We start from the raw sequence: 144,179 nt of genomic DNA, 5'->3' as shown, positions 1-144,179 counted from the left end.
AATCAGTAACCAAAAGTGGACAAAACATAAATGTATGTGATTTTCCATGTAGTTAACCCTTATTTTTATATAAAAAAAGTATTTAATATTATTTTAAAAAATCGAGCATCAACACTCATAAACATGTTTACTTCAAGCAAATCACTATCATTAAGAGTTTAATATATTATTATCAAATAAAATAATTATTAAAAATTCACAAAATGTATCTACTAATTTTAAGGTAGATATTCCCAGGAATGCACTAAGCCCTATATGGGATAAGTGCACTCTATTATTAAAATAATGTAAAATTTAATTTAATATGATAAAATTAAAAAAAAAGAAATTCTGTACACTTATTATTTTTTAAAAAATATATTAAAATTTTAAAATTCCATTATTAAATTTATGGATCCACAGCCACTTATACTTAAACCTCATGAACAATACTGTACACTCGTTATTATAAAAATACAACGCACGTACTAAGCCTTAATGAGATCAAGGAGATCAATTTATTTGCTTTTATTAAATAGTATTCAATTTATATATTTATTTCTTTAATATGATTTATAAATTTATTGAGTGATTTAAATGATTAAAGAAAATATTTATCTTAAAAGATTTAAGGAGTAGTTATAGCTACATGGTATATGTATATTGTAAACAATTTAAATATTTTTTAAATATATACTACCTTATAATCACCACAGATCAATTAAAAAATACATATACTTAAAAAACGAATTTTGTTTTACTTGAGTTTTAACATATTTAATTGACATAAGGGGACATTGTTTTGAATGCTAGGTTGGAGGTTGTTTTTCCTTTCACTTTGTGGCTAATTGGACGAGGAGATATATTATTGTGTTATTGAATTTTATGTTATAATCATTAGACGATGACATATATATCATAATCTTGTTAAAATATTAAATCAAATATCATTCAAAAATTAACAATCGAGACTGAAATAAACTTTTGTAAACAATAACAACTAAGTTAGTAGTATCCTAAACGTTGGATAATTTATTTATAATATTTTTATTTGGGTAATTAAATTGATAATGTCTAAAAGTTAAATTACCTTTATCCTAATTAGAATGTAGCCAACAAAAGAATTTCTAATAAACAAGTCTAATTAACTTGCCGTTCGAATAATTTTCTTTTCTTTTTGTTTAGTACTTGGATAGTGTTTTGTATATAATATAAGAGTTTAATTTTGAAATATTTTTTAATAATCTAAAGTGATTATAAGGTAGTATTATTTTAGAATCTTTCTTAATAATTGAATCCAAAAATCTCAAAGGATATTAATATAGTTTTTAATCACCGGATCATTTAATAAAATTTTATTTTAAAATATTGAAAGTACATATTCAATAAAAATTTTATATTAAAGATAGAACGTTTTATATATAATAACCGAAATTAAAAAGATAATATGATTTTTCTAATTAAAAATAAAGAAAAATGATCATTATCAACGCTAATACAATGTTAAGATAAGGTTTTATTTATCACTTATACATTATAGATTTTCAAACTGGACAAGGAACGGTATATTAACTTGTCATTTACACATCAACGTAATCCCAAATAAGCGATAATATTATTGTATGCTGGCGCCAACATCATCTTCAATCCCTCGTAATATCTTCTTTTAAACTTGTAATAATTAGATCTTATTACGTACAATATAAATGAACGGAAACATTTTAGTTTATTTTGAATTTTTAATAAACAATTATGGATAGAGTGATGAGTTGTTTATATAAAATTTTTAATGTTAAATTTATTCTAAAATAATATTTTTAAAAAGTGTCATCTAAAAAATATAAAAAAGAGAAAATAATATTATAATTATATAAATGATCATAATACTATAAATAAAAATATCATAATTTAAATTTTAATTGAATCAAGCGAGTCATAACTCGTCTTACTCAAACCAATCATTGTTAAAAATCATAAAGGGGGAAAACAACATAGAAACGGAAGTTGCAGTTGACGAAGCTCCTATATTTTCTCCATAATATCGATAAATTTTATTTTATTAAAATTAAAACGTCGATATCTCGCATTATTTTAGGGGGAAAAAAACAAGCATTGTTTCATTCATTCATTCGTATAGATCATATATAATTACTGAATTTCTGGTGTTAGTTTTTGTGGTTCTTATAGTCTCTAATAGCTCCGCTTTCCCGATCTCTCACTACCTCTTCTCGACAAAGCATAACGTTTTCCGATTCGTTTAGTTTAATATAATTGATTTTTTTTCCCTTTTTGCAGCTTTGTTTTTTGGTAGGTCGAGGTTTCCATGTTGAATCATTGAATTGTGATGCGTTTTTCCTTTTCAAAATTTGTACGTTTTTATCTCATGTATGTATTGCGTATTTATGAATTCAATTTTGTATAGTGTTAGAGGCTTTTGTTTTTATCTTTTTGTTTATCTATTCCGCTTTCTGTTTATCGACGACCCGTGGTTTGAGTGAACCCGAGCTTTGAGGCTCGGGTCTCGGGGAACTTAGGAACTGAAAAGCTAATGGCAGAAGAGAATGGCAGTGATGCTGGACTCGACTCGAATCCTTCTTATTTGCAGAAATTCAGACTCTACGAGACTCGCTCGGTACTTCTCATCTCTCATCGTATATACAACTATACACGCGTCTGTAAATTTAGTAATTTGCTTGTTCATTGGCTGTTGGTTTAATAATTTTTTTACTTTTCTGCTTTGATCATTGTGGTTGCTTAATGTTTATCCTGCTAAAGTTCTTCTCGGACCTTTTTGTTGTTTTTGTTTCTCATGGGACTTTTTACCAAACTATTCATTTATTTTGAAAATTTTGAGCATAAATGGTGATTTTAAGCTTTCATCTTCAAATCTGCTATGTGACATAGTCTGCTTTTGGAATGATTCTATTTCTTATGTTGATTAAATTTTGAAATATTTAACAATGGATGTACAATTCCTCTTTCATAAGAAAGAATCCCTGAATAACTCTTTCTGATGTAATGTTTTGTGATGTAGGTTGAGAATTTTTTTCTTTTGAAATCAAATTGAACTTGTTTTAATTTGCAATACCAGGTTTAATTAAACAGTTTGACTTTCATTGTCAAACATCTGCTTATTATCAACTGTGGTTTGGTTTAGCATGCATTTGGAGTTCTTTACATATATGTTGATCAGAAATTTTTAACATTCTTAATTGGCTTATGATAGTTGGAACTTCCTTTTGTATTCAATTATCTTTGCTTGCAATAATCTCCCATTAAGGGTACTTTTTTTCTTAATCTCATAAAGTTGGTTCTTTACTCCTGAGATTCTGTATTATCAGATAACTTTTCATTTTTCCTCTTTTTCCTCTATGATGCTGATGGGAGCAATGTAGCTCCCTTTACCTTTTGCACCTAAATTTCTTTGGGCTGATTATTATGTGGTTTCCATCTCAATTTCATAATACTGATGCAAAATTCACGTATTCCTTCTGTGCAACAGAATTTCTATATGATTGGAGAGACAAGAATAGAACTCTTTGGAGGGTACTAAAGATTGATCGATTAGATCCGTCCGAATTAACTGTTGTTGAAGATTCTACGGCATACTCAGAAATTGAATGCTGTGATCTGTTAAGAAGGATACATAAGGGAAACAAGTCCTCAGGTGGACTGAAATTTGTTACAGCTTGTTATGGAATTGTTGGTATGCAATACTTATCTGGTTCTCCACGTTCCCTCTTCGTCGTTTTTAGTATAAGCTAATTAATTTCTTCCTGTTAATTCAGGTTTTGTGAAATTTTTGGGATCTTATTCCATGATGCTGATCACCAAAAGAAAAAAGATTGGTGCAATTTGTGGCCATACTATCTATGCCATTTCCAAGAGCGAGACGATTCCGATTCTGAAATCTCCTATCCAGTCCAATATGGCTTATTCTAAGAATGAAAAAAGGTCCTTTGTCAATTCTGCATGAATGTAGTATGTCCTTGGTACTTAGAAGGAGACCTTTGATTATCTCTGAAAGTATTCATTTTCCATTTGTATTCAGCTTGAATTGTGTTATGTTGCGGTTATTTACCTTCTTTTCAATTAATTATGTTTTCCGGGACAATAATTTGAGTTCTGGAGTTCTGTTTTAAAAGTAGGAGAGTTCCATGGTGTGGAGGTAATCTCTATACCATTTTTGTTGATACACCCTTAATGTTATATCATTGACATGGCCCTGTGCAATTGAACCACTTTTCCGGTTTAGTATGTTCCATTTTTTCTTTTTACTTTTTTTCATTTAATTTTGGAACAGTTAAGTCAGCATCATCGTAGTTAATATCATATATAGAGGCTATTGCAATTTCATTTCCTGCATACCTACAGGGGCAAACTTCATTGCTGTCTAATGTTAGTATATCATGTTGAATGAGACAAGGTATCATCAGGTTTATGGGGGCAATTGCTATCTTTTGCTTTAATTTCCTCTTTTATTTTTAAGTTTAAGCTGTTGGTTTTATTCCAATTCGTTTCTCTATTCATCAAATATTACATGCATTAACATGGCTTGCCTTGTTTTTCTTTTTTCCCTTTCCCTGTTGACTTAGATACAAGAAGCTCCTTTCGACAGTGGATCTCACAAAGGACTTCTTTTTCAGCTACACCTACAATGTCATGCATAGTCTTCAAAGAAATTTATGTAGGAATGAGACAGGACTAGTACACTATGAATCAATGTTTGTTTGGAATGAGTTTTTAACTCTAGGGATTCGCAATACTCTCAAGAATAGTCTATGGACTGTTGCATTGGTTTATGGCTTCTTCAAGCAGGTATGATACACTTTAGACGTTTTTCTATTCATTTATCTTTGTGATAAGTGATCATGGAATTCAGATTTTCTGGAAGGTTGTTAAATCAAAGTAATTATTTTCTTTTCTTTCAGTACTGTCTGTTTTTCGCTTAAAAGTTGTTGCTTTAGAGAGATCTAGATGCTTTTTATTTATTTTAATCCTCATTTTGAGAACAACTATCAAATTTACAATTTTTTTGGTTAATGGAGTTTGTTTGTCAATATTCTTAAGGAGCATAGTTGACCATTCACCAGGATTTTTCTTATAATAACTTTAGCTACCGTAAATGTGGTAACTAAAGATGAACTAGTTTTGTTCTTCTCAAACTTCTGCTCCATGAATTTGCTAAAAGTTGTTCCTTTTGATATTAAAGTTAGATCTAATGTCTGTTGTTTCCCAACTTTGATATCCAGGTGAAACTTTCTATCTCTGGCGAGAATATTTTCCAGACTCTTATTGCAAGGCGCTCTCGACATTATGCTGGAACAAGGTTAGAGGCTTTTTACAGCTACTGATTGAAATGCCTTCTAGATTTATTGGAAGTTCTCTTAACCATTTCATTTGACCTACATTACATCAGGAAAACTAGCATTGTGTTGTCTCTGTTTGTCTTTGCGGTTTCACTTTGATTTTATTTTCTTTGCTTATTTTTGTGCTTTAGTTTGTGATTGCTCTTGTGAGATAATAAATAAACTGTTTTTCACGTACTCTTGTCGTTTCTTTTGATTCACATATGACTCACTTTTCTTATTTCTATTATACTGCATAGATACTTGAAACGTGGAGTGAATGAGAAAGGTAGAGTGGCAAATGATGTTGAGACAGAACAAATTGTGTTTGAAGATGTTCTTGAAGGGTGCCCTACACAAATAAGTTCTGTTGTCCAGAATAGAGGCTCTATCCCACTTTTCTGGTCACAGGAAACCTCACGCTTGAACTTGAAACCTGACATTATATGTATGAACTCTTGTTAAATTTTTGCACACAGCAATAATTACGAAGTTCTACATTGTAACTAATGTAGATTTTCCTAATTTTTCCTATTGCTTCCAGTATCAAAGAAGGATCCTGATTATGAGGCCACAAGACTACATTTTGAAAATCTTGTAATGAGATATGGAAATCCAATAATCATCTTGAATTTGATAAAGGTAGGCTTTTGCACTGATCATTTGTCAGTTTCCACAAACTTTATGATGTTCTTCTATCTGCAATGGTTTCCTGATTCATTCTGCTTTCTACTCTATGTGATTAACAGAGGTGTGAGAAAAACCTCGTGAAGCTATTCTTCGTGCAGAGTTTGCGAAAGCCATCAGATTTATCAATAAAAGCTTACCCAAAGATAACCGTCTGAGGTTCCTTCACTGGGACCTAAACAGACACTCCAGAAAGTACTTCAAGTCCCCTTATTCCCATTTCTTAAGGAAACTTCTTTCTTACTAATATTTTCAAGGTTTGTTCACTTAATAGAGGTTGACCATTTTCTGCAGAGCTACAAATGTTTTGGCACTTTTAGGCAGAGTGGCTGATTATGCATTAAACTTAACGGGCATAGTTTACTGTCAAGTAACTCCAAATTGTAGACAAGATGGGTTGTTGACTTTGTCTTGCTTAGTGTAAGTTCCATTAAATGATTTGTTCATATTTTCTTGATATTTTTTTTTTCTGGTGTAGTGGGGTGTGTGGGAGGGGTGATCTAAGCTAACTATATTTTGCAAATATAAACCGGTAAAGTTCCATTTCTTTAATTATTTGTTTTCCTGATCATTCATGTTAACTACTTATGCTACTTCACAGGCCAAATGATGAGTGCCCTGTTAAGTCTTCTTCTGAAAAAACTGAGAATGTACAGAATTTAAAAACTGATGTTGCTAATGACAAAGAGAATTGTAGTGAGACTGTAAAACCTCCCATGCTTCAAGCTGGAGTACTCAGAACCAACTGCATTGACTGTCTTGACCGTACTAATGTTGCTCAATATGCCTATGGATTGGTGTCTCTTGGACGCCAGCTACATGCTATGGGCTTCACAGAATCCCAAATTATTGATCAAAATAGTCCTTTGACCGAAGATTTAATGGCAGTTTATGAAACAATGGGTGACACACTTGCTTTACAGTATGGTGGTTCTGCAGCTCACAACAAGGTATCCTTCTAACAAATTTAAGTAGCTTTCGCAATTATTTCAAAATAAATTGATGATAAGAAATGAAGTATGATTTTCATATTGAGTAAATGCCCCATACACCGTTATGAAATTAACTTTAAGGGTATTAAGGTGACAGTAGATTTTGAAACTTGTGTTAAGAATTCAGAGTGGATGGACAAGTACCATGACAATAGAGCGTACAAGTTGGTCGTCAGATGCTTGGACTGAAACCTTTTGATATAAGGCCCCAACTCAAGTACAATTTCTAATTCTTAATTTGTCATATTAAACCGATATTTTGCCAAAGGAGAGGCCAATGGAAAGCAGCAACTCGGTCCCAAGAGTTTTTTAGAACTTTACAACGGTACTATAGCAATGCATACATGGATGCAGAGAAGCAAAGTGCTATTAATTTGTAAGATAAAAGCAAGATTCATTCTTTATATTTCTGTTCTTCACATATTGTATTTAGGTTGTGTTTGGTAGCGTAGAAGGTCCAGCATGATGGGAATCCCCCTCTGCACAACCCCATGCTAGCAAGCACCCTCACACTGCTTAAGGATGGTGATGGATATCACTCATAGAATTTTGGCATTGCCCCATGCTAGCAAACTCTCTCACAGTGCTTAAGGATGGTGATGGATATCATTCTTAGAATTTCGGAATTACCTTAGCCCTTATCCCATGCAGGTTCTTGGGTCACTTTCAGCCACAACAGGGTAAACCAGCGGTCTGGGAGTTGTATTCAGACCAACACTATCGTGTAGGAAGGTATGGTCCTAATCTTTGTAGTGAGGATGCTAGGCGTATCAAATTTATGAATTGCAAATACCTGGTATACTGAATTTCCAGTGCCATGTATTTCTTTTAGACTATATGCCACCAAAAAATTTTAGTTCTAGTTATAATATGAGTATGTTTAGCAATATTCTAATGTTTTGTGTTGAATGTTGTCTAAAAATCTAATCTTTGAATTGCAAATGCAAATGCTTGTTATACCAAATTTCAGTTTCCAAAGATATCATTAGATGCCAATAATTCTAGCTTTACATATAATATGCATGTTTTCAATAATATTTTAGTTTTTTCATACTTTATGTTGTATTTTTAAATCTACTCTGAATTACAATTTCATGGTATATGGATTTTCTAGTTTAAAGGATTCTTTTAGACTTTATGTTGCCAAATGAGTCTAATTCTAGACAATATGTAGAGGTTTAGCAATATGTTGATGGTTTTATGTACAATATTTTGTTTATAAATCTAATAGGTTTTATTGTTGTACCACAATGATTTTTTTGGAAACTGCATTTTGTTTAACTGGTATAAATTTTTAGTTATATCAATGTTCTTTCATCTGTTTGTTATAGATTGGTAAAATGTTTTGACTTTATCATAACCCAGCCGTTCTTGCAAAAGTAGCTAATAAGATCACTTTCAAATATATATGTAGGCCATCTTTTAAAAGATCACTGTCAGACGGCAACATTGTCTCTAAAACGGACTCTTCCTTGGATGCTTCAAATGTTGGGCACCGTGATTCTATGTCTGTGAATAGAGGAGCTTTGCATGGTCTTTCTGAGTCTACTCCAGCTATCCCAACATCTGAAATTTCTTATTCCAGGTGCACATAAATATTTTTGGTTCCAGTTACATTATCTTGTTGTAAGCTCGACTTAAAATTTCTGCTGTTAAATAGTTCTTGTAGAGATTTATATGAATGTTGCTTCTAAAGGTGCCAATGTATTACATGTTTGAAATCTGTTTATGTCTGTACCTACGAACTATGATGACAGACCATCTTTAAAATAATTTAGAACTGATTCAAAGACTTCATCTCTCTGCCCACTTACTAAGTTTATGTCTTGCAGACAGCTTTTCGGATATACGGAGGAGGACCGAGTATATTATGATGAAAATGACTACTGTAATTGCACTAATTTTTATCTGGAATGGTTTTCTTCTTCAGGAAATTCATGCGACGAGGATGTATTTGACAGGTAGACATATTCATCTTCAGTTTGATCACTTTAAAAATTCTGAAAGCTTTCCAGATAACTTTTTTCTCTGAAATCAATTATACCAACCAGTCAAATTATGTGGTGTTCGTTTTCTCAGCTAACACCGCACTATTAATTTGAGCAAAAGCCATAAACTACTTTCAATTTAGTATTTAACAGAGGGAGGTAATTAACAAAGGGTCATGTTTTTGTCATTAAACTACAGACTAAAGACATGGGCAACTTTCATATGCATTTTCTTGTAGGTGCTTATTCTTCTACATTTGTTGAATAATTGCTTTCACTTTTGAATGAACACGTTTATTCGAAGTGTTCGAATTTCAAATAAATACAAAAGACTATTTTAGACATAAATATCTTTAGGAAAATGAAAATTGCTACAGGTATATAAGCATTCTTGACAAGAGTAGAAAGTCTGAATCTGGATTTTGTCTCCCCGCACTTGCGTTCTGATACCTTTCTGAGTGTACTCTGTCTTTTTGAAACATATTCCAAATTTTCTTGTATTGGAAAATGAAATCATGACTTCTGAAATTACATGAATCTGTATTATTGCTCTCAGGTCTATGACCCTATCATCTGAAAATATTGGTGCTGAACTAAATGTTGGTATGACTACATCTCCAAGTGAGTCCGGTTCAAGCATAAAGGTCGGTACTAACAGTTCTATAATTTGATTAATAAATCATCACTGATTTGAACTGAATTGCAAATACATAATACCAATCAAATTTGATATAAATATTATAATATAAGTTGAACATGATTATGATACGACAATATATAGATATACATTATACAAATTGTATACATGCAGAAGCAATAATTTTAGTTGACCTAGTGTTGCTAATACTTGAATTTATTCGTAGGCTTCTAGTTTCCTATATATCCATGTGATGTTTCCTATGGCATTGGCTGACAAGCCTACTTTATTTGCTTAGGGAGGTCGCCGAACTGCATCTGAACTCAGTAATACGGATGAATTTTCGGAGAGCTTTGTGAATTGGATAGTTCATGGAGACGTGTTTACTCCTTTAAAGTTTAATTCAAAGTAGTTCCATGGAAAAAAAATGTTTCACAACCAAACCCAACCCATCCAAAGGATGCGAGTTTATTTCAATGTAAATAAAAGAAATATCAGTGGGGTGAGCGTTCGATTGGATCAAGTAAAAAAATTTCGAGTCATTTGAGTTGACGAGTCATATTTTACAACTCAAAGTTGACTTGAAATTTTTTCGAATCTTTCGAGTCGAGATGAGTACAGTCAATTTTTCAAGTTTCTGTTTAAATTTAATTGTAAATATTTATAATATTATAATATTATTTGATTTCATTTAAGTAACTTTCTATAACTATATATACAATACAAATATATTTCTTCATATTTTTTCCATATGTAATATACATAAATCATACAAAGTCCAAGGACTCAATTCAAACTTGAAAATAAATCCACTAATTACTAAAAATTTCGGGTTATTGAGTTGCATTTTACAACTCGATTTGAATTTAAATTTTTTTGAGTCGAGTTTATGAAATTATAACTAGAAGTCAATTCGAGTCGAGTTTTTTTCGAGTCGAAAAGAATAAAAAAATCGATTTTTTGAGTCAAGTTTAATTTTGCTCACTCTTAACGAAGAGATTAAACTATGAAAGAAGGGTCGTACCTGCTGTTGAGAAAAACGCAAGTGAGAATGAAGTGGAAAAGAAGAGTTGTGGGCTTGTGGCTTCTTCTGATTAAAAGCAAGTTTCAACTAGGGGTAACAATCGAACAGCACGGGAAATTTCAACTGGGGATGACAATCGAACAGCACGGAGATAGCTTTTGGAGGAATCAGCATTTGTATATGGCTTTGATTGCTTTTCGATCTCTGGCTAACTCGATCTGCAAAAAAGTGTAAACATTGATGAACACCACAGGTTTCTACCCTGTAAATATTTCAATATTTTCTTGAGTAGGTGATTCCTTCTGAGCCCTTTTGACATTATTGGCATGCTTTCGGTAACTTGTAACTTTCTTGGGTAAAATATTGTTTCCGCATTCAAATTTCATCCCCATGTGGATTTCAGAACATGACAGCTTGCAGTTAGCAGCAGCCAGAGCTAGCATGGTTGGTATTTGGCTCTTAACTAAAGGAAGTAACCCTTTTTTACCCATTATATCGAGGGGAAAATGTATTTAATACAACACTCACGAATACAATAACGAGTTAAATTCTAAATGAAATGAGTAGACTGGACCTCAGGCTGCCCTTAATTAATCCAGCAACATACAGTGCTAAAAGTATGTTAAAGTGCAAAACATCCAAATTGAAATTACCAAAAAGGATGATGGGATCTCTCTCTTTTACCATCTCATATACCGGCGCAGCTGAAGAACCAGCTTTGTTAACAACCGTAAAGACAGCCAATGCTTGGGCTTTCCTTTGTTATTAGCAGGAATACTAAGGTCAACATATCCGACTGGTATTCCAAAATCGGAGAAAGTAATGGTTGGAATGTTTGAGTGACAGGCTGCGCATAACATGTACTCAGTTTTGTTAGCTAATCCAATACAGTTGCGTATCCGAAGCATGATCAAATTACTGTACATTGAAACATAATCAAACTCATCTAACATTTGTAACGATATGAGGGCAACCCTCATTTAAGGATTTCTAATTTCTAAAGGTCGTTAGTGGACGTATCAAGAGTTTAACGTCTGGCAATTGCATATTAAACTTTTGATAATTGTTCCTTGGGGCAGGCTGAAGTTTTTCCCAAGTATGAGCAAATTAAGCTAAATCGTGGATGAATGAAGTCCAGAGTGAATTATTCCTTGGTTTTCGCAGTTTTTCTTTACTTGAGAACGAACCATAGGAATTGCAAAATTAATAACTGATATAACTGTAGACCGAAGAGGCGCACGTCTGCCCACTAACATTGCCAATAAAAATACGTACAGATGGACGCCTAAGTACAACAAACCCTCCAGGTATCACAATCAACACCTAAACCTATCCATCCTCCAATTGCTGTTTTCATAGGAACCCAACAGCTTTTCTACCACGAAAACATGGGCCACCGCCCGTACTCAATCATCGTTATCTTAAGAAATTGCAACTTCAACTGTTTTAGGCTTTGGAGGTGGAGGAAGCTTCTCAACCACCACAGTCAAAACCCCATTCTCGCATTTGGCCGCAATTGCCGACACGTTAGCATTCTCTGGCAACCTCATAAGCTTCTGGGGCGCCTTCCTTTCGAGCCTTATGTATTTACACCCTTCCTCTTCCACTTCCCCACGTCTTCTCTTCCCACCGCTTTTGATCACCAACGTACTCTCATCTTCAACACTGACCTGAAATTCAGAACAAAAATTTCCATGTCATCCAGAAGATCATACCCAAAAGCAAAACACCGCTATGACGGCTGTTTTGGTTTCTTGTCTTTTCTATTACCTGGATATCCAACTTGGACAACTCCGGAACATCTAAGTAGAGAAAGATCTCCTTGGGAGTGTCTAAAATGTCTACTGGTATGCCACTGAATCCTCTGTTGTCGTTCTCAAGACTGTCTTGAGCCCGTGAAGGGAACATTAATTTTTCCATGTGTTCCGGGAAACTGGAGAATGGTTGATTGTGTCTGCGACTGCGCTCATTTTCCGATGTTGCTGGAGGGATAAAATGGTGGTCTTTAACTTCAAAACAAATTTACACAGGAATTTACAAATTCTAAAAGAAAAAAAATACCACTACAAGATTTGAATTTTACCTTACAAATTAAAATTTTAAAATTTCAACCGATTGTAATAACATTTGTTAGCCAAACGTCTCACGTTCATTAGTAAAATATTTTAGAATTTGATATTAAAATTAAAAGCAAAATTAAGCGGGTAAAGATAAGTGATGAATATCAATTTCTTTAAAGATATTAATTATTTAAAAAATAATATTAATATTTAAAAAAATAAAAATAATTGTTTTGGGTGTCATATCCAAAGTATAGATCGAAACAGGTTCATGCCTTTTTTTTTTATTGATCTATTCCTTTCAGTCTTAATTATAAAATAAGTGTCTAATTTATATCGTTTTTACAAACAGGTATTTAAATCACATTTTAAAATAACCTTGATGTGTAACGTTATAAAACGTGTAACGTTATAAAAATTATCATTTTAGTTGTTCAAGCCATAAACTTTATTAATTTCTTGAGTTAAGTGACACGTGTCTCATTATGGTAGTTTTAAAAAATTTATTTAAAATTTCAAAAATTAAAATTAAATTAAAAACACAAATATTTTCAAATAGCATCAAAACTTTGAAAACATTTATTTCAACCCGTAAACCCACGTTGACCGCCACCTTTTGCCATCAACGAAGTTACACCCGATCTCACCTCCCCTAAACAACCAATACCTCTATGAAATTATGATCGATCGACAACAAAGATGTTTAGTACCCCGCGAACCCTAGGATGAAAATCGCGATTATGACAACCAATCAACGTAAACTACGACGGTGTACGACTACGAGGACGGTAGGGAATATGTTGGCAATGATGGTCATGGACGGAAATAGCAGTGGTAACGAATTAGGGTTAGGGATTTAAGGTTTCTATGAATTTTAGTTTTTTTATAATATGAGAAAAATTAAAGTTTTTTTTTATAAATATAATTATATTCTTAATTTAAAAAATCAAAATTACCAGTACATGACATATGTAACTTAACGGAAAAAATTAATGACAATTACGATCCAAACACCAAAAATAATAAAGTTTACAAAGTTAGACACCATAATCATTAGAAAATAGTTTAGACATATGGGAAGAGCTATTGTTTGGCACTTCTTCTATAATTAAGCCTTTCTTCTAACTAAGAGTGACTAAAAAACGTGCTAGTACATATTAATAAAAGAGAATTGATTCGAATATTGTAAACATTAGTATATTAATAGAATAATTAAATAAACATTAATAAGAAATTACATCAAATCGATAGAAAATAAAAAAACATGGTATAAAAACAAACAGAAAACATTCTTATAGAAACAAATAAAATCATTCACAAACTTCATAAATATTAAAAAGATTAACTAAAATAAAATAACACAACTCATATATGAAAAACAAAAACATAGTAAAAATATATACACAAAATTTAGAGAAATAAAAAGAGATGATAAAAGAAAAAAACTAATTACTGATAATTAATTTAAAATTAATAAAATTATTGATTGAAAAAATAATGTAAGAGAAAAAGGGCAAATAAGTTTTTAATAGATATTACTAATTTATTATTTTAAAACAATATTCTTTCGAGATTTTAAATTCGAATAATTTCATCTATAAAAATATATATTTAAATATTTTTTTAATAAAAACTATAATATAATTGCCACATATTATTAAGAAAAGCTTAAATAAATAAATAAATACTCTTTATGTATTTTAATAGTATGTGAAGAGATATTTACATATAAAACTCCATTATATTAATATTAAAGACATGTAAGTTATTAAAATTTATTAAACACAATTTGGTTTAATAAAATGTAATTTATGAAAAATAAAATAATGGCTTTATATATATATAATTGAAATCACCTAATTCCAAAAGAAGAAAATAAAATACTGGGGCCCTGAATTCCTCTTGGATCCATAAAATGCAAAACCAACCAAATATTTTGTAGTCGGGCGAAGAAGGTAAAAGAAAATGTATAATAGTAAAAGATGTCTCTCCCTTCTTTGTTAGCGACTGTTGACGGTCACTGACGTAGCTACTGCAACAGGTTTTAGCTACTTCTATTTGGCTTAATTCAATCCAAATGATTATAGTTTTTCAATTTTTTTGGAGTTGTTGAAATTTTGAATTTTGTTTCAGAATTTAGGACGAAATGTCAAGGTTGCGCGGGATATGGCAAGCTTCCCTCAATATGCAACCAAGAAAGGTAAAAGCTTTAGATTATTACTTTGGTTAATCTGTTTATTTTTCATTTTTTTTAAAATATCGATCCCTTTCCTTTGTCACCCCAATGGTAATTGATTTGAAATTTGTTAAAAACAAATGAAGCTCTGACATGGAACGTTGAGGATTGGATCCCTCCCGCTGAAAAATACATATTCAATTTCAGTTCAAAAGAGGAGATAAAAAAAATGGCATCTTTATTCTGATGCTGAATATGGAGGTGGCTCTAAGACTGCTCTCAGAGTTATTTCTTAACATGATTTTAAAGAAAATTTTGCTAAGAATTATACTTTTCAGGGTTGTCTTCGGCTTCGTTGGAGATCAAAGACGATTCAAATAAAACAAGCGGTAATCGTCAATATAAGTGTTGTTGTTAATTTTTTGTTTATCATGCGCGCGCGCGCGTGTGTGTGTGTGTGTGAGAGAGAGAGAATTAGGGTTCATTCAAATTTCATGACATTGATACACTTTTCATCATGAAAAATTTGTGTTTCTTATTTAATTGCTTATTATGCTTAACATATTTTGTTAGGAGTTTTCTCCGGAAACCTTTCCCTGGATGTAAACGAAGGTACGAAATGGAAAATAACCAGGAGCGGCTTTTGTGGAATGCGGTCCAAGAAGGTGAACAATAATTCCATTTTCTTTCATGGAGGCTCTGCTTGGTACGAATATTGAAAGGCATGAGAAAGGAGAATTTGTTAATCTAATGGTTTAGCTACAAAATAGGATAGTTGTCATGAATCTTAATCATTTGATAAACAATTATTTCATTCTCACGTTTTTTTCATCTTTCATACCAAGAAATGCTTAATTTCTAGAGTTTCCTGATTGTAATGGTTTAGTTATTCTTATCGCATCAATTTTAAGTGATGTTAATTTTCCGTGCCATCATCGAGTCTTTAGTGCTGAGTGCTGTCCTTAGATTGATTTTCCCAGAATCAAAAAGGTATTACCGAAAGGTTACTCTCTAGTCACTGAAATAATGTGGAACCATGGATGAATCTGGAAAGACTGTTTAGCTTTATGAATGTTGCATTAAAGCTTGCTTTCAAAACTCACTCTTTCAAATATCATTTTGAAGTGATAATAGTCTTCTCCTACGTATGTGGTATGTCTCAAAAAGACATGAATTGTGGCTTACCCCTTTGGTAGTTGTCTTTAGAATGTCATTTTTGGAACTTAGGACTCTGTCTTCCCTTTCTTTAGATGCTTCATGGTGTTAATTGTCTATCTATTTCTATTATATGGAGGGGCTTTCTATTTGTCCCAAGTGAGCTCATATCACTCCAACTTTAGGTTTATTTGTAAGATTTCAAATGAGGAAATGCTGTCGAATGCCCTTCTTCAGTCTTCATAGATAAAACAGAATGTTTTTTATTTTGCCTTTTGGATAAAGCAGAAAATTTTCACTTTATGTGCAAGCACAGTAAATTACATTGATTCTTCTGCAATAATTATTTTCATTTAGTGACCCTTTTATCTTCCATTCATATATCTGTAGTTTGATGGCTTCATTGATTTGGAGGCATATGATAGCATTAAGACTTAAAGGAGACGGGAGATGTTATATATCTACGCTGAGTTGTTTACATCGTATTGAACAAAAGTAGTAAACAGATATCAAGCCTTTTACTTATGTTGCTCCTACCTTTTTGAATCTTATACACTTCTATGCAGATTTATACGGAGAATTGGGTGAATTCTCCTGGACATATGGAAGATAATTCATGGCAATCTTTTGTTTTTGTTCCCAAAGACAGCTGTCATATTCCACAATCTAGTATTCTTAGCTATCAATATTACTGGTTTGTACTCATGGGGCGTATTTCAAAATATAACTAAACTCTTGAACATGGGATTTAAGTTATTTATCTAACAGGTTCTTGATTTCCACTTGCAATCGGAAAGAGAATTCAAATGTCACATGCTCATGTTTTAGATTTCTTCTGGTCGGGAGGGTCTCAATTTGCTTGGTTGCATCCCTTGTGAAATGTTTTTATCATTTAGTGGAGGTTTTCGACTCCTGTGTCTGACACATGATTCTTTTATATAAACTTTGCAATTAAAGTTGAGCAGACGCATATCGGAAATATACCAGAACCAGAAAAGGAACAACAGGTAGTGTCTAAATGAAGTGAAAATATTGGAATATGGTGCATAATTTGAATGACCTGGCACTTGCAGATACATCTGGATCAGTATTTGGCAACATGGAGAGGGGATGTGATAGAAGCAAAGTTGGGAGATGAATCCATCTCGTATACTTGGGATGTCTGTATTAGTTAATGCAGGTGGTGGCGTGCTGGTGATTTCTGGTGATTTCAGTTTGGGAAAAGGAAGAACATAAAATGTGAGGTATTATATTAGCATATCATGCATTCCCCCCCATGACCGTTATTTAATCAATTGATATTAATTTCTATTTTTTACAAATTAATCTCGATTATTTAAACTAATAATAATGTTTTATCAACAGTGCTTCGGGGGGGGAAAAGAAATCCGTAAAGGTTCAAAATTTTATTATTATGAACTTTGTATAATTAATGAAATGGTCCCAACTTGCAATATATATCACCCTATTAATGGAATGGACTATTCTTCTTTTATTTGGAAATTTCTGGATAAAATAATATAATATTTTTTTTCTGTTCGTTATTTAAAATTGTGGGCGTTGCAGACAAAGACATAATACGGGTATGATACATTATATGCATTTTAGAATGCTATCGGAAACTAATAATAATGGGAATGACGTGGGAAAATGTATTCCAAATGTAGCATTAGCACATGCACATGCAAAATGCAAGTGGTTGAATCCCTCTCCATGATATCTCTGATACTTTGGAACACACTGGAAACTTTGACTCACTGCTATTATATACTTTCAATTAATGCAACGATACTGATATTGTAAATATTAAAATTCAGACCTTAATGTATTAGTATCCGCAATATATAGCATAAATAATTGAAGTGCATGCACCTGCGTAGATGAATATCACCAAACTAAACACAAATACCTGATCTTTATACATATAAAAAACCTATCAGATAAAACATTGAATCCATGATTAATCGTTCAGTGATCTTTTGCGGTACACAAGGGGACCAAACCATACCCTTTTGGGGGTTTCTTTCCCTTGTTCTGGAGATCTTCATTATCTATTTTTCAAAACAGAATCAATGCAAATTGCGGGAGAAAGAGATGATGATTATGATAGTGTGGTGAGGGCTTTGATTGGTTGGTTCTACAATGTTAAGAGAAAGAAAAAGGCACGTGATTTGGACAGATTCCAAACCAAATTCACGTGGCCGTTTCTAACCTGTTTCATAAATTTGGAGTTTGGACCACTACAGTACTTTCGAGACTGTTTATTTTGGACCAACCACCCGGGGTACAAGCTGCTTCAATCCCATCCAGACCATGAAAGAAATCGCGTCTAATTGAGAAGCATCATTACTTGAGTTTGTGCATTTGAAATGAGTTAGTTAATTAGACGTAATCTCATCCGATTATCTTATTTTTCCCATGGAAGCCGTTCAGCTGTAGTTAGGGTTTTGTACAGCTTGATTTCAGGGGTGTTTATTCGATCATCTTTTTAACTAGTGATCAAAAGGATGCGTATACTTTAACAATGTGACTAAATTACCTAGTTATGTATATAATACATGATTAATTAACTTATTGTTAACATGCTGAGAATGCAAAGTGAATCGCAATGCTTAGTCATTGCAATGACCTAAAACTTGATTTATTGTCCGTTTAATAATTTGATTTTAGTTTTAATAAAACAAATAATTTGATTATCTTTCTAAATAGTAATCAAACGGTTATATACCGTTTGATTAAATCAAATATGTATGTATACTAAATTATTATAGTTATATATATCAGGCATATGCATGATATATCTTTGGATTGTTCATAATAAAAAGGTGAACCTCATTTCAATCAAGTTGTGAGAGAATAATGAACACTCAAGTTAAACCACTTGCCATTTGGGTTTTAAAAAGGAACTCGATCATCCTACCTCCATAGGTGGACCCCTTCAACTAGGATCAAGTTGAACCAACTTCGAAATTTTTATTAAAATAATGTCCTGAAAGACTCCATCTAGAAAAAAGAAACTTTAGGTAAAGAAAATTACTTTCTTTATCTTCAATTTAAAATCATACAAAAAAATTTAATTAATGCATAGCATCTACAAGAAAATGAAGGCACGTGCTAATGCGGGGGCAGCGCAACTGAGCTGACGACAGACAAAAGTGAACTGGATTAAGCTCATTTTACACATTGGAAGGGGAATTACATGGTAAATTGAGCCAATTTTAATAATCGGATACGCGATTAGGCAAAATATCCCCGTCCTTCAAATCAATCATCACCGTCCATTGGCCTCCACCTTATCTATTTTCCTCACTGTATCACTATTTTATTCGTTTGCACACAAAAAAAATTTGAACAAACAGATTCATGTATATATAAATTCACAACAAGCGAAGCAGCAAACCATAAAAACTTGTATAAATAACCGGTTTCTGGAGAGCTACCGTTGTTCGCAGAGATTCACTTGCCTTCCTTTCCCTCTGTTTTTCTTTTTCTCTTTTGTCTATTACAATTTTTCCCTTTACGGAAACACATGCTGAGATTCCGTGTTGCAGTTCCCACAAAGATTATAGTCCTAAGCTAGGTTTCTGGTTTTATGTTTTTCTGTTGCTTACTATAATTTGTCGACAAGACAAGGAGTTGTGTTTTGAGTTTTGGCGTTGGGTTTGTGTTTTCGGGTTGTTTATCGAAGAAATGGCAAGTGGAGGAGCGAAGAACAATGATTTCTATGCTGTTCTGGGGTTGAATAAAGAATGCACTCAAGCAGAGCTCAGGACTGCTTATAAGAAACTTGCACTGGTTAGAGTTTTAGCATTTGATTTGAATTGTTTACTTCGTGGTGTTAATAATCCATACTTTGAACCGATACCGAGTTCAGTCTTGTTTTGGCTTTTGGCTGTAAAATAATATCCAACCCTTCCTGTGAAAATTCTGGGTTTCTTTCCGGGGAATTATACGCTTGCAATGAATTCTTTTGTTGTAAAAAGCAAAGTTTGAATTTGGTGTTTGTTTGATGGGTACAGAGATGGCACCCTGATCGTTGCTCTGCATCGGAAAATTCCAAGTTCGTGGAAGATGCCAAGAAGAAACTCCAGGCCATTCAACAAGCCTATTCTGGTGATTTTCTCTTTCTATCTACTTCATTTGTCCGGTTAAATGTGTGTGTTTTTTTAAATTATCACATTCTCGTATTAAAAAAAATTAAATAAGCAATATAAAACATAAATGACACAACAGAGGTGGTATTATTTTCCTATTGTATTCCTCATTCAATTGCAATTTGCAGTTTTATACTCGTAAAAGTTTGGGATTTCATTTGTTTTCTATTTTCTCTCTTTTTAAAGTAATTTAAGTGGGAGTTATTTCTACAGTTCTGTCTGCCGCAAACAAGAGGTTCCTGTACGACGTAGGAGTTTATGACAGTGATGATGACGAAAATGTAACTTTGCTTTGCTGTTGTCCACATCTTTTTATTTTATTTTTTATTGTCGATACATGTAATATTAATTTCAAGTAGATTTAGGTCAGGGTTAATATTTATTTTCATGGAATGGTTTGATTTCAGGGAATGGGAGACTTTTTGAACGAAATGACAGAGATGATGCTCCAGACAAAACCCAGTGTAAGTCTTGTTTCATTGTTTCTGGATTCAATATACTAGTGGAATTTGAAATAGCTTATATATCTGATACGAATGTGTGTTTTAATGTATAGGAAAACGGAGAAGAAAGCTTGGAGGAATTAAAAGAATTGTTTGAAGAGATGTTCCAAGCTGACATTGATTCATATGAGTCCACTTCTTGTACTGCTTCATCTTCGTTTGGGTCTTACTGTCAGGGTTCCAAGCAGAGTTCCTCCGATAGCAGTTCGGGGGAGACCATCCCGGAAAGCTTCGATGCACAACTTAATGGTTTCTTTCTCGGGGTAAGTCGGATCTCCTATCACTCCAATCCAACTAATATAGTGTCCCAATAACATATGTAACAATGGCCTTACAGAATATTGTGTCCTCTGTTCTGTGTTAAGAAACAGGGTTAATTGTGATTTGATTGATAGGGACTCATTAGTCATTACATAGCTTGAGTTTTCCGTTTTTGAAGTAGCTTGTTAGGTAGCACCTGGTCTAGTCTTTTTTGGTTAATGCTTTTGTTCAACTTTTGTGTCAAGGCATCATGTGTCATAAAATAGCATTGCACCATCGAAGGAGCATAACATTGGAGTAGGTTATATGAGATGCGGAGGAGAGACAGGTAAAATGTCTTTTGTCTGTTTATTTCAGTATCATGTCGTCTAAGGTATAGATAGAAACCTTAAGTATTTATTCAAACAAAAAATTCGACCGATGCATTTGAAATGCTAGTTACATTGTTTTTTTTTCAACAACATTTCAAATGTAAAATTCTCATGAAAGCCTTTTTTTCCGATTGATGTTTTCAAGATAGATAGACCAGAAGCAAGGTATCAGGCGACAGAGAAGAGCCATAGGAGGAACCGGTCGTAGTAGACGTAGGGAGGGCCGGAAGCAAAAGGTTTCGTGGGGCCATGATGTTTCTTCCAACGGCGTCGGCATTCATCTTGGTAACACCGGTTTAGTCATTAACTTGATTCAATTTCAACCTTACCATTTTGGCCCACCTGTGGCCAAGATGGTGGCAGACTGATCGTCACAGTGCCAAACAGACAACATCAATCGGATCCAAAACTGTCGGTTCGGCTGTTTTCAGTCGAGGATTGCTAAGAAACGAGGGAAACTGCTAGAGTTTGATATCAAGGCCGTCAATGGAAACTGCTAATAATTTACTTTTCTCTCTCTTTAGTTGTAATTTATTTTTATTTCAAAAATTTATAAATTCACTTATTCAACGTAATATCATGTGCTTATCCCTAATAATAAAGTCTTTCTCACAACGGTGAGGCAACACTCCCCAACATTAGGAGAGTCTATAATTTATGTAATATTTTTTTTTTATGAATTTGAACATATTTTGATTTTAAATATTACGAATATTCTATCCTATATTCCTATTATCTGAGTTCATTTCACTTAATTTTATATTAAACATCATTAACATACGGTTAGACGTAATTTAATTAGAGGCAACAATGGGCCCTAACTAGAAGCTACCTTACAAGTTGCATAAAAGGTTCCTTCACATCTTCTCTATCAGTTTCCACTTGCCATGCAACTTGGCAGCTTGCATGGTTTTTTTATTCATCATCACTATTTCTTTTATTTAAAAAAGAAAAGAAAAACTGATCTCAGGTCAAGAGCGCTGTTTGATTCCATTTGAAAAAAAAAATATGGCAAATTGGACAAGTTGTGGAATAGCCGAGGATACAACAAAAGTAGCAAGTTGAAGTTTAAAGTCTTGATGTTAACAACCTTTACTTTTCAGTTTCAATTTTTAAGGCTAACAAGTTGAGTGTTTTGAAAAGTATAATCGGTTAGGTACCAAGTTCAGATGGAATCACAAAAAGGGTAAACTACGTATTTAGTATCTAAACTATCAGTTTTAGTATGTTTTAATACCTAAACTTTCATTTTTTATTCTTCAAAATCATACTTAATGTTTATCTTTTGTTTTATTTTAATACCTCATTGTTAAAAACTTAACACGTTTAGTATCTAAACTATCAATTTGGTCCATTTTAATACCTAAACTTTCAATTTTTTAGAACTTAATGTTAAATTTTGAACAAGGGTACTAAAATGAAACAAAAACTAAACTTTGACATGATTTTGAAAAAAATGAAAGTTTAAGTACTAAAACGAACCAAAACTGATAATTTAGGTATTAAATGCGTAATTTACCCTCATAATAATTACAATTTAGGCTGTATTACTTATGAATCATCTAAGATTCATTCCCCCACCGAAATGATTCAATCTTTAATTACATCGTTGTCATCTTTATTAATACGGCAAGCAAGATGTTGCAAGTTGGGGTTCACACGTTTCCATATATTGATCTATACTATTTGTAATAAAGTAGTTTTAACCTTTCTTTCCTTTCAAAAGCATCTGTCGTGTTATAAAACAAATATATATATATATATATAACTTTTTGGGTAATAAATATTTTAATCATTCAATTATCATATTTTACATTTTATGTTTCATTTGTATAAATTACATATGTTAAATTCTGAATAAACAATAAATTTTAATTATTTATTTTGTGTAAAAAATCAATTATTAAATGTATATTAAAATATATAATATCTTGGATTGATATTTGATTGTTTTAAAATTTTACATGCATGACAAATTGAATTATAGTGATAAATTCAAGTGTTGAATTATTAAAATATTAATTATAAATTTATTTTGGAAGAATGTTAAAACTACAATAATTTTACACCGGTGTAAATAGATCGCTTCCCTAAATATTTTATACTAGGTTTATAATATTTTTTAGCTAATTAAATACTGGATTTTATCACACCAATAATGTAAATGAATAAATATATTTAATATTTAATTAATAATATTAATTAAATTTTAATCAAAATTATAAATATTTAATTAATTTACAACACCAGTTCAATCAAAATTTTAAAACAAGTATACTTCAGAGTACGTACATTAAAAAAGAAAAGAAGCCCAATAAATGATGGAGAGTAGTGAACTTGTTTGGGCAATCTGATACCAACAAAGTGGATCATTCCCGATAAACATGTGAGACATTATCGGGTCAACCCCTCAAGTTGAAGTTGAACCAGCCAGCCCAAACTTTCAGGGATATGCCTAATCCAATTGCCCAATCTTCTTATTCCCACAACAATTTAATATAATTTATTTTTATTATTTTTTGCATTGTAAAAGGGGAAGCCCCAGCCTTTTTCGAATTTGTATACTAAATTTAAAAAATTTCACCTCTTTAAAGTTAACAATATATATTTTTAATGGCAACCATTTTTGGTGCATACCCAGTGTTTCTTTTTCATATCAATTATGAAAAATATAAATTCTTAAATGCTTAGAAATCTTTAAAAGAAACATGTATAGAAAAATTAGGCATAATAACAAAATCATCACAACATTTGTACAAATGGTTGTTTGTCTCTTATCATTTTGTCGAACATTTAGCTCTTGAACAAACATGTTTAGATGAAAATTGTTAGTAATTGTCAATATTTCATACGGACGTGACAAATTCATGTGTGATACCATTTCAACAAAAAAAAATTTTTTAGAGTAAATTATAATTATAATTAATTACATATATACTTATGAAAATATATTTAAAAAAAACAGTTTAAAAATATTTTTTTATGATGTGATATCAATCTTGGATTTGCCAAATCAATAAGAAGCATTGATCGTTAGTCAATTAACGATTTTCATTTATCGAGTAGACATTTTATTCCAAAATAAAATGTTAAAGAGTTAATGTTCTAAAAGAAGATACGAAACAGTGATAAGGTTGGAGATAATTTTCATACGGGTAAAAGCTACCAAATTTACTTCAAACTTGAGTTCAACAAATAGGAATAACATTCATATCAAAGTTATACATGACACCTTGCATATTCTCAGAGTGCAAAGTGAATGGGACGCGGTTTCAAGTAACTAGGCTCTTCTAGTCTAGCGTTTACCGGTTACGCAACGCATACGGTTCTCTCAAATGCATCTTTCATGTTTTTGGTGACCGCACTGCGGTAAAGGGACTTTGGTATACTTATCTCCCATTTGATAAGTCATCGTTGATACAAGAAAACAACACGAAAGTCTTTGTGGGGGGGCCACTAACAGAGATGGATTTGATAGAAATTTATTAGAATTATAGAAATTGCATAAGTGGACCACTTCTGATGTTAATTTGACACCCAAAAACATTCCAACTTTATATTTTTTTTAACTTTCACTTTAATTCCCACTGATATGTCTGTCCTACTCATTTCCTAATTTATTATATTATTTATTTTGTTTATAACCAAAATTATTTGTTTAATATCTAATCATGCTGGTGGATGTATGGCCACACAATTGGTTGAAATTAATAAAAGTAAAAGGGAAACCTTTTAGTCCAAACAAATAGGGTCTCTTTCTTTTTACATTAATCAAGAATTAGAGGTATGCAAAGATCATCCATTGGTTCCTTGCTTGAATTTCTATTTGACAAAAGGCTGAGCATTTTGAAAATTGTTTGCAATCCTCCAAATGCAATGTACATCAATTATTTCATGCTTAAAATAAAAATAGGTGACTAAGTTATAATTAAAATTGACTTTTGATGTCTAAATAATTTTTCGTTAAAAATATATGCCTTAAGTCTTTTTCGTTACACGTTTAAATCCCTAAATCATGACCGACATTAAATTTGGCCGTTATTTGACAAATTTCGGCCATATAAAATTTCAAAAAAAATACTTAGATTTATTATTTTTATAAAAGGCAAAAGGGTAACTTTTGCATATGTAGTAGACTCAATTTATCTCTTTCGCCCCTATCGTATTTTCATATCAATTTAGCCCTCGAAGTAGCTCAATTGCATCAATCTCTACCCAACCCCTAACTTAAAATTCTAAATTTTAAATCCTAAATCATAACCCCATAACCTCAAAACTCTAAATACTAAACTCTAACTTGGGGTTTATAATTTAAGATTTTAAGTTAGGGATAGAGTATAGAATGATACAATTGAGCAACTTTGAGAGCTAAATTGATGTGAAAATACATAGGGGAAAATAATAAATTGGATCTACTACAAGGGCACCTTTATAAAAAACCTAAAACTTTTTAAATTATAAAAAATCCAAAAAAACCTAATTTCAATCCTCTCATCATCACCAACAACCTCAATCGACCAAAATCTTGATGACGATCGATCACCAAACACCCAACGGCCGAACTCTCATGATTCAAATGACGATTACAACAAAAAATGGATGATTGCAACGTCACAGTTCCTTCCATTTGTCGATGATTCAAGCTATTCTTTGTCCATCTATCGTCAGGGTTTGTTCGTCTATTGTCGGAAATGAGGACGAGAAGGAGAGATGGAGGGAGAGAAAGCAAGAGGGATAGGGGAAGGGACAACAACGAGTGGGAAGGTCATCGTGACAGGGAGGGGTTTCTAATTTTTTTTTAAAAAAAAATATCAGAAAAATACAAACGCACGCGTGTAATTTAACGATTTCTTTTAACGATAGACATCTAAAAGTATAACTTAAAAAATACTAAACACTTATTTTTCAACAAAAAATCTTTATATACTAAAAGTTAATTGTAAGTATAATTCATACACTTATTTTTATATCAATACATTGTTTTATTACATCGCATCGATAAACCAATAATGTCATTATAAACTTTTTTTCTTTAAACTGAAACGTCGACTGTTTTTTTAAAATCCGAAGACACTAAAATATTTTATTCTCCCTCGGTATAAATTAGATTTAATCATTATTGTGTCAGTTTTATATTTATCTAAAATTTAATATTTCAATGATTCGTATTAATTATCATGTTACCCATAAGCTTTTGCAGGTTCAAATGTTGTAGCTGCTGAGGCTAGTTAGATGCAATATCATTATCACGTGACCAACTAAGGGTCCTATACTCCTATATTCTCTCACTCTTGCGCAAACCAACTCTTAGACCTTAGTATATAAAAAAAATGAGTATATTTCCGTTAAAATTATAATATTAATCAAATTGATAATTTATGCATAATTTTATTTAAACTAAAATATCAAAACTTTTAAAAGTTATTTTTTATAGTTAAATTAAAAGTTTATTGATTAAACTTTAAAATATAAATATTCCATTTTATATAAAATCATACATAGTGGTGATTAGTGAACTATAGTCAACAACAACAGAGTGTTGGTGGATGGAGATTTAGTTCCAATCTTATCTAATTGACGTGTAAAGCTTAGATTTAGGAGAGTGGGAGCCACATGTTCCCACCCTCTTGGACCAATTCTCCCATTTCTTAGCTAAATGGCTCCTATTAACTTTGTTTTCTGGTTCAGCTTGTCTTCAGCCTCACTTCCCTTTCCTCCTCTCGGCTTAATTTATTTATTTTTCTTTCTTTTATCAAGTATAAAAAGTATTCTAATATTATAAATAATTTACGTAAGAGTTTTATGTGATTTTAGAATTATTCACAATTCTTTTATTTTATAATTTAAAAGTTATATGTGTTTTTTGGTTTATTTAAATTATTTTGATAAATTCTAAATCTAATCCTAATCTTATTTAGAAAGAAGGGGAAAAGGGTCTTTAGGGAAAAAATAGGAATGCTCCTAGTGATTTTAGAACTCATAATCTAAAGAAATATAAAAGAACAAAAACGAACAATTTAACCAAACATGTTGAGTCTTGGTTTATCAAAATTTAGAATTTATTAATGTTTAACAATTATATTAAATGAATTAAGACTGAAATAGTAATTAAAAGCTTATTATTATCCACATGGACGGACCTATATAGGGAGTGGACCCCTATCAAAATTTTTGGTTTTATATAATTTTAGGTCTTTATCATTTTAAATTTAAGTAAAATTAAACTTTTGCTTTCTCAAATGTTAGATTAAATACATAATAAGTTGTTATTTTAAGTGTCTTGTCATTCCCAATATTTGATCACGACTTCGTTCTTCTTATCCAAAAAAAACACTCGTTAAATGTCACTAATATTATTAGTTAGTGAAACACACATATATATATATATATATGAACATTATTTATTTTATAATGAAACATTTAATTTTTTTTAAAATAATTTATATTTTTTTAATTTATTAAATAAAAAAATTATTATTTTTGAATGAAGTTAATTTAAAAAGTAAGATTTTGAAAACTAAAAAAACAGAAAGAAAAGTTAAAGAAACTAAACTATTTTATTATTGAAAAAAGTTGAAACAAAAAATGTTGTTAAATTATATTTACATATTATACACTAATATGCATACTTATTTATGTATGTTACTAATATTTGAATTCAGATTTGTTAAAACAATTATATCTTATTTTGTATTTCACAATCATTTATTTTTAAAAGTAATCCCAATTTCTATTAAAAAATAATCCCAGTTTAGTCATGAATATTTTGATAAACTATATACTGATAAATTAGTATGCTTATAAAATTCATCACTTAATTATCAAAAGAATAACTAATTTAATTTGAGACCTAAACGATCCCAAATTTAACGATAGTTCCAAATTTGTTGGATGGCTTGAAATGAAGCCAGATTAGCCGGAGCCATGCAGCCCAAATTTAGCCATCTTTAAAACAATGAGCTTCAACGGCCTTCTCTGTCTCCACCCTTCCTCTATAAAAAAAACCCTAATCCACCATTTGTAATGAGAATAAAGAAACAAGAAACTCTTTCAACAATATCCCCACTACCTCGCCAAATCTTTCCCTTCATTCGTTTCCTCCCCTCTCTTAGTAACAGTCGTTTCTCTGCCGTATCACAAAAACAAATATATATAACAAGAAGAAGAAAAACATATATATATATATATATACACACACACATATACACGAGTATATCGTTTGTTTGTTTGATTGACGGCTTTTTAACGGGTGTTACGTTATAGAGAAGAAGAGTTTGACCATGGGAATCCTAGACAAACTTTGGGACGAAACGCTTGCCGGGCCTATGCCAGAAACCGGCCTCGGAAAACTACGAAAGTACAATTCATTTTCAGCCACAGGATCATCGTCTACTCCTGTTGATACTAGCAAGGTGATGATAACCAGGAGCATTACCATTCTTAAGAGCAACTCTGGTTTGAGAAACATATCTGTGGAGCCGGGTTCAGTTCCCGACTCTCCTTCCGGGTCTAGCAACCCTGGGACACCTTTGTCACGTATGTTCCCTTTTCATGTTGTATTGTTCTTCGTTATCACATCCTTAGATCCACCTGGAAATGCTTAATAAATGTTTTAATGGTTGCAGCTGGGACACCATCTGGGGATTTCAGGAGATTCACGAGAAGAAAATCGCCCACAGTCCAACGAGATGAACCCATAAGTCCGACTGTTTACGATTGGTTAGCTCTCGTTTTTTGTTTGTTATTTTGCTTATGAATTCAATTGAAAAATAAATAATAATTTGTTCCAAGTGTTTAACTAATCATGTTTTGTAAATTCTGTAGGATTGTGATGAGTGCTTTGGACCGTTAAGAGAGAAAATCGGCGACTTTTCTTTTGGAGGATCGACAGATGAAAGAAACTTTTTGTATATATATATATATATATAAAACTTCTGTTGAAGTTTCACTATATATCTTTATGCATATATATAATAACTAATAATTATGATGATAATAATCAAGAACAAGAGGATTGGATGATTTGAAGGAAGCCCGATCGAGAAATTATGGCCGCAATTCTAGGAGTTTCCGAAGGGAAGAGATGACAGACATAGTAACTTGTTTTGTACAATAATCTCACTTGGTTCTCTTTTGTATTTTTACTTTTTCTCATGTACATATGATTTTGTGTGTGGTTTACTTTGTCTCTGTGTTTTATCTGTACATATGAGTCTCTGTATATTTTCATCCTCCTGTAAAGAAACTCACTCGTTTGCAGTTTGCAAATATATAAATAATATACAAATTTTAGCATCTTATCTGATTTGTACCTTATTATTTTGAAGAGTTTCTTTAGTATTAATTTTAATCTTAATAAAGGTGATTAATATATTTGCCATTGTATGGCTCGACTGGATTTGGGCCCGGTAAACTGGGGTAAAGAGTAGCACTCCCACTAGCTTTAGGATTATTTGGCTATGCGTGTTATCAAAAATTCATTTTTTATAGATCAATGAGTCGGTTATACATGGAAAATGATAAGCATCTCACAACGCCCAAAATTAATACCCTCAATTATACGTTGTCTAAATAGTAAAATTTTACAAATTTAAATTCAAAATTTAAATTATGATCCTTTTATTTCTATAAAAAAATTTAACAGAATGAGTGAATCCCTTTTTGAAACATTTGAATCAATAAAAATGATTTAATTCACTCGATTTTATTTAAAAAGGATATTCCCTTACTATGTAAATTAGCAAAAATTAAAATCTAGTCATATCGGATGTAATTTCGTTAACCCACAATACAAGACAACATTGCTTTTAATTCTTTTGGGGAAACGAGAAAACAAATACATGATCTATGAATGCAACAGTAATAACATGTGTAAAATAAATGAAATATTTACATATCATGAAATAAATAAAATAACGAAATGCTAAAATAAATAAAACACACAATAAATATTTACTTATCAAGATAATCTTATTAAAAATACAAATATTTAAAAATGAAAGATTTATTTAAAGCGATTAAAATATATCTAATTGACTTAATATATCATAAATATAAATAAGTAATAAATAGCGATAATATTTCGTTCGAATAACCCTGGAAGGGCACCCCAAATTTTTAGAGGTCTTCTAAAGGTTAGTCGAATAATTAGTAAAAGATCTAACAATAATATATTTTTATTAAATATAAGTACTTGATACAATAAAAAAATCTCCTTTTAGTATTATATAAATACATATCTAATTAAAAATATGTCAAAAAAAAGTACTTATACATATAAGTAAATAAAATACTCTTATTAAACCGAGTAACTAAATAAACTATAATATATGTTTATATATATATATATATATATATATATATATATATATATATATATATATATATATATATATATATATACACATAAATATATACATACATTTATCCTAAATTTTAGACTTTAAAACAAAAACTTATTAAATAAGAAGTCAAAGCTATTTAATATAGAGAATGCACATTAAAGAATATTTTCAAACACAAATAACATATAAAAACTATACATTTTATATGCATATTAATTTGATAAATATACTTACCAAGTACAAGTATTATTTACATATAAGAATATATATTACCAACCTATGTTAAAGTAAAAAAAGAAATGAAAAGATATATTAATATATAAACATGTATATCAATACACAAGATATAATGATTAAAATATGTTACTATGTACAAATATAAATTTAATACATAACAAAAATACTTAAAGTAAAAATAATTATATAAAAAGCGTACATACTAAATATAAGGACCAAAAACAAAGAAAATAAAATAATAATATGAAAATAATAATAAAAGAAGGGGAAACTTCCACGTTAATGCATGGCCAATATATTATTTCCCAAAATAATATACTCATGCTATTATTTCCTCAAATGAGGTGTTCGCTACAGAAAAGTAAGATTTCCCGGCGTCTTAAGTGGTGTGGGATTCACTATCGGATATCTCGGCGTCTTATATATATGTTAGTTCAAAAGATGTTCATGGGAGCTCTCGACGTCTTCTATATATGTTCGTTCAAAAGATGTTCATGGGAGCTCTCGGCGTCTTCTTCAGCCTTGGGGTGGAGTTCTTGGCGTCTTATTCAGCCTTGGGGTGGAGTTCTCGGCGTCTTCTTCATCATCATCATGCAGGTCCACCAATAATGCATGCTAATGAGTTAGTTTGGAAGCCAATAATTCAATGAGTTTTGGCAGTTAGAAACCGATAATGCCAAAGGAAATTTTATATCAAAGCATACACTTTATAAAATGTTGCAAAAGTATTGGGCCCTAGCAATAAACAAAAGTACATGTTTTATAAAAGAAAAGTTTGGTCCCTGGCAATAAACGAAAGCAAGCACATGTTTTATAAAAGAAAAGTTTGTTGTTATTAGAAGAAAATTTATAAAAGTATTAATTTTATGAAGTGAAAGAAAGAAAGGTGACAAGTTAAGCAATAATGCATGCAATAATCAATAGAAAATTTTGCATGGTGGTGTAGTAATCCGAAATCACTCCATAATATGTGCGCATGTGAAGTAATAATGGTGTTGTTAATACAATGAATATGATTTATAAATAGGAGGATAGTGGTGTCTGGGAGAGTGAGAGAGTGAGTTCGAGGAGAAGTTAGAAGAGAAGAGAAGAAAAGCTTACATCGAGATTTCGAGAGTTATTTCGGGAAAAAAAGAGAAAAAAGTTTGAACAAAGGAAGAAATAAATCGGATTTATAGTAAGTTTTATGTAATTTTTATAATTCATCCATTATTATAATACGTCGCAATGAGGGAACAGATCGAGAATCATTTACTGTTAATTTGCGACAAAGATGGTGTGATAGTGGCCGCTTTCAGGCGTGGAGATATCCGTGTGCTCATGCAGTCGCTGCATGTATGCATACTGGAATCAATTCATACACTTATGTTGATGAGTGCTTTCACCTGCACAGGATATTAAATATATACAACCTGAGTTCAGACCAATCCCAAATGAATCTTATTGGGAGAATCGAGATCATGATGAATGGTTGCCAAATCCACTACTTCGTAGAAGTCCTACAGGTCGACCGGAATCTACTCGTATTCATACCAGTATGGATATACATATTAGAGAGAAAGGCTAACCGAAGAGGTGTGGATTATGTAGAGGTGAAGGTCATTCAAAAAGAAATTGTCCAAACCTTCCACAATACAGACCGCAACAGTAATCTTATTATTTTATAAATTTGTATTATTATATTTCAATTACTTTAATGATTTAACTTTAATGATTTAATAATAATTACTTTAATGATTTAATTTTAATGATTTAATAATAATTACTTTAATGATTTAATAATAATTACTTAACTTTAATGATTTAATAATAATTACTTTAATGATTTAATTTTAATAATTTATAATAATTACTTTAATGATTTAACTTAATGATTTAATAATAATTACTTTAATGATTTAATTTTAATGATTTAATAATAATTACTTTAATGATTTAATAATAATTACTTAACTTTAATGATTTAATAATAATTACTTTAATGATTTAATTTTAATAATTTAATAATAATTACTTTAATGATTTAACTTTAATGATTTAATAATAATTACTTTAATGATTTAATTTTAATGATTTAATAATAATTACTTTAATGATTTAACTTTAATGATTTAATAATAATTATTTAACTTTAATGATTTAATTTTAATGATTTAATAATAATTACTTTAATGATTTAACTTTAATGATTTAATAATAATTATTTAACTTTAATGATTTAATAATAATTACTTAACTTTAATGATTTAACTTTAATGATTTAATAATAATTACTTGACTTTAATGATTTATATTTAATGATATAATAATATTAAATATATTCGATTCAATTACTTTAATTTGATACAAATAATTAAAATAAGGATTACAACTCTTGTCGGTGTCGGGGTGTTGTTGAGTAATAATGTTGAGGCCCACGTCGGTTTCGTTGTGGTCGTTGCACTTGTTCAGGAGTTTGTTCAGCATAACCAACCTGCTCATTCATCGAGGGCATAGGTTTTGGTGTTGTAAATATATGCCCACCACCACAATGCTCTCCCATCTGAGGACAAACACTCGTACTTGTCATCATAGATGTCATCTGAACAAAATCATTTGTTGCCCCAAACATAGGAGAGAACATAAGTGATTGATGAGGAACATACTGAGGAGTGTAGGGCGTAACACCAGAATCACCAACTACTTGACTAAATGATCTTGTGTGATCAAAAGATTCTGGTGGGATATTATCCATTGTCTCTTGTTCTTCTCCACGGTGAGAAGAACTCCTACTCCCACTCCCACTCCCAGTCCTTCTTGGTTTCTTGGGTTTACTGAATTTTTTCGTATACTCTATAAATTGTCGTCTTTCTCTGATCGTTGTCAAGAACGGCTTTCCATGTTCCCAAAAATAATTCAGGTAATCCGAACTCTTGAAGTCAAAGTCATCTGCTTGTATGGGAGTGAGCGTTGGCAAGTATGAACCCCTGTTGTTCCAATGATTGATATGGTTGGCATGCCTCACCGACCAATCCTCACCGACCCTACCCCGCCCATCTAATCGATGGAGAGCATCATGATTCTCTGGAATGACTGGAATATGTTGGTGGAAGCCGAACTGCCTCAACACTCTATCGGCAAATTGGAACTCCACAAACATGAAATGGATCAATGGTGTAACAGCACACCAATATTCACAACCCTCCCAGACATGTTGCGGTACGCACGACATAATTTCTTGATCATCGTACGGCCTCCAAATAAACTATGAAATAAAATTATATAATTATTATTTAATTAAATAATTATAAAAATCAACAAAATAAATCAATAACAATATTATAATATAAACATAATAAAAAATAAATTCACTTATTAATTTTATATATACCTCAACTACATTGTGGATCGAGCTTAAACTCATTTGCCAACCAAGATAATCTCAGTCGTGACCCTTTTGCTATATCTTTGTCTGGTACCTTCCCAAGGTAACGCTCACATGTTGCAAACACGTCAAGATCTGTATTTCCCACCACTGTCATTCCATTTATAGGAACCCCGAGTTATAAAGCCACATCCTCCAAAGTGATCGTACATTCACCACATGGAAGATGAAAAGTATGAGTTTCTGGTCTCCACCGTTCAATTAATGCACTTATCAAACCGGGGATCAACCAAAATTCTCTTACAAAAGCAACATCATAAAAACCCACTATTTTCAAATTATCAACAATACGTTGATCTGGCATCTCACAGTTGATAAGTCGGGGACGAAGGACTCGTTGTTCGTCATCCTGTAATTTATTAATCCATGTAATTAGAATTAATTCACTGTTCTCAAATAAAAAAATAAGTCGATCATATTACCAATTCTCCCAAATGACTCGAAATATGTCGACCATCTAGCCTCAAAAGAACATTTTCTTATGCCATGTTTCAACAAATCTAGACAAAAAAATTAAATATTACAATCAAATATTAAGTTGTTTTTTTTTTCAAATAACATGTTATCTAATTTAATAAAAAAAATAAAAATAAACTTCAAAGATAAATTTCAAATAATTAACTATTTGGTTCTCAATATTTTCAAACTTTGCAATATAATCCCTAAATTTATAAATTTTATCAAATTGAACCAATTATGCATACTAATACTAAATTCCAGCATAGTATACAAACTTTTAATAATTTACATCTTATTCCTTAAATTCCACAAAATTTGCAAAACAGTCACCATAACTTGACAATGTTCCAAAATGATCCAAAGCTTATTTCAAATTATGTAACAACATATAAATCATTATTTCAAACTATGTAATGTAATAACATATAATCACAACATATAATCACTAAACCTTAAAACAAGAAGAAAATTAGATCTAGGGCTTGAGTTTAAATTACCTCAATTTTTTTTATTACGATGATGATCCTCTTGCTCTCTTTGCTTCTGATATCCTTCCTCTCACTCTCTTTGCTTGTGTTATCTCACAATGAATAAAGACGCCGAGCCGAGCACTCTTATAAAGATGTTTCGAACTCTTGTGCATGCATTATTATGAAGAAGACGCCGAGACATCCCCTCCCATGTGAAGAAAATGCCGAGCATTCCACCCCAAATTGTGAAAAAAACGCCGAGTAATCCACCCAAAATGAAGAAGACGCCGAGACATCCTCTACTTAATCACATGCCATGCCCTATTATCAACTCACCCCGTGAATTCCCTGCTCACCACGTGAATTCCCTTTTGCGTGCATGATTTACTTTTGCATAAATATAGATCCTGTAACCTTTCTTAATGTTTAGTGCTACTTTATAAAATTAATGTTTTTATATAATAAATGTATGGATTTGTTTAATATTAATCATGGGCCCTAATGTTTTTACTTTTGCATAAATTTATAAATTTATAAAATGTACGTTTTATCTTCCCTTGCTTTTGCTTTTGGTGTTTAAACTAACTCACTCATAAGTTGGAAAGTTTTCACGTTGGACCCTACAACCCATTATCTTCCCTTGCTTTCCTTGTTTTGCTCAAAAATCTATGGCTACCAACGAGACTTCCATGTTTGAATGGAACAAGCATGGAAACCAAAAGAAGACGCCGACAGATCCGACGAGCATGGAAAATAATTTGAAGACGCCTAGACCTCCATGTTTGAATGCAAATTGTGTTGAAGACGCTTAGAGATCTGATTTTGCATGCAATTGTATTGAAGACGCCTAGATCTCCCTCGAACGAATGAACCAACCTGAAGACGCTGATAAATCTGCTAAAGACGCCGAGAGATCCATGTTCATGTGTCAATTGCCCCATTTGAGGAAATAATCACATTACAATATTATTTTGGGAAATAATATATTCTCCAAACATTATCGTGGCAGTTTTGCCAATAAAAGAAAGCATGTACTAAAAAGGAAGTTAAGGAAAATTAACATGTCCAAAATGAGAAAATGAAAACTTTATTCAGTGGCTAAAGTGAGAAATTTACAAGACATGAGACTTTTCTCGCATAAATAACCTTAAAATTTTGCATGGATTCCCTAATCCAAAACTACGTCATTTTGAGTTTCATATAAATACCACTTTATAACCTAACTTTTAACTCTAGTCCCCATTTTACTTCTTTTATTTTTTTCAAAAGAGAGAGAGAGAGTTCACAAACTCTCCACTCACCGGAGGCACCACCACCGTCCCCAAGCACTGACAACCACCGTAAAATCTAAAACGAACAAAAAATGTTTCTTTTTCTCCACTAAACTTGAAAATCAAACTATCAACTCCCCAAAAACCACCAAAATGCCTAGATCTAAAGATTTACCTTCCGTTTCCTTGAATACTCGACTCCGGCGAGGGAAGCGCCACCGCGACAAGGAAAGTCTTCTGTCTTCTTTTCTTTTCGAATGTTTTTCTTTTCTTTTCTTTTTTCCCTCGATTTCTCCTCTCTCTTTTTTTTGGAAAAAAACTCTTTTTTTTCCGAAACCATTCTCATTCGTTTTATAGTACTTTCTTGGTTGCATGTTATCATCTTACTGTACTCTTGTTGCCGACGAGATAGGATGTGATTAAACTAGGTGTCAACCTTGAATCTGATGTTTTAGGACTGTGTTCTTGTTTTATATGAGAAAAAAAATATTTAAAATATTTTTTTACTATTTTATTTTGCTTCCAAGTGGTTTGACTGATGTGTTGACGAGTTGAAGCGATGGCGGAGGCAGGAGCTGATATTTGCAGTCGACGGCTCGGTGGCAGAAGAAGAGACAGTAACAGGCGGTGGTGACGGCTGGCAGGGGCTAGGGTTAGCCAAGTTAGATTAGGTTATGGGCTTTTGGACTGCTTGTAATTCGGGCCCGATTGGGCCTTTGTATATGGGCCTGACTCGTTTGGGTATGTTGTTTGGGCTCCGAGTCTTGTAATTGGGCCTGCAAAAGATGTTAAAATTTATATTAATAATAATAAAAAATAAATAAATAAAAAGATAATACGGACAAAAACGGGGTTTAAATCATGCATTTATTTAATGTTATATATAGTTTCAAAAATAAAAGTATCAAATTGTATATTTGAATAATAATTTAATAAATTTATAAAATGATTTCAGTAATAAAAGAAAGTGTTGTTTTCTCTTTGAAGTTTCAGATACTAACTACGATTACAAGGTGTGTTTGTTGATGACTAAAAAATATTTTGAACATATATTACATTACAATCTCTTTATATTATTCAAAATAATAATATTTTAATTTAATATTATGGTACTATTTGGTTCCAATTTAAATGAACTCTATAACCATATACAATACATATATATTTATTCATATTTTTTCATATACGATATATATATATATCGTATAAAATTAAGGGACTCAACTCAAACTTGAAAACCAATCGTTTAATTATTAATTTTTTTGAGTTATTTGAATTACTATTTAAGTTATTAAAATTATATTTTATAACTCGACTCGAATTTAAATTTTTTTAATTTTAAATCAAATCAAGTTTATAAAATTATAATTCAATTCAATTCGAATTGTTTTAATCAAATCTTACCCATCCTTATATCCAATGTAGAGACCTTATTTTAATGTTGGACAAGCCATTCTTAGGGTAATCATAAATCTGCAACAAGCTTTCTGCAACATTATTCACACAGGATGGCATATCCAACCAGTGCAATAAAGAAGTCATAATGACTTCTTTTCCCTCTGGTAGCAGATCAATTTAAAAGAAATTAAATAAAATGAATCGCCACGAACACTTTCTAGCAACAACAAATTAGGTATAACCATGTTAGGACATGCTCGAAATTTTGTAGCACAAACAATAAAAGATCCATTGAAGATGACCTAACCTGAATAGTTCATCTGGTTTTGAAACCAGCAAGCAGATTCAGTAATTGGGCCTCCCATAAAAGAATAATTGGCAAGTTTTCTTGTATATAAACAATGATGATGTAACTGAAGTAAATAAAAAGAAACATCAAGTCCCCCGCCCCTTTCCCTGGTAAGTGAAGTCGATCTCGTGGTTTGGCAGATAACTAAATTTGCATGCCTTTAATTGGCGAATCAGGATTACAGTTGCTACTCTTCTTTTTCTTTCCAGTTCCATTTTTTTAATAAAAAAAGTCATTTCCTTTGTGGTTATTCTTCTCTTGGTATCCAATATCTCAAGCTCTGGTTATTTTGGTTCTAAGATATATCTCAAACGTAACAATCATCTAAATCTACGAATATAGATCCTATCTTATTTAAATTTATTCTAATATATATTTTAATTTCTAGTATTGGTCTATTTATATTTTAATCACTAATAGACGGGTTAGTTTTCTTTATAAGGGGGTCTCTCTCCCTCCCTCCCTCCCTCCCTCCACTCATTCTCTAATCTCTTACTGTTTTTCTGTTAGATTTACGTTTTACCTTTGACATTTTGTTCAAGATACTTGAGCTGTGCTGCAAAGTTATGTTGTTGGAGGAAACATAGGCAACTGATACATTAGTGACAATGATTCTTTGAGCTGAACTGGTATCTCTGGATAAAGAAGGGGGGAAATAATTGTCTGCATTGGGCAATTCAATGCATCTATTTGTTTGAGTTCTGGGCTTTATTGGTGGGCAAAAATACGAACATGAGATAGTTACAGAAGTATTTCTTTGTTAAAATCCATTATGAAGTTTGAATGTGCCCTCCTACAAAAGAATTAAAACGAGGAATGGGTTTAGCACATAATTGTGATAGATCATATAGTTTTAGTGAAGTTTCCAATTAAGTACCATGTATAAAAGATGTTTCGACTTTGCTGATTAATTTATATGTTCAATCTGGATACCCCTGTTCTTTTGAAATGAAGGTCTCTTGAACAAGAGCTTAAGCCATTTTTCAATGTGCTTGTGGTGGCTGGATATATCTTATAGAAATTATTATTGTCAGCATTTCTGAAGTTTGATAGTTTGTTATTTGTTTTCTTTTGCTTGTAGGCTTTGATCCGTAAGTGGGCTCCTGTTGCCATTGTGTTGGGAGTTGTCTTCCTCCTCTTCTGGCTGAAAACAAAGTTACGGTGATTCAACCGTGCCTCATGCCCCCGTGTATTAAGAACTCATCAGAATTCCTTGGGTTTTTCCCTTTGCTTTGAGTAGCTTCTTGCCACTCTCTGAGACCCAAGCATTAGAGTGAATTCTGGTTTTTGTTCGTCACACAATTTAGTGTGAAGTTGTGGGTACAAATTTGTAATGTGGAATTGTGAGAGAGAGACCTTAGCTTTAGAGCAAATGTTCAAAACAAAACTATTATTTCTCTACGTGAAAGCCAGATTACAGCATCCAAATAGTAAACTTTAAAGGTTTTTGTTAGATTGTTAACGCCTGAGTCAGCACTAGTTTGGACTCGGTGGCTCAAACTACTGCAGAAACTCATGCCTGTTTGTGTTGTCGATATTTGAAAAGAAAAACTCATGTTTATCTTACCTTACTTGCTGATTTAAGTGTTGGATTGCTACCTTAATTGCTGCAATGGCTTCAACAGCATATGTAACTCCCATAAGTCGCGGCAGGCCAATTTATCAAGGCTAAAATGAGCCGATTAGCAGTAATTTTTTATTAGGATTGTTGACAAGAACACTTGAATCTCTGAATTCACCAATTTCGGTAGATGAGGCTGCTCTTGCATTTGTCAGTGTCTTTCTCTATTTAAAGAACCATCCCTTTGAAGGCCGAAAAAGCAGTCTTCAACTTCTTCACAGATGTACATATAAAAAAGTTCAAAGGTACTATAATGGACTAACGCGCAAAAGGAAACAAGGATCTGTCCAGTTTGTTCATTTATTCATCGTAAAGACATTGTGTATTGACAAAAGACTTGCCACTGATTCCAAATATTCTTGGCAAACCCATTCCCCTTGATTTAAAAAATTGCGATATTGAGTGAAAATCGAGATTACCAAAGTTTGTTCAGACTAAAAAACAAAGAGCTAATCGGCCAAAGCAAATGAATTTTTTTTTGCCATCTATCTGATTAAGGAATGGCTGTACTTGAAGGAATTAAGGAAACTGCAACTGTAATCTAAGAACTAGTTTGAGTTTGGTTCACGGAATGTAAGATTATCAGTAGGAATAAAAGATTACCAGGGAATAGGATTACTGGGAATGTTGTATTTTGTGTTTGGTTGGTTTAGCAGGAATGTAAGATTATTGTGTTTGGTTAAAGGAATAAAATATTATTGGAATGTATATTTGACCAAATTGTCCTTATTATATATTTGTATAATATTACAAATTGTAAAATATTTATATATTTTTCTTTAAAAAATTAAATTCATAATATTTATATAATTTTTTTATAAAATTAAAAATATAAAAAAGGTTTAATGAAAGGGTAAAAAAAAATTTAACCCTGGAATTTCATATAAAATTTTAATTATAGATTTTTTTGTAAATCTAAAATAATTTAAGGATAAATTTCTAATTTAACATTCGTAGAATTTTTATTATTCAATGACAGAATAAGAATATTTTTTGAAAAAAATAAAAATTTAAGAGCATTTTAGTCTAAAACGTTGGTAATGTTACAATACCTAAGGGAAGGGAGGTAATGACATTCTCGGTAATATATCCAAAAAAATTTACTATTGGTAATAAAACATTATCGAGAATGAGATTCCCGACCAACCAAACATGAGAATGTGAGATTCTCATCCCATGAGAATGTTACAATCCTTGAACCAAACACCCCCTAAGAATATTATTTTTTGCCCTTCCGGTTTTTATGGCTTTGTTAATCCGGATCGAGCTTTGGTTGGTGAGCCTCTCGGTAGAGATTTTCTGTACACGACTCCATTCGAGATATATTAAATAATATCAAACTGCTAATCACTTGAACCAAGCGGATGTAATAACTGAGAATATTAATGAAACGTACAGGTACAATTTATAATACCTATTTGGGAAGCGGGGATTCAATTTCAAACCACACCTTTAAATAGCCAATAGACATACCAACTAATCTAGTGCTAAAAACTTAGTTATACATTTACCAAAACTTGGAAATTCTAGGATTAGAGAAGGAAAGCTGCTCAGCGTACTAAATAGCCTGTTTATAGCTTGGTACCAAGGCAACTCCAGTATTGGCTGTATCTTATCAAATATTAACAAATTCCTTTTCAACAATTCTAACTGCTTTTACTGACTGATGCTGAGCTGTCTGCAAAATTAGCTTTACAGGTTCTTCCACGAGAGGGATAGCTTGCCACTGAGGCGGCTCTAGAAGATGATATTGTACAGGACAAGCTATGTATTGCCACCAGAGTTATTTGTTTCTTGGTGTACTCCCCATATTTTACAACCTATTCTTACATCTTTTTTCCAGAAGAATGAGATATTCCCAGATTTTGTTGGAACAAGGTTTTGTACTTAAAACAAGGCCGCCACTCGCCACCCGATTTCAGCTTCTCCTGCTTTTAGTCCAATTCCATATATATATATATATATATATATATATAATTTTTATAAAATTAGGTCATATATTTCCAAAGCACACACGCATATACATATAAAACACTGCACTTTGGGGGTATTTTTACAATTCACTTAGGGTGCGTTTGGTTTACGGAATATAAGATTATATGAGAATATGATTACTGGGAATGTTACATTACTGTGTTTGGTAGGTTTGGTAGGAATGTAAAATTACAATGTTTGGTTGAAGGAATAAAAGATTACTAGAATGTATATTTTACCAAATTATCATTGTTCTATATTTTTTAACAAGTGATTCTAAATACTTAAATAAAAATTATTTATATAAAAATTCATCGATAATATATTTAGATAAAAATTCATCGATAATATATTTAAATAAAAATTCATCGATGATATATTATTTTATTATTTAAATATATCATGTAATATTTTAATTAATATTAATATTAAATTTTACATAATTTATCTAAAAATATATTAAAATTTTACTTCAACATTTAACTAAATGTTCAATATTAGAGATTTTTAACTTTGACTATGATATTGAATCGACCATGACGATGATTCTGTTGGGTAATGTTTTCCACACAAAATAGCTATGACCATTAAAAATAAGTTTTCCATTCTTGTTGTCGAGGATTTATTAGATGAATTATTAGGGGTTAAATATTTTTGACAATTACCAGATCCGAATCAAGGAAGATGATATACAAAAAAACTGCTTTTAAAACTCACCACACCCATTTTGAATTCAAAGTCATGCTAATTGATCTTACTAATGCCCAACCACATTTCAATCTCTAATGAATGAGCTTTTTGGACCATATTTGAGGAGGTTTGTTTTGGTTTTCTTTGATGATATATTAATTTACTCTGACAATTGGGACTTACATTTACAACACTTAGAAATAGTATTACAATTACTACAAACTAACTGATAATTTGTCAAAAAGAGAATATTTTTTTTTGAACACGAAACAGTTAAATGTATGGGACACATTATTTTTGTCCAAGGAGTTGCAACGGATCCCAGAAAACACTGTCCAAATCCATCCTTTTTATCTTTGTTATTTTAACTAGTCATGGGTCTACTAGAGAAAGTATCAACTCCACTTTCCTTCCCATTTTCATGTATCAAGCTGAAACACTGTCTGAATCCAGCAATTTAGGCAGCTGAATTTTATGATTACAATCGTTAGCCAAAAGGAATATGAATGTTTTATTCATGGTCCAGAGAAACTCGGGAATTCGGATTTAAAACACACCAATGGAATTGAATCAATAGCACCCACAAGAGTATATGCTAGCCACAAAGCAAACAAGGTACCACTTTGTTGAAAACATTTTGATATTTCGATATAACAAATTAAGTTTAAATGAATTTTAAGATTTTACAAATGATTTTCTAAGTATATTCGATTCAATTAATCGAATATCAAATTATTACTCCAAGTTTTTCAAGATCAATTTTAATCCTTACTAAATGTGTAAAATTGTGATTTGTACTTAAACTATTTTTGAAACAATTTTCACAAAGTATTTTGAACCAAAATCAAGCCTTAAAACAATTATTCAAGGTGATGCACCGATGCATCAAACCATGCATCGATGCACCTATGATTTAATTGAACATCGAATGCATTTCATGCACCGATGCACTCTCCATGCATCGATGCACTCGGAATATTTTCAAACATCGAATGCATTTGATGCATCGATGCACAAGCAATGCATCGATGCACCAGGCTATTTTTCAAACATCGAATGCATTTTATGCATCGATGCATCCTTAGTGCACCGATCCACTAAGTGTCCCAACGGTCAAAATATTTGAATTTTACACTGATGCACCGATGCATCCTTGATCATGCATCGATGCATGAGACGCTCCACCTAGAAAAATTAATTACTTTCACACTTAAACGGCTATATGATCTTCACTAATCATCCCCAACGTTCAGAAGTGATTCAAGGTGTATTTAAACAAGTTCTGAAGCCCTTGATCAACAAGAAATCATAGAAAAACAAGAAAGAAAGCATCAAACACCAAGTTTGTGCAAATCAATCCAATTTTCCTTTCAATATTCATTTTGCTTTCAAGAACACCATTTGTGCTCATTTGTAATTATCTTTGAGTGTTCTTTTCTTGTTCTAGAATTGTGCAAACATCTTACCTTGTGAGGTTTTCCTTGTAAGTTTGCAAATTTGTAATCTTCTCTTTGGGAAAAGAGTGTTCTCAAGAATTGGGGTATATTCTTGAGGGTATTGTAAGGTTATCTCTTTGGTCTCAATAGAAAGAACAAATTAGTAAATTTGTTGGAAAATCCTTAGTGTGGATAGCTAAGGTAGTGGACGTAGACTTTGATTGAGAAAGTTGAACCACTCTAAATCGTTGTGCAAATCTTTTCAATTTTCTGCAAAAGCTTCCACCGAATTTTTAATTTCCAATTCACCCCCCTCTTGGCTAATTCTGTCGATCGATTAACTCAACAATTGGTATCAGAGCTTGACTCATTTGAAGGTTTAATCGCCTCTTGAGTAGATCCGGGAAGAGTTAAATCGATAAAGATGGCGTCCACTTCCGGTTCATTCTCCATGGAAGAATCCACACCAATCGACGTGCCTCCTCACTTCAGTGGAACAAATTATCATCGTTGGAAGAGGTGTATGATGATATTCATCAAAGTTTTTGATATGGAAGCTTGGATGATAATCAAGAAAGGATATTCCTCTCCTACTAAGAAGGCAAAGAAGTGGAGTGTTCAAGAACGGAATGAAGCTCAACAAAACTCAAAGGCTATGCACATATTGTGTTGTGCAATTGATCCTAATATATATAAAGGAGTTTCTTCTTGTTCAAGTGCCAAGGAAATGTGGGAAAAGCTTGGGGAGATCTATAGAGACGAGGAAAAAGAAGAACCAATAAAAGTGATGTCTCTATTAGCTCTCACAGAGCCAAAGGTATCTTCTAACTCAAATAAATTAAATTCAAAATCCTTTAATTAGTTACAAGATGCTTATGATAAATTGTTTTTGGAGTTTGAGACCATGAACTCCAAATACAATAAATTGATTTCTAAATTTATAGCTAAAAATGAGTTTATTTTGAAAGCTAAAACAGACTTAGAAAATCAAAATGAAATGTTGAAAAAGGAGTTAGAGCTTTCAAAAATAAAATCTGAAAACTTTGAAAAAGAAATTTTCAAATTAAATAACCTTCTTTTAGAAATCAAAATGGAGTTTGAAAAACAAAATGAAATGCTGAAGAAGAATTTAGAATTTTCAAGAATGAAGTTTGAAAATATTGAAAAAGAAAATTTCGATCTGAAAGTTAAGCTTGAATGCCTAACAAAAGAAAAAGAAATCATTTCAAATAATTCAATAATGAAAATATGCCCACATTGTCATTATCATGGTCATAAGGAACATACTTGTCCTTTAAAGAAAGGAAAATGATTTAAAATTAGACAAGTATGGGTTCCAAAAGGAACAAGAGACATTGAAACTAATGTTCAAGGATCCAAAGCAATTTGGATACCAAAATCCACTTAAATGTCTCTTGTAGATGTGTGGGAGCAATGGTGATGAAGATGATGATATTCAAGATGCTCTAGCCACACATGAAAAAGGGATGGGTAACCTCTAAACTTAATGTTATTATTTTATTTGGTTGCTCATTTAGTTTGTGCATACATGAGGTTTTAAATGTTGATTTTGCATAATTGTTTTATTCTCATGTATGTTGAAAATATGGTTATGATGAACATTTTAAAGTTATATTTATTTTTCAGAATTTTAGTTCATCATAATAAAACTTGGTCAAAATTTTAACGTAATTGATATTCATTTTAAACCATTGATATCAATTTTCAAACAATTTGATTTTTGACCTTAAATTTTGTTTTAATGTTTATGCAAGTAATTTCAAAGTTTTAATGATATCTCTCTATATCGATATCAATCTTTAATGCATAACATCTTTTGTAAAACTTTATGCATAAGCTCTTAATTTTGATAATCAACATTGCATAATGTTTTATATGTGAATGGGTTAAAGCATAATCTTTTGAATAATGATTTTGACAAAAAGATACAATGTCTTATTTTCTTTTAAATTAAAAGTTTGCAAAATTGATTGGCATTGCATCTATTTCGATTATGCTTATTGGTCATAAATAGGAAACATATACATGGTGCATTTGCATTCTATTGACATGACTTTTTATGCCTAGTTGCTAAGGATGAGCATGATAGTTGGTTATGGCATAGGAGACTAGGACATGCCAGTATGAGTGTTTTGCAACGGTTAATTCAAGGAGACCTAGTAAGAGGGTTGCCTAAGCTTAAATTTGATAATGATAAAATCTGTGATGCATGTGCTAAAGGAAAACAAAAGCGAGTTTCTTTTAAATCTATTAATGATGTATCAACTAGTAGAGTATTACAATTGATCCATGTAGATCTTTTTGGGCCAACTAGGACTACTAGCTTGGGTGGAAAACAATATGCATTTGTCTTGGTAGATGAATATTCTAGATATACTTGGGTTCTATTTTTAAGTACTAAAGATGAAGCATTAGAACAGTTCATTACATTTTCAAAAATAATCCAAAATGAAAAGGGTTACTCTATAACTAGTGTTAGGAGTGATCATGGCACTGAATTTGAAAATCTTGGATTTATTGAATTTTGTAATTCTAATGGTATTAGTCATAATTTTTCAGCACCTAGAACCCCTCAACAAAATGGAGTTGTTGAGAGGAAAAATCGAACTTTAGAAGAAATGGCTAGAACCATGCTTTGTGAAAATAATTTGCCAAAATATTTTTGGGCGGAAGCCACAAATACCGCTTGTTATGTTGTAAATCGAGTAATGATTAGGCCAATTTTAAAGAAAACTCCATATGAAATTTTCAAAAATAAAAAGCCTAACATTAGTTATTTTCATCCTTTTGGATGTAAATGTTTTGTTTTAAACAATGGTAAAGAAAACCTTGGCAAATTTGATGCTAAAAGTGATGAAGGAATTTTTCTGGGTTATTCCTTAAATTCTAAAGCCTATCGTGTATTTAATAAAAGAACTTTAGTTGTAGAAGAGTCTATACATGTTGTTTTCGATGATAATCCCCTTCCGAGGAAGGATTCTTGTGTGAATGATGATGTAGGTGTTATAAATACAAATGACGTTAGACATGAAGTTGGAGAACCATCATCAAAGGAAGAAACGAAAAAATGAGGAAACTCATGATCCTCTTGAGAATCCAACCATTGAAGAAAGGGAAGTATCTTATCCAAGAGAGTACAACTATGTCAAGGATGGTGAAATTATAGGTGATCCATCAAAAAGGGTAACAACTCGATCTTCTCTTAGAAATATTTGTAATTATGTTGCATTTATCTCATGCATAGAGCCTAAGAATATTAAAGAAGCATTAAATGATGAATATTGGATTATGGCTATGCAAGAAGAGTTAAATCAATTTGAGAGAAGTAAAGTATGGACATTAGTTGAAAGGCCTAGTAATAAATCTACTGTAGGTACTAGATGGGTATTTAGGAATAAGCTTGATGAGAGTGGTAATATAGTGAGAAACAAGGCTAGACTTGTTGATCAAGGGTATACTCAAGAAGAGGGCATAGACTATGATGAAACATACGCTCCCGTAGCTAGGATGGAAGCAATTAGAATGTTATTAGCATTTGCATGTTTTCATGAATTTAAATTATATCAAATGGATGTTAAAAGTGCATTTTTAAATGGTTTTATAAACGAAGAAGTGTATGTGGAACAACCTCCAGGTTTTGAAGATTCAAAATTTCCAGATCATGTTCTTAAATTGACAAAAGCTCTTTATGGTTTAAAACAAGCTCCTAGAGCTTGGTATGAAAGATTGTCAAATTTTTTAATTGAAAAAGGTTTTTCAAAAGGAAAGGTTGACACTACATTGTTTTTAAAGCATAAAGGTAAAGATTTGTTAGTAGTTTAAATTTATGTTGATGATATAATATTTGGTTCTACTAATGATGTTCTTTGCCAAGAATTTTCTAAGCTAATGCAAAGTGAGTTTGAGATGAGCATGATGGGGGAGCTCTCATTTTTCTTGGGACTCCAAATCAAGCAAAGAAAAGATGGCATCTTCATTAATCAAGCTAAGTACGTCAAAGATATGCTCAAGAAGTTTGGACTGGAAAATGGGAAACCTCATGACACTCTAATGAGCTCTTCAATAAAGCTTGACTTAGATGAAGGGGGTAAATGTGTAGATGTTAAATTATATAGGTCAATGATTGGCTCTTTGCTTTATCTAACTGCAAGTAGACCGGACATTATGTTTAGTGTTTGCTTATGTGCTAGATTTCAATCATGTCCTAAGGAATCACATTTACTAGCTGTTAAGAGAATCTTTAGATACCTTAAGGACACTCCTAGTTTAGGACTTTGGTATCCTAGAGACTCTAGCTTTAGCTTGCATGCCTTTTCTGATGCGGATTATGGAGGATGCAAATTAGATAGGAAAAGCACCTCCGGTACTTGTCAATTCCTTGGAAATATGCTGATTTCTTGGTTTTCAAAGAAGCAAAATTGTGTTGCATTATCTACCACTGAAGCAGAATACATTTCAGCCGATAGTTGTTGTGCACAGGTTTTATGGATGAAACAACAACTTTTTGATTATGGAATTGAAGTAGGTATCATTCCTATCAAGTGTGACAATACTAGTGCTATTTGTCTCACTAAAAATCCCATCTAACACTCTAGAACTAAGCACATTGAAATAAGACATCACTTCATTAGAGACCATGTCACTAAGGAAGATGTAGTTCTAGAATATGTTGATACTTTGCATCAATTAGCGGATATCTTTACAAAACCCTTAGACAAGGAAAGGTTTTGGACACTTAGAAGAGAATTAGGTTTAACTGACCTATCTTTACTTAGTGTTTAAAATAATTTAGTACTTTTAATAAATACTGAAAATGCTTATAATAATAATTTTTGATTGCATTCTTGCTATTAGTTAGGGGGAGTTTATGATTCTTAGTGAAAATTAATTTTATGTTCAAATAATGTTTAAAGATTAATTTAATTGATTGAACATAATTAATTTTTGATATATGAGTTGCCAACACCACTAGAGCCTATTAATTTAGCATTTTTTTGAAACAGATTTTTCTTTTGACATTTTTGTGCTTAATGCACCGATGCACTTAACAATGCATCGATTCATCCCTTTGAATGTGCATCGATTCATCATGTTGATGCACCGATGCACGCCTTGAATGTGCATCGATGCACAGGGTCATGCATCGATGCATCCGTTGGGTTTTGGGGTTTTAAAGGCTTATTTTTATATTTTATCTCAAAACCTAAAAACTCTTCCTCTAGCCGTTCGTCCCTCTCTCTCTCTTAATCTTCATTCTTGCTCAAAATCAACGATTTTTCGTCGGAATCTTCAAGTTTTTCATCTCTCAAACCTGCTTCAATCATTAAATCGTGCAAAACAACTCCTCATCCCTCTCAATCCGAATTTTCAAGGTATTTTTCTAAAAACCTCTATTTTACAAATTTATGATTTTAGAACTAGTTTTAATTAGTTCTAGAATGTACATTATATCGGGCATTTATTGTTTGTTGGTTCTAAACTAGATTTTACTACCAATTTCGTCAAAAACAAATAATTTTTTAAAAAAATTCTTTGAATTTTGAAATTAAAAAAAAACGAAAATTAGTAAGATTTTTGATTTAATTGTTTTGTTTTCATGAAAACTATATTATGATTATCAAATATTATTTTTTAAATAGTTTTCAAAACATGCCCATTAGGATATGGTTTAGAGAACCTTGAATTATTGAGGACTCATTTGAGCTTTGGGAATTGATTGTGCATACATGTGTTTCAAATTGCAGGTGATATTCCTTATTCTGATTTACTTTAATCATGTCTAATCCCAAACGTCCTAGAACTTCGTCTAGTCGTTCTCATTCAAACCAACCGCCAAATCCCGTTTTCCTCCGCCTCCTCCCGATCTTTCTATAGACGAATAGATCTTGTTGTGGTTTTGGATCGTCTTGAACGTTTATTGTTAAACTATTTTGAATATTTTGGGGGTTATTGTTTGACTTGCTTGACTTCATTTGGATATAAGATTTGGATGTTTTATGGATAATTGGTTTGAATTTTCATTTTGAGCTTAATATTTATTAATTTTTGCATCATCATATTAGTTGCATTATGACCAATTATCCATTTATGTTTATGAATATTGATTATGAAACTAATGGCTAATCTCTCTTTTGATTGTGATCTTAGCAGCCTAATATATATATATATATATATATAATATCAATTGGCTATGTTTTTCACTAACTTGTTTAAAACTTTTTGAAACTTTTTGATTTAACAAAAAGGGGGAGAAATGTTAAGTGTTGAAATTTGTTTGGAAATTTTTTTAAAAGGGGGAGAAGTGTTATAGTAAGGGGGAGTAAATTTTTCAAAATTGATTTCAAATTTTAGAAAATCTTAAAATAACACAAATGTTTTGTTATATCAAAAAGGGGGAGATTGTTGAAAACATTTTGATATTTCAATATAACAAATTAAGTTTAAATGAATTTTAAGATTTTACAAATGATTTTCTAAGTATATTCGATTCAATTAATCGAATATCAAATTATTACTCCAAGTTTTTCAAGATCAGTTTTAATCCTTACTAAATGTGTAAAATTGTGATTTGTACTTAAACTATTTTTGAAACAATTTTCACAAAATATTTTGAACCAAAATCAAGCCTTAAAACAATTATTCAAGGTGATGCACCGATGCATCAAACCATGCATCGATGCACCTATGATTTAATTGAACATCGAATGCATTTCATGCACCGATGCACTCTCCATGCATCGATGCACTCGGAATATTTTCAAACATCGAATGCATTTGATGCATCGATGTACAAGCAATGCATCGATGCACCAGGCTATTTTTCAAACATCGAATGCATTTTATGCATCGATGCATCCTTAGTGCACCGATGCACTAAGTGTCCCAACGGTCAAAATATTTGAATTTTACACTGATGCACCGATGCATCCTTGATCATGCATCGATGCATGAGATGCTCCACCTAGAAAAATTAATTGCTTTCACACTTAAACGTCTATATGATCTTCACTAATCATCCCCAACGTTCAGAAGTGATTCAAGGTGTATTTAAACAAGTTCTGAAGCCCTTGATCAACAAGAAATCATAGAAAAACAAGAGAGAAAACATCAAACACCAAGTTTGTGCAAATCAAGCCAATTTTCCTTTCAATATTCATTTTGCTTTCAAGAACACCATTTGTGCTCATTTGTAATTATCTTTGAGTGTTCTTTTCTTGTTCTAGAATTGTGCAAACATCTTACCTTGTGAGGTTTTCCTTGTAAGTTTGCAAATTTGTAATCTTCTCTTTGGGAAAAGAGTGTTCTCAAGAATTGGGGTATATTCTTGAGGGTATTGTAAGGTTATCTCTTTGGCCTCAAAAGAAAGAACAAATTAGTGATTTTGTTGGAAAATCCTTAGTGTGGATAGCTAAGGTAGTGGACGTAGACTTTGATTGAGAAAGTCGAACCACTCTAAATCGCTGTGCAAATCTTTTCAATTTTCTGCAAAAGCTTCCACCAAATTTTTAATTGCCAATTCACCCCCCTCTTGGCTAATTCCGTCAATCGATTAACTCAACACACTTCCATATAATATGATTGAATATGCATCTTCATTGTCAAGCTGCAGGTGTTTAGTATTCCAATCATCAGAATTGATTCAGAAACCATTAGAAATTGAAAGTACTTGTAAGAAAAGAAGCAAACTATAAAAAAAAAACTCTCAAAGTATGATGAATTGAATGTGAACAAACTTACAACACCGTTTGAAATTAAATTCTTTTTAAACTAACTATAGAAACAGGGATAAAGAGGGACAAACAAAACAATATGATAGGCCAAAATTACGGGGAAAACTATTTATAAGAATTGAAGAAAGAATAAAATGAATTGGAACTAATCATCACAACAACCAAATTGCAAATTCATTAAAGAAGTTAACTAATACATAATGAACAAAATCTAAGCAAGGCAAAGAACATAAAAGAAGTGGTTTTAACCTTCACTAAGGTGAAAATACAAAATACAAAATATCATTTCGGGGAAAAATATATGTGCAAAGGTAATATGACCCTCTAAGGATCTTAATATATAAAAATCTTTTAAAAAAATGAAAACATACACATATCCCAAAATCACAACTGAGTCCAAAATCCAAACAACAATGAGTGAGACAGATGGTGAAAAGCTATGATTAAGTCACTATGTTGCTCAGGTAACCGCTCAGGATCGACAAAATAGTCGAAAGTTTCATCAAGCATTCAGCAAATGCCTTCATTGATTCCAAAACCTCATCATTGCAAACTAATTTGATAGCAAAAAGGGAGCATAAAATCAAACAAAAGTTCATTTCTCAGTCAAGTAAAGAACCTATGATGTTTCTTTTTCTTTTTTTCAATCCATTATAATAGATCAAATCAACAGGTGCACATCTTTGTAGCCAATTATGGATTTGAAAAGCATAACCACTTGTAATAAAATCATACCATCTACACCAACCATTAGCCCCAATTGTGAGAATAGACATCTAAACCAGTTAACAGAACAAGAAGATTTGGGGGGAGAAAACACCATGCAATTCAACATATACGAAGCAATTTGTGAAATCTAGCACTGTCTACAACATCCAATACTAGAAGAATTTATGAGAATTCAACATTAGTGCATGATTGATCCAAGTATAACATCTATTCTGGCCTCCCTCAATTTCTAAACATTGTTGCTAACTAAAATCCTTCACTACCATGTTTCTAAGAAAATGCCTAGAAGTTTTAGGTGAATGCAAGTTCAGGGAGCATCAAATCCAACTTACACCAAGACTATCATTAAGCTTATGTAAACAAACCTCCCCCGTTTCAACTAAAGTCCAAAACATGCCAGGACAAAAAAATCCTACCCAAAATGTTTCCATGTATTCTTTTCAGAACAAAATAAACATTAAAAAGCCCTCACACTAGGGACACTAATTAACTTACTTTTTTAGTGAATTTCGTGAAAGACAACATGAAAAAAAAATTGCTATACAACAGGATATAGGACCAGCACTACATTAAAGGGGTGTATTTGAGCTTGAGTCAAATTCATAGACAACACATAACTCAATCTCGATTATGTTATTCAACTCTTGAAATTTGCTCGAGCTTGCTTAATATAAGGTTCCTTTCCATATCCGACAAACAATAGCATCTGCTCAAGTTTCAGTACAGTAAAAAGAAGTAGAGCATGGTCTTATTTTTTAGTTTCATTCCAAACAAGCAAACTGTGCTATAAAAAAATTAAACCCTAAAGAGCCTAGTAAGTAATTACTATTTTAATCCTTTAAATCCTTTTCGTCATCTAAAGTTCAAAACAAAAAGAATCAAACAATGAGCAATGCAGACCTCATATTACTATATTTTTAAAGAGGCCCAAATTTCCACAAGTTAGCCTCGCATACAAAAAATTTAAAATAATAATAAGAAAAATTAAAAGAAATTAAGAAATTCAAACCTTTCAAACCAGAGCTACTACCTTCTTCCTTTTTATCAATCTTCTTTGGCTCGCTCTTCACTTCCTCCTTGACCTCCTCTTTTTTTAATTTCCTCCTTTATCTCCACCTTCGGATCCACCTCTTCAGCCTTCTTATTCTTCTCCTTCGCAACTCTCACAATAGTCGCAATCTCCTTATCGACATTATCTTTTCGAAGAAAATCACTTTCTTTGGCCAGAAAATCGAAGACTTTGTCCAAAAGCCCAACTGGATCGGATGGATCCAAGCTCGCGTTAAACGGAACCGCTTTCAGTGGCGGCGATGAAGAAGTCGAGAGTTTCATTCCGGAATCGCGTTAAACGAAGGGAGAAGGCTATTTTAGACCAGGGGACGGGAATAATGAAATACCTAAGGGAGACGATGGAAAGATATTCCCGGGAAAACAGTAAAAAAAGTTACTGTTAGTATTATTTTTTAACTGGTACTTGGTAATGAGTCTCCAAACGTGGGTATATTCATCTGGGGGAAAAATATTCCTCCCAGGAAAAAGTTATACCGTGAACCAAACAGGACCTTAAATATTATAATATTACCTATTAGACATAATTTCTCTAAATTTTATTGATTTAATACTCTTTATAATAAGACACGCTACATGAAACGCACCTAAACAATGACCAAAGACACGTTCTTTGAATCGCGCATTCCAAAAAAAAATATTGACATGACACCATGTGAGAATGCGCGTTTCAAGAGGTGCATATTTTAAGTTCTTGTCACATTAGATTCCCTAAAAGCATATTAAAAAAAATATGATTTAAAAAAATTGAAAATAAAACTATAGGGACTAATATCGTAATTTAATATATATTAATTCAATGAGTTGAAGAGCATAACGAGGTTAATTTATATAGATATATTGTAGTGTTTAGATTATATTTTTTTTGACAACGTGAAATAAAAACTAAAAGTTATATTTCTTAACTTTTTTATCTCTATATCTAATGAATCTACTTAAACACTATACAATATGTATTAAATTACGATATTAATCCCTATAAAATGGTGTTAGATTAATAAAATTTAAGAAAATGATATCTGGTAGTGTTGTATTATAATATTTAGGTATATATATATATATTGGTAAAAACGCCGGCGCTTTGGAGAGATCAGCAATGGCATAGTTAATCCAGTGCTCTTGCTTCGTTACTCTCCCATGCTCTAGTCCATCTCCACTCTTCCGCAAACCGCAATTTTCTGGTCAGTTACCACTTCCCCTTCCCATTTTTTGCTTAACTCTTCTTTGTTTTGCCTTTTTTTTAAATGTAAGCTTTGGGTTTGTTTAGTTTAGCATTATGCGATTTTTCCTGTATTTATTCCCAAAAAATACTGAATTTTTATTCAAAACCGGAAATGGATGGGAGGTTTTGAAATGGGTATTTGATGAATGATTGAATACTGGATGGGAAAGTTTCATATGATGAGTAAAAGGGTTTATATAATTGAGTTAATGGTGGAGTAAACTACGATTGTTTAGTAATTTTGGAGTTAAATTTGATGTTGAAACCAGGGAAGCTAGCTCATTTTACGTGTAAAGTAGGAAAGTTTGGACAATTCATTGAAGATATTAATGAAACAGCTGAAATTCATCATCTGCTGCGAGAAAGATGTAAGGAGTCTTTACTACAGTGCCAAATACCAGAGGGAAAGCGGGTCTTTAAATGAATTTCATCCCATTATGATGAAATTTTAGAACAGTTACATAATCTTGAGGTATGATGGTGAGTCCTATTGGCAGCTTTTTGTGTTATTATTATTATTTCCGATCTTGGTAACAAACAGAGCAGTTAGCTTCTTATTTCACGTTTATTTTGATATGATTGTGAGCTATATGTATATAATTTGGACATTTAAGATTTATATAATGCTTAAATTTCAATATCTGGAGTTCATGAAAGATGCATATGCCTTGAAATTAATTGATTGTTGGCGATTTATGGTGGTATCAATTCACTCTTTGTAAATTAACAGAATTTCCTCCATTTTCTTCAAACAGTACTAATTAATTGAAAGCTTATACTGGGGCAGGGAAGCTAAAGGTTAAGAGTCCGGGTGATGGCATTTCTTGCCCCCAACATTTTGATATTTACTGCTCCTTTCAAAGCCCTGGCTGAAACTTGTGAGGCTAATAACTCCTTTTTCAACATGCCATTACTGCTGTTTGTATCCCTTATTGGTGCCACAGTTGGAGGTAACTTTTTACTCTGTCTCGTCTTTGGTTCTTGTCCATAATGGCTGCTTAAATGAACATAAAATGATGCAAACACAACCTGTGATTGATATTTTATTGTTCACGTTGTATTTGATTTGCTTGAAGAAATTGTTATCCTAAAATTCCTAGACTCGGATTTGATTCCAAGATATTGTGAAAAGAAATTCCCAATGGCTAAACCTAAAAGTTTAGAGAATCTTGTCTCGGTTCTCAGAAGCTCAGAAATAAGATAGCTGTTTTCAGTTTGGGATACCACCTTGAAATGGGTGATTGAAACATCTAACTATTCAGTTTTCCTTCTGGTATCCATTCTGATCAATCCATTTAACTAATTGAAATGATCTTGCAATGGCTTGTTCTACATTATGTCGGATTTATATTCCTTTTTCTTCTTTTTTCACTTTGGAAAATGATGTGATACAGATGTCCATGAAATGCATTAAAAACCATGTTGTAAAGATTTATATTTCCCAGATAATCCACAATTTGTACTTCAGGATTGCTTGCACGACAGAGGAAAGGGGAATTGCAGAGAGTGAACGAGCAGCTGCGCCAGATAAATGCTGCTCTAAGAAGGCAGGCTAAGATAGAGTCATATGCTCCGAGCCTGAGTTATGCACCTGTCGGTGGTAGAATATCTGAAAATGAAGTAATTGTCGATCCAAGAAAGGAAGAGTTGATATCTCGGTTGAAGAGTGGGAAGAATATTTTAAGGAATCAAGAACTTGAGAAGGCTTTTGTAGAGTTTAAGACAGCACTGACCTTGCTAAGAATCTAAAAGATCCTATCGAGGAGAAGGCGGCTGCCAGAGGATTAGGTCTGTTTTCTCTTCGTTTACCTAACTACTCTTCATCTCTGAATTTGCATTCTATAACTATTATGGTTTAAGCCAACCAAGTGGCCAAAGAGAGTTAAGGATTATGATGCCTTGTGAAATTTTGCTTTGGATCTGTGTGCATTAAGCTATTGTTTTTGGAGAGATCACTCGGTTGGCAACTTTAGTTTATGTAAAGGCTAGCAGCAAACTTAACAGTCTTAACTTGAGTTTTATTTATTCAGGTGCCTCATTGCAAAGACGAGGCAAATATCAAGAAGCCATTAAATACCACTTGATGGTTTTAGCAATATCTGATCGGGAAGGAGAGGACTCTGGAAATACAGAAGGTTATGGAGCGATTGCTGATTGCTACACCGAGCTAAGAGACCTCGAGAAACCAGGGAAATTCTATGACAAATATTTTGCCAGGTTGGAAACAGACTGATGAAGCTGCAATCCCCACCAGTTCCACCAACTTTAAATGTACTTCTAAATAGTTGTAGAGGCAGACAGCTGGCGGATATCCACCTTTTCTCCCTCCTTTCGCATTACCATTTTTAGATGCCAGGTGCAGTCTTTCAGACTGAATTTGTGAGTTTAACAATGAGTCAATGACCGTTGGATATTGCATTTTACCGTTATGTTTCTTGCAAAGTGATAAACCCCATCACTAATATTGCTTCATATGAAATTGTTTCGAACTGTTCTTTTTTTCTTCTTCCAAACATGACAAGAATAAATACCAAGCATGTAGAAGTAACCTCCAGAGAAAGGTTTATATATATCCAATGATACTGTATGCAATATATAGGCGAAAATATATTAAGAAGCTTCCTAACCGTGTTTAGAACTCAATAGAATGTCGAAATAGGTAAAGGATGCAATAGACAAACACATGGCTATAGATAAAAGCAGTGCCTCCTAAATGTTTATAACTCAAATAAAACATGCCAATGCAGAGGAATTAAGGATATTATCACACGAACTCTATTTTTATTACTGATAGTACAATAGCTGCTGGGCAGCAGCAACATTCTGGAAGCCACCATCATATATAGCCTGGCTGCCTCCAGCAGCACTCACTCCCATTGCTGCCTGCTTGAGAGGGTGCTGTCCCTGCTGGTGCATTAGGGCATGAACGCCACCCATTTTGCTCATAGCCAACTGCCTCTCATAAGCTAAAAGGTCAATTGCTGAAAAACCAGGTAAAGGTGCAGCTGCAGGTGGGGGAAGTGGATTTGAACTTGTCCCAGGTGGTGTAGGTTTGCTGCCCCAAGAGCACTAACAAACAAATTATAGATGTCAATTTCTGAACTTCTCAATTATCCAATGACCAAACAGCTTTTTTAAAAGTAAGTTGGCAAAGTAACTATGAGATTACAGATTAAGTAAAGACTGAATCTAAAGATCATTGACCATCCCTAATAGCAATCCAACTCATTGTAGGATGTTAACTGGTCAATGATTCAATTTATATACCAACTTACGCACAGAACTTCAAAACCATACTCCAAAGACTCAAAAACTACACATCAATATCTACATATTTATATTTCTCACATACAGTAGCCATACTCTGACTGAAAACCAGAGAACATACCTTAATTTGCTTTCCACATAGAAATGATTGAGTGCCCCCCATCTGAATAGCCAAAGCAGCCCCAGCATGTGTATTGTATCTAACAAAGCCAAAGCCTTTGTCACGCTGAACCCGAACCTCCTCAATCACCCCAGCACCAAGAGCATGGAAGTGACGATGGAGTTCAAGTTGAGTGACCTACAGGATTAAAAGATAATTGTTTAATTCAACAACCTAAAAAGTTCCTTCAAAGTACAATGAATATTCAGAACACAAGTCTAACTCTCACATGCAGTAAAAACTTCACTAAAGGATGGGAGTTCTAACAGTCCATACACTTGAGGATGCTTCAAGAGCATACCATAATTAGTGAAACGCTTGTACTGATAGGGTAACACCCATTTTGGCACTAACTTCCATGTGCAAAAATAATATTCCCTCCGTCCCAATAAAGTTGTCACATTTTGACTTTTGATGGTTAGAGTTTTTTAACTTTGATTATTTATTATTGATAAAAAATTGAAAAAAAAATATACTTCAAAAATTTTCAAAGTACTTTTTAAATATATACTTTACAAATTTTAATTAATATGTTTAAAAAATTGGTTCCAATCAACTGTGACAGTTTAAGAGGGGCAGAGGGAGTAAATAGAAGAGCTGTTGCATAGAATTACTTGCCTCTGGAGCAAGATTGCCCACATAAACAGTAGTATATTGAGGAGTATTCTCTGGAGCCTCATTATTGGTGGTGGTCTCTTTACCATCCTCTGCATACCAAGGTAATAAATGTAAGTTTATTTCCCTCTTGGTGCAAATTTTAAAGATCCATAAAAGCGTGTTTCGCATTGAACAAAGTATCATTAATGTGAATGATTTTAAAGAACCCAACTGCAACAAATATACCTGATGAACCATTGGTTAGTTCAACCACACTTTTAGCATCTGAGCTTTGCTTGTCATCGTTGCTACTAGCACCCTTCGTTGCCCAGTTACAACGGATCTGCCGACTGCCAAGCCACTTTCCTAGAACAATAAATCAAAAGCACATTTGAATTTTAACTGCAATTTGAATAACAGCAATTCATGCATGTGATTTGTCTAAAAATAATACTAAATACAACAATAACAACTCAGCACAACATTTTAACGAATTAGTCCTCTGCACATGGTGATTTTACAAAATAATCATGAAAGAATAACAGAGGAAAAAGAAAAGGGAAGACTTTTTTACTACTATTTCAGTAACATATTAAGAACACTCCACAGCATGAAAGATACGAAGTAAAACTTTTGAAGCTAAAAATGCAATCAATGAAGATATCGAAAGTACATGTGTATAGTAAAAGCATAAATCTTACCATTTAAGTCATTAATTGCACTTTGTGCATCCTGAACAGAGGGGAAAAAAGGTCAACACCATAGACGAAACAACATTATAATGGAAGAAATAGGAGAGACCAGAAGCTTAACCAAGAAACAGTACCTGCTGGTTTCGGAATGAAACAAACCCAAATCCTCTTGAACGACCTGTTTTTTGATCCCACATAACCCTCGCATCCCTGAATCAGTTAAGATATCAAAACTGATATTCATTCTGACACCAATAAATTACCACTGTAGCTTAGGCCTTTACTTTTAAGAAGTTAGATTCAAGCCATGCACAATGCATTTATTTAAATCAATATCAAAAAGAAAAAACACACTTACGAACAACTCTGATAGACAGAGAAGCATGCAAACAGCATTGCATCAGTAACCTCAGGACTGAGATCCCCAACAAAAATATTAAAGTGACCTGCACTAGTTTTGATAATATCAAAGAGTATAACAAGAAAGAAAATTTCCAGCACATGGAAAATGTTCTTGAGCAAAATTTTCCAAACGAAAAATGAGAAAACCTGATGTATCCTCTCTCTGACCACTAGCATATGCCCAATTGACCTTGATAGGCTGTCCAAATCTGAAGATTATATGATATAATATCAAAGCTAACCCCAAACAAAGTAAGAACCTAAGAGGTAAAAAACTAAAAGTTAATGCTTACAAATGCCTTCCATTTAGAGAAAATATAGCAAGAGCAGCTGATCGATGATCGAAGTAGTGAATGAACCCATATGATGACTGTTTCCAGTAGGAAAAAATCATGTCCCCATTTGGAAATAACATGTGAAAGGGAAGGGGAGAAAAACTGAGTCAAGAAAGTTAACCGTTGCACAATAAGAGCACCCTCATAGCATCTTAGAGGTTCAAAAAGGATGAGGGCAAATATTGAAAACAATACCTTTTCCTTTCTAATAAGCTTGCAAGCTTCCACAGGACCAGTACTTGCAAAAACCTCTTGTAGTAGTGGTTCAGTCACTTGAGAATGGATGTTTCCCACAAACCTACAGGATCTCAAAAATTAAAAAACTAGAAGTTCAAAAAAAAAAAAAGGAAAAAGAGACAAAAAGATCATATAAGCAACTTTATATGTTGTTTAAAAGATGCAAGAGCATACAAGCATCTATCAGACTATCACATTCCAAAATCCATTTATCTATCAATTAAAGGAGCCATTTGCTTAGAATTTTGCACAAAGGGTCACAGCAACACATTCAATCACCAGACTCATGAAGAAAAGCACCTCTAATGTATATGGTTATAAGCACAAAAGTGACTAGGGTAGTTGCTTGAGCAAGAAGGGAAATAAGTGATGCAATATACAAAAGAAACAAAATGGAGAAAGGAAAAAAAATCTACGCAAACACTCACACGCTGCGGCAAGTACTTGGATCAAAACCAGGAGGCAGATTTCCACTTGGGATTGGCTCTATCTGCGGAATAAAAAAATGAAAAATAAAAAAAGAGGGGAAAAGAACAAACGGTGTACAAAAAATGTCACTTCCGACTCAACTCAATTCTAAAGCCTCCGAATCTGGGAAAGAGGATTTTTTGACAGTATCCAACAGTCAACCTAGAAAAAAAAAAACAAAATGCTAACTACAACCATCACAAATGCGAGCATCACTTCTACTTTGAAAACATTTTCTACTTAAAGACAGAGACAATATAGGCTTTCATCTTTCATTTTTTTCAGTACAGACCAATAAAAAATAATTGAGCCTAAAGTGAATTCCTTCCTCCTAAGTTCAAGGATAATGATGCTCAAAGTTCCCTTGAACTCCTCCTCCTAACTCCTAAGTGAAAAACAACTATATACTTTTCTGCACAATTCAAAGATAAAGAAATGCTGGACATGTAACTTAGAAAGAATGCAAATACATTAAATGTTGCACCACATATTTTATATATTAGCTCCATGACGTTATATTTCAGCAATATAAACCCAAAGATTCACAAAATGAAAATGTAGATGCCACGTTTTAAACTCCAGTGCTTGAAAGAAAAAAAACCAGATAAGTTGCACATTCAACAAAATATTTCCAAACTAGAGATAAAGATAGATAAATATAAACATGGTCAAAATGACTGGTTAATTGATTGTGCGTTCGTGCCAAAAAGATGACAATTAAACAGTTTAGAACACAATCAGTCATATCTCATTTCCAAAACAAAATGAAGATTATATTAGTAATAAACTAAATAAAATCAAAGAAGTAAGAAGCACAGGTAAATGAGAAAGAAAACGCAACAGAGAACCTAGTAGCTTTTCCATTGAACTTTGTTTATGAGAAATAACGATATTTGAACATCAAGAAAACGAAAATGTAAAATATTCATAATCAAATATATCAAATTCCAAATCCAAAAATATCTCTGACCATAAAACAAGAAAACAAAAGTTCTTTTAAATCACGTTGAAATAAAAAAAGGAACAAAGTCGATAGAAATCAAGCAAAACTCGTGGTACAAGCTCATCTTTCATCAAATTCCACACAAACCCAATATCCACCAATTCAAATACAATAAAACAATCAAACAAGAACAGGAAGATCCAAACACGATTTCCAGGGGTATCCAACATATCATTCCTGAAAACTGGATCAAGTACTAGCAGATGCTTAATGAAAAGAGAAATTGATGAAAAATTAAAGAGATAATAAAACAAAAAAAAAATAGAAAACCTGAGGAGGTGCCAAGATGCCAGGGTGATAGAGAGACTGTTGTTGGAGGAGAGCTTGTTGCATCAGGGCCTGTTGCTGTTGCTTCAGCCTCAGGGGATCCATTTTTCCTCGGCCTCAGGAGCTTGTGTGGTTTCCAAGAAGAAAAAAACACCTTTTGTTCTCTTCACCTCTGCTAGGGTTCGGAGTGTGAGGGGACCTCGATAAACGGAAGAAAGAAAGGAAAGAGGACCTCTACAGAGAGAGAAAGAGAAAGGTGATGAGTGCATCCAAAAATGATTTTATATGAATTCGGAAATATATAAATTTATTTGTTAATGTTGAAAGTGTTTACCGCAACAAATCATAACATCACACGTGTACATGTGTATTAGGAAATTGATTTTTTTTGGAGTGAGTTTATTACAATTTATTTTATGTACAACAAAAATACAAAATCCATGTCCAATGGGCAATGAGGCTTGGAAAAGTACAAAAGCTTCAGCCCAATAGGCTACCTTACGGTGGCAAAATTAGCCCAATAGGCCAACAGCAAGAAATAACATCTCCAAAATTAATTTGAGAAAACTCGTCATATTGATGTGATGAATTTAGAAAATATAATATTTTATTAAAATTTTGTCACGTTAAGATGACAAGTTGTAATAAAAATATATTTTATTAAAACACATTACGTCGACGTGATAAATTCTAATCACTATAACAAATATTGTAGATTCAAAATTAATTTTAAAGATAACTTAACGAGCCAATTTTTTACCCACTTGACTTATTGGACCAAAATTATCCACCTAACTTAAAGATAACTTACTGAGTTATTGGGACAAGTTGCCACATTGCAGCTCTATTGATGGCCTCTCTGAATTATAAGGGAAAGAAAGATTATGCGGAAATTAAATTCGGTCCTTTTGTAACGTAGTCCCTTTTGCATACGCCCTTCCCCCTCTTGGGAGGTCAGTCATCCAAATCAAAATAATTTGCTTGCTTCCCACGGGAACCCCGACGGCCTCTAGTTACCAATCATGGTTTAACAACATAAACTTGAATATTCATCCCTGCTTTTCTCATTCATTGATTTTAAATCCTCTAATGAAGTTATCATCTGATTTCAGTCTGCTTCCTACTCACCAATGATAACAACTAAATAACAGCAAAGTTTCATCGAGTAGACGATAGAAAACGGATTTTATGAGGGCTTTGTTGTCTAATAATCAATGGATGAAACTTGCACGGAAGAATGAATCAGATATCAGTCTGGTTGTAACAGAAGAATCCGGAACCTGTACACACTAATTAAGGCGGCCCTATGTTACAACACAACTGAAACAATGTTACTATAACTTGAGATGGACTGCTCTCGTCGGGTTTAGGAGGCGGAGGAGACCCTCTAATGTCGTTAACTTGGTATGGCGCTCTTGCAGCTGCCCTGAAAATGAAGCCGATGCTGTCAATTTAGTGTTGTAATTCAACAAATACAAGAAGAACAAGATAAAATCACAACTTGGGTCTTTGATCTGGTTAAACCTTCAACGCCAGGCTATGCAGATCCTGGAATTAAGATTCTACTGTGAGCCTAGTTTTCATATTGTGTTTCGATGTTTGAGGGATAAAAGGAAAAATAAAACAAGGGTTCCTCATAGTTTGCAATCTAAGACGCCAGTTTTTACTCCATTTGTCAAAGGATACAAGTTTCCTGGGATCTGGGAGAAGTAAATAGTTTATATGAAGCTTTTGCAGCATCGGAAAATTTTATAGTTGAGGGAAAACTTTCTTACCTGTCTTTTCTCTTTTCGAAGAACTTGTGAAGTGAATTTCTTCGGGCAATTCGTAAATCTGCAAAGAAAGCAAACAACTTAGAGTTGGCCATTAATAGTTAAAAAACCTTGCAAAAATTTCCCAACAGGAACTTCCTGGATTTGATTGAAGGTCAAATAATAGTTACCTGAACCGCCATATTCACACAACTCAACGGATGGAACCCGAGGAGGACTATTTCCAGTCGTGGTGGCGACGTTCACGTCCGGAATTTCAGGATTTCTAGACTCGACTTTGTCTATTTTATAATTAACTTTTTCCATGATGGTTTCAGCAACAACGCCACTGCATGCAGTTGAGCATCCATAGCTAGCTAAAATGTCCATGATTTCCTTGAACTTGTGTGAAGGAAAGTCGTTAATCTGTCGTGTTATTGGTATCTTCCTTGGAACCGGAGGCACCAATCTCTGGGAAAAACCCAGAAGGTTTCGCGTTTGAATTTAAAGTAGATGCCCCAAGAGTCGGTTTTAAATTCTCAGAAGAATTATCCATATTAGGCAAAAAGTTCATCGTCGCCGCTCGTTGCCTACATGATTCAATCCCTGAAACATCACCAGACAAAGAGATCTGTAAATTCTTCATATAAACGACCCATAGAAATCAACCCAAGCAAAAAGCTCATAGATCATACAACCCTTCTAAAAGAAGAAGAAGAAGCAAAAGGGTACCTTTAGATTCATGTTTTGAAGCCATCCCAACACTGATATCCCCAAGATTTCTTTTTTTCTTTCAAGAACTGGCTAAGAAGATTGACGAAACTTGCTCTCTCGAGAGCCTTGCCGAACTTTTGGCCTGAATTGGACATTGCCGCTTCTTTTCCTTCAATCGTTGTTGTTGTCTGAAAGCTCTCGAGCTTCTTACAAAAGCTGACTGAAACAACTGTCAAAGATGAAAATTTAATGGGACATCAAATTTCATGGTCTTTATCCGGTTTTAGGAGATCTAAGCCGGAAATGAAATATAACCTGGGATGAAGGAAAGCAAGCTTATCCAACTCTCACCCCACGTTCTTTAAATCCGATGAGTAAATGAGTTGTCCTGGTTTTATCTTGGAATTGTCAATAACACTAGTTTATGTATTTGATTTGGAGCACGTTTTTATTACAATAATGGAAAAAGTAAAAAGGAAGATAAAAACAGACTGCTTGTACAGTTGACAGTTGTACTATAATAATGTTGAAGCCTTGAAAGACAATAGTAGAGGGGTGAAGAAGAGCCAGGGTGAGTTTCTTTGCAATTTTGCTAACCTTAGCTCGATTTCTTTTACTGAATGTTGAAGTTAATTATTGATTGAACCAGATTTAATTGAGTTTGTTTCTTATTTTTTTAATCTATTTTATGAATTACACTTTTAAATTATAAATGATTATAAAGTAATATTTATTTTTAAAAAAAAAATTAATTTATTGATTAAAAATACATATCCTTCTAACATAATTGCTCAATTTAGAACTTCTAAACAAATAAAATTTCTTTTTATCACAAAATCACTCAATAAATTCTATATTTAAATTTATTATTTGAACCTCATTGAGTCTTTGAAATTAAATTAGTTATTATGCATGTTTTCTTATAAAAGCTCCTAATTTTATTTAAAAGGGATTACAATACATATTTACAATCATAAGTATAAACTAAGCACACAATTAGAATATTTTCCTAAAATTATTGACACATAATTAGTAATTTAAGATCATGTAAGGATCATACAATGAAAGATTAAAAAAATTTAATCAAAACTCGAACAATGATAAATACAAATAAATATGATCGCATCGACAATCTAATCGCAAAAATGACCAAGTTATTGAAAGATTATTGATAAAATAACAAATTAGATATAAACGACATGAAAAAATTATTCACGAACAAAAATCAAGTATACAAACCCAATCGGAGGATCTAAAATAAAGAAGATTAATATGATAATACATGAGTGTCATTTTGATCAATTATGGTGATGTTAGAGGTAGGTGGGATAAAGTACTGGTTGGACAAAGACAACATGATTGTGGAGTAGTGTCTGTGAGCCTTTAATTACTTGTAACCAAAATAAAAATTATGGTCGTACCTACGTTGTTTTTGGTTCAAGCCCAAAAAGAAGCCTATCGTTGCGCTGTGTGGTATAAGGTCATTATTGTAAATAGGGACGGAGCTATAAACCTTAAATTACCTTGTCATAGTTTTAAATTGTGATATTTAAACTAAATTATATATATACTTTTTTTTTTAAAAAATATAGGGTCAATTTGTTTTGGTATAATACTAAAATCAACCCATCTTTTATTAAAATGGTCATTTTATTTCTTATTCTTTTTTTTAGCATTTTGACTCCAAACGTTTCATTTTGGGATATAAAATATCACTCTTTTATAGTGTTAACCGTTTGATAACTAATTATTTTTATACATTGAGGGGTCTTTTTTGCCCTAAAATGAAATATTATGTGCCAAATTACTCTAAAAATGAATAAGGACTAAAATAATTGTTTGAATAAATATTGGGTATTAATTTTGATATTATGCCATTTCTTTTTTAAGAGGTCAGAATATTTCTAAAAGTGGTGTCATTTATTTATTTTATATTATATAATATAAGATTTTTATAGGTAATTTTATTTTTTAGAAATTTTTGGGGTGCCATTTGACAACCCTATCTTTTGATGGCTCCGTCAGTAATTATAAAATATTATATATTTATAATATTTTTTAATTATTGTCTATGTTTAAATTCTTAAAATTATTTTTTTAAAAGATAGGTTTAAATTCTTACAATTATTTTTAACAAAAAAATAGTAATACTTCAATTGAAAACTAACATTAGATTCTCATTTATTTGGTTTAGTTAACAATATCGATTAAAAACAAAATTCAGTATTAAACCTTATCTATCTAATAATATATAGTATTTACAAAGACACACACAAGCCAATACGAAATATTAGTTCACCAACAACAATAACAACGGAAAGCCAACACGAAATACTGACAAACGGGAAAACACACCAACAGCATAAAACGATACCAAAATGTTGCACAACAAGAGCTCCCGCAATCAATACATTGCCAGAAACCATCTCGTGGCCTCAGCAATGGCGATGGCGATGGCTTGGCTTTTGAGGAAATCTCTCCTATTGTTGTCGTCAACTTTCTTGGTACTATTGCCATGGGCATTTTCTGCATCGGATTCCGAGGCCTTGTTGAAGCCGAAGAAATCTTTAACCAATACCGGAGCTCTTGATTCTTGGGTGCCGGGATCACCCCCTTGCAATGGTCATCGGGGATGCAGATGCAAAACAACACAGAACTCCTTGCAGATGCAGTATAGTCTTTCATCTTTGATGTGTGGCTCTCTGAATATGGTCCTAACGGAACATGGATTCTTGCTGTGCAACTGTCAAAACATAACTAGAATTTGCTACACGGATGAAAACATACTAAAATTGACAAACTTATTTCTTACGGAGAAACTACTTTTACTTAACAGTAAGAATAATAAATAAATAAATAAACTAAGAAGAATGGAAAAGATCAAGGGCTGGCCAGAGATATCCACTACCGTCGAGAATAGTTTTCTTCAATTTCAAAATTGATAAGAGTTTTACAAAACAGTCTTTTTCCCCCACATTCTTTCCTTGTTTTTCTTAATGAGGCCAATACGGCAGCTGATTAGGCATAATTTCAATTGATTTTTAAGAAGGATAAATTACACATTGGTAATTAAATTTTATTATCTCATATTTTATTTATCGTATTTTAAATTTTATACATAAAATTTATTTTTACCATTTAACCGTTTAGAGTTATTATATGGATTATTTTAATAATAAAATCTGTCACCTAAGGTTTATAATTTAAAAAATAAAATTCTTTAAATTTTACACTCAAACCCTAATCTTAAACCTTCATACCTCAAATCGCAAATCATCATCATCTTTCTCCCCTTTTTCAAAACCCCAAAGCTCAAAAGGGTTCAACATCACTGATCGAATCGTCTCCCGTCGTCACGTTGAACTCGAGCTTGAAACTCTGGTTGACAAAATCTGGAAACACCAAATGAGCCCAGGGTTTCATTTGAAGTTATTGGCAGGAATCTGATTTGTGTAAGAAGCAGAACGAACGAAGAGATCAAGTTTTTAAATGTTCCGATAAAGGTCAAGTGGAAAACGACGATTGGTTCTATGTTTTGAGTCAGGTTCCTATTTGGTCTGTATTGAAGAAAACGGAAGAAAATGAAAAAGAAGAAATGGATTTGGGTAGTGAGAGTGGAGCAAAGACTGTTGACATTGAAGATATCGACTCTATTAAATGTAAAATTTGCTTCTTAGTTCTTAAATTTTGTTACACTGGATTTGTATTTGGTTACTAAGAAAATGAAAATCATAGAAAATTATTCACTTACATTATTTTTAACTGATTTGTAACTTATTCTTTTTCTAGTTGGATGATGAACTAATAAATGCAGAGCTTGATTTTCTTGTAATTTGTAATTGAGTGTGAGTTTGAAGTTGTAAGTATGATTGCTTATTTCTGAAATTTGCTGAACTAAATTTGTGTTTGGTTTCTGAAATTGGTTGCAGTGAAAGGAAGTAAGGTCCGAAGAGTAATTTATGCTACGAGATCGAAGGACCGTGACAAGCCAAAGAAGAATGGTGGGAAACGAGAAGTTATGTGCAGAAGAAAACTGTTGTTGCAGGGGAAGAAAGGTGGCTTTATCGCGGATGATGATGATGATGAAGAGTTGGAAGAAGAAAGCGAATTGGATGAAGAAGAGGACGAGTTCAAAAAAATATTTAATTTAATATTTTTTCTGACATGAAATTTAACGGATAAAAATATTTAATTTATCAGCGTCGTAACACAAAAAATTCGATGTATAAAAATCAGTGATTAAATTGAAAAAAATTGAAAGTATGATGAGTGATGGGAGAGATAATAAAATTGAGTTACCAAATGTGTAATTTACCCTTTAAAGAATTACCCATTTTGAACTTTCATGTTGATGGTTAAAAAAGAAATTACAATAACAAGTTAACAGCCACCATTGGAGCAAGCAGAAGTAGTTTCTTGATTTACTTAACACGATGGTCATCTCATTAAATACTTCTGAATATTCTCTCTTTTTGTTAATTAAATATTTATTCAAAATTTCAGTCAACATAAAGTAACCTGGGAGACTTCCCATAAGTGAAAATATCCAACTAGAGTTCAAAACTAATTTTAAGGCACCAGCAAATCGAGGCTAAGCCTAGTCAGAAACATTGTTCACAAATGTTACAATAACTGGATGCTGAGAGGGAGATGGAGGATCTTCTAGCCTACACAACGCATCTACTACACCAACAACCGCCATAATACTTGTGGATCGCTAAAAGAGGAGGCAGGGGACATGCATTAGTCCAAATCAAGAAACTCCATTCTTTTCCTCATTGTACCTTTGAGATCTGTTGCCTCCCTTTCTGCTTTCTGTGCCTGCATATGTTCATGGAACTCAGAATCCAACTATAAATACTTCACAACATATATTTATATATTAAAATCTAGATTTTTGCCAAAAACTGAGTTTTGATCTGTAAAGAACAACTAATCTGCGAGAAAATATAGACCAATAAGATATTTTAATTAATTGTGCATGAAGATTTAGTTCAACTGATAGTGATGTGTAAAATACACTAGAAATCTGTGTATATACAATAAAACCACATCTGAAGCATTATGAAAATGATGCTGTTGATAAATAACTCTAACAGTAGGAACCATGCCAATCACACCCAAGCATTATGAAAATACAACCAATTTCTTATAAACTTCAATTCTTCTAATGGTCAACTAATCAACAACAAAATTAACCACATATTGACAAACATACCATCAAAAGAACCAGCAGACAAGTACAAACATCTGACTTCTATTATCTGTGAGGACGATTCAAACAAAAGTTTTTCCATGAATGATAGACGGTTAGAATCATCGTAATCTGGTCTTCCTTATTAGAATCATCAGAATTTATGGACAGCATCATAGGAAATACCTGATTAAGCTCCCATTTGACCAATATCAGTAAACAACAAAATTATTCACAGCATGACCGCCATCAAGCTTTTAACTAATGGCTTCTACTAATTATTATTGACTATTAACTAATATCCGCAGTGGACTGCAGAATCATAAACAATTAAATGAAGAACCCTACATAAGAATAAGCACAGAACTAGAAATTCAACGACCCATCACCATATAAACACAAGACAGAACAACTACACCTACTAGAACAACTCAAAGCCAATGCCAAAAGAAACAATATATTTGCAGCAAAGAACAAATCTCAGGACACCATAAATTTAACAGCAAAAACAAAAGAGATAAAGAGCATACTGTCAAGATAACTGGCAAGAGAAGTAGATAGGTAGATATCTTCAGGGCCTGCCCAAGACATTGATCACCTTTTTTTCGGTCTCTAAAAAAAAACCTACGCAGAAAATATGAAGTACCAATTACCCAAACATGAAATATGGCATTGGCTATTGAGAATTCCCCTTTTATAATCTACCCCGAACTCCAAAAAATTAACAATGTAAAACCCCTCCAGAAAAACAAAAGCAACCCAAAGAAGTAAATATCACGAATAACCCAAAATCAAAGATTCTAATAATCCTAGATCCAAGAAGAAGAAGAACCTAAGTGGAAAACCCTCGGAAGATAAGAAATTGGGGCTTATTTTTCTCTTCCGATTTGAAGGGACTAAGTGGTGTTGGAGTAAAAAAATATATATCAGAGAAGTCGGATCCAATATCGCCGGAAGAGAGAGAAAATGCGGGAAAATTAGAGACGGATGGGAAAATGGATTGGGGATTAGGTTGACATGGTGGAATTTGGTTTCATCTGCTTTTTCCTTTTTTAATTTTATTTTGACATAAAATTCACCCAATACCTAAATCAATTATAACTCATAACGTCAAGTATCAATATTGCTACTAAAGATAAGTATCAAAATCAGTTTTATTCAACTGAATTAATTAGTATAATCTGTTCTTTTAAGTTGACTTGAACCTTTTGTTTTGCTCATTCAACTACAAAATATATATCCACTTTTGAACCAGTAGTAATCACAATTACATGTAAAAATTATTAGAAAATAGGATAAATTTGGTGATTGCATATTCTATCGCAATCTAAAATAATAAATAATGATTTATGTAATTCATATAATTTTTATTCAATTGATGTTTCCAAATTATATTTAATTATTCTTATACTGAATTTAAATTATTATTTTTTATGATTAAATTAAATAAATAATGTCTAGATATTGCTGTCAGTGAAATACAGATATCTATTGCAGATATATCTCATGAACATGGGTTGCATTGCATCCATAATTACAACCATAGAGAATAAGGGGAAGCTCTCAGCTATAACAAAACACAGATCCATGTCTGAATCATACACTTGTCTTTTTGTCTTATAACTTTTGATTCACCACGCTGAACTTCCTATCCTGAATCCTAGATTGGGACATGGGAACCAGCAAATCTCGGTGCCGTTAAATCTCCAGGACAATATCTGCAATAGGGAAACATGCAATAAGATTCAATAACATGTGACTGAAAAGCGTGGTTTGTGCATGTTTTTGGCTAATGATTAAATCTACCATGAAAACCCAAGCTTACACTCGGAATCTGTCTTCACCCATTTATATCCAACCTCACTCTTTCTCTTCTGGGTTTCATCTTCATTATTTGGCCTTCTGGGTGCTTCTTTGTCTTCTAAATATATCTTCATGGCTGATGCTCGAGAAGGATTTTGATTGTAAATATTCTTGTGAAGCATTACCCTCAAAAGCTGTTGAATGGTAAAAAATCTGATACAGTTTCGCAGTTAATTATAATGTTTATAATATAAAAAAAAAATCAGGTCTCCGCTTAATTTACCTTCTCCAATTTCGATTCCTGCAGTGTATCTCTCAAACTCGGTGCAGGTGAAAACCCAGCGCTGCAAACAAACATCTTCTTCAATAGGAACGAAATGGATTTCTTCCCGATGGGTTTCTTCTTATTTTGGGCACAAATGTCCTTGCATCTGCCCAGGATAACACTGATGGTTCGATCAATGTCTTCTTGGTCCAATTTATCCACCGAATCACAGCAAAGTGCATTGCTAATCCTCCTATCAACTTCCAAGCTCGATGGACAGTTGAGAAACCTATCCAATGGTAGTTTTGCCAGTTCCTTTTTATCATCGGAAGCGGGTTTTCGGGACAAGAGTTTTGTTAATTCCTTTTCTAGTTTCACAATTTCTTCGGGCGTGAATTCATGTAAATACTCGGACGAAGACGGCTCCTGCACCTCTTGAATGTGGAAGGGATTTTTTGGCGTGACGTCTCGGGATCGAGGATTCTCGGCAATGTCATTATTGTTACCAAATGTTCCTATTGCCAACAATCCATGAGGCCAATCGCTGAACTCTTGCCGAGACTCTTGTTTCATGTGCTCTATCAGAGAAAACAACAAGAAACGACATGTCAAACACTAGGTTGAAGATCGCATGTGCGACATGCCTTGTACCGTGGTAGTATCCGGGTTATGCTTTGTAGATTTTAACGACAAAGACCATGGATTTATCAAAAGACTCGGATCCATTGTCTCTTATTTTGGTTTTAAAAAAAAGTTTGAAGAATATATTATTGGGGGAAGTTGAATGAGAACGGGTCCCTCTTAAACAAGCATACAGGACAACTTACAAATTACAATGTTTTCAACAATATTTCACGTTCATCCCTATTGACTATAACTGAAAATATATGTGAATATGGATGCATGCTAACAGGAAAGAGGAACATAAAAAACGAATTCAGTTGATGCATATAATATTTTTTTTAATAATCTTAAAGTGATTATTACAATGTAGCATTTATTTTGAATATTTATTAATTATTGACAATGTACACATATCTATAGACGTAATTATTTGAATTCAGGATCTCTAGAAAAATAACATTCCCTTTTAATAATGAGACCATTTAATGAGTTTATATAAATTTGGATGACTATATATATATATATATATATATGAATGCATGCAAATAATAGCCTAAATCGATTCATGCATGCAATCATTCTTTATACATCACATCTAATAAATTTGGATTCTAATTACAACAGTTATAATTATTTTATTTATTTTTATCCGGATCAGTGCAGTTTAATTACTACGAAACAGAAGAAAGAAGAGAATAATGCTTACGACTTACGAGTAGCAGGAACTGTATATAATTTACTGCTTCCTTGTTTCCCATTAAGCTTATTTTGCACCCAACCAAAGAACTACAACCAAACATGTGAAAAAGATTCATCAAAATCATGCAGATAGGAATCCATTTGCAGATGTAAATTTGACCTCAAATCTTCACTTTATCTCTCAACAACGCAGGCGTATGCAGAGAATCATACATGCTTTCGTATATGTATGTATGTATAAATGGAAAAACGCAAGCTTACCATCATTTTGACACGTAGAGTATGATAAGCCGAGAGGCTTTTGGGATGAGTTACTTGGGAGCTTTCTGCACTTAATTTGGAAGAGGATGGCGGTGGAAAATGTATCTGCAAAACTCATGAATAAAGTAGGCGTATCTTCTTGGCCAATGAGAAATGGGCTGTGCATGGAGATATATATAATAAAAATTGCAGGGCTTTTATGAATTTATTGACCTCTTAATTCTATGTGTATATTTATTTATATATATATACTAATATAATTTATCAATGTATGTCCATATCTATGTAATAACACGTGATTTGGGAATACCATGGGCAGGATTCAATAAAGTCTGGCTGCAGGCGTCCTCGTAGGTCCGGTTTAGTCCATTAGATCTCGTTGTTCAAACAGTTAATTCGATCACCGGTCGAATCAAATTTTTAGTAACTAAATTAATCAAATTTTTCTTTAACCGTTAATTGAATAGAATTTTTAAAAAAATATTAATCGAATTGAATAAAGTTTGATTATTTCGGTCGGCTAACTAAATTAACCGAAATTTAGTAAATTTTAATTAGATTAATTTGAATATAATAAAAGTATTTTTTTTATTTGGGTTAAAATTTAATTATGTATCCATAATTTAATGGACTTGGAGTTTGTCTCATATCTCCTCGGCATTTGAACAGCATGAGATTCTTCTATATCCGGGCCTAATGCACAATACAAAATGTGCATGGCCTTAGCATTGAGTTGAAACTCTTTCTTATCTCTTTCACTCTATTCCGCCATAGCTCTAGTTGGAGTAGAGTGACCCGTCAATATAGAGCTCCAAGCATCTAGATCGGTAGTTTGAATGAAGAGCATTATCTTATTATTCTAATAAGCATAATTTGCTCCTTTGAAATAGAGCTTGTTAACTGGTTGAGAATCTTTGATGTAGTAAGTGTCGGAGGAAAAAAACAATCTTTTCGGTTGCTTTAGGAAATTGATGTAGAGCTTTAGGAAAAAAAAACAATTGTTAAGTTCGATGAAGCTCGTTCGATCAACCGAATTATGCCAAGAGGGGGTGAATTGACTTTTTGAGATTTAGAGAGTAAGGAGTATAAAGATAGAAAAAGTTGTACAATGATTTATAGTGGTTCAACTTCCTCAATGAAGTCTACATCCAATACCTAAGCTCATCACTTAGGGTATTCTAACAAATCCACTAATTTATTTTTTCCTTTTCAAGGACAAAGAGAAAACCTTTACAAACTCCCTAGTTTTCAAAGGCTTAGCTAGAACAAAAACCCCATTATAAAGGAAAAGAATTGTTAAAAAAAACCTTTAAAAAGAAAGGTGTTTACAAATTAAAGCTCACAAAAACACAAATATTTTCAAGAGAAAGAAAATAAAGAACGAAAAGCTTTTCTCTTGTGTTTAATTGCTTGGATAGGTGTTGGTCTACTTCTTCAAGTGTCTTGAACTTCATTTTATATGTTGGGATGTATTTTTTACCGTTACTAGCCGTTAGGGATCAAAATAGTCGTAACCTACAACTTTTAAGGCGCAAGGGATCGATCCTTTTTGGGAAGAGATCGATCCTTTTCCTCGAAAGATCGATCCCAAACTCACTGTTGTCCAAGGGATCGATCCTTTTGTTATGGGATCGCTCCTTTGAGCCAGAGAAGTTTGGAAACATGATTTTAAAGCGCGAAAACGATCGAGTATGTTTTGACAAGGTTTGAGTAAGTTTGAAAAACATTTAAAAACATATTTTAAAATTTTATTTAAACTTTGAATTATTTTTTGGATACTTTGAATAAATTCAATTTAGTCCAAAACATTTTGCCCTTATTTGTTATATCAAAATATAAGTTTTACAATTACTTAGCCTTAGGAGTGTTTAAACTTCGATTTTAATCGAATTATGCAAAAATATTAAATGTATAATTTATATTATTTAGAAATCTTGGTTAAATTTTTTAATCAACCGAATTAACCGAACTATATTAGGATCAGTTACAATTTTTTAAAAGAATTTCAGTTTGATTAATGACTAAAGAAAAATTTTAATTATTGATTTTTTTATAGTTTAGTTCGATCGATTAACCGAACTAATCGATTGAATATCCCTAATAGTACGTATAAGAATTGACAACATAAAATGAATACAATTTAGTAATTGATAATTTATAATTAGTTTATATGAGTGGTTCTGTAGAAGTGCATGCAGGTCGATGAGATTATACACCTAAAAAGTGGGGTTTCCAAATCCTCTCTCAAATCTTGTCCTTAATTAATGTTGTTCGTTATAAGTTGCAACCCCATGTTGCTGCATGCTTCCATGTCTGGTCGATTTGGCTTTTAGGTCAAACAATTCTCTGCTTTATTGGATGAATTTAGCTTAAAGAAACTGTGAAACAGGTAGTGATGGAGAACGGTTCCAAATACAATGTGATGATTAATGGATTGTCGATAAGTTAATAAGACGATGAGCACACTAACTCATATGGCTTTCGATTCGAAAACTCCTGTCATATCCACCAAACGATAAGAAGCCAGAAAATGGCGAGACACAAGAATTTATGTGATTCGATATTCGAAATAAACTTTACTAAATGAGGTCATGTAGATAATTTTACATCACAAAGCACTCACTGATCAATGTTATGGCTTTTAAACAAATTGCCTAACTCTGTCTAAATTAACAAACTTTGGTTTCCTGCTCTACATAACATGTGTAAGACGTCAATATACACAGAAGGTAGTCACTTGTACTAAAGTAAAATTAAAGAAATTTGTTTTTTTTTTAACTAAAATTACTCGTTAGTTCTATTAAATAAAGAGAAAGCAGATATTACTTTATAATTACATTAGTTTAATAAAAATAATAAAGAGGAATAATTTTAAAATTACAAGAACAATTCACAAAATAAAAATAGATCGATCATATAGATAATTCCTCTAAAATCATCAAAGTGTACAAATTAACTAAGAATAAAAAAATCACACGAGGAACTGATTAAAAAATTAATCAAACTAATCAAACAAATGACAAATATAAACAAGCATTGTTGTTCACGGTGAAGAATAACCGTCATCAACACTGACATAAAAATATATATAATACTGATGAATTGTTGACAAACTGACATTAGCAACAAATCAATCGCAATTTATCTTCGTTGATTACGAGCATCTGTCAATATCTAGTCCGATAGTCAAAAGTAGGAATAAATCAATAAAATAATCATATAAACGTCATCTAAATCTAGAGAGATAACATCAAATCTAATTCTGAGGAAAACAAATAACACACTACAAGAGCAAACAAAAAACATATTATAAAAGTATATGAAGCCATTCACCATTTTCATACGAAAAAGAGGAAGATTAATTAAACAAAAAAATAACACAACTCAAATTAAAGGAAAAGAGAGAGAGAAACAGGAGAAGAAGAAAAAATCAATGGTAGATGATCATATTAAAGTTGGTGGTCGTTATTGAGAACGAAAAATATAAGAAAAATAGAAGAGATACACAAGGAAATAATATATAATAAGATTTTCTTTATATATCTATATCTATCGTATTACTAATTGTCGGTAAATCCTTTTTTCTTTTTGTAACAGTATCTACGAGAGTTGTTTGACAATAAATCTATAGAGATTTGATTAGAAATTTAAATTGCGGTTGCATGCTATCGTATTACATTTATTACGGTTGTAGATATTACGAATTCTTTTGTGAGTATTACAGTCGTGATTTTTTTTTGAATGGGTTGATTTTATTAAAAAATGATTTTTTTTAAATATTGAAAAAATAACGGAATACCAGTCTGGTATGGTCGCGATTGGCCGCTATCCGTTAAATAGCGGTTGCAATCCACCGCTATTGGTGTGATTTCGCTTCACACCGTTATTTTTCATGATAACAATCTTAGACATCACCAGATCGCGATATAGCGGTCGTTGTACTGTTATTTGGTCGCTATTTAAATCTCTAGATTTGATTAGAGAGTTGTTTGACAATAAATCTATAAAGATTTGATTAGAGATTTAAATTGCGGTTGCATGCGATCGTGTTGCGTTTATCGCGTTGTAGATATTGCGAATTCTATTGCGAGTATCGCGACAGTTAATTTTTTTCTTTATACTCCTTACTCCTTAAATCTCAAAAAATCAATCCACCCCCTCTTGACATATTTCGATTGATCTAATGAGCTTCATCGAACTTAACAGTAATATTTAGATTTCTTTGATTAATTAACTGATTTTTAATCAAATTAGCTGATAATCAATGTTTAAAAAAATTTAACTGTTAATCAATGTTTAAAAAAAATTTAACTGTTAATCGAGCTAACCTAAAATTAATTAACTGATTGACCAAAAAATTAATCCAATTAATTAATTCGATTAAAAACCAAAATATGAATACCCCTATGTATTATGTTAATTTACCAAAATATACACACAGATAATTTGTAAATTAAAAAATATAGAATAAATTTATTAATCACCTAAAGAAATTTTTTTTATCTGAAACGTCATGTAAAGAATACACTAAATATGTGCATTACGATAGTAAAATTAAAATAATATCAAAAGTGTAAGCATTCAATTTCAAAAGTTTAAAAATTATCTTTAAATAAATATTACTTTATACTTCCTTAATATTACTAAAAAAATTCTTATTGTAATTGTATTTACATTATATTTTATGTTCTTTTAACAATTGTTAATTTATATATTGTTGAGAATAAAAAAATTATAAACAAATAATTATCTTAAATATTTAGTGAAATCTGATCTCATCATCTAATTTCGGTCCAACACGTGTCGCAAAGGGGTCGGGTTGACTTTTGGCAACCACCCGCTCGTTTCCCTACCCTAGTCCCGCAGTTTGAATAAAAATAAATAAAATTAACTAGATAATTGATCCGTCTTGTAGTTTGGTTTATATTTTGTCTATTTTTTTTATTAATTTTAAAAAATATATTAAATAATGATTTTTATTTTTAATTAATTATGACGTAGTTATTGAGATACTGTTAATTTTTTAACGGATTATTGATGTGACATAGTAAATATATAAAATTAAAATAGATAAATTACAAATGATTATTAATATTTGAATAAATTATTATTTTTTCTACTTAAGTTTTTAAATAACAATTTGGTCTATACCATTTTACGATATACGTATAGAGATGGGCACAAGTCTCGAACTCAACGGGTTCTAATCCTACCCAACCCGATCGGTTTAAGTTTTTTTTCTTCTTAAATACATTTCAAGTCGAGTCAGGTTGAATTTAAAAAAAAATATGTTTGGATTGATTTTAGTTCAAATTTAGGGTGAAAAATACATAACCCGACCTAAAATATAATATAAATTTACCTTATATATTTAGGAATAATCACAATAATAACACTTTATATATGATTTTTTAATTAGATCCCTATTTTTATTGAATAAAAATAATACCTTTTGTAAATATATTTATTTTGGATCGGTCCGGTCGGGTTGAGTTTGGGTTTTATCTAAAAAATCGAGTTGAGTTTGGGCCGGGTAGATGGTATATATTTTCGGTTTGGGTTGGGTTGATAAAAAATCCAACCCGACCCAACCCATTCCCATTACACTATACATCCCCCTAAGCGGTTTCTTCATCCTCCTTATTCTAAACCGCCCATTAATAGAAGAATCATAAGGAACTATTTGAAGTTATAGTGATCAATTTGTTATATTTGAAATTTTAGTGGGAAAAACAAAAAATTACTCAAACATTAGTAACCATTTGTGTAGCTTATCCTTTTTAATTTTATATATTCATTGACAAGTCAGTAATTCGTTAAAAAAACTAATTATAGTTAACTCTCAATGATCACATCTCAATTAAATAAAAACAAATGACTACAATTTAATTAAATAAAAGTAAAAATATCAAATATTATATTTTCTGAAATCATTGAAAATAGACAAAATAAAAATAAAAATCATCAATCATGAAATTATTTATATAAGAAAAATCAGTTTTGATGATATCTTTTTAGGTGAATATAGAAACAATGTTGGTAATGGTGGAGATATGTGTCAATAATAAGTAAATGAAAAAGGGAATCCAAATTCAAGAAAACACAGTCACCAAGATTAAAAGTACACAGTAGTAATAGTAATTATTAAAATAGAAAGATTAGCAACTATTTTTTCTAGGGTTTAGGAACTACTTTTGGAAAGTTGAGGGCACTTAGGCTACCATAAACGAAGGTCCTTGCAGATGTGGAGCTCAATCCTCCATGTAAGTGGAGCTTTGACTAGCTCGCATTTCATCGGATCTTCAGTTCCTTTTAAGTTAATCATATCAAATGGAAAAAAAGGGACCTGCTTTTGCATTAAGATTAAGCAAATGTTTGTGATTTGGTAGGAGGGGCATGACTATGAATCTGCTGGGAACGTACCATTATATATTAATATTATCATTTCTAAAACACACAGGATTGTAGGAAGGCACGGCCCTTTGTCGTGAACAATGACGGGTAAATTCCTTCATTCTTGGCCTCTGATTAGGACTTTGTTTCTCTATGTACGTTTCGCATTAGTTCATATAATATAGATATAGGGTAAACTATATTATATATAATTAAATTTTAGTTTGCTTATCAAATTTAACATTAAATCTTAATTGATGTGATTGTGGTTCTAACTTTTAATTTTGAGTTTAATTAAATCATCGGATTGTTAAGAAATAAACACCGATACGTGAACAACTTTTGTTCAAAGGTGGGAACTTGTAAACTTCCAATCACATTTCATATCTTCTAAGGTAAGAAATGAAATCCCAACATCTCAAGCTTTCATCCAAGCCTCATATTATAAGTTTTGATCTTGGAAAAGCCTAGGTGGGGGTTTAAAATAGGTTTTGGATTTTGGGTTTCCTTAGCACACACTACAGTAAAATTGAGTTTTAGCGGTATTTTTTTAGTCTTATAGCGGCGTTTTTAAGCGCCGCTAAAAGCACTTACGGCGATAGGAAAAACGCCGCAAAAAGTGCTGGTCATACCAGCGCCGCAAAAGGTCAGATCTATAGTGGCATTTTTTAACAAACGTCACAAAAGGTCAGATCTATAGAGGCATTTTTGTAACAAACGCCGCAAAAGATCAAGATCTATAGCGGCGTTTTTAGAAGAAATGCTGCAAAAGGTCAGATCTATAGTAGCGTTTTTTGATACAAATGCCGCTAATTTCCTTTCTTTAGCTAAGATGATTTTGCATATTTCATTTTTTCTCTACATCACCTAAATTTAATATCATCTAGCTTTATCTAATTAACAACAACCATACATTTTAATAAAGACAAATTATGTAGAAAAATACTTAACAACAAAATAAATTAAAATTTATAAACATTAAAAATAAATTTATTGTAGTTTGACATTTTAGCTTAGGTAATTCACTCTCCCAAAGAGAAAGTATACATTTGAAACAGAAGATTTGGCAACTATATCAACATACTATATAAAATTAGTTATGAATGATTCCTATACACAGTTGAAGAGCTAAACAATCATGCTTTCAGAAAACAATTGAAGAAAAAGATCATGCAAGCTGGTAATAGATTACCAAGCGAGTACTCTAGTAGCACCAAGGAGCAAAAAAATTGACGACCAAAATTGGATACCTGAAAGAAAAACCATTCAAAACAAGTAAATAGAGGTATCACCAAGAGTGGCATTTAACAAAGAAAGCACCAAAGCTGGGAACATAACATATAAATTAAGTGGTTTGCAATCTTTGCATTCAACTTACTCATTTACAATTTTGTCAAAGTTATCACTATTCAGTAGTAAGGAACCCTGAACAACTTCATCATCAACTTTCTTTTCATGCTGAATGACATGTGGAACTGGTTCTGAACGATACTCAGCACCCGTGAGCCTTAAATCTGGATCTATAGTAAACTTTCGAATTGTTTTTTTTATATTCAACCTGTTCTATTAACAGAATGCACAAAATTAGTCATCTGGACCAGAGTTCACATGTTAAAATGCCACCACGAAAATACACACAGACAACTTGAAGAACGGAGTAAGACTACAAATATTGACAGGAAAATATTAACCCATGCAATTATTGTAATTCAGAATTCCTTCCCTGCAGGAACCATAACCCATGCAGTTATTGTAAAAACAATGCTTCAGTGATAGAAAAACCCAAGGGTTGAAACATAAAGTGTTTTCCATCCAACTTACACTGACAAATCCTCATCGAAGAGAAGTGTTTGTTTAATGGATGGTATCGGCTTGGCTGTATCCCACAGTTCACGGCACAGATTACCTAAAACATATAAAATTCAAATATCAGAATCAACCATAGAAATGTCCTAGCAAGTGAAACTACCCGTAGGTTAAGAATGTCAAATACTTCAAGAGGTAAAAACCCTCCACCAAGAATTTTTTCAGAATTCATTCTCCTAAAATGAGTTACATACGAACATAATACAAGTTCATGGAAATATACAAATATTGTGAATGAAATGAATCAATGTTCACATGTCAAAAGTAAAAACTGACCAAAAAGATGCTAAATTGCAACAAACTTAATCTAAGTAGCGAAGACTGGGATAAAGAGAAAAACCTTCTTTTTTCATTCGACAACTTAGTTGACCTCTTGTAATCGAAGAGTTAACCTCATCGCTCGGCTCAGCTTCAGTCCAATCAGGAGGATATATCTATCATAAGAAAGGTGAATGTTAAAGAGAAACACATCTCCAAACAAAAGCAAATGTCCTATCAGTCACATACAGAACCTGCCTGTATCAAACAGATGATGAATCAAAGCAAGCACTCTCGCATCATCATCAAAGTCAGATGCAAGTTTATCCTCTTTATATCGAAGCACTAATGACTTCACTATAGAGAATGCCAGGTCTGTCATTTCCTTCAAGGGTGAAGAATATCCAGAAGATGCCAAAAGATCTTTCATAGATTTAAAATTACTTCCATCCATGGAACCAAAAGGCAACCACAAAAAGATAAGAACACCATACACAAGCTGACTATGACAATTAAATAGATCACACATTTGACCACTTAAATTGATCTCAGAAACAAGAAATACTTTGTATCAAAAGATTAAATAGTATGGCAAAGTAGTGTTAATGGTCCAGAAAGTAAGGGGCTGTTTGTTTGGCTCTGAATGGAACCATTCAACGCTGAATGGTTCCATTCAACATTCAGCGTGTTTGCTTCTCACCTCTGAATGATTCAGTGCTGACTGATTCAGCAAAACAGTGTTGAATGATTCAGCATCAAAGTACATTCTGAATGATTCAGAGCCATTATCAAACAGCATGTCACATTCAGATCTAATTCATACAGAGCCTCTGAATCATTCAGCATTTGAATCATTCAACGCTAAATCATTATGAAGTAAACAAATAGCCCCTAAATTCCAATAAAGGTAGCAATTTACAAATCAACATATTTCATGAGGCATCAAATGAATTTCAATGTCAGCAATAGCAGAAAACAAACAACTGAAGTCAAGAATCGAAAGACTTACTCAACGGCTAAAGTTAATTGCTTGATAACAGATGTTGGAGGAAAGTTATTGGTGTCCATGGTATTTAAAATGTCTACAGAGGGAATTGCTTCTAAAGCCTGTAGGAAAACAATCTCATTAAGAAATCCTTTCATTTGAATTTTATTAGAACAGAAAATATACATTTTAATTCTCATTACAGCAACTCTCAATTGCAGGTGAGAAAAAATAAATAGAATCATAAATGTACCTTTGATTCTATATCGTTCTTTACTTTTAGAAAGTACAAATTTTCATCATAGAATGCAACAGCTGTGGTTGAATTTTCGACTTTCTCTGAATCTTCAACTCCTTTTCTCCCTAACCGTATATTCTTGAATCTTTCCTGCCATTCTTGCTTGGTCCCCAAATTTGCAGGCATCCACTTTGAATGCTTTACCATACTAAGTACTTGGCAGAATGTTAAAGCCTAGTTTGGTAGCTGGAAAAGTGAAGGGAAACTAAATAGCATACAAATTGCAAATCCTCCAATTCAAGTCCAAGCAAACTAAGCTAAACTCTACGACTTTTTTACTCAAATAAGTCAAACATGCTTCTAAACTTTACTTCATTTTCTCAGCAGCCAAAAACGGTTCCAAGAATAATCTAAAGATATAAATAATAATAACGAAAACAGTCTAATCCTATATTTTAGCTTAAAAAGATAGCCATATTTTAGTTCCAAAGTTTAACAAAAATTTACCTTAGAATCGTCTTCTCTCGTCGGAGATTCATTTTTGAATTCATTCGGATATGATAATTCACAATCTTCACCAAACGAACAACAACCAAGCAAGATAAAAAAAAATCTCCGTCACTAATATCTAATAACAATATCATAAAGACCGGAAAATGATAAAAGGAATCTAAAAATACCAAGCAGAAAAATAATAACAATAAAATTTTGCAATAGATATTTACAACAAAAAATATAGAGTTCAAATTTACCTAGATCAGATTTCAAATCAGTAAGAACTCTCTCGGCTTTGGCAGCTGCGGAGTGGAGAGCGATTCTTGCTCTGGAGACAAACGACGGAGCTTCCATATTCCAATCTCGAATAACAGCTTCAAGGTCAGTCTCCATAAACTCAAACACAAGATGCAAATTACCCTTGTGCGGGAATGCATCTGTTAATTATATTTGGATCTTTAAGCTCCTTAAGAAGTTTAATTTCTCTGAGTGCAGTAAAATTCACCCCTTCCTTCTGCTTCCCAAGCCAAATTTTCTTAATGGCGACTGTCTTTCCTGTCTGCAGTGGACGAAATAAGCAAAAAATTGCACTTATAATAGTTGAATAAATTAATTTAGTTTTATACACAAGTACTTAGCGATTTGGCTGAATTAGATTTCGTTTTCTCTTTCTTTTTTTTTTTTTACTTTAACTTTTTGGTGCGGAGGCAAAATAGCAAAATTCCCATGTAAAGTAAGTCTATAATCTCTCAGTTAATTGACAAATTTTCTATTAACAAAAAATTAATAGCAAATAAACTGAATTATTTGATCCTCACAACTTATCTAAGAGAGAAAAATGTGAATTATGCATTGCACTTATACTATCAAAAACCTAATTGTTCTATCTCCGAACTCAGTTTCAAAAAAGAATATAAAAGAAGAAAGATATTTAGGGTTACCTTAGTATCAATGACTTTGTAGACAACTCCATAAGTACCTTTACCAAGAACCTCGTGCTTCAAGTATCTATCCGCCACTTTCTTCGACAGATCCATTTCCGTCATTTTCCCCCTTTCTTTTTCTTTATGTATTATTTAATCTATCAGAATTTTCACAACACATTACTTGTATTCTTCTTCATTTCAGACCTTAAAACCATATTTCAAACCCAAAATAAGAGAAGAATGAATAAAAGGTGAGTAGTTTTTTTTTGATCTCCCAGCTCTGGATGAGAGAAAATCAGAAATAAATGGGAAATCAGGCAAAGTAAGAGAGATTGGTAAACAGATGAATTTTGAAGCAAAGGTGTAACACCCCCAACCCGTATCCGAGTCCGAGGTGTCACATTGACTTTTCAAAACTCTGTTATTTAAAAATCCACTATAATCTTAATTTCATCCTTTAAGAAAATGAGTATTTTACATTAATAATTACAATCAAATTGTTTCTTTAAAACCATCAGAGCATATTCAATTTAAAATCTTATAACTACATGCCAACTAACTCTATAAACAAAATACATATGTTCAATATGTTTCTGATCTGATCATCGTAAGGAAAATACTGACATGTCTTGCTTCTCGTTATTCCCCTCTCGTTTCTCATACCTACGTGTGAAACAATCACACGCTAAGTTGTTGACTTAGTGAAGTATAAAACATATAATAAAACTCTAACTCGTAATCATGCTTGAACAATTTCTACTAACATATCATATACAAGCATCATACCCACATATATATATATACTAATTCCTACTATGCACATTTCATATATTCATCTGTAAAATAATTATCCATATGCTCACATATCATCCCTCACTTCATAACTTTATCATCTTATTATCATACTTTCACATACATACACATCATTTTACCAAACAAACATATAGTATCACATAGCATTTTTCTCATATTATATCATTTATTTTAGCCCATGCATACATGCGAGAACTGTAGATATGTGAGTTTATTGAGGTTGTGTACTATGCTGTCACCACAGCTCGTATGTGGTCCCACTAGGGGCTATGAATTTATCCCAAATGACCACTATGAAATGTCCCGAAGGACCACTGCATATCCCGAAGGACCTATGAACCCTCGACTCTTGGCATGCCAACTATACCTCTAGCTCTCTTTACACATAACATGGGCATTAGTAATCTATCATTTCACATGTACATATCATTGTTCATATGATTTCATATTCATATGTCACTTATCTTATAACAATTCCCATGTGTTCATATAACATGTATATCATTTTCATCTCTTGTTCACATATGTTCATGTATATCATATATATCACATATGCACATAGATCAATTTCATATTCACATAGCATATACAAAAACAAATCAATTCATATAAACAAACATACACACACTCATATTAAACACAAGTTACTATTCATAAATTCATACGCAACACTATATGAAATAGACTTATCATAAGTCTTATTTCCATTATCTATCATATACTATCGAATATGCACTCACCTTGGCCTCATTAAGTTTCGGTCCCTTTTTTTTGATTTCATTTCTTTCGATCGAATCTTAACTTGATGATCATATCGAAACTTGTTTTTGTTCGATATCTACATAATCATACATTGATACATATTAGTATCCAATTAATATACTCTAATCTATCATTTCTTAGACCAAAAGAAAGGTTTCTTTCTATTTCCCCTTGAAGTGCATCGATTCATTCTATAGTGCATCGATGTATTCTTTAACATGTGCATCTATGCACTACCCATGCATCGATACACAAATCACCTTCGATGTTTTCATTTTAAGGGGATGTATCGATGCATTCCTTATGCATCGATGCACCAATTGCATTCGATGTTTCTTCTTTAAAGATTGCATCGATACACATTGAATGTGAATCGATACACCTTGCCCAGAATTTGCATTTTAAGCCCGAAAATCATCAATTCTTCATTCAATTCTTCTATTTTAAGCCTCTATTATGTCATTAAATTCAACTACCATTACTTAAACCAACTTATATCCATGTAAACCATCTTTATCTTCCATATCTCATCATGATTCTTAAAATTTAAAAATCTTACTAAACTTTCAACTTTGTTATTAATCCTTTCTAACTTCATATATCTCTTATTCTTAGTGATGACAAGTCAAATTCCTTCTTAAATTTCACTTATTAACTCTTTTCCAGAAATTCATCTAAAATCTCATTTTCTTTAATCTCTTCTATATCTTTCATCTTGTTGTTTTAGAACAAATTAAGCTTTCCTTAAGCTTAATTATTATCTAATGATCATAACCCAACCTTAAAATCAATAATTAATCAACAAACAAAGAAACTCACCTTTGAGTCAAGCATTCACGTATGAAGAAGGAAGAAGAGAATAGAAGAGAACTCTGGAATTGTTTCTCTCTTCCCACGTGATTTCCTTATCTTATAAGGAAAATAAAAATATTCCTTGTCAAATGACCCTTTTGCCCTTCAATTCATCTTATAATTACTAACAACTTCTATGATTTATTTCCAAATAAATCATTGAACTAAACCATGGTTCTACTCTAATCACCAAATTCTAAAACTTTACAATTTGATCACTAACCTGGTATTGAGGATGTTACAAAAGGGGTGGGACTTAGAAACTTAAAACTTGCGGAGTTTGTAAATAGAAACGCCACTAATGTACTACTAATGTATTAATCAATTATGGCGTTTATTCAAAAAACACCAATAAAGTATGAGTCTTTAGAGGCGTTTTTTTAATTAAAACGCCACTAAAGTACTACGTTTTAGCGGTATTTGTTGGAAAACACCATTAAAGTATGAGTATTTAGTAATGTTTTTTGCTTAAAACAACATTAAAGTATTACGTTTTAGCGGAGTTTGTTGAAAAACACCACTAAAGTACTAGGTTTTAGCGGTGTTTGTCTAAAAACGCCACGATATATATACCCTATTACGACGTTTATTTAAAAATGCCACTAAATAATGATTATATGGCGGCGTTTGTTTACAAACACCACTAAAGTACAAGTTTTAGTGGCGTTTATTGAGAAACGCCGTTAATGTTACAATTTAGTGGTGTTTTGGATATAAACACCGCAATATGTATAAATTTAGTGACGTTTTCTATTGAGTTAATCGATTGAAGGAATCGGCCAAGAGGGGGGTGAATTGGCAATTAAAATTTTTGTGGAAGCTTTTGCAGAAAATTGAAAGTAATTGCACATCGATTTACAGTGGTTCGACTTTCTCAAACAAAGTCTACGTCCACTACCTTAGCTATCCACACTAATGATTTTCCAACAAATTCACTAATTTGTTATTTCTTTTGAGGCCAAAGAGATAACCTTACAATTCCCTCAAGAGTATACCCCAACTCTTGAGAACACTCTTTTTCCCAAAGAGAAGATTACAAATTTGCAAACTTACAAGAAAACCTCACAAGGTAAGATGTTTGCACAATTCTAGAACAAGAAAAGAACACTCAAAGAAAATTACAAATGAGCACAATAAGTGTTCTTTGAAAGCAAAATGAATATTGAATGAAAATTGGCTTGAATTGCACAAACTTTTTGTTTGATGCTTTCTCTCTTGTTTCTCTATGATTTGTTGCTGATCAAGGGCTTCAGAACTTGTTTAAATACACCTTGAATCACTTCTGAACGTTGGTGATAATTAGTGGGGATAATAGAGCCGTTTAAGTGTGAAAACAATTAATTTTTCTAGGTGGAGCGTCTCATGCATCGATGCATGATCAAGTATGCATCGGTGCATTCGTGTAAAATTCAAATATTTTGACCGTTGGAACACTTGATGCATCGGTGCACCAAGTGTGCATCGATGCATGAAATGCATTCGATGTTTGAAAAATAGCCTGATGCATCGATGCATGGCTTGTGCATCGATGCATCAAATGCATTCGATGTTTTGAAAATATTCAGAGTGCATCGATGCATGGAGAGTGCATCGGTGCATGGAATGCATTCGATGTTCAATTAATTCATCGATGCATCGATGCATGGACTGATGCATCGGTGCATACCTTTGAATAATTGATTTAAGGCTTGTTTTGGTTCAAAATACTTTGTGAAAATTGTTTCAAAAATAGTTTAAGTACAAATCACAATTTTACACATTTAGTAAGGATTAAAATTGATCTTGAAAAACTTGGAGTAATAATTTGATATTCGGTTAATTGAATCGAATTTGTAAAATCATTTGTGAAATCTTAAAATTCATTTAACTTAATTTGTTATATCAAAATATCAAAAATGTTTTCAACAATCTCCCCCTTTTTGATATAACAAAACATTTGAATAATTTTAAGATTTGTTTAAGAAATTATTTTTGAAATCGATTTTGAAAAACTTACTCCCCCTTACTATAGCACATCTATAGCACATCTTAAATTTTCTCCCCCTTTTTGTTAAATCAAAAAGACTCTATATAAACGTTTTAAACAAGAATTTTGAAAAACATTAGCCAATTGATTTATTAATAATAAGCTGCTAAGATCACAATCAAAAGAGAGATTAACCATTAGTTTTCATAAACAATATTCATAATAAAATGTGAAATGACATAATTGGTCATATATCTAATGATGCAAAATGAATAAAATTCAAACCAAATATATTAAAATTAAGTTCAAACATTCAAGCATCCAAACATCCAAACAAACATAAACATTCAAATCAAAAAGTTTAACAATCCAAGTTCTTAAAGTTTAAAACCAAATATCATCAAATAACGTTTAAGCATCCATAGCGGAATCGGGAGGAGGAGGAGGATAATGAGCTCTAACTTCAAGAGTAAGAGCATCCATACGATCACGTATCTCCCTCTGAAACTCAGTAATTGTAGACTCCATGGAAGCAAAACGCAGATCAAACGACTCTAGAAAAGATTGGAAATAAGGTGGCGTTTGATCATCTTGCCGAGCTGGTACTTCCTCGTCAATATTTCTCATAAGCCTTTGAAGCTCTGGATCATTATCAGCGTCAGGAGCTGGAGGAGGAGGAGGAGCGCGAGAAGAACTAGGAGCAGCTCGTGAAGAACTAGCTCCCGGGGTTTGCTTACCGGGTCGAAAAGACCATAGTCCGGTGTTCTCATCCAATTTCCAATCCGATTTCTTTAAGGATGTGATAGTGATTGGGTTTTGGAGCGGAATAGGATTGTCAAGGGAGACATCTAGGCCGAGTTTGATAAACAAATTGCTTAGTAGACAACCATAAGGTTCTCTTAATATCTTAATACGCATAGTTTTCATGAAAACAACACAATTGAATCAATAATTTTCGAAATAATAATAATAATTTTTTTTTGAATTCAAAATTTCCAAATAATTTTGAAAAATTATGCGTTTTTGATGAAATTCGTTGTAGAAACTAGTTTAGAATCATCATATAGCCAATGCCCGATAATTATTTCAAACTAGAACTAATCTAAACTAGTTCTAAGTTCAAAAATTTAATGAAATAGAGTTTTTGTGAAAATACCTTGAAAATTTCGGATTGAGGGGAATGAGGAGATGTTTTGCGCGATTTAATGAGTGTAGCAGGTTTGTAGGATGAAAAACTTGAAGAATCCGATGTTTTCCCGAAGATTTTGAGCAAAAATAGAGATTTGAGGTGAGAGGGGGACGAACGGCCGAGAGTTTGTGTTTTAGGTTTTGAGAAAAATGAAGAAGATGAAGATTTTAAACCTAAAACCCGACGGATGCATCGGTGCATGGTCTTATGCATCGATGCATATTCAATGATGCATCGATGCATTGTTAAATGCATCGGTGCATGAAGCGCAAAAATGTCAAAAATCCATTTTAAACACTTAAAATGCTAAATAATTTGGCTCTAATGGTAATGGCAACTCATATATCAAAAATTAATTATGTTCAATCAATCAAATTAATCTTCAAACTTTATTTGAACATAAAATTAATTTTTATTAAGAATCATAAACTCCCCCTAACTAATAGCAAGAATACAATCAAAAATTATTATTATAAGCATTTTTCAGTATTTATTAAAAGTGCTTAAATTATTTTAAACACTAAGTGAAGATAGGTCAGTTAAACCTAATTCTCTTCTAAGTGTCCAAAATCTTTCTTTATCTAAGGGTTTTGTAAAAATATCCGCTAATTGGTGCAAAGTATCAACAAATTCTAGAACTACATCTTCCTTAGTGACATGGTCTCTAATGAAGTGATGTCTTATTTCAATGTGTTTAGTTCTAGAGTGTTGGATGGGATTTTTAGTGAGACAAATAGCACTAGTATTGTCACACTTGATAGGAATAGTACCTACTTCAATTCCATAATCAAAAAGTTGTTGTTTCATCCATAAAACTTGTGCACAACAACTACCAGCTGAAATGTATTCGGCTTCAGTGGTAGATAATGCAACACAATTTTGTTTCTTTGAAAACCAAGAAATCAACATATTTCCAAGGAATTGGCAAGTACCGGAGGTGCTTTTCCTATATAATTTGCATCCTCCGTAATCCGCATCAGAAAAAGCATGCAAGCTAAAACTAGAGTCTCTAGGATACCAAAGTCCTAAACTAGGAGTGTCCTTAAGGTATCTAAAGATTCTCTTAACAGCTAGTAAATGTGATTCCTTAGGACATGATTGAAATCTAGCACATAAGCAAACACTAAACATAATGTCCGGTCTACTTGCAGTTAGATAAAGCAAAGAGCCAATCATTGACCTATATAATTTAACATCTACACATTTACATCCTTCATCTAAATCAAGCTTTGTTGAAGAGCTCATTGGAGTGTTATGAGGTTTCCTATTTTCCAGTCCAAACTTCTTGAGCATATCTTTGACGTACTTAGCTTGATTAATGAAGATGTCATCTTTTCTTTGCTTGATTTGGAGTCCCAAGAAAAATGAGAGCTCCCCCATCATGCTCATCTCAAACTCACTTTGCATTAGCTTAGAAAATTCTTGGCAAAGAACATCATTAGTAGAACCAAATATTATATCATCAACATAAATTTGAACTACTAATAAATCTTTACATTTCCTCTTTAAAAACAATGTAGTGTCAACCTTTCCTTTTAAAAAACCTTTTTCAATTAAAAAATTTGACAATCTTTCATACCAAGCTCTAGGAGCTTGTTTTAAACCATAAAGAGCTTTTGTCAATTTTAAAACATGATCCGGAAAATTTGAATCTTCAAAACCTGGAGGTTGTTCCACTTACACTTCTTCTTTTATAAAACCATTTAAAAATGCACTTTTAACATCCATTTGATATAATTTAAATTCATTGAAACATGCAAATGCCAATAACATTCTAATTGCTTCCATCCTAGCTACGGGAGCGTATGTTTCATCATAGTCTATGCCTTCTTCTTGAGTATAGCCTTGAGCAACAAGTCTAGCCTTGTTCCTCACTATATTACCACTTTCATCAAGTTTATTTCTAAAAACCCATCTAGTACCTACAGTAGATTTATTACTAGGCCTTTCAACTAATGTCCATACTTTACTTCTCTCAAATTGATTTAATTCTTCTTGCATAGCCATAATCCAATGTTCATATTTTAATGCTTCTTTGATGTTCTTAGGCTCTATGCATGAAATAAATGCAACATAATTACATATATTTCTAAGAGAAGATCGAGTAGTTACCCCTTTTGATGGATCACCTATAATTTCACCATCCTTGACATAGTTGTACTCTCTTGGAAAAGATACTTCCCTTTCTTCAATGGTTGGATTCTCGAGGGGATCATGAGTTTCCTCATCTTTTGTTTCTTCCTTTGATGATGATTCTCCAACGTCATGTCTAACGTCATTTGCTTGTACAATACCTACATCATCATTAACAGAAGAATCATTCCTTGGAAAGGGATTATCATCGAAAACAACATGTATAGACTCTTCTACAACTAAAGTTCTTTTATTAAATACACGATAAGCTTTAGAATTTAAGGAATAACCCAGAAAAATTCCTCCATCACTTTTAGCATCAAATTTGCCAAGATTTTCTTTACCGTTGTTTAAAACAAAACATTTACATCCAAAGGATGAAAATAGCTAATGTTAGGCTTTTTATTTTTGAGAATTTCATATGGAGTTTTCTTTAAAATTGGCCTAATCATTACTCGATTTACAACATAACAAGCGGTATTTGTGGCTTCTGCCCAAAAATATTTTGGCAAATTATTTTCACAAAGCATGGTTCTAGCCATTTCTTCTAAAGTTCGATTTTTCCTCTCAACAACTCCATTTTGTTGAGGGGTTCTAGGTGCTGAAAAATTGTGGCTAATACCATTAGAATTACAAAACTCAATAAATCCAAGATTTTCAAATTCAGTTCCATGATCACTTCTAACACTAGTGATAGAGTAACCTTTTTCATTTTGGATTATTTTTGAAAATGTGATGAAATTTTCTAATGCTTCATCTTTAGTACTTAAGAATAGAACCCAAGTGTATCTAGAATAGTCATCTACCAAGACAAATGCATATTGTTTTCCTCCCAAGCTAGTAGTTCTAGTTGGCCCAAAAAGATCTAAATGGATCAATTGTAATACTCTACTAGTTGATAAATCATTAATAGATTTAAAAGAAACTCGTTTTTGTTTTCCTTTAGCACAAGCATCACAGATTTTATCATTATCAAATTTAAGCTTAGGCAACCCTCTTACTAAGTCTCCTTGAATTAACCATTACAAAACACTCATACTAGCATGACCTAGTCTCCTATGCCATAACCAACTATCATGCTCATCCTTAGCAACTAGGCATAAATTAGTCATATCAATAGAATCTAAATGCACCATGTAAATGTTTCCTATTCTATGACCAACAAGCATAATCCGATTAGATGCAATGTCAATGACTTTACAACCATTAATTTCAAATAAGACATTGAATCCTTTATCACATAATTGACTAATACTCAATAGATTATGCTTTAATCCATTCACATATAAAACATTCTTAATTTGTATGGAAGAGGTATTACCTATTGTACCAATACCTTCAATGTGACCTTTTGAATTGTCTCCAAAAGTCACTTCTCCTCCATTTTTGGCGTTAAGCTCAATGAACCAGCTTTTATCTCCGGTCATATGTCTTGAGCATCCACTATCAAGGTACCATGAATTTGAATTTGTTTCCCGTGCCTTGTAGCAATGCTCCTTTCCCTACAAACATAGATTAATTTTTGATTTTTGGTACCCAAATTCTTTTGGGTCCATATTCATTAGTTTCCAAAATCCTAGTCCCCTTAGGTATCCATTTATATAGGATATTTTTATCTTTAGTACTAATGAGTTCTTTAGGAACCCACATACTTCTAATGATTTTTCCATTAGAGGTTCTTTGGGGACCTCTATGATTGTAGTTTCTAAAACTTTTTCTAACAAAGTTGGATTTTGAATTTCCACCTCTTTCAAAATGTTTTGTTCCAACTTTATCAAAAGAAGTTTTAAGATCATCAATTTTCTTTTGATGATCATCATTGATCTTTGAAAGTAAATTTTGCAAATCTAAATTTTTCTTTTCAAACTCTTCTAGTTTGATTTGCAAATCTTTGATTTTACTTTCAAGATCGTTGTTGGTTTTGGATATGAGTTTGTTTTTATTTTTCAATTTTGAAACATCATTTTTATATTTTAAAAACAATTTCTCATAATCCGAAGCCAACCCATTGTACTCCTCAAATAACTCGTCATAAGATAAATCATCAAAATCGGATGAGTTAGAGGTTACCTTAGAATCTTCCCCGAATGCCATCAAGCACAAGTTTGCTACTTCTTGTTCCTCTTCATCGGAACTTTCTTCATCGCTCCATGTAGCCACATGAGCCTTGTGCTTATTCTTTGATTGACCCTTTTTCTTCAATTGTGGGCAATCATATTTGACATGCCCCGGCTTTTTGCATTCATAGCAAATGATTGGGTCCTTCTCTTTTGGTTTATTTTTGAGGCCTTCGTTTCGTTTGAATTTTCTTCCTTGGTAAGGTCTCATCATTTTTCTGAACCGTTTGGCAAACAATGCCATTTCCTCGTCATCATCATCATTATTAGAATCACTCTCATCTTTTGTGGACTTGAGAGCAACTCCAATATTTTCTTCTTATCCTTTTCCTTTGGTGTCTCTTCAACTTTATCAAGGTCCACCTCATCTTCGAGCATCATCTCATGAGTGAGGAGTGAACCGATAAGTTCTTCAAGAGTTAAGGACGATAGGTCCTTAGACTCGATGATTGACGTCTTCTTTGATTGCCATGATTTTGGGAGGGAGTAGACTAACTTCCTCACAAGCTTTTCATTTGAGATGATCTCTCCATATGATTTGAGACCATTGACAATCGTTGAAAATCTATCCATCATAGCTTTGATGTCTTCATTTGGTTTCATCCTGAAATTTTCATAGCTATGCGTTAGAATACTAATTTTTGATTTCTTTACCTCATCTGTACCTTCATGTGTGACTTGAAGTTTGTCCCATATTTCTTTGGCGGTTGTACACGATGAAACTCTTCCGTATTCATCTGGTCCAAGAGCATAAAAAATAATATGGATGGCTTTGGAGTTAAGCTGGAACATTCTTGTCTCTTCTTCACTCCACAACCTTGGATGAGTGAGAGGTTTGATGTATCCTTCTTCTACAGCATTCCATGCTCCCATGTCACTTGCTTGAATGAAGTACATCATTCTATTCTTCCAATAGGCATAGTTAGCTCCATTAAAGAAATGAGGCTTGTTGACGGGCATCGAATCGAGACCGGAGTCGAAGTTTGAAGCGGAGGCCATTGATGACTTTAATAATCGATATAACTCTTCCCGAATCGGCTCAAGAGGCGATAAAACCTTCAAATGAGTTAGGCTCTGATACCAATTGTTGAGTTAATCGATTGAAGGAATCGGCCAAGAGGGGGGTGAATTGGCAATTAAAATTTTTGTGGAAGCTTTTGCAGAAAATTGAAAGTAATTGCACAGCGATTTACAGTGGTTCGACTTTCTCAAACAAAGTCTACATCCACTACCTTAGCTATCCAAACTAAGGATTTTCCAACAAATTCACTAATTTGTTCTTTCTTTTGAGGCCAAAGAGATAACCTTACAATTCCCTCAAGAGTATACCCCAACTCTTGAGAACACTCTTTTTCCCAAAGAGAAGATTACAAATTTGCAAACTTACAAGAAAACCTCACAAGGTAAGATGTTTGCACAATTCTAGAACAAGAAAAGAACACTCAAAGAAAATTACAAATGAGCACAATAAGTGTTCTTTGAAAGCAAAATGAATATTGAATGAAAATTGGCTTGAATTGCACAAACTTTGTGTTTGATGCTTTCTCTCTTGTTTCTCTATGATTTGTTGCTGATCAAGGGCTTCAGAACTTGTTTAAATACACCTTGAATCACTTCTGAACGTTGGTGATAATTAGTGGGGATAATAGAGCCGTTTAAGTGTGAAAAAAATTAATTTTTCTAGGTGGAGCGTCTCATGCATCGATGCATGATCAAGTATGCATCGGTGCATTCGTGTAAAATTCAAATATTTTGACCGTTGGAACACTTGATGCATCGGTGCACCAAGTGTGCATCGATGCATGAAATGCATTCGATGTTTGAAAAATAGCCTGATGCATCGATGCATGGCTTGTGCATCGATGCATCAAATGCATTCGATGTTTTGAAAATATTCAGAGTGCATCGATGCATGGAGAGTGCATCGGTGCATGGAATGCATTCGATGTTCAATTAATTCATCGATGCATCGATGCATGGACTGATGTATCGGTGCATACCTTTGAATAATTGATTTAAGGCTTGTTTTTGGTTCAAAATACTTTGTGAAAATTGTTTCAAAAATAGTTTAAGTACAAATCACAATTTTACACATTTAGTAAGGATTAAAATTGATCTTGAAAAACTTGGAGTAATAATTTGATATTCGGTTAATTGAATCGAATTTGTAAAATCATTTGTGAAATCTTAAAATTCATTTAACTTAATTTGTTATATCAAAATATCAAAAATGTTTTCAACATTTTCTTTGAAAACGCCGCGACAAACGCTGTTATATACATGTTTTGTTGTAGTGACACCGAATTAGTTTTTAGAGAGTTGAAATCATAATTTTAATCTTTTTGAGCTTCTAGATGAGTTAGTAACTTATTTCCCTTAACTTCGATTATTGAAAGAGATGAGAGAAAACTCCAATGTTAAAGAAAAAGAGAAATTGATCTTGGGTTGATTTGAGAACCTTTCCAACATCTAGAAAACTAAGGTAAAACATCCACAACTATTTCATACCATTTGTGAGTCATTGGAATGCATCTAGTTAGTGAGCATTGAATTTTGTAGCATGAATGAACATCCATGGTAGATTCAATCATTTGGTGTTTTTAGCATCATAAAGACATATTATGGTTCCTTTTTTCATACATAAGCCTTTAAGAATGTTTAGGGACATCAATAGGGCACTTGGGGTAGATTAGGAAGCCATTTTTGTATCAAAATATGACATTTCTGGATTCGAGTATCGGTACTGGAAGAATAATAATGATGTTGTCCATCAACTAGTTTAAAAATGAGAGAGTTTGAGAAGAGAAATATCGATACTCACCCAAAGAGTATTGATCCTTCAGGTCGGGGTTTGATACTTGTAGGGTGGTATCGACACCGAGCACACTTAACATATTTCAATAGATAATTTTGGTATTGATACTCATAAGAGTATTGATACCAAGGATAGAGTATCAATACTCCCAATAAGGGTATCGATACTGAGGTATTTTTCAAAACACCAAAGTAAAATTTGATATTGATACCCCGAATAGTATCAATACCCTACCTTAGGAGTATCGATACTACACTTCTTTCTCAGCTTGTAATCACCTTGTAAGTATATATACCCAAGGGTGAGTATCGATACTCGTAGGTTAGTACCGATACTGAAGGGGCTAAGTATCGGTTCCATCGTATATTGAGCAAAAAACCAAGGGATTTAGAAATGATATTAAGGTGCCCAATGTCACTAAAACACCATCAAATAAAAATACAAGTAACAACCCTACTATTATACAATTACAACTAAAAATAATATTGACTAGAACGACATTAAACTAACCTTGGTTGGCGCTCGTGAAAACGGTCAAGACACCCGAGTTACTTTAGCAGATAACGATAGTTGAGGTATAGAGTATCCATATATCCTTAACCAAGTGCTCGAGACGCTTTGAGACTAACTGGGGCACGAGGCCCGAACACTCGCAAGGAGTGGGTTAATCGGGTGTTGTGTCCGAGACAGAGATTACAGACCTCACCCTAGGTAAACTAGAGGGGTGTGTCCCGTGATATGTAACCCTCCAACCACACCATGATGTCTACCCTAGAGTAGTGTGTAATATACTATTATACTCAATTTCTTTATTGCACTCGATAACATGAGCATTTATTGAACACTTTTGATATGATTTAGTTGTTAGTGAGGCACTGTGTTAGTGAGCTAAGCGTTCGAAATCTGTTTTCGTACGCAGATACTTAGGAGGAGCATTCGAGGAACTATTGCACAGTTAACGTTCAGGTAGTTCGAGCCATAGCATAGTACATCTAGAGTCTTTTATCTAGACGATATATATTATTCATAGACCTTTATGTACTTTAGTTGTAAATCTAATTTGATATTTGTTGTATTATTTTGTCATATGTGTATTTTAGGAGCTCCCTTTGTAAACTTAAATGAATTATGTTTTATTTAATGAGTTTTAATTGGTTTTACAAATGATTTCAAAGAAAACTTTTGGGGTTAGTCACTACGGTGGTTCCATATGACATTTTAATTGGTTGAATTTGTGTCGTATCATGTTATGGTATTACAGATTATCACATGTCACCATTTATGATTACAATGGTAACAAAATTTTTATATTTCCCTCTTATTTCTTCTTTTCAGATTTCTTTTACATGAAATCGTTTCAAAATCAACGAAAAAAATCATCCCATTAAAAATGCTAATATTTTGATTGTTTTATATAGTCGTTTAATGGAACTAGTTCTGGAGCATGTTGTTCATCTTCTCGAAATAATATTTCTCATACTCAGATTTTCAAATAAATATATTAAAACCTTTAAATTTGAGAAAAGTCACAAACTTAATATTTTGAGTTTTAAAAAAGTTCTGAAAAATATATACATTGACAAAGTGACGTTGAAATAGGTTTATTAATATTTAAGATAATAAAAAAAAAGTTGAAGTATGACAATTCTCAATGTCTAGATTCTAAAAAATTCTAACTTTAATAAAAGTAATGATGAAGTGAAATATAAAAATGATATTTTAACTTAGATGTCAATACTATGTTAACATCAAATTATTACATTATTTAGTTGTAAATAAATTAACAACCTATTTATATAGTTGTACGTAGAACTAAAATTGAATAATATTCATTTTTTTAATTAGTTTAAGATAATATTTGTTTAAATACCAATCTTTGCTGCTTTTGTTTCCCCCCCCCCCCCTCGAAGATCATTAATTTTGTGGCTTTAGTGATCGGTAAGTATCCCGATTCCTTAATTCAATTTCTCTTCTTCATTCGAGGGCTGGGTTTTCGTAACTCCTTTGCTGAAAACCCTAGTCTAATTCCTCTTTCTAGGAATTTTGGGATAGCTTCAGGTTTTAGCTTAGGTAATGAGATTTTCAACGAGGTATCATTGTCTCTATACTTCAAAACCCCCCAAAGTTCATGGAATTTTTAATGTGTTATCTGCTTTGATCCTATTTTTCTTATTCTACACCCGTTCTGATTTCTTAAGGAACCCTCATATTCGCCAATCGTCTCGGCTTATTAATCATGTGACTCAGGTAACTGGTTTCTCTAGTGGGTTTGATCATTTTAGTGTAATTCATCGAAAAGTTAGTGAATTTGATGTGAATTCATCAAGTTCAAATGTTAAGAATGCTCAAGAGGACTTGAATGTAAGCACGAGCTACCCTGGCTTGTGTTCTGGATTGTTTGATCACAATGGTTTTGCTAATCAATGTGAGTTCTTGAGAGCTAATCCACATTGTTCTTCGGATGGATTCGTTGATTACATTAAGTTTTTCTATTGTAGTTGTGGAGAATTTAGGATAGCAGGTTATGCTATATTGGGTCTTTGGCTTGTTGCTTTGTTTTATCTACTGGGCAACACTGCAGCAGATTACTTTTGCTTTTCATTGGAGAAGCTTTCTCATCTGCTTAGGTTGCCTCCAACTGTGGCTGGGGTTGCACTCCTTCCGTTGGGAAATGGGGCTCCAGATGTGTTTGCGAGTATCGCCGCCTTTTTGGGGACAGATACGGGTGAAGTGGGTCTTAATAGTGTGTTGGGTGGAGCAGTTTTTGTTACTTGTGTTGTTGTAGGGGCTGTTTCCCTATGTGTAGCGGAGAAGAGGATCCAGATCGATAAAAGATGCTTTATTAGAGATATATGTTTCTTCCTTTTTACACTCATTTCGCTTACGGTCGTATTGGTAATTGGTAAGGTGAGTGTCTCTGGTGCTATGACATTTGTCATGATATATGTGATTTATGCAATTTCTGTGGCTGCAAATGAGATTCTAAGGAAACATGCAAGGGGGTTGAAACTGGATGTCATTACTCCTTTGCTTCCTGTCCGAGGAAGTCCAATTTTAGAAGGAACTGAAGAGGACATTTTTGCTTATAGTTCTCTGCTTGATATGGACACCGAAAATGATCCACCCCAACTCCCTAGTTCCCTGCCACAGTGGATGTGGGCTTCAAATGTGGCTATATATTCAAACAACTTCATGAAGTTTCATTCAGCTGATGAAGAAAGGCCTCCATGAGGTTGGTCAGAAAAGGTTACGGAAACAAATGAATCATCATTTTCATGTTCCAAGTTAATTTCGCTCCTGGAGCTGCCATTGACAATTCCAAGGCGGCTAACAATTCCTTTAGTCGAGCAGGAATCATGGTCAAAACCATATGCTGTAGCTAGTGCTTCATTGGCTCCCATTCTAATGGCTTTTCTGTGGAACAGCCAATGTGATGTGGGCTCTACCAGCCGGGTGATTGCATGGTGTGTTGGTGTTGCAGTTGGTTGCGCTCTTGGTATTCTTGCATATCAGCATACTTTATCTGATCATCCACCTCAGAGGTTCTTAATTCCTTGGGTATTAGGTGGATTTCTTATGAGCATTGTGTGGTTCTATATGATTGCTAATGAGCTTGTTTCTCTATTGGTAGCATTTGGTGTGATTTTTGGAATCAATCCATCCATTCTCGGTGTAACTATCCTGGCGTGGGGCAATTCAATGGGTGATTTGGTGTCGAATGTTGCTCTAGCAATGAATGGGGATGATGGTGTACAGTGCCTTTTCAGGCTGCTATGCTGGTCCCATGTTCAACACACTTGTTGGTTTGGGTATCTCAATGCTGCTCGGAGCTTGGTCTAAGAGTCCTTCTCCATACTTGATTCCCTTGGATAGCAGCTTGTTCTATACAATAGGCTTTCTCATGTTGGTACTAATCTGGGCACTCGTTGTCTTGCTTCGGAATGACATGCGCCCTGGCAAGATTTTAGGAGTGGGTCTTGTAATGTTCTATCTGATATTTCTTTTTCTCAGGTTGAGCAGTGCTATGGGATTTCTATCACTTAGGGTTTAAGTTGATTTCTGTTTTGGTTGAAATTAGGAGGATCGTTTATATCAACATATTCTATGTTCATAGAAAATCCATTGATGTATCTTGGACACTATGAAAGGCGTGACCTCACTGAATTCACTTTGTGGACCCTCGGTGTTTGCTGTAAAAATTTGCCTTCCACTTAAACGGTATTTTCTCTACCCTCTCATTTGAACTAATTCATGTTTGATGTTCATGCTGCCTGTCCTTATACTTGGAAAACCAGTCAAATGATTGTGCAAGTAAAGAGGCAAGATTGTACTTCAAATATATTAAATTTTACCTTTAATTGTTTAGTGCATATACAACAAATCTTGAATAATGGTACGAAGTTTGACTATGTCTCGTTTCCTTAAGCTCCTACTGTTCCTTTCATTTGTAAGAAAAAAAGAAGTCTTAAACGGTGAACTATGAATCTAAACTGAGGTGCAAGATGAATGGCATCAATCCCTGAAAATATGTGAATGTAGTGGAATAGAATAGAAGGATAACTTGTCATTTGATATGTTTAAAACCCAGCTTTAGGTTAGTGGTACAATAACCTATGTAATCTCTTGTCAGTGAATCCAGCTGCAACATTTGTTGGTTTCCATATTTCAGTTTGATATTAACCGTTCCAAATTAAATCTATCTTCTCAATCATAGAAACACCACTTGAAGAAATTCATTAATGGATTCAAGATAAATTAGAAAATGTTTTCACAATCCATGCTAGCATCATGAAACGAAACTGGAGAGGAGACAACCTAGTGACATCAACCAGCAACGAACCGAGTCTTACAACCTTGCACTTTATTCCTCTCGAGATTCACCAGCCCGGAAAGAGAGGATGATGTCGAAAATGAGTCCATACAGAACCAAAGCCTCCGCAAAAATGAGGATAAGAATCATTCCAACAAAAAGCTTTGGTTGTTGGTCCTAACGCCAGCATCGTCGACGATTCTAATAACCATGCCGGAAGAGAGATCAGCGAGGCCACAAGCGAGACCAGAGGAAAGAAGAGCATATTCATCGAATAGGTAGTAAGATTTGGCTTTTGGGTTAACCTCGATGCTGATAAAAACCAAAATAATCAACCCATAAATACCTACAAGCCAGCAATAACGAAGGGGATGATCAATTTCATCACCAGCTCCAGCCTCATCACCCCCACCGACGCCACTCCGACACTGCTCTTGTCCGTCCCGTATGTCGCTCCCATAAAGAAGAACACGAGGGCATGAAAGGCTCCGAGGAAGCCAAAGAAAAGAGTAGTTTCATCGCCACTATATGTGGACGCCATCTTAGTTTCTCAAAACTTTCAACGGAAGATTTGAAGCGATTCGAGGAACTTTGATCTGTGGATTCTTCAAAATAAATCAATAAGCTTGGTGGTTAAATGAGAGAGAAAGGGAACGAAATGGGTTTAAAGGAGGAAAGAACAAGGGAAAGAGAAAAGCTTAAAAAGAATTTAATTTAATTACTTTTTCTGATTTGAAATTTGATGGTTAAAAAATAATTTAATTTATCTACGTCACAATACCGTTAGATAATTAATGATAGAATAAATAAAAATTTAATATCTAAAATTTAACGAGTAAATTAAAAAAATTAAAAATATAATTAATAAAATAAGAGAAAAAAATTAAGTAGATAAGCGTATAATTTAACCTTTAAATAAATATCTATCAAGTACAATAATTTTCCAGGATGTTTGTCGGATAGCAACGTGTACTACTAGTATATGATCCTTGACTCAATTTCCTTCCTTGTACATCCTACTTGTTCTTTCCTTTGAGGCTGAACCGTGTTATCCTAACAATTGTCGCCTCCAATTTCCCTGGAACAGAATTAACTCACACCAGTCTCCATGATTACCTCTTTCTTCTTCTTCTTCCTTTCTCTCCTTTCCATCCCCTTATCCTACTCGTCCTTATCATATGACCGTCCAGAAAACTTCATCATCCACGTCTCAAAATCACACAAGCCTGCCCTTTTCTCCTCTCCGCATCACTGGTACTCTTCCATCCTCCATTCTCTCCCTCCTTCCCCTCAACCCATCCAGCTCTACTCCTATGAAGTCATCATCAATGGCTTCTCCGCTCGCCTCACGGCTTTTCAGGCAGATAAGCTCAGGGGACTGTCCGGAATCCTTTCAGTGATGGCAGGACTTTTGGCGGGGTTTCACTGTACTATGGTCCCCCTTTTACCTGATTACTCGCTTCGTTTGGTTTATGCTGGTGATGTTGGAAACAGGTATTGTTATATGGGGAGTATAAGTCCATCCAAGGTTCAAGGCAAAATCGTTGTTTGTGACGGGAGGGAATGCTAGAGTTGAAAAAGGAGCTGCAGTGAAGTATGCTGGTGGGCTAGGAATGATACTGGCAAACACTGCTGAGAGTGGTGAACCTCGCCGATGCTCATCTCATTGCCGCCACCGAAGTTGGCCAGATAGTCGGTGATAAGATCCGGGAGTACGTCAAAAGGAGTCAGTTTCCAACGGCTACAATTTTGTTTCGTGGAACGGTGATTGGCCCTTCACCACCAGCTCCAAAGGTTGCCGCGTTTTCAAGTCGTGGTCCAAACCATTTGACCCGGAGATTCTCAAACCAGATGTCATTGCTCCGGGAGTTAATATTTTGGCTGGATGGACTGGTTTCGCTGCACCAACGGATTTGGACATCGATCCGAGAAGATTGAATTTAACATAATTTCAGGTACTTCATGTCATGTCCTCATGTTAGTGGACTGGCTGCTCTGCTTAAAAAGGCATACCCTAATTGGTCACCTGCTGCCATTAAATCTGCCTTGATGACAACCGCTAACACTTTAGATAATTCGGGAAGTACCATTAAGGATCTTGCAACCGGGGAAGAATCATCACCATTTGTTCATGGAGCCGGCCATGTCAATCCCAACCGAGCTCTTGACCCTGGATTGGTATATATGATATCGAATATAACGAGTACATTGCATTCCTTTGCTCCATCGGCTATGACTTGAACCGGATTGCAGTTTTTGTCAAGGGTCCTACTGGCTCAGATACGTGTGAAGGGAAATTGGCTACACCGGGCGACCTCAATTATCCATCATTCTCGGTTGTTTTTTATTCTAATAATCACGTTGTTAAATATAAAAGGACGGTGAAGAACGTCGGAACTTCAGCTGATGCAATTTATGAAGCTAAACTGAACGCTCCACCAGGTGTTGAAATCAAAGTTTCCCCGAGTAAGCTCGAATTCAGCGATGAAAACCAAAAGCTGGGCTACGAGGTCACATTTGCAAGCAATGGCTTGGCCTTGTCTGCTGTTGGTTCAGCATTGGGGTCGATTGAGTGGTTCGACGGAGCTCATCGTGTGAGGAGTCCAGTAGTTGTTAGGTGGGTTGAGGGACTGAAGGATTCCATTTGATCTGCAGACTGTGAGATGCTGTAAATAAAGTAGGAAGGAACCATCATCACCCATAGCTAATAAATCGATGCTTGTTTTTTGTTGATAAAATATCCAAGGACCAGTTTGAAATGAAAATGGGAATTAGATCATTGCCCATTTATATAGTCGGACTTATTGGCACTTGACACTCACTCGTTATTGATTTACCTCTTGAATCTCATGGAAAATTAGAGAGAAGTTCATAAAGCTGGAATCAAGGAATAATGAATTTCTTTTATCTCCGGTTACTAAAGATTGAGGCAATTTGTTTTTCAAATCTTAGATGATTAAAATAAAATAAAATTTTATAATTATAATAGAAATATATAAAGATTGAGTAACTAATTACATAGTTTTATTCTTATTTTTCTAGGGTAAATTGCACCCTTCATCATGGAACTATACTATATCTTTATTTTACTTATTGTACTTTCATTTTTTAATTTACTTATTGAACTTTCGAATTGCTCTTGTTTTAATCACTCTGAATTATTTTATTATTATTTATGTATGACATGACATTTTTTTATTATTTAATAGAAAAAAATAGAATGTGGCTGGTTGTCATCGTCGGTTACCATAGATGGTGCTCGTTCGGTCCTAAATTTCATGGGACGTTTCACCTCGACACCTTAAGTCTGAATATGACCTCCATTTTGTAAGAACTTACTCCAAAGTTCACGAATTAGAGATTGAAAGTGAGGAACCTGAAATATTTCAATCGAGATTTACCAGTTTTGGGACATTTTTGGTGAAACAACCACCTGATTTGATCTCAGGGGTCAAGACGGATCAACCCATGATATTTAGGGCCAAACGACCACCATTATAGCGGTGGATGGTGGCCGACGGTGGCATCCGACCACCTTCTATTTTTATTAAATATTTTTAATTATTTTATATTAAATAATAATAAAAATTTCCATGTCATGCAGAAATAATAATAAATAATTCAGAATTATAAAAAATGAGCAATTCAAAGTTCATTGAGTAAATTAGAAAAATTAAAGTACATCGAGTCCAATACGAGAAAGAATGTAATTAAGTGAGGAATGATTTAATTTACAATTTTTTTCTAAAATCAACTCTTGTTTTTTTAAGGGTAAATTCTGCATTTAGTACATAAACTATCAATTTTGATATGTTTTAATACTAAAACTTTTAATTTTTCAAATCATGTCTAACGTTTAGTTTTTGTTACGTTTTAGTACCTCACCGTTAAAAACTTAACGGGTGATTTGCACGTGGTACCTTTTTTATGGGTAAATTACATCATTCATCACTCAACTATCTTCTCACTCCTATTTTGGTCTTAAAGTTTAATTTTTTTTTAAATTTATTACTTAACTATCAAATTATTTCTAATTTAATAAATCAAACTTTCAAATTTATTTTTTTATTTTTAATTATGTATTAATAAAATAATAATAAAAATGACATTAATAAAATAATTAGAGTAATTAAAAAGGAGCAATTTGAAAGTTGAGTAGTTAAATTGAATTTTTTTTAACTTTAATACCAAAATAGAAGTGAGAATATAGTTGTAGGATGAATGATGTAATTTATCTATAAAAATATTCATTAAGTTGTTAAGTTTTCAATAATTATGTACTAAAAATAAAAACTAAACATTATATATGATTTAAAAAATAAAAAATAAAATATTAAAACAGATCATAATTGACCATTTAAATATTAAATATTTAATTTATCATTATTTTAATTATGATATTTTTTCCGTAACGTACTTCATTTATGTATATAAAAAACACAAACGAAGATAGTGACGATAATTGTTGAATGACAAGTAATAACACAAGCCGAAGGGAGGCCATGCCCTTAGATCAGCCAACCACCACCAGCAAACCTCCCCGTCAGACCCATGTAGCCACCGCATCCCAATGCCACGCACCGCGGAGGGTTTTCTTCCTACGCCTGAGGCGCCATAAAAAGCTACCCACAGTTCGACTTGGTGGGAAGAAACCACGGCGAGGGCTTTTGATAGTGAAAGTTTTGAAGAAGATGAGGCTAAGGTGGCTGAGGTTGCAGTATAGCTGCATGTTGAGGAAGATGAAGAAATATTACGACGATTTGGTTAAGGACCTCGTTGAAGCTGGTTCAACCGTGGAGGCTTTACATCAAAGAATGTTTATGGAGTCCACTTTCGCTGTCCCTGTCATGGGTGTTTCCTTCGCTAACTACCCTTCCGCCACTGGATCAGATCGTCCTCGACCCTGTTTCTTTTGAATCATTTTAGTATTTTTTTTTTCTGTTTTTCCCCCGCTAGGGGTTTCTTTAAGTTTTTTTTTCCTTTCAACTTTCTCTTTTATTTTCTGCAGGCTCATGTTATCAAAATCTATTTAAGATATGTAAAGAAGTTTTCTGAAGATGCTATTATCTCCTTTGCTCCATTGCTTTTCCAGATTGCTAATTGTCTACTGGTATTTTTACCAGTAAACAAACGGGGGTAAGAAAATTGACAACTTTACCAGAGCTGCCAAGATGGGAAATTTGAGTGGAATATACGTTAGCAGTTTCATTTTAAAGTTGACGTTACCACTTTGCAGTGTGCCGATTTGTCGAGAAAGCTCAAAACCCAGGGCTGTTTTCATGGGAATCGATGCGTTCTTTTGCTTTCTTTACACTACAATCTCGAAACAATATTTGACTTGACAACTGGTTCTAACGTATGGAGAAATTACTTGATAACATTTTCAAAACTGTTTGAATATAAGGTGGAGTTTGGTTCGTTGTAATTCCTTGGAATTAGGGGAAATTGAAATTCAATTCTATCATTTTTTCATGTTTGATTCAAGTTTTTAAAGGAGAATTGGAATTCAATTCCATCAAATGAGAAAAAGTAAATTACATTCATAACATGATAGAATTGAAATCCTTTGGAGGAGGAAATGTGAAATTTGATCATACTACCCTTATCAATCTTTTGGTATACGAGTCAGATTTTTTTTAAAAAAATTCGAGATCGGGTCGGATTTTTTTAAGTTTGATATTCGGGTCGGGTCATGTTTTTTAAAGTGTGATATTCAGGTCGGGTTTTTTTAAAAATTTTAGGGTCGGGTCGGGTCGGGTTTTTTTTTAAAAAAAAATCGAGGTAGGGTTCGGGTCTGGTTTTTTTAAGTTTTATATCCGGGTCGGGCAATGTCGGTTTTTTTAAGTGTGATATTTGGGTTGGGTTTAGGATTTAGAATTTATGGTTTATATTGAGTTTAAGGTTTAGGGTTCGAGTCGAGTTTAGGGTTTTTTAAGTCAATATTTTTATTGAATAAAAATATTTTTTTATTATTTCATGTCGGGTTGGGTCGGGTTTTTAATTCATATATTCGGGTTGGGTTGGGTCGGGTCTCGGGTGGAGGTTCCCTTGTTCTTAGGTCGGGTGGACCAAAAACTCGACCCAACCCGACCCATGGTCATCCCTAATTACAATGATTTTAACTTATAACGTTTATTAGCATGATTTTTATAATTAATTGAAATGAATAATTAATCAATAAAATGAAAATTTATTATTTTTAAAATTTTTATAATATATTGTTACATGTATGTTATAAAACAAACTAAAATAAAATAAAAAACAAGAAGTACAATTATATCATTTTACATTACTGAAATCAAATTCATTTGACATGTCTGCGAACCAAATAGAATATGGAATTAGATTCCAATTCAATTTCCTGCCAACCAAACAGGTTTCAGATTCAGATTCTAATTCCTTCACAGATTCTAATTCTCTCAGAAACATTCCAACGAACCAAACTCCACCCAAGAGTAAATGCGAAAGATTACGTCCATATGCTCCAGGAGAATGATTAATCACAATTGTTTTTATAATTTTTTTAATAAATTTTAAATCTAATCATATCTAGAAGGAAGTCGAAGGGGTTTGAGAGAAAGAAATTGTTTGTAGTAGGCCTAGAACTTATAAATGAAAAAAAAACATAAAAGAATAAAGACGATCAACTTAATAAATCGATTAAATATATCTATTAATAAATTATTTAAAATAACTTATATTAGGTTCAATTACATTTTGTCACCCTACTAAAAATGAAAATATATAATATGCTAAAAGAACTCATCTGAATCAACAAAGTAGCATACCTCTTGTCTTGCGCTGATGTATCATACAAAATCATTAACTCAACAATAAATCGGTATACATAAGCACATGGAGTACTGTACTCGGCGCACATGATGATTTTCTCAAGGGAAAACAAAATTCCCTGATAAGATCCCACCGAGGACGCGGTTCAATAACTCTATGTGCGCCAACTATTTGGCCTCGACATTCTGGTCAATTGTCTCAACAAAACAAAAATCTCAGTTGTTGATAACCCAAAGATCATGTGATCCAAAAATGTTTTAAATCACAAATGCCGTCTCACATTTCAACTAGTTTGGACACTTGCTTTACTTTTCGTCAGATGGAGACAATCATGTTGAAACGAAACAGTATTTTCACTCGTTTTAATTTATAAATGTAAGCTTTTAATTAATCAAATAGCGTTCTTTCATTAAAAATTTTATTATTATTTGGGTAGCAATCAATTTTCGTCCTACCTTTTATTATTATTATTTCTTATTTTATTAATACATTTTATGTTACGTGCATGTAGCGACTCATTTTCATCCGAGATTTATTTAGTATATATATATAATAATATAATGTAATTTTTTAAAAATATTTTTTGAAAATATATAATATATATCTTTTTAGAAAACTTTTTTTAAAAGCATATAATATATAGTTTTTAAAATTGGTTTTTGAAAATATATAATATGGTTTTGAAAACACATTTTTGAAAACATATATTATATAGTTTTGAAAACACATTTTTAAAAACACATTTTTGAAAACATATAATATATATAATTTTGAAAATGATTTTTGAAAACATATGTAATATAGTTATGAAAACATATATATAATTTTGGAAAACATATTATTTTTGAAAATATAATATTATATAGTTTCTATTATATATTATATTAATATTATTTACTTGAATTTATTATTTTATCATTATTATTAATTTTTTATTCAGTTTTTGTTTTTCAGGTCCAAGAGTCCATTTGGGTCCAATGAAGCCCAACCAAGCCATGCCAACCTGACCTAACTGTGACATCCTCAATACCGGTTAGTGATTAAAGTGTAAGATTTTAAAATTTAATGACCAGATTAAATAAATTGAAAAGTGAAGGAATTAATTGAAAGATGTTGGTGTAGGATGATTTAGCAAATGAAGGAAAAGTAAAAGGGTAAATGGGTCTTTGAACAAGGAAAATAATTAAAATTTTAATGGTGGGTATTATAATACCTATGTGGAGCATATGTTGGGAAATCAAGTTTCCAGACATTTCTCCCATCTTCATCTTCTTCTCTTCTCCAACGTGAAGCCAAAGCTAAGATAAGGTGAGTTTGATTTCTTTTAGTTAATCCTTCAAATTCAAACATGGTTTTAATTCATGAAGCTTTAGGAAAGATAATGGAGATGAAAAAGGTCATAAAAACTAAAGATTTGTAAGTTATGAAGGATTAAAGACAGGAAGTGGATAAGTGAAATTTTGAATAAGGATGTATAAATGTATTTAGAAGTTGAATTTGACTTGTCATCTACGAGAATAAGAAGTTATAAGTGTTGAAATTAAGTTGGATAACATGAAAATTTTGGTATGATTCTTAGCTTTAAGAATTTGGATGAGATATGGGAGATAATAAGGTGTTGGAATGATAAAAGTTAGTTAAAATGGTTGTAGTTGAGTTTAGTGGTATCCAAGGGGTTTTATATGAGAAAATTTAATGAAAAGTTATGGAATTTTCGGGTGAAACCAGTTTGTTATTGACATGTGCATTGATACACTATGAATGGGTACCGATGCACTAAGATCAATTTTGAAGGTGCATCAATGCATTAAGTGGTGCATCGATGCATGGAAATTTCGAAGTTATTTTGGGTACCGATGCACCCATAGTGCATCAGTACACTCCTAAAGGAAATTAGGAATATGAGTTTATTAAATTCATTTAAGTTAATAGCATCGAAGTATAAGGTTTAGGCTTCTGATAATCATATTGAAAATTATATTTATGTAGATATTGAGCCTAAACGAGTTCTGGAACAAGTGACAAGTAAGATCGATCGAGGAAAAGGCAAAAAGATATAGGTGAGTGCATATGCATAACATGAATATAGTATTATAATCAGTTCTAGACTTGTGATAAGTCTATATTCAATATTTTGATACATGATCACATTCCATATTATGATAGATGACATTAATTAATATTATATGCATTATGTGACATGAATATGCAGAAAAAGTTATATGAGCTATGTGATAAAGGTATGGAAAATGATATGTCTATGTGATAAAGGTATGGAAATAATATGTCTATGAGATATACTATGTGAATTGTGAAAGCCCATGTTATGTAGATGAGAACTATAGGTATAGTTGGCATGCCAAGAGTAGAGGGTCTACGCGGTCCTTCGGGACAATTCTACGTGATCATTCGTGATATATATGTATTATTTGGAACATGAAATGATGTCTTTTGATACACCTATTTGATCCTAGGTATATGTATATGATTCTTAAGGAATTTCTATGTGGTTTTTATGGACAAATCTTATATGGCACTACGGTGCAATTCTACGCAGCAATTCGGTGCAAATTTCTAAGCGATCATTCGGGACAAATTCTACGTGGCACTTTGGTGCAAATTTATACGAGCTGTGGTAACAGCATAGTGCACAACCTCACAGTACTCACATAGCTCAGGTTCTCAGTATTGTATCATGAGCTATTGAACTTATTGATATGAATTCATGATGGATAATTTAATAAGATCAAGGGTAAGATACATGGTTATATGACTTGCATGGATTGAATATATGATTTCATGATATTGCATTTTATTATGACATTTTCATTTTATTTTATTATCATTATCATTATGCCTCACTAAGTCTATGACTTAGCGTGTAAGTGTTTTACACGTAGGTACCGAAAAGCAGAGAGATCCATTATAAGCTCAGCAAAACAACATAACTCCACTTGAAGGTCAGATCAGAAGTAGATTAAATAGTATGTCTTATTATGTGATAAATAGGTTGGCATGTAAACAAAATCGGTAAATTAAGTATTTATGCTCTGATCAAGTTTTATAATGTTTTAAACGTATGTATGTAAATGTAACTATATAGGGATGAAAGGTTAATTTTTTAAAATTTTTACGAGTTTTTATGTACGTTTTACGGAAGTTACTGCAGTAATATTGTACCAGTGCATCGGTACACTGTAGCAGAGCAGTGCATCAATATACAATTCATAAATATGTTTTTGCCTTAAATTTTTATAATAAAACATAATTTAATAATATATTATTCTATTTTATTAATATGAGTTCAAATGTTTTGTTATTTTGTAAGAATATTGTTTTAAAAAGTTAATGTGACATCTCAGACTCGTATCTGGGTTGGGAGTGTTACACCAGCCCAGTAATCCCAGTTTGGGCCTAATCTAACCCAATAAAAATTAGGGTTTTATGAACCATGAAGCAATATGATAGGAGCGTCGCATGCCTGACGGCTGGCCAAAGTCACATCGGTCAAAAAAGGAATAGCCGACGAAACGACTGGCATAGTGCACGTTAAACCGAAGCGTGACAAAATCGGAAAAAGAAGGGGATATCCTCCCCCATTTTTCGGTAAAAAATCAACAAAATAGTCCGATTCGAACGTGCCAAAATAATAAGAAAATCCTGACAAGATCGGAGTAGGCCACCAGATTCAAGAGGGAAAAAAACATCCCCGAATGACTATATATACCTGCAAGCTCATCAGGGGAAGAACACAGAGCAAACCAAATAGCAAAATACCAAGCAAGCCAGACAAAGAAACCATTTGAATATAGCAAAAACATAAAAAAAAATCAAAGCCTTAGCCGAAAGCTACCGGGAAAGCACAAAGTCTACGTCGGGAGGCCAAGGGTCGCCGGAGAACAAAAGATCTTGTCGGAAACCAAGGTAAAAGTTGAAACTTTAGATCTAGATCTACTCTGATTTAGGCATTTTTTTTAATTTTTGGGAGGGTGGACTCGGGTTTACGGGGTTAAGAAGAGACGTAAAGGTAAGTTTAATTTTTTCCGACCACCGGGCGGTGGTGCGTGGCTAGGAGCGGTGGCCGACCATTCGACCGGTTGGTTGATTTAAGAGAATTTAGAGAGTGAGAGAGAGTATTTTATGAAATATATATGGTTTAAAATGAACTTTTGTGGCTTTTTAGGGGTATTTATAGGGGGCTACTTTGTAAATACAAGATTCTTAAATTATTTTTATAGACCCCGAAAGTTTGAAGTATAATTCATTTTGGTCACCTATTATAAATTAGCCCCTAAATTTTGAATTATTTCGATTTAATCCTTGATTATATTTCTTATATTTTTCAATTTAGTCCCTTAACCTTTTGTTTTTCTCTTGCATCTCATTCATATAATTAATTTGATCCATGAATTTTAATTCGTTTCAATTTGATTCTTTAAATTTTTTATTTTTTAATTCTTTTAAAATTAACTTCTTTTTGTATTTTCTCTATTAACATTTTTTTATATTTTTATATTTTTTTCTTGTAAAATTTAATATTTTCTTCATTTTCTTCTATTTTCTTTTTTCTTTTAACACTTTTTTTAATTTCTTAATTTAACCTTTTCTTCTTCTTCTTTGATTTATTTAATATTATTTTTATTTTATAATCTAATGTTTTTTACTTTTTAGGGGCAATTTGAATCGATCAAAGGTAAATAATTCAGATCAAATTTTAATTTTTAATATAACTTTAATTTTCAAAATTAAGGCGACCGAAAAATTAAATTGGTACCGAAAGGGCAATACAAGGGTGTTAATCATTCCTTGATTGTAATCGACTCCCAAATCTGATATATTTATGGTAAAATGTGGATCATGTAAGACGATAAATTAAGGTATCCGATTAACCTAATTTTAAATGATCGATGCCAACTCTAAAACATCTAAATTAAATCAAAACTCAATTCCAGACCCACCCGAAGGACGGTTACAACAGTACCCAAAATAAAAGCCTAACACAAGCAAGCCCAGCAAACCTAACCCTAAGTTATCCCTAACCTCTATTCTACTGTCGTCGTCACTATCAGTCGAAGCCGTTGGCACCACCAACCACCATCATTTTTCCTATGAAAAAAATAGACCAGTAACGAAGCAAATCAAAACAAAAAAAAAAACCATTAAAATTCGTCAATTTTTTTAAAAAAAAGGGCATATGGAAATCATTCAATTACTAGGAGGTCACTGTTTTAACCAAATTCGGCCAAAAATTCCATATAAACTGAGAAGACCAAATAAAGGGGAACAAATCTGAAAAAATAAAAGAAGAAAACAGAGAAAAATAGAGGAGAACTCCAAAAAAAATCAGAATCATTCGAAATATAAAAAATGAAGGAAAAGCAAACGAGGAGAACGAATCTTACTCACTAGTCATCGGAAAAGCACCGGGCTCGGTGGAAGCTCGAGCGTTATCGAATTTTTTAGAGTTTTCGAAAGGTATTATTGTAAATCTAAGTGTTTGGGTTGAGATTTAGACAAAAAAGAGGTTCAGATTCGGATTAAGGAAGAGGAGATGAGCATTTTGGCTTATTTGTTTCCTTTCCAGTCACTGTGGACGATGGTGGAGGCCACCAATGAGCAATGGTTGTCTCCTCCAGCAAAGGAAACTTGAGAGAGTCTGTAAACTCTCTATCTATTTTTCTTTGGAAACAAATGAAAATGAAAAAAAAACCCGTAGAAAATATGGCTTCATTTTAGGGTTATATATCATAGGCAAAACGACGTAGTTTCAAACTCCTCTTACCCATGTTTTTGAACTTTTAGGGGTAAATATCTATTTTAGTCCCTATACTTTTGTAATTACTTGTTTTAATCATGAAATGGAATGAGTTAATGTTGAGCTCGAAACCTTGAATGTTTTCTTCCCTATAATTTAGTCATCATACCTTATTTATCTGTTATGGTTTAATTGTTGATTTTCTCGGTTAATTTGAAAGTTATTTCAATCTAGTCCTTTTTGAATTATTTTCATTTCATTCTCAATAGTTTATTTCACTTTCTTTTATTACTATTTAGTTTCTATATTTACTGATTTTATTTTGACCATGCTTTTTTTTTTTAACTTGGTTTAATTCTTTAGATTAATTGGATCCCTTCATTTTCACCTATTGATTAAAGCATGTTACCTATATATATATATATATATATATCCTTTTATTTAGCCCTTGCTATTTATTATCGTCCATATTTAATGGTTATATTTGGTAAGCATGTTCATATTTTGCTTCAACTTACCCCTACTATTTTACCTTAATAATTAGCATATATCTCTAATGCTTCCATATATCATACAGTAATTTATGTTTAGGTATTTTATATATATATATATATATATATATATATTATAAGTAAGCTATAAATTTTATTAAGGGTGACATTTTTATTTTATTATATGTATGTATAATATTTTATAATTAAATCTTTTCATTTTTTTGGGATAATTATAACATTTTTTTATTATTCGACTAATCTATGGAAGACCTCTAAAAATTGAGGTGTCCTTTCGAGGATTAATCGAATAAAATATTATTTATTACTTATTAAGTCAATTAGATATATAATATTTATTTTAAATAAATATTTTCTATATAAATAATTTTTATAATGAAATTATTTTAATAAATATGAATATTCATTTATTTTTTTCATGTATTTTTTTATTCATTGTTGTTTTCTATTTTATTTATTTATCTTTGTTTAATTTTATTATATTTTATGTTGATATTTCATTCATTTTTACATATGTCATTTATTAATGTTGCATTCATAAACCTTGCATTTATTTTCGTGTTTCTAATTATTCAGAAACAATGTCGTCTTACATCGTGGGTTAACGAAATTACGTCCAACATAACTGGATTTCAATCTTCGTTAATACACATAGTAAGAGGACATCATTTTTAAACAAAACCAAGTGCATAAAATCATATTTTATCGAGTCAAGTTTTTAAAAAAGAGATTCACTCATTTTCTTTAATTCATCGAAATAAAAAGATCGTAATTTAAATTTTGGATTCGAATTTTTAAAATCCCACTATTTAGAGAACATATAACATATAATTGAGAGGTACCAATTTTGAGTGTCGTAGGGGTGCTCACCCTTCTCCACGCGTAATCGACTCTCGAATCCTTAAAAATAAATTTTTGGTTAAAAGAAGGCCAATTTTGTCTTTTTAAATGATTTTTTTTAAAATTGTTTTAAAATACATTTTTAGGTGTTCGACGTACCTAACTCAAAGGTTGATGACGACTCCAAACTTCAAATCAAACAAAAATTCAAATTTTCTCAAAATAAAATAAATTCATAATTATTTTAAAATTTATTTGATTATAAAAAATGGTTGTCACAGTTGTATTTTAAATTATTCCGCTTTGAATGATCCAAATGAGTGATCAGTTACTCAACAATCTCTAATGTTGAGCAAAAATATATAATATTTCCTTTGTTCGTACTTATTTAAAAATAGTCAATAATCTCTAGAAAAAATGTAGACAGTACCTCTTCTTCCTATTCAATGCCAATGAAACATAAATTTCCTATCACCTCCCCTAAGCAGAAAAGGCATTGATGGATGCAGTTCTTTCTGAACATTACTTGCTAATCCTTGTGCAATTTGTGAAATAAGATATTGATTAAGCATCTACTTTTTGAATATATTTTGATTGTGCAGATAATTTTGATCATTTTTATTTATAACTATAAGAACAATTTTAGAATATCTGTATATTAACAAATGGCGTCTGTTTCTTCAGTGCAGATGAAACACTGGTGGTGGGGGTGGATAAGGATCCTATGGTAGAATGCGTTAAGTTTAACAACAAACGAAAGAAATAGGAATTTGTATTATTCCATTGACTCTTTAAGGAGAAAATGGAAGGGGGAAAACCAAAATCTTGATGTACAGTGTGATTAAAAGTATGGTAAATTGGCTTGGCATCTCTAGTGCTTGGGAGAATACAAACTAGACCCGAGAGTTTTATACAAATCAGTGTCTGAATAGATAGTCCGAGACCTTGATGGTTTAACTGGACGTCTATGCTTTCGACCTTTTCGGCGAGGGATTCGGTTTTCCTTTTCCTCTTTTTCCTCACCATTTTTCTCAACTTTACTTCATTGCATCGCTTCTCATATCTTTCTTTAATCTTCTGAGCAATCGGCTCCTCGTTGTCCTGAGTTGGGACTACGTAAACAAAGGGGCCAATTGGGATGTCAGTGAAGTCTAGGAGAGGCTGTAATGCCTTGATCACGTTGCGCATAGTTGGTCTAGATTTGGGGTGGTTGCTAAGACATTGATAAGCTAACGCAGCAGCCTTCCTAGCCCCCTCGGTTGAATATTGTCCTTCCAGTCTTGGGTCCATTATTCCGTGGATTTTATGAGGGTCCTTCAAAAGTGGCCTTGCCCATTCCACAAGGCTCTTCTCTCGACCAGGTCGGTTCTTGTCCACCGATGGTCTCCCTGTCAGCAGCTCTAGAAGTACCACTCCAAAGCTGAACACATCGCATATAGTCGTCAAATGCCCTGAAAAACCATAAATTACATTAGTCCATATCGATTATTATTATTATTATTATTATTATTATTATGAATTCAAGACTAATACACGTAGAAATTAGAATAGAGATAAGTTGAACTGTTGTAAGTACCGGTCGATATATATTCGGGAGCGGCATAGCCTTCGGTGCCCATGACGGAAGTCGTAACATGAGTTTCTTCTTCTACTGGACCGTCGGTTGCCAATCCAAAATCAGAGACCTTGGCATTGTAAGCCTGGCAATAAACCTTATACTTATCAGCTTCTCTTTAGTCTTTAACTGATAGTATTAAGGCAAGGCCAAGGGATGTATTATTTTTACCAAGTCTAATAAAATGTTTGAAGTTTTGAAATCCCGGTATATGACTGGCTTCTCTTCTTCATGGAGGAAAGCTAGGCCTTTTGCAGTTCCAGCAACGATTTTCAGTCTTGTTAACCAAGGCAATGGTGGACCATATCCTTCATTAAAGGCAATAATTATACAATTATTAGTTATGAGAACAAGATTATATTGATTCAAATGTTAGAAAAGTTGAAGAGCAAAACTAACTTTTAAATAGCTGATGTTCCAAGCTGCCACGTTCCATGTATTCATATACCAGAAGCCTGTGTTCATCCTCGTAGCAGTATCCAATTAAGTTCACCAGGTGGGGGTGCTTTAGTTGTCCCAAGAAAATAACTTCAGCCTGTGAAAAAGAAGAAGAAGAAAATCAGAATTAGTGGTCATATTTATTATATTCAACACAAATTCATCAAGAACAGCATTGAAACGGTAACACATATTTCTCACCAGCCATTCCCTTTGCCCTTGTGTGCCATCCAAATTAAGGACCTTCACAGCAACAGATTGAGCCTCCAAACCGGGTCTGAGATTGTCATCAATGAACCCTTTGTAAACAGGTCCAAATCCACCCTCACCGAGAAGATTACTTTTGGAGAACTTATGAGTTACCAGTTCGAGCTCCTTGAGGGTAAACACATGGAGGCTCACAAGAGAATTGGACAGATCACTCAGTAACAGTGGAGAGTCACAGTCGTTAATATCAGAGAGAGATAGCCTTTGGCTAGAACATCGTTTCGAAGGATGAACTTTTGGCCCTGAGGATGGCACCTGAGGTTTGATGCAATTCGGGAGGATGTTTTTCCAAGACAAATATCTTTTGAGCTTCATTTTTTATTGAAAGTTGTTTCTTTTCTTGTGAGTTAGGTTCCCAGCTGATCCTCAAAGGGGGTTTAAATAAGGGTAGGCAGGAAAGGAAAAATAAGAATACTAATAATAATAAATGTGATTGGATCAAAAGATGGATGACCAGACCATAACCAACACCTCTTGTTTGATCCTAGGATTCTCAATATTCTCTCCCAAGCCTCGTTGCAATTAAATAATGCATTCTGGGAATCAAAGTCTCCGCACTGACCAGAAAGTTCATTAACTTTGGGGCTGCAACCTAATGACTAGGCGAAAAGGATAATGTATCGGCAGAAAAGATATTCGATAGTTCATATTATTATAAGACAGAAAACAACGTCATCATTTGGTGTGTTTGGTTTTAGTCATATGCATGAATTTAAGGTTCTATGTAGTTTCATAGCTGGTTTCTTGAAGGCTGCAATCTGAACCGGCTGACGATTGAGAACAGTTATGGTTTCATTTGTCCTAGTGGCTATTGGCTCTTCTCCGCACGTTCCTGTATCGCTTTTGTGAGTGGGAGTGTGGGACAGGATATGAAAGCTGCATTTTTCATATTTCATAAGCCAAAAATGAATAGTTAATCTTTGGAGTTTTCGGTCTTTTCACACTAAATCATTTACTCCACGAACCCTGATCTGTCTCACCAACTTCTTGCTTATAACCAGACCACAGTTCTGATATATTACTGAAACCGGATAAGGAAAAAAAAACAGGGTAAATGTCTTTTAATTAAGGTGACACATCAAAAGTCTTTAAATTCCTGGTCCTGCAATTTGTATATAAAATAGGTATATACACGTCTTATCAACCACCTAAAAACCTACCTAGACAGTCGGCGTTTTATATGAAAAACCATCAACGAGCAGGTGTCAAAATAAAAAACATGCGGCTCAAACTAAATAGCTGCAGTGGTATATCTAAAACAAGTCCGCTGTTTAAATAACCAGCTTACTAATATATATGTAGGTGCTGGTCAAAATCTTATTAAATTATAGGCTCTCCTGCTTCACTATCTCCATTGTTTGTTCCTTAAATTGGTCAGGTTGTATATTTCACCCCCATTGCTCACCGGAATAGATTTCAACACGATGACTTGACGATGTGAATCGGGACGATCAGTACCACCCGTTCCTATTATGTTACAATTATGGCTGAGAAAAGTCTCCCAGCTCTCCTTTCTTTCGTTTTTTTATGGAATGTTGAAATGTTCACAACTGCAAGGATGTGTATAATTCAATAACACCAAGCCTTTCTTTCTATGTCACGAGGGTAGACTGTAGCACTAACTAAGGATGAAATGGCCATTGACTCTGCTTTTTTGCTTCTTTAGATTTTGTTTTTATTTTTTACCCTTTTTATCAAGTCCTATGTTATTATGCAACAAAAGCACATTCAGACTTTAAATATTTCCAACTTTGTGGCCGTTGCTCGTAATTGAATCATCCATTAAATTTTTAGAGGTATTTTTGATATAAAAGATGTATTTTTTCCCGCATAAGAAAGATATTGAAAGAAATAATCATAAACTATAAAATATATAAAGAAATATAAAGAAAAAATGATAAAGAAATAGACGACTGAAATTAACGATAAAAAATAAGAAGAAATTCACTGAAAAAAATAATGAATTCCAATAGTTTATTTTTACCCGTCCAACGATCTTAGATTTATGTAAAACAAAAAGAATTTTACACAATGTAGATATATCTTAACTCATATATTATTATTAATTATGTATTCATACTATTGCTAAGTATGTGATTGAGTTTTAAATACTCTTCCCTCTATATAGTAAGTAAATAATATTATGTAATCTTTACTTTTTCATATTTTTATATTTTTAATAAAAAATTAGAAATAATTTATTCACATATCGAATTTATATAAAATATATGTAATACCCTACACCAGTACGACAAACAGTCGACCAATGAGAGTGCCACACGGAACCACCAGAGTGACTAACCAACAAATTTCCTTATCATAGTCACTTGAAATTAAAGCTTAATATGTAAATACTTGCACTAAATAGAAAATAAAATCCATGTAAAAATAACTTACAATCTGAAGCTTCCACAATTACATAATAAATCAAAATATACAGACCAAATATTTAAAACAATTTACGACTCAAATTTACAAAATAGAGCTTTGAATATACATGCCCTCTAAAAATTTGAGACGTACTCTGCTATGTTGTTTAGTCTTGATTACTTCTAGTCAAAAGGCTCCTCTACTGATCTTCACCTAATCTGCGTAAGGAAACAATTTCCAAACGCTAAGCTAACTAGCCAGTGCCACACTAACAACTAAAATATACTAATAGAGGGTACATTTACAACATGCTTTAATAGCTGAAATAATACCATGCATCATCAATACAAAATTAGTGAGTATCCTTGTGATACTCACTCTCTACGCTATGATAGACATCATGGTGCTGGTGAGGGATTTATGCATCTCAGAGCTTATGCACCCCTCTAGTCTACCGAGAATGTGACCCCCATAATCACTGTATTTAACACCACACCCCAACTAGGGGTTCGACTTTCTCAACCAAACTCTACGTCCACTACCTTAGCTCCTCACCAAGGATTTTCCAACAAATCTACTAATTTGTTCTTTCTTTTGAGGATAAAGAGTAAGCTTTCAAACTCCTTAGTTTTTCCGGGCTAAACTATAACATTTCCCTTGCTTTTACACGAGATTAGCTAGAACCTTTCCCATTTACAAAAGGATAAGAAATGTAAACAAGAAAACCTCTCTAAGGTAGGTGTTTACAATATTGAGCTCACAAGAACAAAATATTTACAAGAGAAAGATGAAATAAGAATGAAAAACTCTTCTCTTGTGTTTGATTGCTTGGATAGTTGTTCTCTTGTTTCTTCAGGTGTCCTTAGCTTGTATTTATAGCTTGGAATGTGATTGAAGTCGTATATATCCGTTGGGGATGTTTTAGAGACGTTTGGGGATGAGAATCAATTAATAAAACAGCTTGGAGCGTGGGGGAATCGATACCCCCTCATAGGGAATCAGTTCTATTGAAAACATTTTGATATTTCGATATAACAAATTAAGTTAAATGAATTTTAAGATTTTCCAAATGATTTTCTAAGTATATTCGATAGAATTATTCGAATATCAAAACATTACTCCAAATCTTTCAAAGATCATTTTTAATCCTTACTCAAAGTGTAAAATTAAGTTTTAATCTTAAAACAATTTCAAAATAATTTTACAAAGTATTTTGAACCATTTCAAAGCCAAAAATTCCAGATTGCTCAAAGGGAACCAATTCCCCCCCAAGGGGGTACCGATTCCCCCCTGAATGGTTTGGCTCCGAGAATTCCAGTATGCTCGAAGGGAACCGATTTCCCCCCAGGGGGTACCGATTCCCCCCTTGTATAACGGTCGAAATATTTGAATTTTACACTTAGGGAACCGATTCCTCCCACGCTCCAAACTGTTTTATTAATTGTTTTCACACTAAAACGGCTATATTATTTTCTCTAATCATCCCCAACATTCAGAAGTGATTCAAGATGTATTTAAGAAAGCTTCGAAGCCATTGATCAATAACAAGAAACATCAAGCAATTAGAATCAAGAGAGAATCAAAGAGAAAGCATCAAACCTCAAGTTTGAGCATTTCAAGCCTATTTTTCATTCAATATTCATTTTGCTTTCAAGAACACTTATTGTGCTCAATTGTATTTATTCTTGAGTGTTCTTTCTTTGTTCTAGAATTGTGCAAACATATTTGTCTTGTGAGGTTTTTCTTGTAAGTTTGCAAATTTGTATTTCTCTTTGAGAAAAGAGTGTTCTCAAGAATTGGGGTATATTCTTGAGGGAGTTGTAAGGTTATCTCTTTGGCCTCAAAAGAAAGAACAAATTAGTGAATTTGTTGGAAAATCCTTAGTGTGGATAGCTAAGGTAGTGGACGTAGACTTTGGTTGATAAAGTCAAACCACTCTAAATCGTTGTGCAATTTCTTTCAATTTTCTGCAAAAGCTTCCACAAATTTTTTTATTGCCAATTCACCCCCTCTTGGCCGATTCAGTCAACTGATTAACTCAATAATTGGTATCAGATCCTAACTCATTTGAAGGTTTAATCACCTCTTGAGTCGATTCGGGAAGAGTTATATCGATAATCAAAGTCATCAATGGCCTCCGCTTCAAAATTCGACTTCGGTCTCGATTCGATGCCCGTCAACAAACCTCCTTTCTTCAATGGAGCTAACTATGCCTATTGGAAGAATAAAATGATGTACTTTATTCAAGCAAGTGACATGGGAGCATGGAATGCTGTAGAAGAAGGATACATCAAACCTCTCACTCATCCAAGGTTGTGGAGTGAATGAGAGACAAGAATGTTCCAGCTCAACTCCAAAGCCATCCATATCTTTTTTTGTGCTCTTGGACTAGATGAATACGGAAGAGTTTCATCGTGTACAACCACAAAAGAAATATGTGACAAACTTCAAGTCACTCATGAAGGTACCGATGAGGTAAAGAAATCTAAAATTAGTACTCTAACGCATAGCTATGAAAATTTCAGGATGAAACCAAATGAAGATATCAAAGCTATGACGGATAGATTTTCAACGATTGTCAATGGTCTCAAATCATATGGAGAGATCATTTCAAATGAAAAGCTTGTGAGGAAGTTAGTCTACTCCCTCCCAAAATCGTGGCAATCAAAGAAGACGGCAATCATCGAGTCTAAGGACTTAACGTCCTTAACTCTTGAAGAGCTAATTGGGTTACTCCTCACTCATGAAATGATACTCGAAGATGAGGTGGACCTCGACAATATTGACGAGACACCAAAGGAGAAGGAGAAGAAGAAAAACATTGGAGTTGCTCTCAAATCCACAAAAGATGAGAGTGATTCGAATGACGATGACAATGATGAGGAAATGGCATTGTTTGCCAAACGGTTCAAAAAAATGATGAGACCTTATCGAGGAAGAAAATTCAAACGAAATGAAGGCCTCAAAAATGAACCGAAAGAGAAGGACCCAATCATTTGCTACGAATGCAAAAAGCCAGGGCATGTCAAATATGATTGCCCATAATTGAAGAAAAAGGGTCAATCAAAGAATAAGCACAGGGCTCATGTGGCTACATGGAGCGATGAAGAAAGTTTCGATGAAGAGGAACAAGAAGTAGCTAACTTGTGCTTGATGGCATTTGGGGAAGATTCTAAGGTAACCTCTAACTCATCCGATTTTGATGATTTATCCTATGATGAGTTATTAGAGGAATATAATGGGTTGGCTTCGGATTATGAGAAATTATTTTTAAAATATAAAAATTATGTTTCAAAATTGAAAATTGAAAACAAACTCATATCCAAAACCAACAATGATCTTGAAAGTAAAATCAAAGATTTGCAAATCAAACTAGAAGAGTTTGAAAAGAAAAATTTAGATTTGCAAAATTTACTTTCAAAGATCAATGATGATCATCAAAAGAAAATTGATGATCTTAAAACTTCTTTTGATAAAGTTGGAACAAAACATTTTGAAAAAGGTGGAAATTCAAAATCCAACTTTGTTAGAAAAAGTTTTAGAAACTACAATCATAGAGGTCCCCAAAGAACCTCTAATGGAAAAATCGTTAGAAGTATGTGGGTTCCTAAAGAACTCATTACTACTAAAGATAAAAATATCCTACACAAATGGATACCTAAGGGGACTAGGATTTTGGAAACTAATGAATATGGACCCAAAAGAATTTGGGTACCAAAAATCAAAAATTAATCTATGTTTGTAGGGAAAGGAGCATTGCTACAAGGCACGGGAAACAAATTCAAATTCATGGTACCTTGATAGTGGATGCTCAAGACATATGACCAGAGACAAAAGTCGGTTCATTGAGCTTAACGCCAAAAATGGAGGAGAAGTGACTTTTGGAGACAATTCAAAAGGTCACATTGAAGGTATTGGAACAATAGGTAATACCTCTTTCATACAAATTAAAAATGTTTTATATGTGAATGGATTAAAGCATAATCTATTGAGTATTAGTCAATTATGCGATAAAAGATTCAACGTCTTATTTGAAATTAATGGTTGTAAAGTCATTGACATTGCATCTAATCGGATTATGCTCGTTGGTCATAGAATAGGAAACATATACATGGTGCATTTAGATTCTTTTGATATGACTAATTTATGCCTAGTTTCTAATGATGAACATGATAGTTGGTTATGGCATAGGAGACTAGGACATGCTAGTATGAGTGTTTTGTAACGGTTAATTCAAGGAGACCTAGTAAGAGGGTTGCATAAGCTTAAATTTGATAATGATAAAATTTGTGATGCTTGTTCTAAAGGAAAACAAAAGAGAGTTTCTTTTAAATCCATTAATGATGTATCAACTAGTAGAGTTTTACAATTGATCAATTTAGATCTTTTTGGGCCAACTAGAACTACTAGCTTGGGTGGAAAACAATATGCATTTGTCTTGGTAGATGACTATTCTAGATATACTTGGGTTCTATTTTTAAGTACTAAAGATGAAGCATTAGAACAATGCATCACGTTTTCAAAAGTAATCCAAAATGAAAAAGGTTACTCTATAACTAGTGTTAGGAGTGATCATGGAACTGAATTTGAAAATATTGGATTTACTGAATTTTGTAACTCTAACGGTATTAGCCATAATTTTTAGCACCTAGAACCCCTCAACAAAATGGAGTTTTTGAGAGAAAAAATCAACTTTAGAAGAAATGGCTAGAACTATGCTTTGTGAAAATAATTTGCCAAAATATTTTTGGGCGGAAGCCACAAATACCGCTTGTTATGTTATAAATCGAGTAATGATTAGGCCAATTTTAAAGAAAACTCCATATGAAATTTTCAAAAATAAAAAGCCTAACATTAGTTATTTTCATCTTTTTGGATGTAAATGTTTTGTTTTAAACAACGGTAAAGAAAACCTTGGCAAATTTGATGCTAAAAGTGATGAAGGAATTTTTCTGGGTTATTCCTTAAATTCTAAAGCCTATCGTGTATTTAATAAAAGAACTTTAGTTGTAGAAGAGTCTATACATGTTGTTTTCGATGATAATCCCCTTCCGATGAAGGATTCTTGTGTGAATGATGATGTAGGTGTTATAAATACAAATAACATTAGACATGACGTTGGAGAACCATCATCAAAGGAAGAAACGAAAAATGAGGAAACTCATGATCCTCTTGAGAATCCAACCATTGAAGAAAGGGAAGTATCTTATTCAAGAGAGTACAACTATGTCAAGGATGGTGAAATTATAGGTGATCCATCCAAAGGGGTAACAACTCGATCTTCTCTTAGAAATATTTGTAATTATGTTGCATTTATCTCATGCATAGAGCCTAAGAATATTAAAGAAGCATTAAATGATGAACATTGGATTATGACTATGTAAGAAGATTTAAATCAATTTGAGAGAAGTAAAGTATGAACATTAGTTGAAAGGCCTAGTAATAAATCTATTGTAGGTACTAGATGGGTATTTAGGAATAAGCTTGATGAGAGTGGTAATATAGTGAGAAACAAGGCTAGACTTGTTGCTCAAGGGTATACTCAAGAAGAGGGCATAGACTATGATGAAACATACGCTCCCTTAGCTAGGATGGAAGCAATTAGAATGTTATTAGCATTTGCATGTTTCAATGAATTTAAATTATATCAAATGGATGTTAAAAGTGCATTTTTAAATGGTTTTATAAAAGAAGAAGTGTATGTGGAACAACCTTCAGGTTTTGAAGATTCAATTTTTTTGGATCATGTTTTAAAATTGACAAAAGCTCTTTATGGTTTAAAGCAAGCTCCTAGAGCTTGGTATGAAAGATTGTCAAATTTTTTAATTGAAAAAGGTTTTTCAAAAGGGAAGGTTGAGATGAGCATGATGGGGGAGCTCTCATTTTTCTTGGGACTCCAAATCAAACAAAGAAAAGATGGCATCTTCATCAATCAAGCTAAGTACGTCAAAGATATGCTCAAGAAGTTTGGACTAGAAAATGGGAAACCTCATGACACTCCAATGAGCTCTTCAACAAAGCTTGACTTAGATGAAGGAGGTAAATGTGTAGATGTTAAATTATATAGGTCAATGATTGAATCTCTACTTTATCTAACTGCAAGTAGACCGAACATTATGTTTAGTGTTTGTTTATGTGCTATATTTTAATCATGTCCTAAGGAATCACATTTACTAGCTGTTAAGAGAATCTTTAGATACCTTAAGGACACTCCTAGTTTAGGACTTTGGTATCCTAGAGACTCTAGCTTTAGCATGCATGCTTTTTCTGATGCGGATTATGGAGGATGCAAATTAGATAGGAAAAGCACCTCCGATACTTGCCAATTCCTTGGAAATATGCTAATTTCTTGGTTTTCAAAGAAACAAAATTATGTTGCATTATCTACCACTGAAGCCGAATACATTTCAACTGGTAGTTGCTGTGCACAAGTTTTATGGATGAAACAACAACTTTTTGATTATGAAATTGAAGTAGGTACCATTCCTATCAAGTATGACAATACTAGTGCTATTTGCCTCACTAAAAATCTCATCCAACACTCTAGAACTAAACACATTGAAATAAGACATCACTTCATTATAGACCATGTCACTAAAGAAGATGTAGTTCTAGAATTTGTTGATACTTTGCACCAATTAGCGGATATCTTTACAAAACCTTTAGACAAGGAACGATTTTGGACACTTAGGAGAGAATTAGGTTTGACCAACCTATCTTCACTGAGTGTTTAAAATAATTTTAGCACTTTTAATAATAAATAAAAAATGCTTATATTAGTAATTTTTTATTGCATTCATTGCTATTAGTTAGGGAGAGTTTATGATTCTTGATGAAAAATTAATTTTATGTTCAAATATCGTTTAAAGATTAATTGAATTGTTTGAACATGATTAATTTTCAATATATGAGTTGCCAATACCACTAGAGGAAATTAATTTAGCATTTTGGGTGTTTAAAATTGGATTTTAGCATTTTGGTGCAGAGGGAATCGATCCCCCCTTGAGGGAACCGATTCCCCCTTTGAAGGGGAACCGATTCCCCCCCACAGGGGAATCGATACCCCCTGGGGTTCTGGTTATACACGGGCAGAACCCTTTAAAATCCTCAAAAACCCTATATTTTCTTCCTTACCACCAAACTCTCTCCCTATCTCCATTCTTGCCTCAAATCATCGATTTTAATCGGAATTCACTTCAAATATCATCTCCTAAACTTGCAATCATCATTAAAATCGTGCAAACAACATCAAAATCCACTCAATCTCATCCTTCAAGGTAAAATTTTCTAAACTCACTATTTAATTGATTTTGAACATAGGACTAGTTTTAATTAGTTCTAGGATGAAATTTAGACCGGGCATTGATTGTTTAGTGATTAGAAACTAGATATTACAACTAATTTCATCAAAAACACAAGAATTTCCAAAAAAAAAATTTAAATTTTCGAAATTAAAAAAAAAATTGTTAATTTTCAAATTATTGTGTTTTGATTAAATTATGTTGTTGTTATGAAAACTATACATATATTGTTTCTCAAAACCGTATTTTTCAAAAGTTTTCAAAAACTTTGCCCATTAGGATTGATTTAGAGAACCTTGAAAATATTGATGACTCAATTGAGTTTTGGGATTGATTAAATTGCATACATGTGTTTTAAATTGCAGGTTATCCATTCTATTCCGATTTTCTAAACCATGTCCAATCCTAAACGTGTTAGGTCATCATCTAGTCGCTCACACCGTCAACCAAATCCACCTCCAAATCCTCCTCATATTCCAATTTCTAATCCTAATCCCATTGATCCTAACTTGACTATCCAAAATTCGTGTTTCAATCATCCTGGTCCTAGAAATCATCGTTTTTGGTATTATCAATATTTCGACTCTTACAAAATCCGGGAAGAACGTATTCCTTCTCGTCAAGCTATGTTAGCTATCAATTTTAAATATCTTCCTCTTTTACAAGAGTGGAAATTTGATAAACTCTTTGACCTTGAACCCATCGTTTACCATCAACTTGTTCGTATTTTCTATTCTAATGCCGTTTGTGTTAAAAACCAAACTGAAACCGAAACCATAGGAATTCGTTCCTACCTCCTAGTACAATTCTTATATATTGACTTGGCTTACATAGCCAATACATTCGGATTAGATAACGATGGTATTTCAAATGAAAAACAGGTTTTAGGATCTCATTATAAAAGAAGGGATAGTGCAAGTGTCTTAGACCTTCATGAACGTTTTCTTCATCTAATGATTTCTTGGTGGTTTCGACCATCCGGAGGTCGTTATTCTATTCTTAGAGCCTTAGATATTTGGTGGTTACATTGTTTCGAAAACAATATTAAAATTAACCTACCTCAGATTATTTTTGCTAAAATTGTTGAAACTGTAAATCTTGTTCCTAACAAGAAACTCTATTCATCTATTGTTTACGGTTGCATTTTGAGTAATATGTTTTCCAAAGCTGGGCTTAGAGTCGGTCTAGATGCCGTTTTCCCCCTTAAGAAACAAATTAACCTTCTTTCCTTAACGAGAGCGGGATGGATTAAGGATAAGGAAACCGGTGAATGGGTTCGATCTTCTGCAAATACTCCGGGAGCTAGTTCTTCACAAGCTCCACCCGAAGCTGACGAAGATCTCGAGCTTGAGCAATTAATGCGAGATATCGATGAAGCCGAAGATGAGCCTGAGGAGCCTGAAGAGCAAGCACAAAAAACGCATCAAATGCCTCCATATTTCCAATCCTTTATGGAGACATTCGATTTCCGATACGCTACCATGGATTCACGCTTTTCTTCTATTGAGTCCCACTTATCTACAATGGGAGCTCAACAATTAGAAATTCTTCGGGAGATGCGTGCAAACAACTAAGCAACCAACACGTGTATTAATGACCTCACTCACGAAATGGCCGCTATGCGAGCTCGTTTTCCTCCTCCTGATCCGGATATGTGATTCTGTGCTTAAATTTAAAACTTTGAACTAAAACGATTTCAAAACCTTGTTTAAATTCTTTAAAATATCTTTTTGATTTAACAAAAAGGGGGAGAAGTTAAAAAATGATAAATGGGAGAAGTGTTAGTGTTAAAGTAAGGGGGAGTAATTTCAAAACTTGATTTCAAAATCTTAAAATTACTAAAATGTTTTGTTATATCAAAAATGGGGGAGTTTTTTGAAAACATTTTGATATTTCGATATAACAAATTAAGTTAAATGAATTTTAAGATTTTCCAAATGATTTTCTAAGTATATTCGATAGAATTATTCGAATATCAAAACATTACTCCAAATCTTTCAAAGATCATTTTTAATCCTTACTCAAAGTGTAAAATTAAGTTTTAACCTTAAAACAATTTCAAAATAATTTTACAAAGTATTTCGAACCATTTCAAAGCCAAAAATTCCAGATTGCTCAGAGGGAACCGATTCCCCCCCTAAGGGGGTACCGATTCCCCCCTGAATGGTTTGGCTCCGAGAATTCCAGTATGCTCGGAGGGAACCGATTCCCCCCCAGGGGGTACCGATTCCCCCTTTGTATAACGGTCGAAATATTTGAATTTTACACTTAGGGAACCGATTCCCCATAGGGGGTACCGATTCCTCCCACGCTCCAAACTATTTTATTAATTGTTTTCACACTAAAACGGCTATATTATTTTCTCTAATCATCCCCAACGTTCAGAAGTGATTTAAGGTGTATTTAAGCAAGCTTAGAAGTCATTGATCAATAACAAGAAACATCAAGCAATTAGAATCAAGAGAGAATCAAAGAGAAAGCATCAAACCTCAAGTTTGAGCATTTCAAGCCTATTTTTCATTCAATATTCATTTTGCTTTCAAGAACACTTATTGTGCTCAATTGTATTTATTCTTGAGTGTTCTTTCTTTGTTCTAGAATTGTGCAAACATATTTGTCTTGTGAGGTTTTTCTTGTAAGTTTGCAAATTTGTATTTCTCTTTGAGAAAAGAGTGTTCTCAAGAATTGGGGTATATTCTTGAGGGAGTTGTAAGGTTATCTCTTTGGCCTAAAAAGAAAGAACAAATTAGTGAATTTGTTGGAAAATCCTTAGTGTGGATAGCTAAGGTAGTGGACATAGACTTTGGTTGATAAAGTCGAACCACTCTAAATCGCTGTGCAATTTCTTTCAATTTTCTGCAAAAGCTTCCACAAAAATTTTTATTGCCAATTCACCCCCTCTTGGCCGATTCAGTCAATTGATTAACTCAACAAGTTCTCTAAGTGTAAAATTCAAATATTTCGACCGTTACACAAGGGGGAATCGGTATCGCCTGGGGGGGAATCGGTACCCTCTGGACATTCTGTTTTCTCGGAGCCAAAAACCTGCAGGGGGAATCGGTACCCCCTGGGGGGGAATCTGGTCCCGGGGAATCGGTACCCCTGGGGGGGAATCTGTTCCCTATGGGTGATCTGGTTTTTCTTGAAGCCCTTTAAAAATAAAATATTTTTGGCTCGATTAAGGCTCGAAATACTTTGTAAAATTTGTTTAAAAAGATATTTTAAGATTAAAACATAATCTTACACTTGAGTAAGGATTGAAATTGACATTTAAAAACTTGGAGTAATATTTTGATATTCGAATAATTTAATCGAATATATAATTTAAAATTCAATATAAAATCTTAAAATTCATTAACACTTAATTTGTTATATCGAAACATCAAAATGTTTTCAACAGAACTGCATCTATACTTTCGACACCCTAAACTAGAGGAACTCAAGTGTCCGATTATTTCCCGAGCATCAACCAAGGCTAGTTTTATGTAACCCTATTTTTTTTTGTTTTTATGTTTGAATTAAACATCATAATATTTTCACTAATAGTCTTATTTGATAATATATTGAAGTATTGGGGTACCTGGGGTTTAATTCCCCTAAATACTATCCTTTTTGACCAAGACAGACTGAAAGTATCGATACTAGCCCCAAAAATATCTATGATTCTGTAAAAGTTTCGGTAATTTATATAAGTACCAATACTTTTAAACATTCTGTTATGCCTAGTTTCGATACTTTCTGAGAGTTTCGAAACTATGACTCAAAGTTTCGATACTCTTGAAAGAGTATCTATACTTCTGCCCAGAAAATATGTTTCTACCCAGAAATGAAGAACAAGTATCGATACTACCCAATATGATCGATACTTGACTTGCAGAAGACTTAAAAACAAGCACAAAAATACAATGTCTCGCTCCCAAAGACCCTTGTGAGGTCCCCAAGCATGCTTAAAGTCTTATGTGTCATAAAAAGGGTATAAATAAGGCTTATATTATGATTAATATTCCAAAACATAAAACCTACCATTGATATGCTCAATATGCTTAATTTTTACCTTCATGCTATTCATTACATTAACATGACCCACTAAGAGTATAAAGAAGTTGCAAATATGGATACCTTGATTTCTAGGCTAGAACAAAGCTCCAACTCACTCAATGGAATCTTTTTCCTTCCCCTTGTCTTGGAGGCTTAACCCACTTCTTTCACTAATCAAGATGAGAAAGAGAAGCTTCTAAATAATCTATGTCATGAAAATAAGGATTAGAATACTTCCAATAACCCAAATCCAACCAAAAACAACATATAATCCTTGGTTTTATTAAACCTCCCAAAAACCCATTTTGGAAAAACCATAGAGGAAAACTTGCAAAATGATGCTTAAATTAAAGCTTGAAGGATAGTGATTCATAATCTTACCTTGGCTCAAGCTAACTAAGATTGGATTGCTTGAAGATTGACTCTTGAAAAGAAGGGAAATGGAAAATGTTAGAAGGAATAAGGAGAAGAGTATTTGGTAAGACTATTGGGGGTTTGATTCACGTGAAAAATATAAAAACAAGGGGAAGATTTTCAGTTGAAATAAAATGGGTAAAGCTACATTTTCGGTCCCTATACTTTCAAGTCCCTATTAATATCATCACCTTAAATAAGACTTTTGGGCCCAACACAACCCAAATCCACTTAGTCTTCTAAGAAGATATTTTTAATAATTATTTTGGACGTTAAAATGAGTCTCGGGTTGACCCAAATTACTGACCCGTGTTTCGGGGCGTTGCAATATATGTATATATATATATATTATTTTGATAGAATATATATATATATATATATATATATATATATTATTGAATTAATTTATTAGTCAATTAATGCATACTTTGAAACCTGCAGGAGATCTCGCAAAAACATACTAATAAAACAAAAACTTAATGTTTTAGGTATTAAGTGGGATCCTTATTTGTTGTTTCTCAACTCAATAATTTGGAATATATTTCTAATCTCGTTTTATTATAAATTAGTTTTACTGTCATACATAATACTAAAAAATAAATAAATTATAAATTTTAGATGGTGTGAGCAAGCCATTGATGGGTGTAGTCGTAGACAACAATTACGGCTACGTAGTCAACCTTTTTTGGCTGCGTAGTCAACCTGAAGTATGCGAGGTTGAAATGCCACATGCCTTGGCGGGGCCTCAAATCCAATCCATATATGTACATTTCCAAGCTTTTGATATTTGAAGGGACCGGAGCACTTAAACTTCATGATTCTCATTTTTGACAATCGATGCTTGACGATTTCGTATCAAGTAAAAAGTAAAAGTTGATTTCATTATAATGATAATAAAACAAACACCTGAATTATCGTGATGCTGTGATATCATTTTAAATCATTTTTTAACAATGATGCATCGACCGACGCATTAATTTTAGGACATTTTACACCTAACAAACCAATACATAAAGTAAATTTCTTAATTATGGGTGACTTTAAAATACATTTTATTAATATAAAATTAAAATTTTAGTAAAAATATATTATAATTAAAAATATTATTAAAAGTATAATTTTTATAACATTTCCTGTTATAGTCTAAAATATTATAAATTTATATAATTTTTAATTATAAACTCTAAAATCATGTTAATAAAATTTTAAGTTGTAATAAAAAATATTATAATTTGTATAATCTTTTGAATGGAATATGATAATATTTTAACTTTGAAATTGTCTTAAATTAATTATTGCATAGGAGAACTATCCTTAATTATCTGAAACATAATTTAAAAGAGATTATACAATTTCAGGCTAAGAAAATCAGCATTGTGTTTGATTAACACATATTTATTCACATTTTCCCTTACATGTCGGCAAGAATTGATCAATGAGCCCACAAAATGTGAAACACTGTTGATTTCTTAGACCTGGATGCAGTGGTCGATCATGGTACTTGATACCATGACCAAGACCAAATCTATATGTTGAACCTATTGAGTTTGGTCTGAATATTTATATTTCAGGAATAATGCAGATGTCGGTGCAAGAGTTTGGTCTCCCTGTGTCCAGTGCTGGTGGGCCTTCAGCTACTAGTAGTAGTATGGTTGCCTTAAGAACTTGGGCAAAATTGACCCATTAGGTAAGACGGTTTATTTAGTTGACCCATTAGGTCAATCAAAATGTTATTTAGGATTTACGGCAAATGTTATAATATATGACGAGCTCGTCCTGTCGACGTGACGAGTTTCTCTACAAAATATTTTTATATGGTCTTAGGTAAGTGGGCCTCGTAAGGTCCAATATTATAATATATTTCTTATAACTCGTCACGTCGACGTGATAAGTCCAATAATTTTTTTAAAGTTTCAATTTAGTTATAAAATTATAATAAATTGAAAAAAATTTGTCGATCTCGTCATGTTGAGGTGACGAGTTCCTTTGGATTCTAAAATCAACTAGCTATTATAGTCGTTGGACAACAGACATAAACAACGATCATATTGGAACTCGTCACGTCTAGGTGATGAGTTCCATGAGATTTTTTAAAATTATAGTCGTTTATAGCTCTTGGGTTATAGGTTATAAATAAGAGTTTGAGTTTAGGATTTTTATTGTGTATTGTTAAGAAGAAAATTGAGATTTTTTTTATGAATTCATGAAAATTTCTACTCAAGATGAAATGTTACGCCTTGATGCTATCCATATTTCCTCGCTCGATATCACTCCAGGAGAAGAACGAGGCATTCGCCAGCAAGGAATGACACTTAAAGATCCACATGAGTGTATTATTATATATCTATAATAATTCGGGTTGTATCCAACCATATTTCTCCGTGGTTTTAAGGTGAATCCGACACTGATTTAGGCATTGATTGAACATTGGAGGCCCAAAATGCATAGTTTTCATTTTTTGAGTGATGAAGTGACGATTATGTTGGAAGATGTCGCTTATCGTTCCAATTAATGGTGCTACACTAGTGAGGTACAACAATTACAATCGATTCAAAATTGTTGAGGAAGTTTTGGAAAAGAGGTCACCACTAGAAGTCTTAGAAGGGATATAACTTGGTTGGAGTTCCGAACTTCAAGTTAATGAAGACTCTACCAAGGATGAGGTCAAATTTGCAACTTGGTCGTATCTTCTCCAATTATGAAGGGATATTGTTACCGGATAAATCTGAGAATTTGGTGCGTACTCAGTATCTTCTGATATTAAATAATTTTACTGAGTGTCGTAACATTAGTTGGGGTTAAGCTATTTTGACATTTTATACCGGGAAATTTGCAAGACTACAATCATTGAGAGTGGTCAAAAAGTTGATGTAGCAGGTTGTCTAGTCTTGCTACAATCATAAGCATGGTATCGATTCCTTTTTTGGCACCAATTACATCAGCTCTGGTTGAGTATCCTTTGGCTTGAAGGAAATTTTTTAACTTTATATTTTACTAAAATTTTAAATTTATTTTTCCTTTTTGTAATTTTTATTTATTATATTATTTAGATGGCGGCATAAAATTAATGAGAAAAAGTTGTTAGGTGCAACAAAAATTAATACACAAATGAGGATCGATATGATCGGTCAACATGCAGTAAATATTATTTTAGTAAATTATTTAAATTTTTATTTATTTATATATAACCCATACTAATTTTTATAATTTAATTAATATTTACAGTTTTGTTAGCTTCCGTATTATGAGCCAGAGATCTACCGGTTACTATCATCGAGATTTTTTTAAGAATTAGAGTTGTGGTGTGTCGTAACGCCTTTGTTTTATTTTACTATTGTTGAGATGCATACAGTGGATAGAGTGTTGTCCTAGTTTGCTTCATATCAGCCGATTCTTAAGCAAATATTTGAGATAGATTAGCTTAATAGAATTGATACACGTGAGAAACATAAAGAGAATTTGCCGAGAAAGCATGTTGTATAAATTCATCAATGGAATGAGCGGCATCTATCTATGCCTATGCATTTCGAGATTATAAATGTTGACCTTGATTTCGAAATATCTCCATACCTCTAAAATTATGAAGAAAATGAGAAATCATATTTAACAACATCGAAATATAAAGCTGAATGTAAAGAAATGAAGGCCAATTATGCAAAGGGCAAGAAATCATTATCATCAACATCTTCGGCTTCTGGTTATGCTTCTGTAGAATATTTTGCATCTCAAACTAGTTATGATTTTTATCCTCCATATCATTCTTAAATGGAGAGTCGACCGAATTGTTGGAGGTTCATGTGATGCAATGCAAGGAACTCAATCATCTTCGACAGAACCTGTGGATGAATGAGATCATATTATATATGGTCAACAAGATATTGATTTTAGTAGACAATTTGAGTTAATGACGTCAATGATGTCATCAAATACCTTAAATACTCCATCATTTTATTTCAAAGGTGGAACTCAAAGTGGAGTGATGTTCGATACAACTCTTGTTGAAGAAGAAGCAAACGAAGATGAAGACGATCAAGGTGGACGATCACGACGAAATTGTCTTATCATTCGATCACTTCTCGACATAGTTAAGAATTACAGAAATATAAGTAAATATTTTTTAGTCATTGTATTAGTTTTAAAAACTTTTATTATCATTTTGTAATAAATTAGTTTTCAATGAATTATTTTATAAAAATAAGTTTGATCGAATTTGTCACGTTTTCGTGACAAGTTTCAACTTTTATATTACTTTAAAATTTCAAAAGTTATCCGTTACCCAACAACTATAAACAACTAGTTGATTTTAAAATCCAAAGGAACACGTAACCTCGATGTGACAAGATCCACAAATTCTTTTTCAATTTATTATAATTTTAAAATTAATTACTGAAATTAAAAAAAAATTATTTCACGTTATGATAAATATATTATAATATTAGATCCCACAGGATCCACTTACCTGAGACTGTTTAAAAATATTTTTGAGCATACTCATCACGTCGGTAAAATAAGTTTGCCATGTACTATAATATTTATCGTAGACCCGGCTTAATAGTCCAATTAAATAAGTTGCTTAGCCTAATGGGTCAATTTGGGCTAAAAACTTAATCCTGATTGTTTCTTTAAAATTATAAACCCAAAAATGATACAGAATCGTTTCCCCCAAAAGTGATTCCGACAAAGAATAAACATTTCAAAGGTATTGGTGTTTTCAAAGTTGGACACGTAATCTGCCTGTTATAGGAAGTGTGGACAAAGGGAGAAAAAATAATAATCTTTTGATTCTAAAGTTGGTAGAAGTTTAGGCGGTTAATTTCCATTTATGGTATTCCCCATCAGCATGGTGTTGAAATTCCATCCAAATAGGAAAGACGGGAAATAAAAAGTTTGGGGCAACTTTTACTAGGATTATCTTCCGGATAGTCTACTACGATATTTCTCATTTGTACAATAGTTTCCAAAGTAAGTCCTTCTGGGAGAAAGTGACTAGCTGTAGAATTAGCTTCTTACTACTGAGCACACGATCATGCGTGATTCGCTCGGTTACCCGCTGGTTTGTTAGACTCCAACAATTGTTTATCTGTTGGATATTGATGATTCTGACAGGATATGGTCTCCGACCTCCCATATCAACCCTTTTGACACCTAAAATCGGATGGTGCAAGTTTAAACAGTCTAATGGTAATCGACGATATCTCCTTTTTTTTTTTTTTGCTACCCTCTTCTATTTTAGCACTCACCCTCATATTTGCTTTTTTGTGCGCTTCTTTGTTCGTCTGTCAACCCCCTTACCCCTTCCTGGTGCTTATTCTCCTTCCCCTTACCATCAACTTTAATCATTGTTCTCCCTCTCCTGGTACGAGACAGTTCCCGGAGGAAGATGAAGTGGCTTTTGAAGCATGTGAGCGCGTTTAAACCTATGATCCAACGGTGGAGGCTGCGAAGCAGCCCCGCCGAGAACCATGAAAATTTTTGGATGAAACTGTCGCGAGCTTGGGAACCCGATGACAATTCGAGAAACTCGAAAACTTATCTCCTCCAAAGCCCCCAACTAGTGTTTTTGTGAAACTCATCTTCGAAAAATAAAACAGATAGGTTGAGGGCCTGTTTGGGTATGTCAGGTTGTATAGTTGTAGAGAGGAATGGGCATTGCACTGGTCTCATTCCATTGTGGAAGGAAGATTTGCAAGTCAATTTACTCAGTTTTTCAAATAATCATATTGACGTCGAAGTGAGGGACCATCGCGAACAGTTCCGTTTTACTGACTTCTATGGTTATAGTGGGCGTCCAAAAAAGGTAGAGAGTTGGAAGTTAATGGAAAGAATTCGGGATGTTACTGGTGCTCAGGGAGGTGATTTCAATGAAATACTATATTCAAATGAAAAGCAATGAGGGCGACAGAGATTGGATGCCGACATGCAAAATTTCAGAATTATATTGGAAGTTTGTGACCTTTGGGACATTAAACCTAGATCAGGGGGGTTTACTTGGTCTCACGGGAATCACGCCTCCAATTGTATCTGTAAGAGGTTAGATCGATTTGTTGCCTCCCCTAAATGGCTTCAACTCTTAAAAGATTTTTTTAGTGATGACAGATCACTCTACAGCCTCCGATCATGCAGTTATTATTACGGACACTCAAGGTCTGAGAAGTTCAGCTACTCATCCCATCCAACCTGATTATTTCAAATTTAATGCATGTTGGGCCAATAAAGAAGAGTGCAATGTTGTGGTGAGAAAATGTTGGTCTCTTACCCAAGGCTCCATTTTGGAGAAGATTCATAATGTGGGTAATAGATTGAAAAGTTGGTAGCGAAACCAGAGATATGAAACTAAACAGAGGGAAGCAGAACTTGGACAAACCATTAGAAGACTTGGCTCTTATCTTATAACTCCTTATTTGTTCCAAAGGCTCGGCGAGGCGAAGAAGGAACTCAAAGTTCTCATTCACAAGGAAGAAACTTTTTGGATGCAGAGATCCTGGGTTGCTTGGCTAAAGGATGAAACACTAAATATTTTCATGCTAGAGCAAATGGGCGCAAGAAGAAGAATTGGGTGAATGAGAATGAAAACAAGGATAGGGTTTGAGTGGGGGAGATTGAGGAAATCTTCGATTTTGCTACATATTTTTTTTACATTCTCTTCTATTCTTCGGATACTGAATGATTAAGCGCTGAATAATTCAAATACTGAATGATTTCAGAATCTATGTATGAATTAGCTCTGAATGTGATATGCTATTTGATAATGACTCTGAATGATTCAGAATGTACTTTGATGTTGAATTATTTAACACTGTTTTGCTGAATCATTCAAAGGTGAGAAACAAATACGTTGAATGTTGAACGGTTCAACATTCAACGCTGAATGATTCCATTCAGAACCAAATAAACAGCTCCTAAGTTTACTTAATGGTCATTCTAACTTTGTGTAGGTTAACCAAACTATCATTGTTTCGATTCCTAAAGTGGATTGTACTCATTCCATGAAGAATTTCAGACCGATTAGTCTTTGTTCAGTCATTTATTAGGTGGTGTCAAAAGCAATTGTGAACCGATTTGAAATCTTTTATGCCTTTATGTATTTCTAAAAACCAATGTGCCTTTGTCGCCGAGAGACATATCTCTGACAATTTTCTGGTTGTCCATGAACTTCTTCGCTATCTAAAAAGCTCGAAGAATGTTCCCAATAAAGGGGATGTGATTAAAATTGTTATGAAAAAGGCTTATGATAGGGTGAAAGGGAATTTTATTGCCAATGTGATGGATAGATTGGGGTTTGCTCATGATTTCATTTAACTTATTTTGAAATGCATATCTATTGTTTTTTATTGCATCCGAATTAATGGTCAGTTGTCAGGGGTTTTCAAACCATACATGGGTTTATGTCAAGGTGATCATCTCTCTCCGTTTCTCTTCTTGTTTTGTTCGCAAGGGTTGTTTGCTACGCTCCTTGCCGAACAGCTCCGTAGCTGAATTAAAGGAGTGCTTGCGAGTATCAGAGGACCAAGAATTAATCATCTTCTTTACGTAGATGATTGCCTTCATTTTATTAAGAACTTCATTGCGGAAGCTAGAAGTCTAAAGGAAGTATTGAGTGTTTACGAGGCTGCCTCAGGACGAAAGATTAATTATGATAAGTCTTTGATCTACTTTAGTCCAAAAACAAAAGGCGATGACAGCAGGCAAATTGTTGAGACCTTTGGTGTGCACGAGGAAGACCAACCCGGAAGGTGTCTTGGTTTACCTCTTACGGTGGGAAAGAACAAAATGGAGGCATTCGGGTTTCTTAAAGACAAAGTCATCAATCGAATCCAAGGGTGGACCAAAAATCTCCTTATCTTATGCTGGTAGAGAGGTTTTCCTCAAGTCAGTCATACAAGCCCTTCCTACTTATGTGATGTCATGTTTTCTTTTACCGGATGAAGTGCTAAACTCGATTTCGTTACACATGAGATCCTACTGGTGGTCGGGGAGGTATGCTTCGAGGGGATGGCCTCTTATTGCATGGAATAAGGTTTGTCGGTCAAAGCACGATGGTGGGAAGGGCTTTAGAGACCTCAAGTTGTTTAACCTTTCTCTCCTCGATAATCAAGTTTGGAAATTTGTGCACAATCCGAATTCGCTTCTCTTCAAGGTATTCAAGGCAAAGTATTTTCACAATTCCAACTTCTTTTAGGCTAAAGTTGGAGATAATGCTTCCTTTGCATGGACAAGTATTTTTAAGGCCAAATAAGCTCTCAAAGATGGTTTCTTTTGGCGCATTGGGTTTAATGGGAATGCTCAGATTCATGATGGTAGATGGAGAAACACCATACATATTTCTTTCTCTTCTTCCTACGCGGACAATTTTGACCTCCCCGTCCGTTGCAAAGATTTCATGGTTAGGGGTCTCCTTCAATGGGATGCTTCCAAAATTCATTCGGTCTTCCTTGAAGAGGATGCGCATACTATCCTGGGTTCCGTTATTTCCCCTTGTGAAGTTGATTGTCTCATTTGGGAGCACCATAACTCAAGCTGTTAATAAAATCTAGATTTAAGTGGTTGTTGATGATGACAGGTACGGAACGAGACGATTCCAAAATCTGGAAATTGTTTGCAAAGCTCCCTACCCTCCCCAAGGTCAAGATTTTTGGATGGCGACTTGGTTATAATACTTTGCCAACCGGAGACAAACTTTAGGTTGCCGGTCTCGGAGATGGAAGTTGCCCAATATGCAACTAAGCAGTGGAATCCACTTTGCATGCATTTAAAGACTGCCCAAAGGCTCGTTCTATCTTGATCCTCTCAGGTCTGGACCTCTCAGTTGTAAATGGTAGTTTCCTGTCTTGTAAACCTTGGTTGGAAAGGGCTGCTGCTTACGTGGATCGAGAGGGGTTTACTAGACTGGTTGTTTTGTTACGGAACACCTGGAACCGACGTAACAAGTGGATACATGACAATGAACTCCAAACTGACTGGGAAGTTGTCAATGCTACTTGGGTTCTAGTGGAAGACTTCAACAAAGCAAATGCAGCTAAAGGTCCCATTCCCTCTTCCTCCAATTCGGTTAGCAATGCCCATTGGTTAAGACCGTAGGTAGGGCAAATCAAAATTAACGTTGACGGAGCATTCATTGCGAGCTCCGGTAAGCAACCATCGGAGTGGTTGGTTGCACGGGATCATCATGGTATGGTAGTGGTAGGTTTGGCTCACAAGCTCAAAACCCCTCACTCTTCCGAATCAGTGGAAACGGCAGCCTTCAATTATGAAATTCAATTGGCGATTGAAAACGGGTGGTCACAAGCACTTATCGAAGGAGATGCCATGTCTATTGTAAATAGACTTGCTAACCAACAAGAAGGCTTCTCATTGACCGGATTGTTGCTCAACGAGGCTTGAAACGCATTGGTTTGCCACTCGGATCTTAATGTTCAGTATACTAACCGTAGGACTAATAGAGTCTCTCACTCAGTAGCGCATTAGGCTTTATCGAGGATCAATCCTTTTTGGTTTTAGTATGACGAACTGAATGTATAAAAAATGTACTTATGGATGCTATTGGAATCTAATATATTATTTTCTTTTAAAAAAATAAAACAAAGAATAAAGCATTTGATCTGTTAATCGTTTCACCCGTCTATGCAATCGTATGTTGGATTTTCATAATCCCACATGGAATAGGTGTCATGGTGTCAATGACACCTGATGAGCATGACCCCCATAAGTGTGATTAATAAATTAAACAGACTCCAGAGAAGCCGTGGAGCAAAAGCTAAGTATAAAATTGGACGACTAGTTACTTCTTAGTTGTCATCGGCAATTTTCCCTATATATCATCGTCCACTACTTTTTTTCCCAATCAGTCACCGTTCAGATTATATTTCTCGATCTAACGCCCTTTGCAGAAAGACACGTCTCCTGCAGCGCGTTTTACGTTGATTTGGTACCACCTAAGGTAAGACACGCCCCCTGAAGCGCGCCTTATGCTGACATGATATACACATGTGTAAAGGAGGTATAACGCGATGTAGGGGCTGCGCCTTACTCAGAATCTGCCACGCGTCAGAAAGGTGCGCCCCCTGCGACTCGCCTTAGCTATAATTACCCACCTACCCCGACGTTTCACACCACAATCCCTCCCTATAAATAACCTCATCCTCAATCACTTTCATCACACTAAATTCTCTCAATTTCTCTCAACTTCTCTTAAAAACTCTTATAATCTCTGTCTAAGGTAAATTTTATTACATTTTTAATATTTTGTATTTAATTTATTTAAGTATTTAATTTATTTAATATTTTACTTAATTAATTTTTTTGCAGATATAAAATGGAAGACGATCTACTTCGATTGGATGGAAATCATATATCTCGACACTTTGTTGATACGGTAACATTTTAACGTTTTAATTTAATTAAAATTATTAGTAATAGTTTGTTGATTTATTTAATACATGATTATTAGATTAAGAATTAATTTTTGTAATTATTTAATTTTAGGAGAATGACCGTGTATTAGATCATTTTATTAGGAATCTTAAGTTAGTGATACCTAGCCGTGTCTTGTCGTATTTAGTAGAGGCTGGATTCGGTTATATAGATAGATACCAGGGTCACTGTAAGATAGAATAAGACCTTATTTCTGCCTTAGTAGAGCGTTGGAGGCCGGAGACCCACACATTTCATCTTCCGTGCGGAGAGTGTACGATTACACTTGAGGATGTTGCTATGCAGCTGGGGCTTTCGGTGGATGGAGATGTGATATCGGGGATCGCGTAGGGTTCCTGGACTGCTTTGTGTCGGGATAATCTAGGACGTGTCCCGAAAAGTTTTAACGGTGGTCGGATACCGTTAAATTGGTTAGATGCCAATTTTCAGGAGTAGAGTGAGGACGCCTCTGATGATGAAGTTAAAATGTATGCACGTGCATGCATACTGCAGTTGATAGAAGGGTTGTTGATGCTGGACAAATCGCGCAACCAAGTTCACTGCATGTGGTTGCAACATCTTGTCGACTTTCGTCTGGTCGGATCACTCAATTGGGGCTCGACAGTTTTGGCTTTATTGTACAGGGAGATGTGTCGAGCCACTGACTACAGGAGAAATGCTATCGGCAGATGTCTCCTCCTGCTGCAGTCTTGGGCATGGTATCGATTGCCCTTTTTATGTCCCGTTGTGAAGAACTCATTCGTATTTTCGCTACTCTTGAGGTAATTATAAAACTGATTCTGTATATTAATCATTTTATATAGCGTATAACAAATTTTTTTCCTTGAATAAGTGGTCTATTGATAAGAAAAATCATCAAGAGCTACCTGATGATTTAGAGAAAATTAGGGAACTAATCGATTAGAAAGCTGGCACACATGTATGAATTTTAATGTTTAAAAATCGATTTCAGATTATAGTTATATAATTAAATTATTATTTTGATAAAAATATATATATATTTGTTTTAGTTTGAATGGGTGACATATTCTAATGACGATATGAGGACGGTAATCCCACCTAAGTTGAGGGGCCCATCAGATGTTTGGATGGCGATGGTCCATTTGATCTGTTATGCGACCGTCGAGTGGCACTCCACTGATCATTATGGTATGCATAGGAGGTTTCGAAGTCCATAATTGTCCCAAGATTCAACCTCCGCACCAGCTTAAACCAGCCTAGAAGTTCGTTTTAAGATGCATCCCATTCGCCATGAAGTTTGACAATGGTAT

At 33.1% G+C, this 144,179-nt stretch overlaps 5 protein-coding genes, 1 long non-coding RNA gene, 1 other non-coding gene and 9 pseudogenes across 8 annotated transcripts; 8 read left to right on the top strand and 8 right to left on the bottom strand.

Annotated features, from left to right (window-relative positions):
* The first annotated feature begins 2,155 nt into the window (after positions 1 to 2,155).
* Positions 2,156 to 10,186, top strand: LOC120148523 (annotated as a pseudogene).
* Positions 10,187 to 11,989: 1,803 nt separating this feature from the next.
* On the bottom strand, positions 11,990 to 12,625 carry LOC120148521 (annotated as a pseudogene).
* A 2,046-nt stretch (positions 12,626 to 14,671) lies between these two features.
* On the top strand, positions 14,672 to 17,282 carry LOC120148505 (annotated as a pseudogene).
* Positions 17,283 to 19,450: 2,168 nt separating this feature from the next.
* On the top strand, positions 19,451 to 21,910 carry LOC120148480 (chaperone protein DnaJ-like). Its single transcript, XM_039161590.1, has 6 exons — positions 19,451 to 19,841; positions 20,066 to 20,159; positions 20,414 to 20,481; positions 20,608 to 20,664; positions 20,757 to 20,966; positions 21,485 to 21,910. Exons 1-6 carry the CDS (start codon positions 19,737 to 19,739, stop codon positions 21,701 to 21,703), a joined length of 753 nt encoding a protein of 250 aa, XP_039017521.1. The 5' UTR covers positions 19,451 to 19,736; the 3' UTR covers positions 21,704 to 21,910.
* Positions 21,911 to 28,339: 6,429 nt separating this feature from the next.
* On the top strand, positions 28,340 to 29,630 carry LOC120148479 (dormancy-associated protein homolog 4-like). Its single transcript, XM_039161589.1, has 3 exons — positions 28,340 to 28,871; positions 28,961 to 29,054; positions 29,160 to 29,630. The coding sequence occupies exons 1-3, from the start codon at positions 28,616 to 28,618 to the stop codon at positions 29,185 to 29,187; spliced, it is 378 nt and encodes a 125-aa protein (XP_039017520.1). The 5' UTR covers positions 28,340 to 28,615; the 3' UTR covers positions 29,188 to 29,630.
* Positions 29,631 to 52,215: 22,585 nt separating this feature from the next.
* On the bottom strand, positions 52,216 to 52,311 carry LOC120148531. Its single transcript, XR_005518375.1, has one exon. It is a non-coding gene; the product is annotated as a small nucleolar RNA snoR128 (small nucleolar RNA).
* A 2,317-nt stretch (positions 52,312 to 54,628) lies between these two features.
* Positions 54,629 to 57,211, top strand: LOC120148517 (annotated as a pseudogene).
* A 108-nt stretch (positions 57,212 to 57,319) lies between these two features.
* On the bottom strand, positions 57,320 to 62,474 carry LOC120148474 (oligouridylate-binding protein 1B-like). Its single transcript, XM_039161584.1, has 12 exons — positions 62,210 to 62,474; positions 60,897 to 60,958; positions 60,427 to 60,529; positions 60,190 to 60,266; positions 60,044 to 60,105; positions 59,853 to 59,940; positions 59,629 to 59,704; positions 59,504 to 59,534; positions 59,049 to 59,168; positions 58,824 to 58,912; positions 58,167 to 58,343; positions 57,320 to 57,847 (listed from the first exon to the last, which is right to left on the bottom strand). Exons 1-12 carry the CDS (start codon positions 62,309 to 62,311, stop codon positions 57,563 to 57,565), a joined length of 1,272 nt encoding a protein of 423 aa, XP_039017515.1. The 5' UTR covers positions 62,312 to 62,474; the 3' UTR covers positions 57,320 to 57,562.
* A 643-nt stretch (positions 62,475 to 63,117) lies between these two features.
* LOC120148472 lies at positions 63,118 to 64,927 on the bottom strand (annotated as a pseudogene).
* A 4,249-nt stretch (positions 64,928 to 69,176) lies between these two features.
* On the bottom strand, positions 69,177 to 70,896 carry LOC120148484. The gene is made up of 2 exons (XR_005518370.1): positions 70,396 to 70,896; positions 69,177 to 69,492 (listed from the first exon to the last, which is right to left on the bottom strand). It is a non-coding gene; the product is annotated as an uncharacterized LOC120148484 (long non-coding RNA).
* Positions 70,897 to 71,350: 454 nt separating this feature from the next.
* On the bottom strand, positions 71,351 to 73,651 carry LOC120148489 (protein NEGATIVE GRAVITROPIC RESPONSE OF ROOTS-like). 2 transcript variants are annotated; one of them, XM_039161595.1, is made up of 5 exons: positions 73,518 to 73,651; positions 73,271 to 73,343; positions 71,952 to 72,511; positions 71,672 to 71,862; positions 71,351 to 71,583 (listed from the first exon to the last, which is right to left on the bottom strand). In XM_039161595.1, coding segments are annotated over exons 1-5 (831 nt in total). In that variant the 5' UTR covers positions 73,524 to 73,651; the 3' UTR covers positions 71,351 to 71,582. The 2 variants fall into 2 exon arrangements, with proteins under 2 accessions (XP_039017526.1, XP_039017525.1); XM_039161594.1 differs by having other exon boundaries at positions 71,352 to 71,583; positions 71,691 to 71,862.
* Positions 73,652 to 99,230: 25,579 nt separating this feature from the next.
* LOC120148482 lies at positions 99,231 to 101,652 on the top strand (annotated as a pseudogene).
* Positions 101,653 to 102,051: 399 nt separating this feature from the next.
* On the bottom strand, positions 102,052 to 102,802 carry LOC120148486 (annotated as a pseudogene).
* Positions 102,803 to 103,313: 511 nt separating this feature from the next.
* On the top strand, positions 103,314 to 104,924 carry LOC120148504 (annotated as a pseudogene).
* Positions 104,925 to 106,627: 1,703 nt separating this feature from the next.
* LOC120148473 lies at positions 106,628 to 107,077 on the top strand. The gene has a single exon (XM_039161583.1). It carries the CDS (start codon positions 106,638 to 106,640, stop codon positions 107,049 to 107,051), a length of 414 nt encoding a protein of 137 aa, XP_039017514.1. The 5' UTR covers positions 106,628 to 106,637; the 3' UTR covers positions 107,052 to 107,077.
* A 9,699-nt stretch (positions 107,078 to 116,776) lies between these two features.
* On the bottom strand, positions 116,777 to 118,832 carry LOC120148513 (annotated as a pseudogene).
* Positions 118,833 to 144,179: the final 25,347 nt, after the last annotated feature.

This window comes from Hibiscus syriacus, unplaced genomic scaffold, assembly GCF_006381635.1.
Source record: "Hibiscus syriacus cultivar Baekdansim isolate YM2019G1 unplaced genomic scaffold, ASM638163v2 tig00110962_pilon, whole genome shotgun sequence".
Classification (NCBI taxonomy): domain Eukaryota; kingdom Viridiplantae; phylum Streptophyta; class Magnoliopsida; order Malvales; family Malvaceae; genus Hibiscus; species Hibiscus syriacus.
This window is presented reverse-complemented; position numbering and strand designations above follow the sequence as displayed.

Coding starts and splice junctions, on each gene's coding strand:
- LOC120148480 (XM_039161590.1), top strand. CDS start 19,737: ATGGCAAGTGGAGGAGCGAAGAACAATGATTTCTATGCTGTTCTGGGG. Junction 20,665..20,756: donor TGCTCCAGACAAAACCCAGT/GTAAGTCTTGTT, acceptor TTTAATGTATAG/GAAAACGGAGAAGAAAGCTT. Junction 20,967..21,484: donor TTAATGGTTTCTTTCTCGGG/GTAAGTCGGATC, acceptor TTTTCAAGATAG/ATAGACCAGAAGCAAGGTAT.
- LOC120148479 (XM_039161589.1), top strand. CDS start 28,616: ATGGGAATCCTAGACAAACTTTGGGACGAAACGCTTGCCGGGCCTATG. Junction 28,872..28,960: donor CCCTGGGACACCTTTGTCAC/GTATGTTCCCTT, acceptor TAATGGTTGCAG/CTGGGACACCATCTGGGGAT. Junction 29,055..29,159: donor AGTCCGACTGTTTACGATTG/GTTAGCTCTCGT, acceptor TAAATTCTGTAG/GATTGTGATGAGTGCTTTGG.
- LOC120148474 (XM_039161584.1), bottom strand. CDS start 62,311: ATGGATCCCCTGAGGCTGAAGCAACAGCAACAGGCCCTGATGCAACAA. Junction 60,106..60,189: donor TCTCTAAATGGAAGGCATTT/GTAAGCATTAAC, acceptor TATAATCTTCAG/ATTTGGACAGCCTATCAAGG. Junction 59,941..60,043: donor TCAGAGAGAGGATACATCAG/GTTTTCTCATTT, acceptor AAACTAGTGCAG/GTCACTTTAATATTTTTGTT.
- LOC120148489 (XM_039161595.1), bottom strand. Junction 72,512..73,270: donor ATATACAGTTCCTGCTACTC/GTAAGTCGTAAG, acceptor TTTCTCTGATAG/AGCACATGAAACAAGAGTCT. Junction 71,863..71,951: donor AGGAATCGAAATTGGAGAAG/GTAAATTAAGCG, acceptor ACCATTCAACAG/CTTTTGAGGGTAATGCTTCA.
- LOC120148473 (XM_039161583.1), top strand. CDS start 106,638: ATGCCCTTAGATCAGCCAACCACCACCAGCAAACCTCCCCGTCAGACC.